Raw genomic sequence first — 136655 nt, forward strand, 5'->3', positions numbered from 1 at the left:
AACAAGACTTAACCAGTAAAGTGGGGAGAGAGACGCAGGGAGAATGTGTCTGAGAGAAGCAAGGGCGTAGACAACTTCCTGGAGATCGTAGAAAATGCAGTTAAGGATCTGAAAACAGTTGAGCCAAGGCAGGAGTGGTAAGAGCTGAGGCAGAGGAATGCAAGGAGAGGATCTTGTAGTGTTGTTTAAGCACCTTGAAAGGTGCTGAGGGGGGATGTGAACATGTATAAGACAAAATGAGAGGACCCAGTTTGAGAGGCAGTGGAAGAAAGGGGAAGAGATCAGGGTCCCTGGAGTCAGATTCTGGGTGAACAAGATGCTCGGCCCCCTGCACAGTGTGGGACCCTGTCCACATCACCCTATTGTCTCAGGGCAAACCAGCCACCCAGGAGGAGCACTTCCGGTGCTGGGGAATGCATCACCTTCCACCCAGCTCTGTTTTTTCTCTTGGGGAGGGAGATTCCTTGAAAATAGCACCAGTGAGACTCCCTAACCCTGCTACCTGTGGTCTCTCTCTGTCCTTGAGAATACCTCTGCCCTCTACTTCAATCAAGGATTTGAAGACAACCCTCACACCCTGTCTTCTCTCCTCCAGTCTGGGTAGTCTCAGGTCTTACAAATCATTCCTGGGGCTCCCTGCTGTGTCCAGCCATCCCTGTCTTTCCAGGTCCACTTAGGTTGTACCCCTGTGGGCCCCAGGCCCAACCTGCTCAACCCAGTTCCGCAGGAGCCTCTGTCTGAATGTCTGGCTCCCATGTCCAGGTGTGAACTTCCTAAACTCACCTTTGGGCCACAGCCTCAGCCCCAGCTCTATCTCCAGCTTATCTGCCAACTGCTCCTGAGGATAAACCGGTTCTTGTGAGCCAGAGAGCATCTCTTCTCACCCTAGGGCTTCCTCAGCTGTTCTTAGATGAACTTCTCAAGGAGGGTCAATGGTCACAGGGCACTCCTCCCTGAGATAGTGCTGACGCCTGTCACCCAAAGGGTGACAAGGACAGAAGAAGGATAGTCACAGCACCTGCCATAGTCCATTACGGGTCACAAAAACCAGAATAGTTATTTATAGCATTAACTGAAGGAAAAGGAAGTGGGGCAAATGAGTATTGAACTAAGCCCGGTAGAGGAGGGCCCTGCCTGTGATTACCGGGCAAGGGAAAGTTCTTGGAACACACGTGATAGATGGAGACTTCCCGCCTTTGAGACGAATTAGTCACTGATGGGGCCTGGCTGCTGGGGATGTGATAGTCCCCCTACACCAGTCCGCAAAAGAGAGTCAGCAAGGGTCCCAAGCGTCTATGACTTTGAAGGGGGCTATACGTACAAAGCTGCGGGGTCTCGGTGAAAGAGTGGTCATCTAGTTTGCAGCCAAATGCTCTACCACTGAGCTATTCCCCCCCAGGAGCCACCTAATTTGGAAAAATTGAGTTTTGTCCCGGCACCATCACAGGGGCCCAGGGCCCGGAGGGTAGGCAAAGAGCATGGATGGTCTTAGATATGAATCGGGTTCTCTCTCAGCTCACACATGCTGTGTGACCCTGGCAAGGGACTTCACTGCTCTGAGCCTATATCACAGGGTTGGTGTGGAGAGTTGGGTAAACTGGGATGCAGATTACACACATAGTGGATGTTGTCCCTCTGGGGGAGGCTCAGCCCTGCTCCCCTTGTGGCTCGTCCAGAGCCGCAGGCCAGGGGAGGGGCCTTCTCCAAGGGCGAGACAAAATCAGGGAATGTCTTAAGTCTCTGAAACCCTTTGTCTCTCCCCGTGCTTCTGGACTCTTCCTCACCTTGCCCTGGGCAGGTGGCAGGTTGGCTTCGTGGGAGTGGAAAGGCCATAAATAGCCTGAATGGGGGCTGGGCGGGGGGATGGGGTAGGGCAGTCTGTTTTATTGCACTGTAGCTTCCCACCAAGCCTGGCCCCGGGAGCCCTTTGACCTGGATCCATGCATAGCTCTCTGCCCACCCTGCAGAGGGCACTGGGGTCGGGGCAAGGTGGGGGGGTCTGTGTCACACAGACCTCACTGGCTCTAGGAGAATCTCATTGGCATCGCCGCCCAGGCCAAGCTGCTGTACTCCCTGGAAACGTGGTCACCAGCTCTCAGACCTGGTCCCACACGCTCACTTTCCAACCACTCAGAACTTTCTTCCTTTCACATCTTTGCCCAGGCTGTGTTGACTTCCTGAAACCATCTCCCTGAGACACCCTGCCTTCTTGTCCTGGCACACGGACCATCACACTTGAATAATCAACAGAAATACGGATTGAGCTTCTACTCTGAGCTGTTTGGGGTGGGGAGGTGGGAGGGTAGCAAGAGCCAGAGGCTCTGGGTAGATATATCCACACACTCCATCCTCCAGGTCTTTGTTCACTCTTGCCGCTGCTTGTGATCATACCTCTGTCACCTTGGGGCCAAATTAGACTCAACCTTCGAGACTTCACTGAGGTGTCACCTTTTCCAAGAGCCTTTGTCAATACTCCTACTGTTTCCTTTCGCCTGGAGTTGCCATACTGGTTTGGACCTCCCCAGGGCACTCCTAAAGCATGTTTGAATTCTGGCTGGCTTGTGTCTTGGGGCCTCGGTTACCCCAACTGTAAAATGGAATAGTAACACCTAACTCCTGGTGTGGTTGTACAGAGTAAATGAACTAGTAAACTAATAAGCTTGTACTGAATGCTGAGCAAATGTTAACTATTACCAGTGGCATTTTAATCTCTCTGCATCCTTAACACAGAGTCCAGGGCTGATGATATAATCAGTGTCAAATACTTGTTTGGTGGATGGATGGATGGATGGATGGATGGAGAGATTAAACGTGTTTCCAAAATATGAAACAATCTTTGCCGGTGTTCCATGGGAGCTTGGGGTTGGGAGTGGGGGGCCAGGGAGAACCTACAAAAGTGAGTCTTTACTGTATCCCTATCATACATCAACAAGGAAGTGGCTGTTCCCAAATGAAGTCCTTGCAGAGGACTCCCCTTGCGGTCCAGTGGTTAAGACTCCGCACTTCCAGTGCAGGGGGAGCAGGTTCAAGCCCCGGTCGCGGAACTAAGATCCCACGTGCTGCTCAGTGCAGCCGAAAGAAGGATTGTCAGTGCATCACACAGCACAGTGCATACGAGTTGGTCGGTTCCAGTGGCTCTGACAGTTTCCTTGATACCTGGAAGGAGAAGGGCTTACTGCAGCCCTTCCTCAGTCCTAGACTGGAAACCCCCAGAGGGCAGGATGTCTCTGGAGGCTGGGCTGCCCAACCCAAGGCCCTGTATAAACTGCTCAGAGAACTCCTCTTTGGAGGAGTAAGAGAGAGGGGGACTGGGCTGGAGAGCATGCTCTGGGTCTTGCTCCGTGGATGCCGGCTGTGGGGCTTCCCAGGCACCCTTCCTTCTCCTGCTCCTTCCACATTCAGCACTTAGTAGCCCACACACAGAAGGAATTAACTCTGGGCTCAACTTCTTGAAAGAAACTGAAGGCTTTATCCCCGGATCTTGCCCTCCTCCCTTTGTTTGCAAAGTCTTCCTGATCTTTACACTCCCTGCAGATCCTTCTTCCTGACTGTCACCTCCCGGACTCTAAAAACACTCTGATTGCCAGGGTGGGTCAATGGTTAACCCTCCAGCGGCTTTATATAAGCCTGCTTAGCCGCCTACCTGCTACACTGTCGGTCCTGCAGTTCCCTGGATCTGGAGGGTGACTCGGCAGCCCACGTGGATTCACACCATGGCCACCTGCTGGCAGGGCCTGTGGGCCTATCGCTTCTACCTGATTGTATTCTTCCTACCCATTTTCCTGCTGCCTCTGCCCATCCTCATCCCGACTAAGGTAAGGACGTGGGGTCCTGGGCACAGAGAGGCTCCAAGGGAGCAGGGGAGGGGCCGTGTGGCCCTGGGGTTGGGCATCCTTAGGACCAGCATCACCCATTCATCCCTCCTAGCCTGACAGCCTAGGCTGTCACCACCTGGTCCTCCTGAGGCCTGAGGAGTAAGAGGTCAATGGGGGGGCTTTTGTTCGGCACCCAGTAGTAGGAGCCCAATGTGAATTGCTTAGGTGCACTTGGTATCTACTCCCTTGGGAGGCAGGAAACCTAGCGCCGTAAAGGAGGTGCAGGTGGAAGCAGGTGAGTTGACTGGGAGGGTATGAGCTGGGCTAGCTGCTTGAGAGGGAAGGAAGGGGATTAGAAGGAAGCTGGCCTCAGACAGTTTGTGCATTTAAGAGTACAAACAGAAAGAGGAGGCGCTCACCTGTGATCCCAAGAGCTAAGTCTCCTGCGGAGGAGGGGTGGGAATTGAAGGAGGAGATCCTGCCAGTGGGCAATACAGATGCACACCTTGAATGGAGGAGCAAATGCCACTGCTTCCTGCCCACCCCCATGCAAGCAGCAGGAGTCATAACTTCGGCTCTCATTTACTGGAGGCCCCCACTGCACACCCTGTACCACGTACCCAGGAACCCTCTCTCCCATCTTATGACGCAGGTCTGACTCCCATTTTACAGACGGGGAAAGTGAAGTTAAGTCACCCAAAATCCCAGGGCAGATCCTGTTTTCTGGAGGTCAGATAGTATACACTTTGGGGCCCCCCTTGTAAGTAAAAGAAGACAAGATCTTGAATCTAAAATTAACACGGGACTTTGGGAAGGGTAGGTCCAGGAGGCGGCCTTGAAGTCCAAGCTTCACAGGAAACCTCCCTCTGGCAAGTGGCATAGTTAGGCAGTGGCAGAGCTGGGGGTGTGGTCTGGCTACAAAGCCTGTGCTGCCTGCCTCCGGAAGGCTGAGACCTAATCCTGGCCCTGGCCTCACCCCACACCCGCCGCCCCACCCTCACTTGCTCATTGAGCCATTTGCTTCCTTTAGTCACAGACAGGGAAATCGAGGCAAGATTTTTGTTCGAGGTATCCCAGAAGGGTGAAGAACTAGGGAGGTAGTGGCACAGCTCCTGGTAGGTGGCAGGGCCTGGCTGACCTATGAGATGATCCTCATCCCAGGCCAAAGCCAGTGGCCTCTCTATGCTAGGGACCCATCAGATCGGTTTCTAGACAGGCTGAGCCAAGTGTGTTAATCCTGGAAGGAAGGACAGACAGGAACTGTGATGCCCATTTTACTCCCCAAGAAGGTACAGCCCAGAAAGATTTAGAAACTTGCCCTCGGTCACTCAGGAAAGCCTGAGTCAGGATGAGAAGCCAGGCCTCCTTGTGGGAGTGCGATGTGTCAGGAGCCCCTGTGTTCCCTGTGCTGTACCCCTCCCTGCCGCCTGCTTCCCACCTACAGATGTTGTCTCCCCTGTCCTGACTCAGATGAACTGTCCCAGGTTCCATCTGTGGAGGCCAGCCCCTCCACTGGGGCCCTGGCTACCAGTCCCTCTCAAGGACTTTGCTCCTGTAATTATCCTCTCCTCTCCAGCATCATCAACTTTTCCCTCTTTGCCTCATCTCTCCCATCAGCATGCAAACAAGCTCTAATCCCTCTCACATGAAAAGACAAACAAACCCTCCGTCAGTCCCACAGTCCCTCCACAGATACCTGGTTTCTCTGCTCTCTCTCCCAAAAGAAGGCCTCAGAGACTGACTACACTACCTGTCTCTCCTTAGACAGACAGATCCAGTCTCCAAGACTCTACCTACCGAGAGGGCTCTTGTCAAGTTCCCATCAGCGTCCGTGTCACCAAACCCCTGTTCCATGCTCACCTCCCTCACCCCCTCGGCAGCGCTCGTCACAGCTGGTCACCTCCTCTTTGCTATGCTGTCTTCTTTTGGCTTCTCCTGGTTTTCCTTTGACCATTTTTCCCGGCTACTTCTCCCTATCCTCGCCCGCAGGTGATCTGTTGTCTCCTGCCTTAAAAAGCATCTCTATGCTGATGATTCCCCAATCTGAAACCCCAGCTCTAATTTCCAAACTTGTATTATCCAACTAACACTGGACACCTCCCCCCTGAACATTTCCCTTTTTTTTTTTTTTTTTTTTTTTTTGCGGTATGCTGTTGTGGCCTCTCCCGTTGCGGAGCACAGGCTCCGGACGCGCAGGCTCAGCGGCCATGGCTCACAGGCCCAGCCGCTCCGCGGCATGTGGGATCCTCCCGGACCGGGGCACGAATCCGTGTCCCCTGCATCGGCAGGCAGACTCTCAACCACTGCGCCACCAGGGAAGCCCTGAACATTTCCTTTTATGCAGCATACACATTGGCATATCCAGATCACAACCCTGATTACTCATCTCAGCCGACTCTCCCTGCGATCTTATTCCTCAAGATAAGGCTCAACCGTCCACCTCAGAGCCATTCCTGATGCCTTTCGTTCCTTCACTTCCACAAGCACCAGCAGATCCTGTTGACCAGTGTTTTCGCCAAAAATACACTGAATGGAATCGCTTTCCACTACCTCCACTCTGGTCCTGGCCGCCATCGTTTCTCTCCCATCCCTACTCCTCCCCGGACCATTCTCTTTTTTTTTAATTGAAGTAGAGTTGATTTACAATGTTGTGTTAATTTCTGCTGTATAACAAAGTGATTCAGTTGTACATATATGTACATTCTTTTTCATAATCTTTTCCATTATGGTTTATCACAGGATATTGAATATAGTTCCCTGTGCTATACAGTAGGACCTTGTGGTTTATCCATTCTCTATATAATAGTTTGTATCTGCTAATCCCAAACTCCCAGCCCATCCCCCGCCCACCTCCACCTCCCCCTTGGCAACCACAAGTCTGTTCTCTACGTCCCCAGACCGTTCTTCACCCAAACTCCAGGATGATCTATTCCAAACATAAGATCACTACCCTGCTTAAAACCCCACAGAGGCTTCTCGTCAAACTTAAAATAAAATCCAAACCTCTCAGGGTAGCCACGAGTCGTCGGGGGCTCCTGCCCCGTATCCTGCCTCTTATTTGCTCTTCTCCAGCCTTTCTCTTCCTCAAATTGCTCATCTTCCTGCCTGGAATGTTCTTCTCCCAGAGGCTTCCCTCTCACTTCTTACATGTCAGCTGAAACCCGCCTCCTCAGAAAAGGCTTCTCTGAGCAGCACCGGTCATTTTTATTACAAAAACCTGTTATTTAAAGGGCTTTTGCTATCTGAAATGAGGTATCCCTTTTTTTTTTTTTTTTTTTTTTTTTTTTGCGGTAGGCGGGCCTCTCGCTGTTGCCGCCTCTCCCATTGCGGAGCACAGGCTCCGGACGCGCAGGCTCAGCGGCCATGGCTCACGGGCCCAGCCGCTCTGCGGCATGTGGCATCTTCCCGGACCGGGGCACGAACCCGCGTCCCCCGCATCGGCAGGCGGACTCTCAACCACTGCGCCACCAGGGAAGCCCTGTATCCCTTTATTTTCTATTTATTTTCTGACCCCCCCGCTACATTAGAATGTAGGCTCCGTGAAGGCAGGGACTTTGTCTTTTTCCATGCAGAACCCCCAGTACCTGGCACATAGTAGGTGTTCAACAAATACTTGTCAAATGACTGAATGTGGGCAAAGAGGGCCCCGTTGTGAATTCCTGCTGAGTCCCTGCTCTCTGCAGTGGATCCTGAGCTTACCTCCATGACCCTGGGCCCTGAAGTGGGAAAGAGGAGGCCCAGACTAGGCTCAGGCCTGTGTCCTTATAATACTTGTTGACATTTCTTCGGTATTTTTGTGTGTGCTAGTCATTGTACCAAGCACTTCAAAACACTAACCCATTTATTTCTCGAAATAACCTCTGAGTTACTGTGGGGTTACTACTGTTGTCTCCATTTTACAGACATGTAAATGGAGGCCCAGAGTGATAAAGGAATTTGCCTCAAGTCCCAGCTAGAAAGGCAAAGTCTGAACTGGAATCTGGCCTTGGCTAAGGCTGTCTAAGGATGCAAGGTAGTCCCCTGTTGTGAGTCACCACTTGAGCCATCTACCGTCATGTCCATCCAGCCGTCAGCCAATCCTTCCACTGTCGTTCAGTCTGGGATGTCTGTCGAGCTCTTGCTCTGTGCTGGGGGTTACCAAAAAGGACTACAGATGTTCTGTCCTCAAGATGCTTTCAATCTAGAGGACCGCGTGTTCATGCCACACGGATTATAGCCAGAAGTCTGCAGGAGCTCAGAGGAAGGAGAAAATCCTTCCATCTGAGTTAAGGGAGAATCTGAGTTAGGCCTTGAAGGCTGAGCGAGATTTCAACAGTCAGAGGCATCAATAGAGGGCAGGCCAGGTGAAGGAAATGGCAGGAGCAAAGGCGTGGGGATTGGAAATAGTAAGGAGTGTTTGAGGAGTTAGCAACAGAATCCTAGAAATGCCCATCGCCCACTGCGGGGTCCCAGTGATTGGGAGCCAGTGAGACCTGAGGTCTTCTCAGTGCTTCCCCAACCCCTGCAACCAGATACCCAAGAAGCACCATCGGTGTGCCAGAAACCTTACATCTATTCATTCACTCATCCGTTCATTCATTTATTAGGGAACAAGTGACAGGTACTATTTAGGTGCAGGGGGTGGGAGGTAGGATTCAGGGGAACTTGCGATCCTGGGGGTGCAGGGGGTGTGGAGGGACACACAAAAAGCATATACTGTCCATGCAGTGAAAACCATACAGCAGGCTGTGACTATGGCCTGGGGAGGGGCTGCTCTAGATGCGGTGATCAGAGACGGCCTCCTGGGGTGCTGATATTTCCCTAGGACCTGACTGGCAAGGAAGAGCTAGCCAAGCACAGCTCTGGGCCAGGAGCCATCTAGGCAGAACGCGTACTGCAAAACCCAAGGCCGGGGTGAGCTTGGCCAGGTGGAGGGATAAATGGGGCCGGCCCGGCATGTGGGCCTGAGTGAGCAGAAGATGACTGAGGTTAAGTTTAGAGAGGTAGAGAGAGGCCAGCCAATGTCAGCCCTATAACGTCCGGGGAAGGAGTGAGGATTTTATGCTGAGGGTCACGAGGGATAAATACTTACTCAGAGGTCAAAGAGCTAGTAAGTTAGAGTCGACAATGCAAATACCTCCCAGGACCCAACAGAATCATCTGTGAAAACTATCTGCCCGTGGTACCATGTTTGCCAGAACAGAGCTTAGCTGAAATCCAGACTGTATTTACATTAAGAAAAGAGGGCAGGATTTCTTACTCTGGATCCCTGCATGCCTAGGATATAAGAACAGTAGGTGTGTGCGTGCACACGCACTTTAAAATCTGTGTGACTAAAATACCCTTACTGCAAGCTATTCCTGAACCCCAAAGACAGACCAGGATTGTGGGCATGAAAACTGTGCAAGGAATTTGGACCTCGCTTCCGGGGCCTGCCTGGAAGGCCTCTATCTTCCCTGATAAACAATGCTTCCCTGAACCCTCTGCCCCTTGTCTGAATTCCGGGCCCCTGGAAAACACAACACAGAGTTTCGGGCATTGTGTAGATGCCTGACTTATTTCCATAGACTACTTCTTCTGTTCATGAGGGCCTTGGTGTTCCCACCAATGAAACAGGAAGGCGGGGTGTGTCTGGTCAACACCCCCAGGGCAGTGAGGTGTGGTCCTTAAGTGTGGCCACGATCAGCACTGGACTGCGTGAAGTCTGGTTTTCTGGCCTCTGAAGGTCCTGGGAGTAGGGGCCAGCCTCCAAAGCCAGGGAGATCCCTGGAGAAGAGAGAGAAGTTTCCCCAGCTCGAACTTCACCCCCAGATGACCAAATCATGTCCACACTTCCAGCACCTGCTAGGTGAAGGTCAAGAATGGGAAAGCCAAGGAGACTCTTCAGCAGTACGGTTTCCTGAACGGAATCCAGCAGCAGGGCCCAGGGCAGTTGTAGGGCTCAGATGCACCGAGGAGTGCGGAAATGCTTCTCTCATCTTCAACTCCCGCCTGCCGGTTTGCTCTTTAGCGGACGCAGGCGGGCCTGGCCCTGGCCCTGGCCCTGGCCCTGGCCCAAACTGTGATGTCAGGACTCTCCCCCGCACTTCTGTTTTCTCAGACACTCAGACCCATTGTTTTTCTCAGACACTCAGACCCATTGTTTTTCCCTTTGGCCTCTTAAAGCAGAAGATGATGCAACAAACGCATTCACGTTAAGGTGCGGAATTAAACAAAGATCACTCAAATGAGATCAGACGAGGCTAGGAAGGGAATCAGCCTCCATCCTTGCTTTCGGCAGAGCCTCAAAGGCAGGGGGTGGAGACGCTTTAGAGTGGAAAGAGGGAAGCCTTCAGGGGTGCCCTGACTGGAGGTTGTTGGTGGGGGGAAGCTGGAGGGGGGCTAACTAGAAGTGGGGTATCCTCTCTGATTGTTAGGAGAGCACATTTGGCTTTCACTGATTAGTCCTGAGTTGGGAGTGGAGGTAGCGAGCGAGTGGGGATCGAAAATTAAGGAGGCTGGCGGTCATGGAGCAAATCCTGCCCATTTGGGGTCAGTTGTTATGCAGGTGGTAGTTTGGCTACGGGGCTGGTTACCGCAGAGATTGTAGGACATATATTTGCGTATGGACTGGCCATTGTCGCCTTTTATGTGTAGTCTCTCAAGGTATTCGGCATTTGCATGGGCCTATTATTCCTGGAATGAATATCTCACACACACACACACACACACACACACACAGCCCACTCTGCACCTCCTTCCCCAAGTCCTGTCTCATGGCTCCTTTCCTTGGGGTCACTACGCACCTGGACACTCAGGAAAGGCACCTGGAGTTTTCCTCCTCCCACCCGACCCAGCAGCCATCACTCAAACCCTCTGTCTTCCATCTCCTAACATCTCTGGAGTCCGTCCTCTCTCTCCATCTCTACTGCCATGACTTCTCTGAGCCCCTGTCATCTCCCCACTGGACATCCCAGCAGGGCCACCTCTCACCTCCCAGCTTCTGTGTCTGCCAATCCACCTGTCACAGTACCGCAGGTGTAAGCCCCCTATTTTCATCTTGAGGTGATTTATTTATTTAATTAGGTGATACATGCACATTGCACAAAGTCCAACAGCACAAAAGGGTGAAACATTTCCTTCTGTGATGAATGTGGACAACAAACCACAATAGTAAAGAACGATATTTTTGACTTTGCCACCAGTAGGTATCAGAGATATTTTCAAATCGTATGAGAGCTGTTGCCAGTCCCTTGACATATTATGTTAACCATGACTTTGAAATTACAGTAGCCATTAGCCCGTGAAGAGCTTAGTAGTTAAGAGTCACATTATATCACTGCCTTACCCATTTTTTCATATTTTAATAACTGTATTTTGATATAATTGGTGTCCCTTGTAATCCTGTGCATTTTATTTAATGCATTTTAAAACATTATTCTAAGAAGGAGTTGGAAGGCTTCATCAGGCTGCTAAGGGAATCCTGGTACCAGAAAAGGGTAAGAATCCCTGAATCAGAGATTTTCCTATGTGTATACAAACACCTGTGGACACATTTTTAAAACACACATATGGCGGCATCAGCGTAATCTTTTAATAGAAACACCAACCTGACAGTGTCACCCTCTCGGTTTACAATCCTTCAAGGGCCTCCTCCCGTTTTCACCTTTGTCTTCCAGATAAAGTCCTAGATTCCTCTCTTGGCAGGCAGGCGAGCATTACATCCCTTCCCCCACAAGAATGTATCTTGATCTTTTATGCCTCATTCCATTCCCTCTGTGCTTACTCCCTCATGCTAACAACTTTTGCCCACCCACAGGACTCCTATTCATCCCTCAGTACCCGCTCAGTGTGCCCTCTCTGGAAGCCTTCCTCAGTCCAGATGGAGGGAGGCTCAGAGAAGGGGCCCCATCTCTGGGACTCCATTCTCTGGTCTCTCCTTTGCAATGGTGCTGGCTGCCACCCAGGGCCTCGCCTCACTCCCCAGCAGCATCCCTACTTGCCAGGCGCAGAGGGGCAGTGGGAGTAGCCCACCCCAGGGCTAACCTTCAATCACCAGGACGAATAAGATGTGACATCTTTGAGAGTGTGGGCATTTTTGCTGCTGCCCAATGGCCACAGGCTGCTCTGTGCCCGTAACGGGTAAAGGCCGTGATGCCCACAGGTCCCCACCCTGCCCACACCCAGTGTCCAGAGTCTACCCTGGATTCCCTGGCACTACCATCTTCATTTGTATGTCATGTATCCACCCTGGTTCCCCAGCAGCCCGGGAGCAGGTTTCTGCGCCAAGGCCAACCCAGCGATCTGCTCACTGCCATCTACACTCCTCTACAGCTTAGACCTTCTCAGTCACACCCCTCATCCTCATAATAACCCAGCAAGGAGTGTGTTTCTCTTATTCCCATTTGTAGAAAAGGACCCTGCATAAAAGACAGTAATGTGTGTATAGTTAGAAATGCTCAATATTACTTATCAAAAAAAAAAAAAAAAAAACCCAAGCTGAGAGAGGTTAAATACCTTGCCCAAGGACATGCAGCAATAAAGCTGGGCCTGGGCGCTCAGGTTTCCTGACCTCTGACCTTTGTTTCCTATCACAAAAGAAGCAAGTTGCCAGCCTTGGGGTTTGGAAGCCATCTGAGGCTTTATCTCTTCTCTTCACTGTTGGCTTTGCCAGGCAGCCCGCCATGACTACAGACCAGCCCACACAGGGCACTCAGACTCCCCGAAGGCCGGGGCCAGGTCTGATTCATGTCTGTACCCTAGTGTCTGACATTCATTCACTCATTTATCCAGTGTCAGCTCCGTAGAGGTGCCAGGCACCCTGCTAATGTGAGCAGAAACAGAACCAGACCCTGCTCCCTGGAGAGTAAGGTCTGGCAACAAAGGTTGATATTCATCATGAGAAATTTGTGAAAGCAAATGTTTAACTACAGACCGTGATGAGTGCTATGCAGAAGCGGTACAGGGGCATAGGCTGTGAAAAATGGGGAATATACCCCTGAAACCCACGGAGGCTTCCCTGAAAAAGGAACATTTGAGTTAAGATCTCAAGAATGAGTAGACATCAGGTGAGCAAAGTGGGGAGGGAAGACAAGAGAGGAGATTAGGTACAAATGCCCTGTGGCTACAGGGAAGATGGAGCATTTGAGAAACTGGAAGAGGGCCACTGTGGCTGGACCAGAGAGAGCAAGGAGGAGAGGCACAGACCAGCCCCCAAATTTTCCTAAGAGCAGTGGGAAAGCCTGCAGGGATTTGAGCTGCTTTTAGGGGTGTGTGTGTGTGTGTGTGTGTGTGTGTGTGTGTGTGTGTGTGTTGGGGGACAGGGTGTGGATTAAACAGGTTTGTGCCTCAAGATCACTCTGGCTACAGCAAGAAGAAGAGATTTCAGGGGCAAAAGAGGAAGCTAGGAGGTGAATAAGGAAGCTCTTGCAGAACTCTTGGTAACAGATGCAGGGGCTTGGACCAGGCTATTGGCCCAGAGCTGGAGAGAAGTAGAGGGGAGCATTGGAGGTGTTGAACCAGCAGGACTGGAGACCTGGAGCAGAGAGGTTATTTGTCCGGTGAAAGCCTGATGAGCCCTCAATAGCAGGGACAGCCTGGGGGGAGAGAGGAATGGGGATCTGACCACGGTAGTTTCCTGGCACAGCAGGGCCAGGGGCCCAAGTGGGAAGGAAGGATTTATAGACCCAGGCCAGCACCAGCAAAAGAGGGAAGGGCTAGAGACAGGGAGGTGAAAGAAAGTTGACCCCTGTCCTCCAGAGCCCAGGCTGAGAAAGGAGTACCTTCTACAGCCAAGGAACAGCTGGGGAACAACTAGCCTGCTGGACCGCAGAAGGAGGACGTACTGACAGAGGTAGAAAGAAGAGCGTTAGCCGCCAAGAGAAAATTCTTCCCTGTGGTATCTGAGCTCCAGGAGGGGCTGCCTCAGACAGGGCGCAGGCTGTGCCCTCTGCCGATGGCATATGGAGTCGCGCAATGTAGCATGACTGGGGAGTAAGCCAGTTGGGGCCCATGCCATAGGCCACCAGCTGAGCTTGACCAGCCCAAGATGCATTGAGCTGGGCAACAAGGCAGAGAGTATAAGGCGGCCCTGGAGCCCAGGTCTGATTCCCGACTTCCCACTTCTAACACTGGGGATACAGATCGTGGAATCAGACACATTGCGGGGCCAAGGAGAAAGGATCCCCCAGGTTCTGTTCCCGTTTCTGAGCCATGAATGCCACTGGCTGTCTGGTGAAGACTGTGGGCCCTTCTCAGAATATTGCTTTGAAATGCACGAAATAAAATGTATAGGATGACAAAGGAAACCAACCATTTTGAAATACAGTTATAAAACTATGAAAAAATTAATTGCAATTCAGAAATACAGATGCTTCCTTATTAAAGCATTAAATAAGATCTAGTGTTGGTATAATAACTACCATAATTTCAAAAGAGTGATGGATGTAAACAATATTTTGAGATATCTTTTGAGTCCATTGCAACCACTAATCTGTGCAGGTACCTAACAGCTGACAGCCACAATCAAGTATCTGTGACAAAATCGCCCATAGCAACGTTAACAGCTATGTGGTTTTGGGAGTTCCCTGGTGGTCCTGTGATTAGGACTCGGCGCGCTTTGTGGGCCCGGGTTCGATTCCTGCTCGGGGAACTAAGATCCCTCAAGCTGCACGGCGAGGTACCCCCCCCACCCCGCCCACCCCCACAAAACAGCAGCTCTATGGTTTTGTTGCCTCTGTTCATAACCTTAGTTAGATGTTAGCTAAAAGATGAAATTGTTTTCCCATCCAACTTCATGAATCCTTGGCATTCCACGCCCCATTTAAGAGCCCCATGAACCAGGAAAAGCAGGTCAGCGAGTTACGGACCAACTAACTCTACAGTTGGACCGACTACCCAGGAGGGTGGGATGGGAACACGGGGCCAGAGCCACCAGGGCCAGAGTAAGCTTCTGAATGGAACTTTGAAAGTGGTTTTGGGTTTTGATCCAGAGACAGACGGACAGACACGGAGAGGGACACCAGGAAGTTGTGAAGGAGTAGAGGAGCTATAGATTCAACACACTGATGCTGACAGCTCTCTTTGGAGGGTGCAGATGGGGACCCAGAAGTGAAGGAACTTGCCCAGAGCCGGGCAACAGGAAGTGGCAGGCCCCAGCGAAGACAGTTCCATTTGGATCCAGAGCCCTAACTCACTCCCGTACACCCTGCTGGTCACAGCGCACCTGAGGCTGGGGGACACCCTCCAGTAGCAAGGGAGAAAGCTCAGGGGAGAAGCAAAAAGCTGGGGCTCAAGAACCAGATGGCCTGGATTCTTCACTGATTTGTGTGACTTTGAGACATTTACTTAATTTATTTGCACCTTTGTTTCTTCATCCGTGAAATGGGAACAATAGTCATTACCTCACAGAGCAACTAAATGTCATTAAAAACCACCTGAAGTGCATAGAGCACCATGCCTGGCATGGCGTAGTCCTTGACGATGCTTCTGCTGTCGTTATTAGCAGAGCTTTCTTCTTGAATCAACAAAGGCATCCGGCCCAGCCCCCACCCCTTGTCTCTGGCCAGAGAATTCTGGGGGGTGAGGGCATGGGGGGCACACCAGGGTTCAGAGGGCTGGCTTGCCCTTAGCCCCACGGGAAGATGGGTAACAGGCTGTGCACACTGCAGGTGAGAAAATGGCTGAAAGAACAGCAGCTTCAGCAGAATCTACTGCCTGCTGGGGGAGGAGGAGGGGTGGGTCTCTGCTCAAGGATCAAGGTGGCCCCACCCTTTGTGCCAATGAGTTCATGTCCAGGGTGAGAAAGGTGGTGGAAGTTTCATGGAAAGAAAGTGAGCCTGGCATCAGACGGACTTGGCTGGGCAGGCTGGGTGCCACCCCACCCCCCAGGATGCCACTGATGTAGACTAGTCGGGGAGTGCTCTTAGAATTATGCAATCCTGCACACCTTGTCTGGGTTCCAACCTGGCTCTGCCACTCCCTAGTTCTGTGACCTTGAGCAAGCCGCATACCTTCTGGAGGTCATCTATAACATAAGACCACCGCACACACCCACGGCTGTAACTACAAACATGAAAACACCCAGCTCCTAAGAGTTCCTCAGTAAACAGCAGCTTCCTCTCCCCAAGACCTTCCTTCAAGCTTCAGGGTACTAAAGGCGTGAGGTACAAGGGGTGAGCCCAGCCTATACCAGGTGGAGAAAGCAAAAGGGGCAGGGCAGTTGAGACAGGTAAGAGAGGAGGAGTCCCCAGCCCATAGTCCCAGCAGGCAGCCTCTTCCTTTGGCAAACAAAGAGTGGGCAGGTGTCCCGAGGAGGGTTGGATGCCAGGCACCCCCTTCCCTGGAGGCTTCCTTCTGGCTAATGATTCCCCCGTCCTCCCTCCCCAGGCCTGCGGAGAGGCTCTGTCAAGGAGGGTGGGCCCCTGACACCTGGGGTTGTCTGACTTCATTCCTGCTCCAGGTCCCCTCCCAGGCCTGAGGTCAGGCCTTTCTAGCTTTGGAAGCCTCATGAGGGAAAGGGGGGCCTCTGGCACCCCAAGACTCACAAGACCATGACTCAGGGTTTACTCCACAATTCCCCGCACAAGGCCGGGATAGGGGAGTTATGTGAAAGAGTGGTCATGCCAGGATTACCAGGAAGGAGACCCCACTATTCCTAAAACTTTTCAGTGGTTTATTCATTCAGAAAAGATTTGCTCTGAAGCCTCCTGGGTCCTGAGCTCCAAGGATCCAGATACAAAACTGACTCTGTCTTCATGGAACTCAGCTCCTAGCAGAAGGAACAAATACTACTTAAATCGTCATACAAATAAATATACTCTCACAGGTTCTTGATGAAGCAGGGAAGGCCAGGGTGCCAGGCAGGGATCCGCATTTCCCAGGCCCCAGTTTCATCTAGATGAGCCCCCGTCTCATGTAAGGATCCTCACCTGAGCCCCCTGCAGTCCCCAGGGGACTGGATTATAATCCAGTGGCTGGATTATAATGTCTAGGCTCCCCAGGGTTAAAGACAAGGTGGTGAGTGTTTTGCTTTGTTTTCTATTTCTATTTTTAAATGGGACCTGGGGCTCAGGAATCCAGGACTGTGAGTTTCACAGGCTCTCCCCACACTGTTACAAACGGCCTGTTTTCTCTGGGGACAGGAGGTGACATGACTCTGGGACACAGGCCTGCCCCCTCCAACAGCTTTGCCGTTCCCCTCCCGCCTGCAGGAAGCCTACTGTGCCTACACCATCATCCTCATGGCGTTCCTCTGGTGCACCGAGGCTCTGCCCCTGGCTATCACCGCCTTCCTCCCCACCGTCATGTTCCCCATGATGGGCATTATGGGTGCCTCCGTGGTAAGCCTCCCCACCCACAGGAGGACGTGCTCCCAGGGGTGGAGGGGGGTCTGCCCTAGGACGCTGATGACGGAGGAAGCCTCACCACAGACAGGGCACATGGAAGAGGGGTCCCTGCCTCTGCTTGGCAGGTTGGGGAGCACTGAGGGAGGAGTCAACCAGAAGACAGGGGGGAAGGCATTCTAGAAATGCCAGGTGCATGGCTGGCGTCAAGAGTTAATTCTAAGTGGGAGCAACCAGGCCTAGATGAGGGAAGGAAAAGGGGGCCTTGATAGCCAGCTAGAGAGTTTGTATCCTTCTAGTTCAGTGGCTCTGAAACTTGAGCAGATGCACCAGGATCACCTGCAGAACTATTTAAACACATTGCTGGCTCTACCCCAGAGTTTCTGACTCAGGAGATCTGGAGCAGGGTCTAAGCATTTCATTTCTAGCAAGTTCCAGGTTGTTGATGATGCTGGCCCAGGGACCACACTGAGAACTGCTGCGTTAGTTTCTAGAAAGAGCATTAAATGCTTTCTCTCTCAGTCAATGGCTTGCAACAGGAGTGGATTCAGGTTAGATGATGTCTCAGTCATTCCTGAGGGGAGAAAGAATGACTTTGGCAGGAAGACAGGAAACTGGTTAATATTCAATGGCAGATGATCCAAAGACCATTTCCATTTGGGTCCAAGAGCCCAGGGGACCAACCTCCACGTGCGGGAATATCAGTGTCGGCACCCTGTACGCCCAGAGGCACGGGGGGGAACCCTTCCTCCTTCTCCACTGTCCCCGCCTGCCAGGTCAGCACTGAGTACCTTAAGGACAGCAACATGCTATTCATCGGGGGGATGCTAGTGGCCCTGGCCGTGGAACACTGGAACCTGCACAAGCGCATCGCCCTCCGCGTGCTTCTCACCATCGGGGTGCGGCCCTCCCTGTGAGTTCCCACAGACCAAGTCTGGAGGACCTGGGGTGGTGGTGTGCCCTTGAAGGGATGCTGGAGCACCCGTGTGTCTGTCTGTCCGTCGCTAGGCTGATCCTGGGTTTCATGGTGGTCACGGCCTTCCTGTCCATGTGGATCAGCAACACAGCCACCACTGCCATGATGGTGCCCATCGCCCGTGCCGTCCTGGATCAGCTGCACGGGACGCCCACGGGCACGGATGCTGAGGAGGGCAGGAACAACCCCGCCTTTGAGCTCCAGGAGCCGAGTCCCCAGAAGGAAGAGACCAAGCTTGACGAGAAAGGTGACGCCAGGCCCTGCCCCGAACCCTCAGTCCTTGAGGAGGGTCTGAGGCGCTGCCCATGAGAGGAGTAGTCATCCTGGCACATTGAGGGAGAGAAGAGGGAAGCAAGAAGTTCGGTGACCCACGTGTCCTTGGTTTGCCTGGGATTTTCCTGGTTTTGAAATGAAAAGTCCCACGGGCAGGGAATTCCCTCAGTCCTGGGCAAACCGAGATGCTAGGTCACCCTGGCAAGCCGAGAGCGGAAGCCTGGGTGGGCTGTCACGGGTCCAGGCTCCACTCTTCCTGTGTGGTTTGGACAGTCTTCTTCCCTTCTCTGTGCCTCAGTTTCCCTCTCTCAGAAGAGGGGTTGGGCCAGGTGGTGTCTGGGGGGATCACTCCGGCCTGAGACTCCAGGGAGTGCTGGCCCTGGCAGACCTGGAAGCAGCCTCTGCCCTGCCCCCAGCCTGGGTCTAGGCTGCTCAGTGACAAGGTGCCCCAGAGACCCTGGAGCTCCCACCAGGCTCCCCAGAACTGGCCCTGCGCCCATCCCCAACCTGCGCTCTCCCTTGTTCCCAGACAACAAGCAGGATGGCCCTGCGCCCCCTGTTCCTTCGGAGTCCAGGGCACAGCGGAACGAGGAGCAGCTCCGCTTCACCCAGGGCATGAGCCTGTGTGTGTGCTACTCGGCCAGCATCGGGGGCATCGCCACCCTGACTGGCACCACAACAAACCTGGTACTGCAAGGCCAGGTCAACTCGTGAGTGACTGAGTGGGAGGGGGTCTGCATTCTGACTGGGGGGCAAGTGGAGCAGGCTGGTCGCCGGGCAACGTCACACAGCAGCCTGAATCCCTCTTCAGGATTTTTCCCCAAAATGGCAACGTGGTGAACTTCGCCTCCTGGTTTTTCTTTGCCTTCCCCACCATGGTCATCTTGCTGCTGCTTTCCTGGGTGTGGCTGCAGTTCCTCTTCTTAGGCTTCAAGTAAGTGGTGGAGTGGGTAAGAGCTGCCCAGGTGCCTGCCCTTACCCTCTAGGAGCTTCCAGTTTGGTACCCAGGTAGCCCTGCGGAAAAGGGCATAATCACCATCCCGGTGAGAAGGCCTCTCCCTCCCAAGGCCCTTCTGTGCACTTGCCCCCCCCCCCCATTTGAGGGAATTACTGTTTGGAGAGTATTAGCCCATCTATCAGATGAGCAAACTGAGGTTCAAGACATGGTACACAACGAGATGTGTCAGTGCTGGGATTGAAAACCAGATCTCCTGATGCCCAGGCCAGGTCCCATTCCATAACAATCCCCAATCCTTTGGCAGGTGCTTAAGAAGCACACGCTGTGAGCATCGTCAGTTACAAAAGTCCTTGTTGTGCTCCTACTGTGTGCCTGGCCCTCTGCTAGGCACTGAGAACGCTAGAAGCATTAGACAGTCCCTGTCCTTGGAGCTCACCATCTAATGGGTGATGATAAGGTAGGAGCAGTGACAGAGGAAAGCCCAGGTGCTGTGGGAGGACAGCCCAGGATAGTGAAGATTCTAGAAGTCCCCTGGCAGAGATGATGCCTGAACTGAATCTTGTAGAGTTAGAAGTCAGCCAGGTAGAGAACGAGGTAAAGTCATTCCAGCAGCAGGAAGAGCTTGTGTACAAAGGTACAGAGGCAAGAAAGAGCATGCTGGGTTTGGGGGAACTCTAGTTCTGTGTGACTGAAACACAAAGAGGAAAAAAGAGTATCAGCATATGAAGCTGGAGAAGTAGGCAGGGGAAGATTATGGGGAATCTCATGTGCTACATAAAGAGTATGGACCTTCCTCTTGAGGCCAAGAGTAGTAAAGAGGTTCTGTTCCTACTTCCAGCCCTTGATTACTAGTAGTCACTAGAGCTCTGAGTTGAAAATCATGTGAGACCCTGCTGGAGCTCAGCTGGAATCAAGTCTGGGATTAGTGATGTCTGCTATAGTACAGGCTAAGAGTGGTGGTATGACTGTTATTGTGGGTATAAGTTGTTATTTGTCCATCCTGCCCAGGCAGTGGGGAGCCATTGAGAGTTTTTAAGCATTGTTGCTGTCAAATTGCTTGGGCAGGTGCAGGGAGGCTGGATTGAGGTTGGGGATGGTACAAAGCAAAGTGTTAGTCAGAGAGACCAGCACAGTGCTAAGCAACATCAAGGATTCAAAGATGTGTGAAGCACGGTTTTTCCCTTGAGGAACTCACAAGTCCAGCAGGGGAGTTGAGATTTGCCCAAGTGAAAAGTCAAAGTGAGTTAAGCACATGGAAGTGGGCTGCAGACTCCTGTGCCTCAGAGGACAGTGTGGGTGGGGCCCAGGCTGGCAGAGGATGCCCAGAAGCAGTAAGAGAGGGAAGGGAGGATTTCCTGAAAGGTTACTGGAGGTGGGGAGAGATGAGTCAGGGCTAGAAGGAGACCTGGGGTCTAGACCTCTAGGGCCTCCTCACTCTGGGCAAGGGAGGGCTCAGCACAAGAGAATTCCTGGAAGGACAGAGGGGTCAATGGGGCACATGGAGCAGGGACAAGCACAGGGAAACCCAATCCCCTATCCTCAGCCTCCCCTCTGCTAAATAAGAGCCATGACACCCCAGAGTCTTCTGCTCTTCTTCCAGAACCTTGGGAACCTTTACAACTCATGGGAGTTCCCTGGCAGTCCAGTGGTTGGGACTCAGCACTTGCACTGCTGTGGCCCTTGGTTCACTCCCTGGCCTGGGAACTAAGATGCCGCAAGCCGCGTGGCACCGGCCAAAACAACAACAACAACAAAACCACAGGCACTCACAGCCCCTTGCTCCCCTGCCTGGTGTGGTGCCCTTACGAGCTGTCCCCACCCCTACCTGCAGCTTCCGGAAGAACTGTGGCTTGGGGGACCAGATGAGGAAACAAGAGCGAGCAGCCTTCGAAGTCATCCGGAGAGAGCACAAGCGGCTGGGCCCCATGACCTTTGCAGAAAAGGCTGTCACCATCCTCTTTGTCTTATTGGTGGTGCTCTGGTTCACTCGGGAGCCAGGTTTCTTCACCGGCTGGGGTAACCTGGCTTTTTCCGATGAGAATGGGAATAGGTGAGCACTGCGGGGAGGAGAAATACTTCCAAGAGGAGGGAAGGGAGCAGGGCCCCCAACGCAGAACAGGAAGTAACGCTGGGTTGAGGTGGGGGCAACTTGCCAGGAGGGGTTGGCACATCTGTGGGAGGGGCTCCTCTCCAGCCCCCCTCCATCCTGTGACCCTGAGCAGCCCTAAGCCGCTAAGCCTGCCCTCCCTGCCCCGCCCGCAGCATGCCATCCGATGGGACAGTAGCCATCTTAATCGGTGTAATTTTGTTCATCGTGCCCTCCAAGATCCCAGGGCTGACTCAGGAACCAGGTAAGCACCTGGTGTGGGGCAGAGAAGGGCCTCTGGGCAGACCCCGCCTTCTGGCATGTGACGTCCCTTCGACCACACTCGGCAGGAGTAGACCGAGCCCAGAGAAGCTGGGGTGATTTGCCAAGGGCACAGGGACTCAGGGACAAAGTCGTGATGTTGCAGAACTGAGGGTCCCTCTCTTCCATGCGTTAAGCTCTGATAGGGACCCACCCGTACAGAGCGGGGAAGGGAAGGGGAGGAAAGCCTGTTGGCTCTTGGTGACCCATCCTCTTCTGCTTGGGGAGTAGGAAAACCAGAGAAGCTGAAGGCCCCTCCTGCCCTCCTCAACTGGAAAATAGTTAAAGAGAAGATGCCTTGGAATATCGTGCTCCTTCTGGGCGGTGGCTTTGCCCTGGCCAAGGGCAGTGAGGTGACAGACCCCACTCCCTCCCCAACCCACTTGAGGGAGACCCTGTGACAGGGACAGAGGGGCCCTGCTTCTCTCCCACACAGGGGAGCCCTGACCCCCCACTTAGGAGCCCCCTGGTGGGCAGAGCCTTTGCAGCAGCTGGAGAAACAGGTTAGAGCCCTAAGAGAGGGGGAGGAAACACAAGCCATAGGGACTCTCCCTAGTGGGGGCTTCTCTGGTGAGCAGGGACTGTACTCGGCGATCACCCAGTCCATCCCCTCACCGCCTGCCAGACAGAGAATGCCAAAGCTTTAGCACCAGGGAGTAGTTGGCTGGCATTGGGTTGACACAGTTTGCTGGCTGAGGCCACCAGGGGGCACCATGCTCATACCCAGCCAGGCTCTGGGGACCGGGTCGTCATTCCCCATAGCCTCCATCCCAGACAGAAATCCCTGAACCTGCACCCCCAGGCCTCGGTGTTCTGGCTAAGCTCATTCACTGCACGGACAGGAGCTATCCTGGGTCAGGGATTGGTTAGTTCCTCCAACAAGCTCTCACGGACTGTGCCAAGCGCTGTGCTGGGTGCTGGGTGCTAAGTGGGCAACATCGTATATAATAAAGTCCCAGCTCCCTGGGGCTCACAGTCTGGCATTATAGGTGTGGGCAAGGCAAGACCTTGGAGCTCTTCTGACCCTGTGAACTGTCCGCGTCCCCCTGTTGGCCTCTTCCCAGCCTCTACCAGGGCCCTTCCCCTTCTCCCTCCTTGCTGGGAGCAAGGTCGCCCCCTGTCCCAACCTGCTAGGCTGGAGGGGGCAGGCAGAGGGCTAAGGTTGGCCAGGAACCTCCTGAAGAGAGGTCAGGAGAGCAGGAGTAAATGGGGTCAAAGGTCTTTACTCTCCCCAAGCCCCAGGTTTCCCAAGAAAGCCCCTTCGCTTCCCATCTGACCCTTCTGCCCACACCCAACTGTCCTTCAAGAGCAGCAGAGGGGGCCCCCAGGTTTCAGCTGGGTCTCATCTTCCCTCCCAAGCTGCCCTTTTCTCTGAAGATTCTAGAGAGGCGCAGGCAAGAGCAGGACCCTCCCAGAGCCTCAGCAGGGGACTTTGGGGCCCCAGGCAGCCCAGCCTCCCACACATCACCCTCCTCTGCCTACAGGAATCGGGCCTGTCGAAGTGGCTGGGGGACAAGCTGACCCCGCTGGAGAGTGTGCCGCCTCCCGCCATTGCCTTAATCCTCTGCCTCCTGATCGCCACCTTCACTGAGTGCACCAGCAACGTGGCCACCACCACAATCTTCCTGCCCATCTTGGCTTCCATGGTGAGCTGGCCCTGCAGACACACCTCCTCCAGGCAGCCCTTCTGCCCACACTGCCTGCAGAAGTGCGGGGCCCTGCCTGAAGGTCAGAATGACCTGTCTGCACCTCCTCTCATTTCTGGGAAAAGACCCCTGAGCTTCCACCCTTCCCCAGGCTCTTCAGTAACTTTGGGCCCCAAGGCCCTCTGCCCCCTGACTCACTCCATCCCTGATGATATCACCCCTGGAGTATCCTGATGGGGATCACTGGCGGCCTCACCCACCTCCCTGGGCCAGCTCCTGTTCTTGTCATTCCTGAGGTGACGGCATGAAATTGCTCCCCAGAGCGTCCCCAGCCCCTTCTCCAGGCGCGTTCCCACAGCCTTTGATGATGACACCCACAAGTCCCTTTGAGATCCGTTTTATGGGTCCCTCCCCTTCCCACGCCCCACAGGGCAGGGCTGCACATTTATCCCCTCCAGAGAGGTCAAGGGGCCCTTTCCAGGTCACCAGGTACCTTCTGGCAGAAGTGGTGGGTTCATGGCCAGAGTGTATATTGGGGTGGGGATGGGGGTTGTCCCTCAGAGAGGGGAGCAGGAGAATGGGGACCACGCCTTCCCCTCTGGGACGGAGACTGTGATCAGCTCTGCCCCACTGTCTCCCCCTCCAGTCTCAGGCCATCTGCATCCACCCTCTCTACGTCATGCTCCCCTGCACGCTTTCCAGCTCCCTGGCCTTCATGTTGCCTGTGGCCACCCCGCCCAACGCCATCGCCTTCTCATTCGGGGGCCTCAAAGTGACAGACATGGTGAGTGGCAGGGGTCTCCAACGCCTCAGCACTCCCTGCTCTGTCTTTCCATCTTGGTGGACCACAGAGTAGCTTAAAGCCGCTGAGATTCTCAGAGTTTAGAGTGGACCCTGTTGGGGTGGGTGGCAGCGGGGGAGGCTGGAACGTGATCCCCAGTTGGAGTATCTTCAGGCCCAGCCAGCCCTAGGCCACTGAGAGGGAGAGGAGGGGTGAGGAACTTAGGGAAGGCACCAAGATGCCAGGCACCCGGACCCAGGGATATGGACTCAGAGAGAATGACTCAGGGCTCTGGAAGCGCCCCTTTCCCCTGTGAGCACTGGGATTAAAGCTGGTGGTAGGGGCATCACCTAGTGCTGCAGGTTAGACCCAAGGGACGACTTCCCAGGGAGAAGTTTGCTAGTGAGGGAGCTCCTGAGCACCTATGAACACCTAAGGGATGGGTACTGGCCCAGCTCAACACCCACTCATCCAGACTGGCTCTCCTCACCCCAGGCCCGCGCAGGATTCATGCTCAACATCATCGGGGTCCTGGTCATCACGCTGGCCATCAACACCTGGAGCATCCCCATGTTCGACCTGCACAGATTCCCCTCCTGGGCCCAGTCCAACACCACAGGCTTCTGTGGGGTCAGCCAGGCAAACGTCACAACACCCAGCCCCTAGACCACGGTATAATCTGGCCCAAGCCAGGAAGACCCACCTCGTTCCTATTCCTCTGAGCTGGGAGGGGAAACCCAGGCCCCAAGGCAAACATTGAGGGAAAGGCACATGTATACCTAACCTCATGTGTGTCTTCGAGGGAGATGTATGTGAGCTCAGTCCTACGTGTCTGAGGAAAGTGTGTGTATGTGTATGTACGTGTGTGTGTGTGTGTGTGTGTGTGTGTGTGTGTGTAAAGATGGTGTGTCATGTGAGGATGTTCTGCAAGGGGGCTTTGCGTGTGTGATGATCCTAGGTGGTGTGTGCTTGACAACGTACACTTGCGAGGTCACAGACACGACAGCGTGCTCTGTCTGGCACTCCAGGTCTTTGTCTCCCCAGCTTGGTGGGTGACCAGACCCTTTTGTCCTCTATTTATTGAAACTCAGGGTTGGAGCTGCCTGGGCAGCAAAGCCTACCAGCAGTTGCCATGGCTACAGTCTCTGGGACCGGCCCAACATACTGAGTTCCCCCCAGCCTCTCAGGTCTGGGGGGAGGTTCAAATATCAGCCCCATTAAAGTCTTTCAGTAGAATCTGTGGTGGTTTTTCGCGGCACTTTCCAGGGCTTCTCCCCAACGTGGTTCAGACCCCAGGTTGGGAAATACGCTGGGAGGGGACCTGGCATCTGTCCTGTATGGCGGCCCCCTTGGCACCCCTCCCACCCAAGGGAGAAGGTAATGGCCAGGGAGCTCTGCCAAGGCCTGTCGGAGTGGACGCAGCCACCCAGGAAAGCAGCCCTGACACCACCCGGCCTGGCTAATTGGGAGCTTCCACTCCCTGCATGTCTTTGAGAAAACCAGCCTCCCCATTCCCAGAGCCCTCCCTGGGCATTTACGTAAAACCCTCTGCCCCTGCCAACTCCTCACAGACCCCTCCACAGCTGGAAAAACCAGTCCCACCAGACCAGGGGAGGCAGGCTGACCCATGCTAGATGCCCAGAAAGAGGGACCCTCACCCCAAATGGCAACCTGCGGCAAGAAGGATACAGGGGAGACTCACAGGAACAGGTTCAAAACTATGGCCTTCAGAGTCCAGGACCAGACTGCACTCTGGATCATTCTGCCTCCCAACCTCCCCTCCCCCTCTCCTCTGCCTCTCCTCCTTCATGAATTCCAGAGTTTTCATTTATCTGGCAAGGCAGGGTGGGGGTGGGGAAGGATGTCACCACATCCACCACCCATCCTGGGAGCTCAACGTCCCTTCCTGGCTGGAAGTTCATCTAGATGGAGGTTTCCAGGAGGTCCCTTCTGCTGCAGTGGGAGAATAAAAAGAGATCTTTACCATCACTCTCATGCCCCGTAAAACAGGGAAATGAGTTGTGAAGAAAGAAAACCAGAAAGGATTTAATTCTGGATTTCCCCTCTGGGCTGGGCCTGTACCCAGTGCTCCCAGAGCTGGGGGTTTGAGGGTTGGGGGAGGGGGCTGCTGCATGGGGGAGAACATGGCTGTCCCCAGGGCACAGGAGATCCTGACAGGACATGCCAGACATCCAGCAGAATGAGAAGTGTCAGGAGCGGGGCCCTGCCCCCATCCCAGACCCCCAGGCTGGCATTCTTCACTCATGAAGCACAGTCATAAATCACGGCTCCCACCCAGACCCACACTCGGACCCTCCCAAGGCCCCAGGCGACAGCCCCCTCCACTGGGGGTGGGCCAGGCCCAGAGTGGTGGGACTCCACCGTGGCTTACCCGCAGTGGGTTCCTAAGGAGTAGTCCCAGCCCCATCTGCAAGGAGGACCCTCTGCTGCTACTTTCTTCGGGACCCTGGTTTGGTACCCACAGTCCAGCCCTGGCTGGGGAAGAGATAGGTGTGCTTCCTAGGGGACACATGGGCCTCCACTGTTCTCAGCTCCCCTTTGGACCTCTCCACTTCCCCGTCAGTCTGGCTCAGAGAGGGCCAGATGTGGACTGAGACCACACAGCAGCCCCAGGGGATGACTGGGCTGGCCCTGCTTTCCTTCTCAGGCGAGGAGGTGGATGAAAACTGGTCTAAGGGTGGAGGGGTCTGCTATGGTGGGTGCCCTGGCAGGGCTCAGGACAGGCTTCCCCCAGGTGCTTAGAATCCATCCTCCTCAGCAGGCGGGAGGGCATGCGGGAGGGCATACGGGAGGCAGGCGGCACCTGTTGTCCTAATCACTGTCATTAGCTGGGCAAGAAAGAAGCACGGACTGGGCCTTTGAAGAAAGGGCCGTCGACCCAGGTCAGGTGTGTGCAGGCGGCCTAGCAGCTCAGCCCCTCCTGGACACACACACTCTGGGCTGCAGGTGGATGGGGCGCTGCGGGGATGGGGGTCTATGCCCTCCCTGCCTGGCCACTCACACCCCTTCCCGCCATGGCTACCAGGAAGGTAGCAAGGGGTTTTGAGTGTCTCCTACGAGCTGAACTTGCACAGTGCTGGGACTCAAAAACTTCTATGGTAGTGAGCTCCCCGTTGCTAGAGCAGATCAATGAGGCTGGAACAATTTGAGGACAGTCTGCCTGATGCGGCTGTGTCCCTAGTTCCTAGCACAGGGCCTGGTACGGTGACTGTTGTATGAATGAATGAATATATCAGAAGGATGGGGGGCTTCTTGCTCCTGGAGGGAAGTCTGCCCTCAAAGCCCTTTTCCAGACTGTTGTGTGTGAAGTGCTATGCGACCTTGAGCCAATGTCACCTTTTAGGCTCATCAGATAGGCCCAGTTTTCCCCTGCCCCTGTCCCCTAGGGCCCTGGGAATGTCCCTGTTTCCCTCCCCCCCTTCCTGCTGGCCAGTCCCAGCCCCAGCCCCAGAGAACCGTAGCAGCCAGAAGGCCCAGCAAAGAGCTATCAAGACAAGTTTTTAAGGAGAAACCTGGCATGTGTGCTTGTTAGGGGGAGGCAGAAGGTGGGAGTAGGGTTATTGATCCCCCTCTCTGGGTTAACCTTGACTTGGGCTTTAGGTCAAGGGAAGCTCTGTGGGTTAGAATCCTCAACCCCAGAGTAGGCCCCTTGGGGGCTCAGGCCACGACTCCCCTGTCTCCCCAAAGTCTCAGAGGGGAGGCTGCTTCATGAAATGGGAGGGGTGAGCTGTGCAGGCGGGTGGGCAGTGCAGCCAGGGGTGCAGGGTGAGGGATGGGGTAGGACTGGGATGGGTGAGGTTTTGGTGGGTGCCAGCCTGGAGAGGGTGCCCCCTGCAGCCTCCACCCAGTCTGGGCCCCATTAGTCACGATTAGCAGAGCCAAGAGGTTTTTCTAGGGGGCTTAAAAGGCTGAGCCTCAACCTCAGGGAAAGGAAGGGGGAGAGGAGGGGATGCAGTTGGGGGCAGATGGAGCAGCCTGATCGGGAAGATTGTGACAGACATTCAGAAGAGCTGCTCTTAAAGGTGGGGAGACCCACAGACACCTATACAGAGAACCACTGATTCCTGGGTCACACAGAGGGCAACACATAGACATGCACAGACACCTGCGTACATAGTTACACACTCACAGGTACTCATAGCCCTCAGACACCCAGAGTCATTCGTGGACACACACACACATACACAGTCACAGACATTTGTACAAACACTCACTCAGACACTCACATAAACACAGATGCCCACGCACACAGTGTCAGACCTGAGTGTTCCCAGAAGTACAGAGAAGCTCACACACACTGAGACACAGATTCTGTCACAGACACGCCCAGCATCACATTATAGCTCCACAGACTTAATGCACACCCATGGAGGCACATGTGAGCATGGTAACAGAAATGTAAATACTTGCACACTCACAGTCACACACCACACACACACACACACACACACACACACACACCGGCATTGCTCCTCCCCATCTCCACAACCATGCCTCCTGCAGCAGGAGGGATTAAGGTGAGACAGGAGAAGCCTGCCCTCCCCACCCAGCAGGACTCTAGCTACAACCCTCACCACTGGTCCCCCCACCAAGCTCTCGGCTTGGAAACTCCCTGGATTTCCCAGAGGGTCAGCCACCCAGAACCGGCTCAGACCTCCCAACCCAGCGCCCTTGTCACACACCTTCCACGGCCCTGGCCAGTGCTCCTCTGATCATCTACAGCCAAGGAGCTGTGCTCTCCCCCAGGAAGCCCGTCCTGACTAACTCCAGACCTCTCCAGCCCTTCCTTGACCTGGGGTCCTCGGGCCTCAGGGCCTCCTGACAGCCATGCTTGGGCCCTGTCCCTCTGCAGATGTTCTTAGGGTCTTCCACGCCAATGGAGTAAGACTTGGAAGGCCTGGGAAGTGGCAGGCTCAGTCTTGGGAACTCACTTTTGGAAGACAAGCTCAGCTCACATGAACATAAGTAGACAGGGAATTTCCTGGCTGTCCAGTGGTTAGGATTCTGCACTTCCACTGCCATGAGCCCGGGTTTGATCCCTGATCAGGGAACTAAGATCTCACATGCCAAAAATAAATAATGGCCAAAATAAATAATGGCCAAAAATAAATAATGAATATTTTTTTTAATTAAAAAAAAGCTCACATTCTCTTAAAACATACATACACACACACACACACATACACACACACAAGTAGACAGAAGATAGCCAGTCCTGACATGGGGTGCTAGGAGGGAGCCCCCCCTTCCAGCATCCTGGGACTCCCAAGAGTGGAAACATACTCTTCCTTCTCCCTGGGGACACCAGACTGCCTTATGGCAGACAGTGGCCAGAGAGATTTCCCTCCCTAGTCAGGGCTGCTATTGGCTCAGAGCATCCCAGCCCTAGGCAGAGCTCAGCAACAGACAGTGAACCGGTTCTGACCACCAGTCTCCAGAGAGACAAATCTTCCCCTGGTTCCAGTCTGTTTAAACACCGAGCTACAGCCCATCCAGGCCAGAGCCCAGCTCAGCTACATCGGCAGGTCCTGAAATTAGGGTTCTGGGGTGTGTGGGACCAAACCTCCAGATGGAAGCAGCTTCCAAGGGGAGCAGAGCCGACCTTGCAATAGCTAGAATTGAGGGTAGACACCAGGACAGACTTTCTGGGTCTAGGAGAGAACTCTGAGGGGCTGGAGAGGATGAGAAAAGAAGAGGATGGTCCTATCTGGAGGCCGAGAATGAGAAGAATGACCTCACAAATCCTTTCAGTCTCAATTCCCAAGGTTCCTGCTTCTACTCCCAAACTGCATGCAATAAGGAAGTAGTACTTCCCAAAGGAAAGAGGGAGTCAGAGCCCTCACCCATTCCTGGGGCAGAGGTGGGATCCTGTCTCAGGAGGGAAAGAAGTTCATCTCAGCCATCAGTCTCACTGTAGGAAGGTGAAAACCAGTCTCTCCTGCCAAACCATCAGAGTCTCCCTGGGACCCTTGGCCCCTAAATTCATTTGCCTTTCCTTGATTTTTAATGAAGTTGAAAACTTTTCATTTGTTTATTGGCCATTTGCATTTTATCTGTGAATTGCTTATTCATGTACTTTGTCCATTTTTCTGTGAGACTGTCTTTCTTCTTATTTACTTAGAGGAGCTCTTTATATATTATGAATATTAACCTTTTGTCTGTTACATATGTTACAAAACTTTCTTCCAGGCTGTTTTTTGTCTTTCAACTTCGTTTATGGTACATTTTGCCCTAATGAAATATTTAGTTATTTACATAATCAACAAACATTTCTTTATGTTTTCTGCACTTGAGGTCATGCTTTAAAAATGAATTCTCCATTCCATAATTATAAAAATGTCTCCTATATTTTTCTATTTATTTGTATGGTTTTCCTTTTACATTAGATCTTTAATCCATCTGGATCTTTTTAAATTTATTTTTAACATCTTTATTGGAGTATAATTGCTTTACAATGGTGTGTTAGCTTCTGCTTTGGACTTTTTAATGTATAACATGAAGTAAGATTTAACTTTATTTCTTTCAGATGGAAAACTCACTATCCCAAGTTCACTTATTGAATTTTTATACTTTACTACTGCTTTAAAATATGTTATTATCATATACCAAATTCTGACAAATAGCTAAGTTTATTCTGGACTCTATTTTCTTCCATTAATTTATTTTTTAATTTGCACCAAGATCACACTGTTCTAATTGCAGAAGCATTATTGAACATTTTGAAATCTAGCAAGGCAAGTTCCCTCTATATTAGTCTTCTTTTTCAAAAACTTCTAAGCTATTATCATGTATTTACTCTCCCCTAAACTATATATATATATATACTCTTTTTCTTTTTTTTTTACTTTTTGGCCACACCACACCACATGTGGTATCTTAGTTCCCCAACCAGGGATCCAACGCACGTCCCCTGCAGGGGAAGCGCAGAGTCTTAACCACTGGACTGCCAGGGAAGTCCCATTCTTCCCTAAACTTTAAAAAGTAATTCCCTGGCAGTCCAGTGGTTAGGACTCAGTGCTCTCACTGCCCTGGCCCAGGTTTGATCCCTGGTCAGGGAACTAAGATCTCACAAGCCACACAGCATTACCAAAAAAAAAAAAAAAAAAAAATCGACTTGTCAAGTTCGGGGAGTGGGGAATTAGACTTTTGATTTAAATTACATTTAGTTTAGGGGCTTCCCTGGTGGCGCAGTGGTTAAGAATCTGCCCTGCCAATGCAGGGAACATGGGTTCGATCCCTGGTCTGGGAAGAACCCACATGCCACGGAGCACCTAAGCCCATGCGCCACAACTACTGAGCCTGAGCTCTACAGTCCACGTGCCACAACTACTGAAGCCCGCATGCCTAGAGCCTGTGCTCTGCAACAAGAGAAGCCACTGCAATGAGAAGCCCATGCACCACAACGAGTAGCCCCTGCTCAATATTATATTGAGCTTTCCAATTCAGGAACATGATACGCCTTTATATTTATTCAGAGTTTATTATATGTCTGTCAGTAAAGTTCTATTGTTTTCTTCATGTAGCTTTTATGTACTTTTTATTAAGTTTAGTCCTGGGTATTTTGTAATGTTGTTGCTCTTGTGAATTGGATCTTTTGTCTCCTTATACTTTCTTTTTTTAAAAATTAATTTGTGTATTTTTGGCTGCATTGGGTCTTCATTGCTGCACGCGGGCTTTCTGTAGTTGCTGCGAGCAGGGGCTACTCGTAGCTACTGGGCTTGATAAATAGAAAGGGGGCACACGTCTGTTGAACATCTACTACATACCAGGGATAGTGTTGAGAACTTTAAACGTAATCTTATTTAATCCACAACAATTCTGTGGGTGACTAATATCGTTCCTATTTAACAGATGAGAAAACTGAGGCACAGAGTGGTAAGTATGGAAGACGACACAGCTAACCTCACTCACAGATGAGCTCATTGTTATCTGCCTCAGCACGCTCTTTTTGAAATGGATATCCCCTACCTAGACCAAGAAGTTTCCAAATGTTTTAGTCTACTCTACACTGGTGCCAGATGGCCACCAGGAGCCCCCTGCCAAGGGTGACATTACTTCCCTCCTTGGAATGAGACAGAATAAGTAGAGTGGAGCTGACCTATCCACACTCTCCGACCAGAAGACAAATCCCAGGCTTTGCTGGGCACTCTACCACTATATACCTGGAGCCTTTCGTTCTAGGAAGAGATATACGTGGGCTTAGAGGCCAGAACAAGGGGGGAGGGAGAGGAGGGAAAGAATGGCCGGGGATAGGAGACAGGGGTGGGGCAAAGAAGATGAAAAGGGAACAGTGAGTAGGAGGTGGGGACAAGGTCTGGGCCGGGAGCCTGAGTCCTTGTGGGAGCAGTGGGGACCAGTTTCCAGGGCTCTCCAGGCACTCCACATCCAGTGTGGACTCTGAGCCACAGGGTCCACTCTGAGGGGGCCAGGACCGGGGCCACAACCACATAAATTTCTGTTTCCATCCTCCAGACCATAAAGAGTGGCCGTGGGATCACGACACAGAACAGGGGCCCCCATCTCCACCTGCTCAGACACACAGATACACACACAGGGCAGGATTCCTGACCCAGACCAGAGACATGTGTACAGACACAAGGGTGTATACACGCAGATGACACACGAGAGGGCACAGACACAGGCCTGGATAAAGGGACACAGATCCACACACAGACATGGGGAAAGACATAGATGCAGACGCACAGCAGCCCAGGAGACAAATGTGCGAACACATGGAGACACTCACGTACCCGCAGACACGCAGAGGGAGTCACGGACACATGTACATGTGGTGCACACACCCACACACCCAGGGAGACACTCTGAAGGTGTCAGAGGGACTGTAGAGAGACAGGCAGATGGCTGGACCTCGTGGACAGAGAGTCCCCAGCAAACCTATGCTTGTGCCTGGCCCTCAAGGGGTCACAACTATTGCCTGTCCATGGCAGGCCTGAGAACCCCGGGCTGCCACCCAAACTGCTCCCCAGAATCCCCTCGCCAGCTCCTTGAACGCACATGCGGTGGCCCAGCTCTCCTGACACACGTGTGCGTGTCCCAACAGGCCTGCGCCCCACCCATGGGGGCTGACATCCCTGTTCTGCAGTGCAGGGAGGGGCCAAAGGACAGCCCCCTCCGCCACAGGCCACAGGCTGTGCCCAAAGGGCCCAGCCTGGTCCAGGAGGAGGGAGGCGCTGGGGGGACCAGGGCGTGGCCAGGGCGGGCACAGGAGCCGGTACCTGTCAAACAAGAGCCAAGGAACAAACTAGGTTCTTAGTCACCTTGCTCTTCTCCCCGTTTTGGCATCAGCCCCTCGGGGCAAGGGGAAGCTGATATCATAATTATTGGCTCGCCCAGCAGCTGCCTCCCCTCACCTGATGTCAGCACAGACCCAGGACGGCCGAGCTGACGGACTGATAGAGAGACGGAGCTCCTGGCCCCCCAGACCCCGGCCCCCACGCCGACCTGCTTCACTGAGCGGTAAGAAGAGACCCGGCCTCAGTCAGCCGTGGAGGCCAGCAGGGCTGGGCCAGGGAATGGGGAGGGGGGGGTTGCCTTTTTAATGGGTCCTGGGAGTGACTGGGAGCACCTGGGAGTGACTGGGAGCACCTGGGTGCTCCCTTTCTTCTCGCTGCAGCTCAAGGGAGAATCAGGAAGTGGGGTGAGTGCCTGGAGGGCAAGGAGAACCCCCTCCTCCTTATTCCTCCCTCTTCTTCCTGTTCCAGGTTGTCTAACTTCAATCCTTCTTGCTGTAGTGTGGTTTTTCGTTCTGGTGTTTCGTGGATTTTCTCTGTGTGTCTCTGTGTGTTGGAGAGGGTGTGCTTAGCCACCCTGTGCTGGAAAAAAGTAAGGACACAGAGGGGCTAAAATTGGAAAACTAGAGCTGAAAGACAGGGAGGCAGATTCCCAATTTAGTGGCTTTTCCAAGTGGAGAGGGAGAGCCCAGCTCCGGGGGCTAGTTGGTGCTAAGGGTGTCTGTTGATCAAGGAATCATTCACTGCCCCTAAGCAGCCTCAGCTGGGGTCTAGATGCCCGGGCCTGCACAGAGGACTGGGCTGCAGGAAGGAGAGGGTGCAGCTGGTGGAGAAGCAGACAGGTGGCGAACAGGTGCTACGGCCACAACCTGATGCTGCACCCAAGGCAGAATCCCCCGGAGGTCTGGACCCCAGAAACCAAGAGGCCTGGTGAGCAAACCTGGGATACGCAGGGAGCTCTCAGACCCTGGACGCCTGGAATTGGGGGTCTGGGGAGCAAAGGCCCTTAGGGAACTGGCCGGAGCAGCAGGAAGACCCCTCTGGCTCCCATGGCTTTTCCCCACCCCCTATCTGATCAGGTAAGGTTCTGGCATTCCCCGTGGAGTCCCCAGGCCCTCCCCAAATGTCCAAAGAAGCAAGTTAGATTAAGAATAGACTCGAATGAGTGGGCGTGTTTGCCTCTTGTCTCTGCGCAAGGTGTGGGGAAGATATGTTTGCGTGTGCATTGTGGCCCGTCACGGCTGGTCAGCAGGAAAGGACCTGGGTGGAGAGGGCGCATCCTCTCGAGAAATCATCTCATCCATTCCACCTGCCTCTAGGCTGGTCGTTTCCCGAGCCAGGCAGGTCTGCCCCCTCCTCACTTTCTTAATCCTGAGGGAGGAAACTCGGGCATTCACTCACAGTCCTGAAGTCAGTCCTTCCTGGAGTCTGAAGTCTCTGCTGCCGCAGGATCCAGCTCTGCCCGCCCCCATAGGGTTCTCTTTTCCCTGCTGATAAAACCCAGTTCCTCTGGGCTGATGGGAGGGTGAGAAGGGTTGGGTGGCATTGCACTCCAGTCCTGTCCCCGTCGGGCCCAGCTCAGGCCCTTTTACCACCCTGGGCATTCCCTGACCCCCAGGATGCAGGCAGTAGAAGGGCATCCCCAACTGATTGGGGCAGCACCTCTGTTCCTGGACCCCACTCTCGTGGTGGGCCAGGTAGGGCCAGAGTGGGGCTGGGTCCTGGGGAGGCTCTGGTCCTCAGGAGCGAAGGTGCTGTGAGGAGAGGCACATGTCCTCTCAGCTCCCTGCCCGGCCCCGCCCATGCCGCCTCTGCGGAGCTCAGCTCCGGGCTCCAGGGCCTGCCGAGGCACGCTGCCCCCCCAGGCCCGGCGCCTCACTCACCTCCCAGGGCCAGGAACCTGTTCTCCCGGGAATGCCGGGGAGTTCTCAAAGGACTTTATTTCAGGAAAGGACTTTATTTCTTGATTCTACACCTGGGAAGGCAAGAGAAAGATTAGAGAGTTGGGGCACCCTCCCTGCTCCCCGTATCTGTCTCATCCATACACTAACCCCATAGGACCCCAACCAACAGCTGTGCCTTCATTCATTGTGAGACGGGAGAAGGCCTGGGACAGTTGAAGACAAAGGGGGAGGCCCACTGGTGACACTTGCCTTCTGGGAAGATGTCTTATGTCCCCACTTTGGTCTCAGGGAATGTCTTCCTTTAGCCCCCATGGAGAGTTCCATCTGCCCTCTAAGAAAGTACCGCTTCCCATGGGCTCTCCATCCTTTTCTGCCAGGAAGTCCTTCCTGCTGTCTAACTTCCCTCCTTCCAGCTTGAGTCTTCATGGACCAGCAGAGCCCCCACTGCCTACACAGGGCTCAAGCACCTAGCTAGAGACTGTTACTAAGTCACACTGAAATTTCTGAAGACCTTGTGTACAGGAAGGGACAGAAATAAGGCCCCATGCCCGCTGCCCCTCTATTAGTCTCTCTGGCTCCATACCCTGATGAGAAGGGGGCTGTTGGGAGACATTTCTGCCTGCCTCCCCTTATTCCCCTATAACAGAGGGATGCCAGGGACAGAGGTCCCGCAGATATGGCCTCCCCTCTTTCTTTCCCAGTCACAGCCCACCGTCCCTGCTGAGGCCTGCAGGAGGGAGTTTTTAGCAAGCTGAGATTGGCTTCTGCAGCAGGAGAGATTGACATTAGACTTCAGAGAGACGTTTCAGCATTTTAAATTAAGTTTACCTGGACTATGTGACCACAGGAGGTGGTTTCCTGAGTGGAGAGACAACCATTGATCTGTGATGGGTGTGGCTGGGCTGGCAACATGCCCGGGAGCAGGGGAATGACAAGATGACCTCTGGGAGAGTGGGTCTCAGAAGCATCAATCAAAGGTCCCTGAGTGATTTTGTTCTTTCTCACTTATTCCTTTCCATCCTTTGCCCCTTCCTCCATCTCTGTGCCCATCTCCAACCTCCACCCCTCTGCATGCATAACCTCTCTACTCCACCTGTCTTTCCTTTCACAACCCAACTCTACCCCCATTCTCATCTCTAACCCCAATCCAGCCCTTTTCCTATCCAACCCACATCCCCAACCCCAGTTTCAAGTCCACCTCCACCACCTTATTTCTCTCTTTGCTTTCTCCCTCACCTCCTCAGCCCCAACTTCATCGTCATCCCTAACTCCATCTTCCCATCCCACAGCATTTCCACCTCCCCAGGATGGATCTCTCCATACACCAGAGATCCCCTTTGGAGGTCAGCGCCCCTCATCGGTGCCCCCGCCAGGTCCTGGTATGTCCTCCACATTCTCCCAGTGTTCAGGACAAAATGGATTGGGTAGGATCATCCCTGGAGAAGCCCTCAGCTTCCTGATCTTATCTGAACTTTAAAGGCTGGTTGCTGGCCAAATAGTAAAAATGAGTTCAGGTGCCACAAGACAAGTCTGATGTCCAGATGGACCTCTCAACACTGCAGGTGTGTGGCAGGTCAAGTGGGGAGATGAAGAGACATCCTTAGAGGGCCCCAAAGGGAGGCAGTGGCAATGTTTTTGGGGGGTGCTGGGAGCATAACCGATCCTATTAAGCATGGCCAGGCCCAAGGCAAGGAGATGGACAGAAGCTAAAGCAAGGAAGCCTGCTGGGTTGTTTAGGAATGACTGCAGTCTTGGGCATCCCCAGTCTCTACCCCACCTGTGGCTCTTGCTTAGTCAGCTCAGATTAATGGAGCCGGGGAGAGAATTAGCTGAATCGTGATCTCTCAGGGAACTTGACTCAAGAGCCAGCTGTGAGTCACAGAGAAAAGGAAACCCATGCTCTCATGGCTACCCTGGAAGGTGCAGAGGGTAGGTACCACTCAAGACCCCCCAGGATGCAACAGAGAGTTTCCCAGAAGTCTGACCCTAACCCTCCACCCCGTGCTCATGGGAGGACACATGATCAGTCTACTTCAAGCCCTGCTCCCCCAGCCTGAAACTACTGCTTCTGATAAACTACAGACAACCTGGGCAGGCACCAACACAGACACACACACACACACACACACACACACACACACACACACACACACACACACACAGAATAGGGCATGTCCCTGGAACCGGATCACCCGGAGACAGTTGGAGATCTTACATACACTTGTAAATTCCACAGCCATGTCCCAGACTACACCAGCCCATCATTCTTGGAAGGCATAGGATGTGCGTGAGGACACACACACACACACACACACACACACACACACACACACATCGCTGTGATCAGAAAACCCAATTTTCAGACTGTCCACTTAGCAGAGGCAGAGTGACTGCAGCAGTATTCACCATCAGAGGTGTCCCCAGCTCCCTCTGAGAGGAGTTCCTGGAGCCCACATTGGGCCCCATGGAGCACGTGGCTTTGGAGAAGAGGCTCAGCCTCTGGGACCTTCTCATGATCATGTCCGATCTGCCCAAGGTGGGAAAGGTTTTGGAGAGAAAGTTCTTTGGGATGACAATGCCAAGCCCAGGAGGATCTGTGTGTGTGTGTGTGTGTGTACGTGTGCTCTGGGTGGCTTTGGAGGAGAGGTGCACCAGTAGGTATTTGTCTGGTACTAGATCTGCATCATTAGTAGTGGTGGTGGGATTACTATCCCTAATAGTAGACTGGTAATAATGAGAGTCCTTATGATAATAATATGTAGAGAGCATGAGAGGCCCCTGGCTCAAGGGATGGTAGGTCCCTGAACCATCTCAAGCCCCCAGTAAGGTGAGCAGGCAGAAAGGGGTCTGGACCCGTCCTATGTAGAGCACCCAGGGAGGGGCAAATGGTTGAAGGGGCAAAGATCTCAGCCCGCATCCCTCTCCTGAAATCCAATGGGCCTGGGACCCCAGGGGAGGAGGCAGGGGCGCCAGGCAAGACGGTGTCAGTTTATCTTCCTCAGAGGATTTTGACACCCTGCTTCTCACTCAGTCCCCAGGACAGCCAGGTGAGGTATGTAAGGCAAAGAAGAGGATCCCATTTTATAAAGGAGGCAATGAGGTTAATTTCTGTGACTAGCCCACGCTGATGGCAGAGCTGGGAGAGGAGATTCTAGGGTCCTTGGTCAGAAGGACTCCCTGTGCGGGAACAGGCGGGCTTTGTAAGGCAGCTGGGGGTTTCTGAGATAATAAATGCCAATCTAGGGGATGAGGTGAAACAAGGCCCCAGTCATCGTTGTGGGTCTCACCTCTCATATCCTCAGCCACCAATCACCAGCACAGCCAGTTAACTCCACAGCCAGTTATCAGAGCAGCCCACAGGAGGCTGGAGGGGGGACCAGGCTCAGCCCTGAGCGACTTTGTTATGGGGGAAGGACTTCTGGGACACTGGATCACAGAGATAATGGGTGCTCAGAGGAGACCAACTTCATCCCACCCCCCCGCCCATTCCCCTACCCTCTTTAGCCAGAGTGGCTGGAAGAGGCGTGTTGTAAGGAAGGAGGAAGGCCATATGTTACCATCTATGAAAAATCCTCCTGTTCCTTCAGTCACTGCCCACCTCACCATCCACTCTTGGATCCCTTTCACAGCTAGGCAGACGGAGGACTAGAAGGAACTTTCTTTGGAAATCAGACCACTGCTTTCTGAACATTGCCCCCTGGGAGGACTAAACAAGCAAGGAATCCCCACCCTTCAGGAGCCCAGCTCTGAAGTCGGGCCCCAGGGGCTCCAGGTCACCTGGCTCACATACGAGTCCCTTGCCAGACCTATTCTCACCATCAGACCCAGTCATGCCTTTAAAAATTCCTGGGGCAGATGCGGGGTGGAAGTCACCTTCTCCCTAAATCTCACATGTAAGGGTCTCATGATCTTGGAAGAGAGAATTTTGCCTCCCCCTCCCCCTGCTAAACTTGGAGGCCAAGATGACCTTGCTTCTGGGCACAAGATCTGGAGATGGGCTCACAGCCTCAGAGCCTGAACTCCAGAGGAGGCAGGAGGGAGGAAAAGACAGACCATGAATGACACCAAAGACCAAAAGATTCCTTGGGGGTTGGGGGTGTTTAGGTGGGAAGTGTCTTGGAAACAGTCACCTAAGGAGTAGAGAGAACCCAGCAGAGCCAGTCTCTCAGACCAGGTGTCCATAGCAGAGGAGAAAAGGGGGCCTGGTGGGTGTGTCTCAGAAAGAGATGGATGGGAGCTTTGAAGGATAGCATTTCTTATTTCCTTGAAACCAGCTCCTCTTTCTCCCCATCTACCAAATGAGCATCTATAGGCAGTTCAAGGACACCCATTAATCTGTCCCACTGTCCATTCATTCATCTGTCTGTCCGTCTGTCCAGCTTTCCATCCAGTCATTTGTCCACCCATCAATCTGTCCATTTCACCCACTCACCTATCCTTCCATTCATCCACCTATCCCTCCCTCCATCCATCCATCATCCTTCCATCCAAGGAGGTCAGGTCCCACTCAGTCTCCCCAGGGCTGCTGGGAAGGGCCTGTGGTCCAGTGGCATTTATGGGGCATGTGACCTGCCTGCCTGGCCTGCGGAGGCAGCCCCGCCCCGGCCCTCAGGCAGGGGGCTGGTCCAGGCATGTGGGAGTATTTATACCTCAGTGGAAGCTCCTGGGGAGTTCCTGGGCTGAATGACTCCCCGAAGAAGCCGTGATGGTGGCCATGGCCCAGAGCCTACTGTGAGTGTTGGATTCAGCTCCTCTGGGGCCAAGGCTGGGTGGCAGGGGCTGGGAACGGGCTGGAGAGATGGGAAGCTGCCCACGATGGTCAGGGACGGTAGAAAGGAAGGGGTTCTGGGCAAAGGAGAATGGGGGAACCGGAAGCTGTTGGAGTTCGACATCCACAGCCAGGCTGGGACCCACCCTGCAGGAGGGATGAGTCCATTGCCATTTACTAGCCCTCGGTGAACGGCAGGAAGGATACGGCAAGAAGACTAACATTACAAGAGAGATTACATTACGGGTTAGACATCGGGAAGAACTTCAAGGTCGGCCCCAGGCATGCGAGGTGGTTCGAGCGCTTTTTCGGGACGGGCATACCGAGTTCTGCTCTAAGACAAGCCTACTTCCAGAGGCAGAGGGATGACTGAAGTGGCTTCAGGAGAGCCCTGGTTTGGGGAATGGGAACGACTCAGCTGCAGGTGTCCGTGGCTCAGATTTGAGGAAAGCATCACATGGGGGACATGATCACTCTTCATCCTTTGTTCTTATTCCCCACTCCACCCCCTGCCCTTTTCATCTGTAGTTGCTTCTCAGAGCGCTTTAATCAGATCTCAAGGCAGGGGCAGCTGACCCAATTCCTGATACCGAGTCAGGGTCAAGAGCCAGAGGGGACAGGATTTTGGCCTCAGAACCCCCAACCTTGATGGGAGCAGAGGAGCTAGAAACCCCAGACTCCCAGTATCCAGGGTGTCCAGCCTCAGGAGTGGCCCCTACCAAACTGCTCCAGGGGACCCCTCCCAGCAGCCGGGAGGGTGGAGCCTGGGTGGGGCCACAGGCGGCACTGGGCACGGTCCCCACCCCTTGTAAAACATGCTGCCACAGCCAGTAACAGAAACCATTAAGGTGGAACTCTACCATCTCCACCTCTGTAAAGGGCAGGTAGGAGCAGCCTGCATGGGAGGGAGTGTGTAGAGCCCAGTGAGGGCCCTTAGTGTCCTCTGTGACTCAGCCGCCCACGTAGGGTACAGGGACAGACCGTCCCAAGGAAACCTCCAACCTTGCCCCTCACCTGCCAATCTGGCTTCCAGGTGTGAGCAAGGAAGTTGAGGTGTTCCCGAGGTGGGGCTGTGTAGCATAGTGGTTAGGCACTCTAGCTTTGAAGCCTGTGTCTGAATCCTGGGGAGCATCATTCACTAGCTGAGTGAACTTGGGCAAGTCAGGTTAACCTCTCTGAGCCTCAGTTTCCTCGTCTATAAAATGGGGGTGATAATACAGCACCTCCTTTCTGGGGTATAATAACTCACCCAGTTGTTCCTGGTCCCCTTGAGGATTTCCTCAGAGAGGTCCCTCCTGAAGAAAAAGCAGAGATGAGGGCCTAACTGACAGCTCTGTGGACCATATACACATCCACAGGACCAGCTTCAACATCTTTAGATGCAAATGGTCCCAGCGCATCATTTTACTTATAACGAAACTGAGTACAGAAAAGGGGAAGTGACTTGTCCAAGGTCACACAACCAGCCAACAGGGTGTCCCCCCGCTCCTACCCCACAAATGCCCCCTCTGCCTTAATCCTGGGGTACTGGGAAAAGAGTCTCTGAGGGGTGGGGAGATATGCTGGGTGGAAGGGACAAAAGACCTGGCTGTTTGTGAGAAGGACACAGAGCAAAGATTTGATAACACTGGTTGTTGATCCTGTGTTCATTCTTTCTGAGGAATTTCTTCCTCATCATGCTTCCTACTCAGGTTAGCATTTCTTTCTTCCCTCTGACTCCAGGAAAGATCAAGTCTACTTCTTCTATCCCTACCCCTGCCCTCCCACTCCTCAAGGATCATGGAAGAAGGAAAAGTTCTGAGAGTAGAGGGTAGACAGAATACCTGGATACTAAAGTGGTCTTCTGCTAAAGTTTTGCCAGCGTTGCACCCCTGGAGTGGTTTGGGGGCATAACTGGGGCTCTGAGGCCTGAGACGCAGGAGACGCAGGAGATGTGGTTTTCAGTTTTAACTATGTGGCCCTGGGCATGTCATTTCTCTCTGGACCTTAATCTTCTCCCCTGAAAAATGGGATTAATGACATTTCTCCCCTACCAGTGGTGTATGATAAATGCTCACCCACCAGCTCTCCAAAAAAAAGGACTAATTTGTAGCATTTGCAAATTTCCTTGGGTAAATATTCCCACCAAGGCCAATTTGGGCCAATTTCACCAAAAATGGATTTGGAAAGAGATGGGTACAGTTGGCCCTCACAAGTCCATAGCAGCTGACTCCAGCACACCACTGCCTGCTACTCTCTGGGGCAAAGGGAGGATGAAATGAGATGATAGATACGAAGGTGCTTTGTCAACTGCAGAGTGCTTTATAGATGTGCAGTTGTGATTAGGAAAGTCCTTACAGTCCAAGGGACCCCAGGGCACTGTCCACCATTGAGAGCCCTGGCCTAACTCTAGCCCAAAAAGAGAGCAGGTTGTGGGTTGTGGAAGCCCACCCTGAGTGGCAGGGTCATGAGTGCCATCAGGGGTAGCTCCTGGGATCCAAGGAAGGAGGAGAGCTGACTGGACCTCCTGCACTGGTTTGCTGACGAGATTTGCAGGCACACATCCTATCGTGCCCCCTGAAACTGCAGCAGGTAGCGTAAAGATTAGTCATCAATGAAAGATTCCTCGTGAATGCAGATGCCAGAGCCCGGGCACTGCAACCGTCAGAGAGGCCTCTTGAGGGATCCAAAGCAAGAGTCGCCTCCCCTTCCTTCCTACTCGAATCCCTGGGAGTTTCTGCAGCCATTCTCCCTCAGGGGAATGGCTAAAATGATCTCTGAGGCCAGAGGGTCAAGAGGAGAGAAGTGTAGCCTCTGCCAATGGGGGAGGATGACGTCAGGGAGACGGAGGTGGGAGGCAGGAAAGAGGAGTTCCCTCCGCTCTCCTGGTCCTCACCCCCAGAGCTCATCATTTAGAATAACTCTGTCCCACTGCTAATTATTAATAATAGCTATCATTTACTGAGCACATCCTATGCATTAAGTTATTTGCAAGCAATATATCACTTAACCCTCCAGAGAGGTACGTACTATTAGCCCTATTTTATAGATGAGGAAACTGAGGTCCGAGGAAGGACGCTGAGCGAGTTGCCCAACCAAAGTCCCACTGTTAAATGGGATTCAAACCCAATCCTGACTCTAGAGCTTCTGAACTAGATAATGCAACTTTAAGAGCTCCACCAGCTACTCGAGAAAGGGGTCAGGGACTAAGGCAGCCTCATCCCTCTCTCCACAAGGGGAGAGGTGGGTCCACAAGCCCTGTTATCAGAGGAGCAAAAGGAGATACAGAGAACTGCACCGTTTTTTCAAAGTCACACAGCCAGGAAGTGACACAGCTGGGACTCAGACTTGGGTCAGCCCAAATCCCAAACCTTTGCTCTTAACTATATGTTCTTCTGCCTCTGGAGAGGAGAGTGACCACCGCCCCACGTGTTACAAAGCCCAAGACCTGGGGGAGGAAGGGGCCCAGGCTGGCCTCTGGTAGGCCTGGAGAAGGCCTTGGGAAAGCACCTCTGGACCAGGGCCAGGAGTGGCAGGCGGGCCCGAGCTGTCCAGGGGCTGTCCAGGGAGCAGGGGCCGGGCCGCGCAATCATGCGGAGCCAGAGATGGGCTGCCCTGCACCTCGGGCCCCAGGCCTGCTCCACCGTGGTGTCCAGTTACGGCCAGCTCGGCGCTTCCCTGGTCACGCCACATTTAGCATTGCCGAGTGAGCGGCACCGGGACATGGAGAAGGGGTGGTGGAGACTCTTGAAGGGGCGGGAGAGCCTCCACCAGGCCCCCACCTGGACCCCAGCTCCTAGCCCCCTCTGCCACTGATCCTCTGAGGGACTTTGGGCAATTGCCCTCCCTTCTTTGTCCCCACTACCCCCTTGTCAAATGAAGGAGAGAGCTTATTTAACAAAGGTGTACCAACCCCAGGCTGGGCACATGGGGCCACCACGGCCATCCCTCCCCACCAGAGCTCCTGGGAGAGCAGGGCTGGGGAAATGCAGTTCTCCTGCTCTGCCGGAGGGGGTCTTGTGTGTGTGTAAACCTCGTGCTTTTCTTGTTGTTTGGCGCCCAGCCCATGCACCCCCCACTCTGACCCCCAACAAATGAAGAGACTGAGAGGAGCGTAGCCTTCAGAGTCAGAGAGATCTGGGTTCAAAACTTGACTCTATCAAGGATTAGCTATGTGACTTGGGCAAATCACTTAACCCCTCTGAGCCTCAGTTTCTTCATCTGGAAAGTGAGGTTAATAATGTCCCTCACTCACAGGATTATTCTGACAAACCAATGAGAAAATTCTCCTAATCATTTACACAGTGGCCAGCCCAGAGCAGGCTCTCAGCAAAGGGTGGCCTTTCTCAGAAACCACTTGGGCAAAGAGGAATAAATTCAGGAGAAACTGTCCTTTGCAGATGGTGGAGAAGGAAGGCAGAGAAGTGAGGGTAGTAGTAGTAAGAACCATACTAATGTTATAAAGCAGAGACTAACACACCATTGTAAAGCAATTGTACTCCAATAAAGATGTTAAAAAAAAAAAAGAACCATACTAATAATGATGTTAATAACGAGGGCTGGCATTTACTGAGCACTTACTACATGCTAGGCACTGTGCTAAATTCTTCATGTGCATGATTTCATTTAATCCGGCATCCCCACGAGGGCGGCCCTCTCTCTCTCCCTGTTTTTGCAGATGATTGATGCGGAAGCTCAGAAAGCTTCGCTAACACAGCTAGCAAGGAAAGGCAAAGGCTGGCTTTGAGCTGAGTCCTCTTAACCACTCAACTGTGCTGGGTACAGAGTTCTCCTATAATTCTAGAAGGTCTGAACAGCAAGAGCCCTCCATGTCACCTAGTATAGGCCCTGAGTTTTTCGAAAGGTGAGTGCAAAGCTCAGAAAGGGCACTGGCCTGCGCAAAGTCCCAGGTACTTTGGAGTGTGGAGGACATAGGAGAAAACCAAATATGCCACACATTCCACAGTGGGCCGGTGGTGGCATCCCCAGTGCCGTGGGGGATGCCGGCCAGGCTCACGGGGCCACGAGGCATCCAAGTCCCCTCGAGTCCACCTGCCTCTCTCCCTCTGTGTCCTTCATACTCTGTCTCTCCCATTATTTATCTGCTTCCTTCTGTTTCCGATGTTCCTCTCAGTTTGTCTGTTTATCTGTCCCTGTCTGTCTGTTTCCCCCTCTCATCAGACATCTGGCTGGAGTCAGGGTCCCAGCCCGGGGATGGGGTGGGAATGGAGGTGGTGGACTTGGGCTTGGTCAGCCCTGGACGGTGGTCCTCACACTCATCACAGCTGGCTTTCTTCGAGGCCAGGACTGGGTGATGGTGTCGCTACTCCTGCAGCAGTCTGACGTCACGCTGCCGGGCCCCACCAGACTGGAGGGCGAGCCCCAAGGGGACCACATGCAGGCACCGGGCCTCCCAGGCTCCCCTGCCCCACAGAACGTAAGTACCAGGCACTTAGGTCCAGGCTGAGGCCAAGACCTGAGAGGTGCACGAGCCGCAGGTGGGCCATCACCCCCACCCCCCAGGGACCTGCCTGCATCTGTCTTGTCCCTTCCACCAGCAAATAAGTACCCAGTGACTCCCAGATCCAGAAGTGTCAGACCTGGGCCTCTGCTTGTCCCTTCAGTCTGGGGCTTTCCCAGGGCAGGGCTGTGCCTCCATCCTGCTGGGGGCGACCAGGTTTGGAAGCAGTGTGCTCTCGTCAGATTGGGGTTTCCCAGGGCAGGCTATGTCTCGCCAGAGCTCAGCCACAGGCCCTTTACCTTCGCACAGAGTAGGGTCCCGGTGCAGCCTCCGCTCACAGGCTCTCTACCCTCTGTTCACCCAGAAGCATGCCGGCTTCAGCTGCTCATCATTTGTGCCCGATGGCCCTCCAGAGAGGGCACCCTCACTGCCTCCACACAGCCCCTGCGCCGCGTCACCGGGTCCCGAGCAGGTCCACTGCCCAGCTGGCCCTGGCCTGGGCCCCTTCCGGCTCTCACCCTCAGACAAGTACCCCGGCTTCGGCTTTGAGGAGGGCCCGGCAAGCAGCCCCGGGCGCTTCCTCAAGGGCAACCACGTGCCCTTCCATCCATACAAGCGGCATTTCCATGACGACGTCTTCCCTGAGGCCCAGACCGCCTTGGCCCTCGCTGGACACTCCTTTAAGACCCCAGGGGCGCTGGAGGCCTTTGAGGAGATCCCCACAGATGTGGGGGAGCGTGAGGCCTTCCTGCCCGGCTTCCCAGCAGAGGCCTGGTGCAACGGGCTCCCCTACCCCAGCCGGGAGCACAGCCCCCAAGTCCTGGTGAGTACCAGTGGCCGGCAGCCATCCCACCTACCCCCATCCCAATTCCTGGCAGCCCAGAACAAACCCCCCGCCATCCCTTTCCAGACCTTTCCACTCAGGGTCAGTGTGCACCAGGAAAGCAGCGAGCTCAGAGAGCTGGGGACCCTAGGCTTCATTCTGGGCCTCCAGGTCAGCTGAGCAATGGTCGCTGCCCTGGCCTGGTGTGGAGGGGACGAGGCTGGGGAGGCCGGTCAGACCGAGGAAGCTGGAAGCTTCCCAGAGGCTCCTGAGTCAGGATTCCAGTGTGCAGCTTCTCTCTGTGTGTCAAGAATCTCCAGCCAGACCTACAGGCTCATATGCAAATGTGAGAAGAAAAACGCATTCCAGAGGCCAAGAGAAAGGGTTTAGGGAGGAGCCACAGGGCACAATGTTCTCTCCAGCATCAGCCTACAGAGTTGGAGAGAGGACTTAAGTCTTCTCAAAGGACACTCTGGTCCCATCCTTTACCCGGAGTGAGGCCTGGGTATATTCATAGAAATACCTTGAAAGCACCTTGAAAGCTCATTTCCTTTCATAGCCGTACCCACAAGCTGTGTGACCTTGGGCAAGTCACTTAAGCTCTCTGAGCCTCATCAGAAAAGTATCGTTAATAGTACCTCATAGGCTTGTTGCCTTGGGAAGAGGAAGACTAAAGGGAGCTTTGCTCCCCGCTCCCCAGCCTGGGCTGTGCCTACTCCAGATGCCCACCAGCTCTCCTTACCTCTTGCTTTCAGACAGGCTCCCATTCAATCCACAAGCCACCCCCAACAAAAGCCTGTTTCCCAGGAGTGGAAGATAGAGAAGGCGCTGGGCCCCTACCAATCGTGGCCAAGACGGAGTCTGTTTCTGGTTCTGGGGTCCTTTGACAGCGTCTTCCTCAGGCCCATTGAACGTGGCAGCAGCCCCCAGGAAAGGGACCATCATACCAGTTACTTCCCCCTAAATGTCCACTCAGTGCCAGCCCGTGGTCACTGTGCCAGATGCTTTCTTTCAAGTGCCCTGTTTAGTCCTCATGACAACCCTCTAAAGAGTTCCCACTAACCCCATTTTGCAGATGAGGAGACTGACGCTCCATAGACGCCAAGTGACCTGCCCAAGGTGTCTCTCAGCCTATAAGAAGTGAGGCTGAGGTTTGAGCCCACTTTCTTACACACACACACACACACACACACACACACACAATGGAGAGAAGAGTTTGGGCCCAGAGACCCACAGCAGGCTGGTTGACTCTGAGTGATCTTGGGCACATCACTTCCCTTCTATGGGCTCAGCCTCACCATCTGCCAAATGATAGGGCTGGACATAGTGTTTGTGGCCCTTCTAGACCTGAGCTTCTATGATTAGGGTTATCTCTGCATCAGCAATCCCGGGCACACCCAGAAAGAGCTCACAGCTAATTTGACCCTCTGGGCCCAGATGCTGGTTCCCAAGGCCCCTGGTAATCCCAGGAAGAATGGTCCACCTGCTCTTGGCCTTGTTGACCTTCCTGTACCTAGCTGCACACTCTGTCTGGCCCTACTCTGGGTGGAAGTCTATGCTGGCCCCTGGGGGCTCCATGTGGGGCTCACACCCATGGGAGGCCAGGATCTGGTCACCACCGCCAGCAGCAACTGCAGGCTCCCTCCGCCAGAGTGAGAAAGGCCACGGGGCTCCAGCAGACCAGCAACTGTGTACACTCCCTAGAGCAGAGAGCAGAGGCTCTGAGTTGGGGATGGCCAGAGCAGAGGGGACTCGCGAGCCCCCTCCAGAGAGCCTGCCAGAGTTCCCTTGGGCTTTGCAGAAGAGGAAGGGTCAGGACCTTGGGGGCCCCAGCTGGACCAACCTCTCTGGCCACTTCCTGTGCTCCCCTCACCATGGCTCTGCAATGGGAATTCTAGAGCAGTGGTCCTTTGCAGACCTGCTCTGAGGGGCTGGTGGCTCTGAACCAACAAGCAAGTCCTGAGCCGGGCTTGGTGAGTGGGGTCAGGCAGTGCACCCTTGTGCCATTCCAGGGAGACCTCTGGTCCTACCCCAGCTTCAGTGTGACCAGTGACAAGTCTCCCCCATGTCCCCAGACAGCCCAGCCTCAGTCTCTCACCTGCAGGGAGGTGGGGGGATGGGGAGCCCTGTCAGTTCCAGCCTCAGCTCCAACACTAACTTGCTGAGTTCCCTCAGGAAAATCCCTGCCCTTCTCTGTTCTCTATTTGTTCTCCAGGAATAAGCTCTGGGGGAGGCAAAGTAGGGGTTGCTTTTGTGTAAGGTTCGAGACACAGAAGAGAAAAAGGAAGAAAAATATGGTCCAGCTCGGTCATCTGTTATTTTTTCCTTCCAGCAGGAGTCAGAAGTTGAGGTCAAGCCCCCACCTCTGGAGAGCGGTCCAGGCATGTACTGTTACCAGCCCCCCTTGCAGCATATGTACTGTCCTTCCCAGCCCCCCTTCCACCAGGTAGGTCTGGGGCAGGTGGGCAATTTTCCCCAGGGTCTCAGGATATTACATGTGTGTGTGGTGTGTGGGTGTGTGTGTGAGTGTGTGTGTGCACACCTGGATGGGCAGGTAGGGAGAGCCGGGCCCTGAATCCCAGGCTGGGCCACCTGGGGTGGGGAACAGGGGTTCATGGGGAGGGAAGCAATTGCCCTTCTCTTGGGGTGGGGCTTGTCTGAGACCCTGGCAGTGCCTGAGAGGTCTCAGGAAAGAGAGTGGGACTGAGACTGGGGCAGGGCCGGATGGGAACCAAAAAGGGAGAGAAGAGGAGAGCTAGAAAAGGACTGAGCAAAGAGAAAAGGAGTAAATGGGGTGACACACAAGGCTGAGCAGACCAGGGAACAGTGGGCTTTCGTCTGGGTCAGCCACCATCTTATGTGGCCTTGGCCTCAAACTTCCCTTTAGCCTAGACAGGGTGGAACCAGGAGTGAAGTTAGGGGGCCTTCCCAGTTGGAGGTTACAGGTCCCCATCATCTCTGGCCCTATCCCCCTTCCCACCCCACTGCCCAGCCTCAGCTCCTCCCAGACGTACAGGAAGCCAAGTAATTGACCCATACTGGCATGGGATGGAGGTTTTTAAAAAGAGAAAGAAAAGAGTCCTAGAATAGCCAAGCAGCTCCCAGGAGTCGCCGGGCAAGACAGAGCAAGTGGCTGCCCAGCACCCCGCTTCATCCACCTGCAGCCTGGCACTGAGACAGGCCCTGCCTGTGGAACAGGTTCTGCTCCCAGCTCTTTGGCATTGGCCTTGATCTTGGCCAAGCCAGGGAGGCAGGCAGGTGGGCGGGGGATGGGGGTGTGTTGGTCAGACTGCCTGCTTAGTGCGGAGAAAGAAAGGGAAGGAGGGAAGCAGAGGAAACACAAGAGGGATCATCCTCGCTCCATGACGAGCCTGGCTGGAATAGCCGAGCCCTCCTGAGGCTCGCGGTCTGACCCAGGGTAGGAATGTCCCTGAGGTGGCCTGGCCCGACAGGGACTGAGCCACAGCAGGGCGAAGGGACTACCAGACCCTAGGCGGCCTCGTCATGCCCAGCCCTGTCTCGATGCCCTCTATTTTCTGCACCCCCTCCTCGAACAAGATAGCCACACCCAGGGCTTTATGGAACCTGCAGAGAGGTGACTCAGTCACTAAGTGTCTCTCGGGTGACCTGGAAAGATCACTTCGGCCTGGAGCAGATGGGGGAGTCAGAGTTTCCTACCCACCCTCACCCCCATAAAACACCATCCCTGGCACCGCAGCCACTCCCTTTGCCATAAAAACCACCTCCTACCCTCACCTGCCCACCATCGTGACCAGCCCTTTCAAGGAGCCACTGAAACTCATAAAAGGTGGCAGTGCCCAGCAAATGCCCAGGCTGGACACCCCACTTCCAGCCCAACCACTCCAGGAGATACCAGAGAGGTCTGGAGCGCCTGCCCAGAAGGGCACAAGGGCCTGGGCTACCCCTCACACTCTCTAGCCCAACTCCTGTCCTATCACCATGGCAACCAGAGTACCTAGAGACCTGAGAGAAAGATGCTGGAGGAAGGGAGCTCTGAGGCCTCTGAGATCCTGAATTCTGGAATGTGGATCTCCTCACAGGCCCCCGGATAGCCGCATCCTTGGCCAGCATCCTCAGATAGCTCTTTGGGGCCCATGACCATTGTGGTGGAGCACAGGAGAGAAGAATCTAGCCTCAGTTCCTTCTCTGGATGTATGTGAATGGGGGCAGGGAGCCCCCTTCCTTGGGAAGACTGGTTACCATGGCAACCACTCTGCCCCTTTGACCTCTACAGTACTCACCAGGTGGCAGCAGCTACCCTGTACCTTACCTGGGCTCCTCACACTATCCATACCAGCGGATTGCACCCCAGGCCAGCACCGATGGGCACCAGCCTCTCTTCCCAAAACCCATTTACTCCTACAGGTACGTTTCTCAGCACTCCTGAGGTAGAAGGAAGAGGGCTGAGAGGACCCTGGGGAAACTGAGACATGGAATCCCTTGAGGTATAAGGGTAATGGCAGGGAGTGGAAGTCATAGCTAGTGGACTTCCAAAGGATGCTATAGAGAAGATTCCAGCATGGGGCAGGGGGATTGACTAGTTCATCTCTGACCTCTCATCTCACCCTGGGGAGCCATGTCTGTGGCTCAGCTCAGCAGGTGCTGGTGCCCTGGATGAGCCCGCTAAGTTCTAGCTTCCTGGGGCCCAGGGCCTGAAACTGAGAGTTTAGGGGGGATGATTCCCCCCTTCTCCCTCCCTCCCCAGATATAGAGAGAAAAAAGCTCTGCTGGAAGTAAGTGAGGGATGAGGTCTGCAGATGCGGCTCAGTTATCCAGCACCTACCAGATCTGGTGCAACTGCTCTGGCGCTGGGGTTATAAGTACCAGGCCAGCAGCACCCAGCCCATCTGGGAGACCTTCCATCTGAACTTTCATTCATCTAACCAGCATCAATACTCGACCTCCTGTGTACCAGGCCCCTCATGGGGTCAGGTCATCAGCCAGTATGAGCTCAGGAGAAGGAAAAGGAACTTAAGCATTATCCAGGAGCATAGAGAAGGGGTTTGTGGAAGGCCAGATGATGAGCAGAAAGGAGCACATGCAATCTTTGGAGTCCAGTAGAACTGGGTTCTACTCCAGGCTCTGAATTTATTAGCTGTGAAACCTCAGGCAAGTTACTTAATCTTTCTGAGCCTCTGTTTATTCATCTGTTAAAAAAAAGAGAGAGAGAGAGAGAACTGCAATGTTCAGGCCTTTGGATGGATTAAGTGAGAGAATGTGCTTGGCACTTTTTAGGGACTCAAAAAACCTTAATCCCCTCCCTTACTATCCAACATTCATGCAATCGGCTGAAGGCTGACTGGTAATGACAGCTTCCATTTAATGAGTGCCTTCTATGTGCTAGGCAGCATGCTTAATCCTCACGACTCTGAGACAGCTATTACTCTCTTCACTTCAAAGCTGAGGAAACTGAGGCTCAGAGAGGTTAAGGCACTCACCCAAGGTCACACAGCTAGTGAGTGGCCAAAGCCAGGATTGTAACCCAGCTCTCTCAGATGCCACGAGACCCTTGTATATCAGTAATTCCTGACTTCAGTGGACACTTTCTCATTCCTTCTTCTCTGGACCTCATAGGGCCTCTCACGCGTGAATTCTACAGCAGACTATTCTTCCTTGACTATTCCAGCCAGGCCGGGGGTGGGGGTGGGGAGACTCCAGGCCAGGTCAGAGGTTCAAACTCTCAGAACTTTCTCTGCCTTCAGCATCCTCATCTTCATGGCCCTGAAGAACAGTAAAACTGGGAGCCTTCCCGTCAGCGAGATCTACAATTTTATGACGGAGCACTTTCCTTACTTCAAGGTGAGCCCCAAATCCACCACACCCCACCAGCCCCAGGCAAGCCAGGCCTCTCTGGAACCAGAGGATTCTGTTGGGAGGTGGGAGATGAGTTTGAGTGAAAGCCAGGAGAGGGTGTGTCCCCCACATGCTCCCCCTTGTCTCCACTTCAGAAGGACAGTTCTGTGTGAGGAAGAGAGAGCTCAAGCCATTCACCAAAGGTCACACAGCAGGCTGGAGTCAGACCTCATGCTGGTGGAAGGTGGACATGGCAATTCTGATAGGCTTCAAGGAGCGTCCACCTACCCCAAATGGGGAGAGAGAGCTTGGGAAGAAATGCGAGGCTGTTCCCACCGCTGCCCCCAGGATGCTGTAGGACTGGAGGAAATGGGGTAGGAGCTGGCCAGCCAAGGTGACACAGGATGCTGGGACTGCAGAACTCATTACCTTCCTGGGAGAGATTAGGATCTGCCTCTGTGGGCAGCAGTCTCAGCTGCTGTTCTGCCAGAAAGCAGAGTGTGGGCTTCATGGTCTTAGAGTGCCCTAGGGAACTGGCTGGTTCACCCGACCTTCCCATGGACGGGATCTATCAATAATTTCTATCATCCACAGAAGGGATGGGGCTCTAGCAAACTCCCTCCCTAGAGGCAGGACAGATGCCCTTCTCTCCATTTACTCAAGGCCAAACATCAAGTGGGATCACTTGCCGGCTCAAGCTCTCTGGCTTCCCACACCACCCACTTCCCTTGTCTGATGCTCCCCAGGCCCTCCAACAAAAACCCCTTCTTTTGGGGTGGGTGCAGGGGAGGTCAGAGCTTGCGTGTGAGGGGTGCCTTCTCCAAGGCCTGCACCCTAGTGGATACAGTCTCACCTTCTACCCAGGCAGAGGGTGGGAGCTGCGGCCCAGGTAAGCCAGAACCCAGCTCCACCTGCCAGTGATTTCTGGCCCCACCGTCTTCCCAACTGTGCTGCCTGGGGGTAATTCGAGGCTGATATTCAAACAAGCTTGTACTTGCCGAGCTGCCATCAGATGAGGAGTGGGCAAGATGGTCAGAGTTCTGGCCAAGAATGAAAAAGTATTGTCATCCATCAAAGGTCCTGGAAGGGAGAGGAGGAAGGAGAGTTGTCACGGGGATTCAAGAAGCATCAAAGTCAGTATCCAGAGCTGCCCCTCTACCCCAGCAAGTCAGGGGACCAGAGCCTCCCTGGCCTATAACGCTTTTAGAGGGTCCCCTAGGGCTTCAAGGAGCCAGGCCAGAGAGAGGGAAGTGAGGGCCCTGCCCCATTCCTCTCAGCCTGTCCTCCCTGCCAACTCCCAGCCCTTCCCTACGTCTCATCTTCCTGGCTTAATTATTTTTCCTGGGAGCTGTGTAATCCCTGTTTTGTAGGGCTGAGTAGTGAAGAGGTCTAACTGCTTTTTTTTTTTTCGGTTCCAGTTGTTGTTCTTAGCCAGTTGCATCACTCCCTCACTCCCAAGTTTACATTTGACTTCAGAGAGAAAGCATCTGTGAGGATGGGTCAGGCCCCAGATGGTGAAAGCAGTCCTATGGGGTGAGCTGGGCAGGGCCCTTAGTTAGGGAACAGAATTGGAGTCTGGGCTCTGTCACCACCTCCTTGTGTGATCTAGGGCTAGACCCTTTCTTCTCTGGACCTCAGTTTCCCAGTCTGTAAAATGGTCAGGTTGAACCCGTCGGCGCGTAAGTTACTTCCAACTCTCACCGTTCCCCTCTGACCCACCTAAGAAATTAGTTCAAAGATCCTCTGCCCCCTCTATCACTCACTCCCCAGTTGAAGGTCATTTTTCTGGGCAAGGACAGAGTGGACCCTAGGGTGGGCAGCACTCACGCCCAAGGCAGCTGAGATGGGCGTCCTGAAGCCCTGTGAGTCAGAGATGTGGGATTGGGGAAGGTCCAGCCACTGGACATAATTGCTAGCGCTGACCACCCCTCTTCCAAACAGGAAGTGGCTGGGGTGGGGGCTGCCCTGGCACCCCCAAATCACAGATTTATGGGGCCATAAAAGGGCCCAGTCCCCATTAACTCTGCCCACAGCCTTGACTCCTAGTAGGGACTGTCGTGGGAGTTGAAGCTGAATTCCCCAGCTGGCTGGTCTGGTGGCTCAAGAATTCTCTGTCATGACCCTGGGAGCCTTGAGGGTCATCTCAACCAGGCCCCTGACCCAGGCCAGCGGCCCCTGAGAAAGGCTCCAGCAGCTCCTGCGAGCAACTTGCAGTGACGCTGGCATCAGGGCCCAGTTCTGCTGGACATGATTCAGCCTGACTGCTCCCTGGGGCAAGTGAGCTGGGGAGGAGGGAGTGGCTGCCCCTCATTAAGCAGAAACTGTGAGCTGGAAGGGAGAGGGGCCGAGGGGCGAGGGTAGAGGGACCTCACCAGCCAGAGCAGGCACTCTGCCCACAGTCACCCCTGCTGGTCCCAGGACTGTCACAGAGCCTGGGACAGAGCTGGAGGTGGGGGAAAGGGGGTGCCCCCTGGCAACCCCGCCACTGCCTCTCACCCAACTGAGTCAGCCTAATAGTTTTTACAACCCTCCCTGGGCGCAATTACTGCCCTGGTGGCATGACCAGGCCTCCTAATGGGTGTTTATTCTGTTGGCATGAGCACCGCCCGCCTGAGGGCTGGCCTCCTCATCAGGCCACGCCCCCAGGCACACACATATGAACACTCACAACCACACACACAGACAACCATGGATACCCACACACACACCCAGAGAGACTTTCTCACACACACTCATTTCTCAGGGACACACATGCCCTCCCACTCAGAGGACTCCACAGACCTACACCCCAGAGACAAACTCACAGCAGGGAGAGCTCAGCGTAGCGAGTCCCTCTCCACAGACGGGTCCAAGCACAGGCCTGAGGACCCAGTGGGGAGTGGCCCAACCGCAGGCTGGGGAGGGGCGGGGCCGTCCGTAGCGCCCACCAGCCCTTCCTTTATGAACCACCTACAGCCCTGTCTGAAGGGCATGGTGTAGGACGAAGGCAGATTTTAGGTGCTACTAACTGTGAGCGAGGTTCTTGCCCACCCCTGCCCCACTGCTGAAGGGTACCGAGCGTGGGCTGGGTGCTGATGAGGACGACAAGCCCCAGGGTGGGTGGCAGTTCTGTGCCCAGATAGCAAAGGAGTTTTCTGGCTTCGTGACCCCGGCCTGAATTCTTGTCTTACTCTGCTCCGGCAGACGGCGCCTGATGGCTGGAAGAATTCTGTCCGCCACAACCTGTCTCTTAACAAGTGCTTCGAGAAGGTAGAGAACAAATCAGGCAGTTCCTCTCGCAAGGGCTGCCTGTGGGCCCTCAATCCAGCCAAGATCGACAAGATGCAGGAGGAACTGCAGAAGTGGAAGAGGAAAGACCCCATTGCCGTGCGCAAAAGCATGGCCAAGCCAGGTGAGGCTAACGGCCATGCAGGGAGGGCCCAGGGTGCCCATGAGGCAAAAAAAATAAGAGTGGAGGAGGCAAGAAAAGCTGAGCAAGGAGAACTGATAAGTGAGGAGAGCGCCTGAGTGCGGTTCTAAGGCTGGGAGCGTTCGTGGGGAAAGGGAGGCCTCATGGTGTCTCTCTCTCTCTTGGGCCTTTTCAGAAGAGCTGGACAGCCTCATTGGAGACAAGAGGGAGAAGCTGGGTTCCCCACTGCTCGGCTGCCCACCCCCTGGGCTGGCAGGCTCAGGCTCCATCCGGCCCCTGCCACCTCCAGCCGGGTTCTCCCAGCCGCTGCAGTCAATCCACCCAGCTCCGGGCCCCATTCGTGGCAAGAATCCCCTGCAGGACCTACTTGGGGGGCACGCACCCTCCTTTTATGGGCAGACATATTCGCACCTCTCACCGGGCCTGGCCCCTCCTGGACCTCTGCAGCCGTTGTTCCCACAGCCAGATGGTCACCTTGAGCTGCGGGCCCAGCCGGGCACCCCCCAGGACTCGCCTCTGCCTGCCCACACCCCACCCAGCCACAGTGCCAAGCTGCTGGCTGAACCTTCCCCAGCCAGGACCATACATGAAACCCTGCTGCCAGACGGAGACCTTGGCACTGACCTGGATGCCATCAATCCCTCTCTCACTGACTTCGACTTTCAGGGTGAGCTGGGGATGGGAAGGGAGAAGTGGGACAGTACTGGAGAAGGACATCTGGCAGTGTGGCCCGTCCCATCTAAGTCTCCAGGCTGCAGCCTGCTAACTAACTGCTGGGTTTCAGGTCAACTGGAGCAGAGAAGGCCCAAGCTGGGTAGGGGGTAGTGGTGGTTAAGGGTCGAAGAGGAATGTCCTTGCCCCCATCTCCCTCCTCCTGGTGCCCTTGAACAGGTTCCAACTGACCTATCATCAAACCGCTCTCAGCTCTGGGTGGGCTGGAAAGGGCCCGATGTTCCATTCCATATTTTGTTGTGAGTGACCGATGGTCTGAACATTCCCAGAAGCGATTGCATTTTCTGAGTTCATCTTCTAATGCAGAGGAAGGAGACAGATCTTCCCCCTGGAAGAACGGAAGGCCTCAGAGCTAGGCAGGTCCCGGGGGGAGAGGTTCTATCTCTTCCGTTCCATCTTGCCTGCTCCATCTCTGCACGTGGCCAACCCCACCCATTCCCATCTAATCTCCAGTGCACCCCCAGGTCCTGGTACTGGCCACAGGGGGTTTGAAGGAGGGTGCTGACCCAGGCCTCAGACCTTCTGTGTGCACTGGGGTAGGAGACATCCACAAGCAGGTGGGGGCAGCCGACCCCCAGAGATCTCCCAGGCTGATGGGGAGGGAGCCCAGGTCTTGGGAAGCTATTGTTAGAAACGAGCAGCTAGAGCCTACCTCCAGAGGTAGGGAACAGGGCTCAACAGCCTCAGAAGAAGCTATAGACATGTGAGCTACCATAAGCATCACCTGAGCCCTGCTAACTGTCAGGCATCTTGTGAGGCGCTTTGCATGTGCTCTCTCATGTGTGCCTATAGGATAGGAGGGATTATTCAACCCATTTCACAGATGTATACCAAGGTTAAGTAACTTATTCAAGGTCACTTAGCTAGAAAGAAGGAAAGTTAAGGGAATTCCGTGGAGGTCCAGTGGTTAGGACTCCGCGGTTTCACTGCTGAGGGCACAGATTCAATCCCTGGTCGGGGAACTAAGATCCCGCAAGACACGCAGGGCAGCCAAAAAAAAAAAGAGAGAGAGAAAGAAGGAGAGTTAGGATTGGAACCCAGGCAGCCAAGTTCAGTCGAGGGTTTAGTTCAGCTCTCTTCCTCCAGACCCTGCAGCCCTGATACCCAGGGAAGGAGCTCCAGGCCCTGGCCTGCCACGATGCAGGTCACACAACACATAGAGGAGGAGCTGGTGGCAGCACTGTTTGTTTCCAGAGTCAGTGCTTCCTGGCTTTGCTCCCGTCCCTTGGGCCCTGCCCTGCAGTGGAGGATGCCCAGGGAGCTGAGCCCAACCAGCTCACTGGATGCAGCAGTGCATTGTTGGAAGATCCTTGGTCTGGGCTGCAGATCCACCTTCCTTGGGAGCCTGGGCAAGAGCCAGGGTGAAGAGTTCCTGGGGCTCCCTCCCCAGGGTAACCCCAGAATGTACAGCATCTGCATCAACCCTTCCAATAGGCAGCTCTCAAATCCTTGATCATCTCCCCCACCCACAAGAAAAAGAGCCACACAGATCATCTGAGCTATGGCTTTCAAACTGTCCTACATGGGAGGAGGAATCAAAGAGGTTCTGCAACTGCCTGGGGTCACAGAGCTAGTGCCCAGGGTCTGTTCTCCATTCAGTGTTACCCCAATCCTGCTCTCTTTAGCATGTGAGAGCATGGGGTGGGAGGCAGACAGGGCTCCTTAGTGCCTCCCAGTGACGCCTGTTCTCTCCCCCAAATAGGAAACCTGTGGGAACAGCTGAAGGATGACAGCTTGGCCCTTGACCCCTTGGTACTGGTGACCTCACCCCTGACATCATCTTCAATGCTGCCGCCCCAACCCCCATCCCCATCCCACTGCTTCCCCCCTGGGCCCTGTCTGGCAGAGACAGGCAGCGGGGCAGGCGACTTGACACCACCAGGCAATGGGGCCTCCGGGGCTGTGGGGGACCTGCATCTCACCACCCTCTACTCAGCCTTCATGGAGCTGGAACCCATGGCCCCTGCTGGCCCCTCTGTGTACCTCAGCCCCAGCTCCAAGCCCATGGCCCTAGCATGAGCTATGCTCAGCAGCTGCTCCAGCCTTTGCCTGGCCTGGAAGTCCCAGCTGGCCACCCATGTCGGGCTCACCTTAAAGGTCAAGGAAGGAACACACTCCCTGTCCCCTCTGCCACTAAGCCAACTTGTTTGTTAGCTGGCAGCTGGGGGTGTAGAAGTCACCACCCAGGATTCTGCCCCTCACACATTTCTGCCGCCTGGTACACGAGCTCCTCGCTCAGCGCCCCTGAAGAGCAAGTGTCTGGGCGAGAAGAAAATACATTCTCCCTAGCTCACACTCATCCACACTTAAGCCCTCATGCACGTATGCACGGGCGCACATGCACAGACACACACACATACAGTTATGCAGACATACACACACACACACATACCTTATATCCAGAGGAATCAGAACTACATCAGAGCCTGACTTCATTTTGGGGGCAGCTGAGGGCTTTGGTTACCAAAACTCAGGGCCCCCATGCCAGGTCCAAGACCACCATGGAACCCTATTCTGACGTCCACATTCTCTGCAGGCCCGTTCCCCTCCAGGCATGATCTTTCCCAGAAGCCCCCTGTATTTATTCTCCCATCTTCATCCCAGCGGCCCATCAAGAAGGAGGAGATATGGAGTTTCTCCCCAGGTTGTCTGTGGACCCACCCCCGGGGGCTGCCATTCATCAGCACCTGCCCTGCCAGGCTCTACCTGTCCTCAACTTAAGCTCTCTCTGGCCTTTCCCAGGATGACACACAGGAGGGGCAGTGTCCACCCCAGGACCAAACTGAGCCCAATTCTGACACAAAGTGTTTGGAAAAGCCCTTGCCCTCAGAAACTTGAAAGTGTCCTTTTCTCCCAGCCCTGGGTGCAGGAAGGGCCCCTCCAGGTCACTACAGTCTCACTCCTGAGAAGTTCATGTAGTTTAGGCCCCAGCTTGTGAATTACTTCCAGCTGTCTCAGGCAGCCTGGGCATTCAGGGAAGGGAAGTCTGCTAGAGGCTGGTGGGGCAGCACCCATGCCCCCTTTCTTTGACTGCTTGGCAGGCCCAGGATGCCCCTGGAATGAGGGGCTGTGACCCAGTTGCCCTCCATGCCCTACCTGAGAGCCCAACCCCTACCAAGTGGGAGCCTCAGCCTATCCAGGGTCTGAGGGTGACAAGAACCCCCGGAGGTTGGCCCCAGGTTCAGATGAGACACAAGCAGAACTCTTGAAGACCTGCCATTGTCCCCTGTCCTGGAACAATAAAGCAAGTGCCCTGTGGTCTCGGCTACCAAGCTTTCTTCTCCGGACCTCCCCACCTGGGGCAGAAATGTTAGGACACATGGACTGTAGATTCCCTGGTCCTGTGATCTTACCCCGACCCTCACCTAGGACTGTGAAGTTTCAATCCAAAGAGTGAGGTATCTCGGAGTACTTCCTAACCAGCATGGGGAGGATGGGGCTGGCGGGGAGAACTTCCTCCAGGAGAACTTCCAAAAGGATTGGAAGCAGCAGCTGCCCTGCCCAGAGGAAGGGAGAGGGTGCCCTTCCACCACACCCCTTCGTACTGAGATCTACCCCTCCCTCCTCTCACCCTGCATCTCCTCACACAAGAAAGGGTCACTTCCCTACCCTGGCTGTGCCTTGCTGCCCCCACCTTTCCCTGGCTCGGCTCTGGGTTCCACAGATGACATGAATGGACCATAGCCCTGGAGGGTGGTCTCTGGAGGACCAGGGGCCCACTCAGTCCCACTTAGGGTACCACCACCAGGCAGGCTGCTGTCACCAAACAGCAGCCCGAGAGGCAGCCCCACACTCTGCCTGAACAGGGCTGGGGCAGGTGTGGGAGCCAAAAGTACATACATGGACCTCAGACCATGAGTCTCAGAGCAGCCACAGGTGGGTCTTTTGCTTAGAAAGTTCTTCCAGGGGCTAGGCCTAGGGGCAAGCCAACACCACCTGCCTTCCCCAGAGGACAGTTCTGCAAAGGATCCCATAATAGAACCCCGCCCTACATCAGCACCCTCCCTCACAAAGGCTCTAAGTCTGGGGCTGGGGCTAGAGGGAGAGGGCGGGGCAGGGAGTGGGGGAAGGCATGGACAGCCAGTGCACCCAAGAGGAAGACGCCCCCACCCTGCGCGCCGCAGCCCAGCCCCGCAGTGAAGGAAGCGGTGAAGGCTGTCAAGCCCCCAGCTGACTTGCACCCCAGCTCTGAGCAACCCCAGGCCTGTGTCTTGATACCCAAGACCCCAAGGGCTGGGCAAATGTTTCGTGGGAGAACCCACTTCCTCGGACGCTGGAGACTCAGACAACCTGCTCCACACCTCCAGCCTAGGCAGCAAGCAAGGACATCTCCAGGAGCCCTCAGTCCGACCTCAGTCTTCTGGGCCCATTCGACACACCTACGAGTAAGCTTGCCCCTGTGCAAGTAAGACAGGTGGCAAGCAGATAAGACTTGGGGGTCTTATGTTTGTTTGTTTGTTTGTAACCAGACTGGCCCTTGGACTTAAAACCGGGGGGGGTGGGTGGCGGGGGCGGCTTCCCTCTGAACTGAGCCCCACACTTCCGCTCATATGCTGCCCCCTGCTGGCCACCTATCACCACGTGTTCAACCACCGTTTAGAGTGAGGAACAGTCAGAACGGATGCAGGGTCTGCATGCTCTAACACTATCCACTAGTCCTCTATTTGTGGGGAATTAACCCTTTTGTTCAGGGGCTCTAAACATGAGGGTTCTAAAACTGGTTAGAATTCATGAGTCCATGAATTTGAATAAAGGAATTACACCTTCATTTTCACTCATCTCTACCTCGAATTTAGCATTTCTCTCAATTAAAAAATGTCACCAATGGGCTTCCCTGGTGGCGCAGTGGTTGAGAATCAGTCTGCCAATGCAGGGGACACGGGTTCGAGCCCTGGTCCAGGAGGATCCTACATGCCGCAAAGCAACTAAGCCCGTGCACCACAACTTCTGAACCTGTGCTCTAGAGCCCATGAGCCACAACTACTGAAGCCCGCGCGCCTAGAGCCTGTGCTCCACAGTAAAGAGAAGCCACCACAACGAGAAGACTGTGCTCCGTAATGAAGAGTAGCCCCCGCTCGCCACAACAGGAGAAAGCCTGCGCGCAGAAATGAAGACCCAACGCAGCCAAAAATAAATTTATTTAAAACAAAAATGTCAGCAACGGGGGGGCTTGCCTGGCAGTCCAGTGGTTAAGACTCTGTGCTTCCACTGCAGGGGGCACGGGTTTGATCCCTGGTTGGGGAACTAAGATACCGCAGCGGGCCGAAAAAAAAAAAGTCAGCAATAAATCACAATAGCTTTTCACAGAATCTGTGACTTTGTCATTAGTAGAGAAATCACAGATGTTTTCATATTACATTACAGGTATTGCAGAATATGTATAGATCTCTCTATATAGTTTTTAATTCATAAAATATATAGGATTACAATATACTTTATGTACGTAGAAACTTTATTGGGTCTTCCCTGGTGGCGCAGTGGTTAAGAATCCGCCTACCAATGCAGGGGACACGGGTTCGAGCTCTGGTCCAGGAGGATCCCACATGCCGCGGAGCAACTAAGCCCGCGAGCCACAACTACTGAGCCAACGTGCTGCAACTATTGAAGCCTGCGCGCCTGGAGCCCGTGCTCCGCAACAAGAGAAGCCACTGCAATAAGTCCACGCACCGCAATGAAGAGTAGCCCCCGCTTGCTGCAACTAGAGAAAGCCCGCGCACAGCAACAAAGACCAAACACAGCCAAAAATAAAAATTAATTTTTTTTAAAATAAAAAAAACACAAAACCTTATTGTCCACAGGCTTCAGTAGAGACAACATTGGGTCCATGACACACAAAAAAGTAGAGCACCCTTGCTTTAGTTGCCAGGTGGTGGGGAAATGGAGGGTGGCTCTCAGGGGAGGGGCCAGCCTAGGGAGGAAGGCACTAGGGGCTTGGGACAGCAGCTCTTCACCATCTGGAAGGGAAGCATCTCAATATTTTACAAAGGGTGTGGCAGTCCCCATGTGCACCCCGGCTCCAGCCCAGGTGGGCACGTGTGGTGGGTCTCCCTGTAGAATTTGGGTTTTCCTGCTCAACCCAGGGGTGAGGTCCTCGTGACACCCCTAAGGAGTCAAAGCAAAAATATCTGGCTGACTTCAAAGAGACAGCATCTGAGGCCTCCAGATCAGCCTTCAAGGTCAACAGCTCGTCATCACCAGAGCCAGGACTAGCCCCACCTGGCCCTGTCTTCTTCCTCCTTCTACTGCCCAGGGATCCTCTGGGTTCCCAGGAAAAGTGCCAGGAACCAAATGCATCAAGTTGCACCATTAGCAGTAGGAACAGTGCCAGAGGCATGAAGACTTAAAAGGAGGCAGGGTGCCAAGGCTTCTCCCAGCCAGGCTCCTCCAGGCCCAGGGGACACAGACCTCTTCAGATGAGGGCCTCTTTGGTACATGCTCCAGGGATGAGGACCTCAGAACAGGGACCTCCCTATCCATCTGAAGGTGGAAGTACAGCAGGCCCGATCCAGGACCCCAACCCGATTCGATTTAGCAGGTGCAGTGAGGACTGTTACCAGAGTGGTAGGGGAGGGTTTTCTTCCTGACACCTGTGTTGGCCTAAAAGTCCCTCTTGCTTGCTATACCTTCTCTGTATACTTGTAACCTCCAAAACAACACTTCCAACTCCAAACACTTGTATACCTGTACAGCCTCATCTGCAAACCAAAATCCCCTCCCATCCCACGCCCCTTCCTCCCCTTTGTGACAGCTGACAGTTGCTGACCACTTACTTCTTGGTGAAATTCTTTCTTCCCTCAGTTTTAAAACAGCCTGCTCCCAAACAGGCTCCTGTGCTCACCTCTCCGGCTTTTCTTCCTGTCTCCATCACTGGTTCCTCTCCCTCTGCCCTGCTCTCAAATGCTCATTGGCCTTCCCTGGGGTTACACACACTCATTCAGTGACCCTCCATTGTGAGGGGTGGACGGTTAGCACTGAGTGTCCCATTAAGTGGAGCACATTTGGCATTCCGGTCCCCTGCTCACTGAACACCAGTAGAGCCAGGTAGCCACCATCACAAATGCTTGAAAATTTAGGACGACTTTGACAGGAAGAGATGAGGGAAGAGCATTCAGGCACAGTGAACGGCATAAAGCAAAGGTTTGGAGGCAAGATTTATCAGCTGCTTTCAAGAAAGTGAATATTTACGTGAAAGACCTGTGGAGCCTTGTGGTTCAGGTGTTGGGGCTTCTGACAATGGTGGGCCACTGAGGAGGACTAAGCAGGAATGACCCGGCCAGATTATCTCTGGCAGCTGAGTGAAGGGTGGATTGGAAAGAATGAAGCTAACAATAGCCAATAGATATTGAGTGCTAGGCCCAAGCCTGGGTGCTTTATATGTGTTAACTTAGACTGCTCACAATCAATTCTGAGGATTATACCCATTTTTCAGAAAATGCAGGCCCAGAGAGGTTAACTTGCACTGCCAACATTGCACAGCTATTAAGTGGCAGTGTCAGGATGCAAATCTAGGCAGTCTGGCTCCAGAGTCCACGTACTAGCATAGTAGTGGCAGAGGGGTGTTGAGGAGTGTAACTGTAGGAATTCGATTGAGAGGTGAAGGAACTGGAGAGAAGGAGATGAAGTTGAGATTTTTAAGAGGTGAAATCTCCACGACTGGTGACTGATTGGATGGAGCTGGAAACAGGGAGGAGTTGAGACTGAATCCCTTGTTTGTGCCCTGAATGCTGGGGTGAATAAGATTCTTCCAAGAATCCTCCCTAGGACCCTCGAAGCAGGACGACTCTTGTTCCCCTGTATGCCCAGTTCATCTCATTCTAGGGACAGGTATTTGTTCCCTGTGTCTCTCTCATTTTAGAATCCCAGAGTTCAGCCCAGGTCCTGGCCCCCAGCAAGTGCTCCACAGAACCCAGTTGAATTCCAGCCCTTCTAGGCCCCTCAGGGTTAGATGAACTCCTCAGCCCAGAGAGGGAGAGGGCAGACTAGCGCCACGTGTATCCAAATTGGCGCTTGGAACAGTAAGCTGTAAACCCTGCAGTAAACTCTCCACCGATCTCAGTTCCTGAATTTCCTCCATTAAGGAAACAAAGACCTACGCTGGGTCTGGGGTAGGACTGGGGTGATGTTATATGCAGGGCAGCCAGGCCAGAGGGCCTCCCCAAGGCAGCTGAGGGCAAGATGGCTCCAGGCCTCAGCTTTCTCTCACTGATGAGGGCTAAAAGGACAACCTAATGGTCCTAGTGGCCTCTGGGGGTCAGGGAAGGTGTGGTAGAGGGCAAGGCCACCTCCCCAACACCTCCCCCCCCACCGTAGAGTCGGGGGCCCTTGTCCCAGCCTCTCTCTGTTCTTCAGGGCTGGCTACGACTTTTGGCCAAAGCTTCCCCTCTCAAGGCCTGGGTCTCCTTCCTTATCAAAGGAAAAACCCTTTCCAGCTGCAACACATACTAAGTGCTGACTCTAGATGCCGGGTGGGGGTCAGGCTGCAGCGGGTTAGGAGACAGGAGGGCCCTGGGACCACATCACGGCTCCCTCAGCCACCACCACACGCACATGCTGGCCCACAACCAGAGAACAGAAAAGGAGAAAGAGTTTATTGAAAACTATATACAGTTGGTCCAACCCCTACCCCAGGCTGCAATCTGGGCAGGTCCCTCCCACACCTCAGGCAGGATCTCAGCCCCTGATGGTAGAGGCCGGCGCTGTGGTCAGGGCCCAGACCCCCTTGGGAAGCTTGACTGCCAGACCCCACAAGGACCTTCCTCTGTGAATTTACAACTCTAAATGGCCTGTCAGTGGTGGGCAGGGGACAGGGAATGGGTCCCTGCCCCGACCTAGTCAAAGCCTGGATAGGGGAACACTATTCTGCAACTTGGGCCCAAGAGGCCCAGCTCGGCTGTCCGCAAGTCCTGGCTACTCCTCCCACGGGAGGTCTTCCTGGCTATGGAGGCAAACAGCCCCCACCACCCCACCCCACGTGCCAGGCCCCACGGGCTGCACAGACTTGGACGGGGGACGTCAGGCACCCGCCCTCCCAACACTGACTAAGGGTTCAGGGCTTCTGGAGCACTGCCCAGGCGGAAGACCTGGGGCTGGCAGGTGAGTGCTGGGGTGGTCATGGCTGCGGGCCCAGGACCCCCCTGGGGTAGGGGCTGGTTTGGGGGTCAGGGCGTCCCGCTGTAGGAATAGTCTGCTTTGTTGTGCATCACCAGCCGGTCATCCACGAAGTAGAAGCTGTCAGACTGTGTTTCATATGGGTGACGAATCATCTCGTTGACTGCAAGAGAGACCCAGCCAGTTGGGGCAAAGGTCAGAAGCCTGAGCCGGGCCACTGCAGGGGCTTCAGGACTAGGGGACGCGGACAAGCTGAACAAAGAGTCCCCCCAGCCTCTTTGAGCCTCAGTTTCCCTACAGATGACACACGAATGGTGGCCGGACACAAGAGACCCAGGGAGGGAAGAAAGGGGCTCAGACCCACACTCCCCACAACTTGGTCTCTCTGAGTCCCCCTGCATCCCTCCCACAGGGCCCTGCCCACGCACTCAGCTCCTCAGAGAGAGGGGGGAAATCATAGATGTGCTCGCAGGTGTTCTTGCTGCTGGGGATGCAGAAGCCAAAGTGGAAGTCAAAGCTTTTGAGCAGCTGGTTGCGGAAGTAGTGCCTCTCAATCATGCGGAAGTTGTTGACAGGCTTGTCTCCCACTGTGAACTCCACGCTGAGTGAGAGAAGGGGGCGGGGCTGAGCTGGGACTCAAGAAGGGCTCCCTACCACCCTCACCCGCACCTCAGCCCCCACCCCTAGCCCTCACCCCGGCCCAGTGACTCACGTGGCTCCCACCTGCCTCAGGCGGAGGAAGGCAGGCGTGAACTGGTAGCGGACAAAGCGCCCAGCATTGGGGTCCAGGTCCCGTGGGTTGATGGGCAACCGCTCTGTAATGCACCCCAGCTGGGGCTCAGTGGGTTTCAGGCTGGGGCCCATGCCCACCCGGGCTTTCACCCCAGGGCCCTCATCTGTCTGAATTTTTCAAAACTCCTCAGGAGATCCTGATGTATATTGAGGGTTCAGACCACTGGCTGAATGCTTCTAATTGCTTCCAACTGGTCAGCGGGTCACCAATTTCAACTGAGATTCCCTGAGCCGCAAGAGACAAAAAGACCTGGGGCCTCTGGGACTGCAGTTCCCAAGGGGGCCTGCAGGGGGCAGGCTGGCAGGGACTGAAGAGGCAGGATTGTCTTCCCAAGATGTCTAACCCCAGGAGCACAGGGAAGGAAAAGAAGAGGCCCAGCCCCAGGCAGAGGCCCCCCTGCCTGGTGTCTCCTGAGAAGGCCTGGGTGCAAATCCCAGCTCTGCTCTGACTCCTCTGTAGCCTGAGGAGTCCCTGGGCAGCCCATTTCACAGCCCTCGCCCACCTCCCTCTGTCGATGGCCCACCCAACCCACTCACCTGAGGCTGGGGGCTTCTTGATTTCAAAGAGAACAGTGCCTGAATCCATGTCCCGAATCTTGAACCTGACGAAGTCAATCTTGTAGATATTCTCCTCAGGGGAGCACAGGTAGTCTAGGGGAGACGGGCGGCTGAGCAAGGAAGGGGCCTGCCCAGAAGCCCCTGCTGCCAACTCAGCTTTAGTGGAACCCTGAACTAGCTACCACCTTCCCTGCTCCTAAGGTCACTGCCTTGCAGAAAGAGAGAAGTGAGCCCCCACCCTGGGGGAGCCCCCATAGTGTGCGGGAGACATAGCTCTGCCATTGGGATCTAATGGGAGACAAATCGTTCCATCCTGGTAGCCTCTGGGGTCAGGGAGGGGCAGGGTGGAGGACAAGGTCAGCTTGCCAACACTTTGCCGCCCACCCAGGGGTTGAGGGCCCTTATTCCAGCCTCTGCTTTGCCAGGACTGGCTCGGTGACGGTTAACCAAATGAGTCTCTAATCTGATGGGAAGCCCTTCCCCCACCACCATGAGAGGGAAGATAGAGCCCTGCTTTTAGGAACGTCACTCTAACAGGGGTGACACAGCTCTACCTCGGGAGAGGATGCCCCCGCCCCCACCCCATAGCCACCCCTGGCACACATCTAGGTGTGTCAAACAAGGACTTTCTCTGACCTGGGTAGTGCTGGGGCAAGCGAACAACCCTTTCCCTATCCCTCCTCACCCCCCACCCCGGCCCCTCCTCTCCCCATAAGAGGCTTACACCAACCCAGCTCCCTTAAGCAGCTTAGCCAAAGCTCTGCTGACTCAAGCCCAGAGCCTGGAATATTGGGGGGAAGGGAGCCACCTTTGCTCCCATCCCTGTTGATCTTCAAGCAGGAGGAGGTCTTAGCAAACAGAGGGAACCCCCTCAAAGGTCATCCATCCAGCCTTGATGCTGAGCCACCCCCAGAGAGAAGAGTACAGGCAAGGCCAGTGAGAGGGTGTGGCAGGTGCATCGGGGGTGTGCATGGGGTAAGGGAAGTCCTCGAGCCCAGAAGAGGAACCAGGAATAGTGGTGGGCCCTGCTTGAGGAAGCTTAGAAATAGCAGGGCCTGATCCAACCCTCACCGCTCGTGCAGCAGCAACTGCAAGCACTCAAGGAGGCCCTGGCAGCAAATAGGAAGGAACAGAGAGGTGCAGTGGGGGCTCTGGTGCTGTCAGCCTGCATAGCATCACATCCTCCACGTAGAGGCCCGGAAATCACCCTCCAGGTCCCTAGACCACCTCTTATTCCTCTGGGGCAGGAAGAGGAAGTGAATGTAAAGTCATTCTCTCTCCCTCAAGCCTGGGGCAGCCCCCTCCAGGAAGCCCTCCTGGTAGCCACCTGGCACCTTGCGGTCCAGCAGGGACTACATAGGGCTTGTGGAGGGGCCTGAGCCCTGGCCTGCCCATCACAGCCCATGGTGGTGAGAGGAGAGGAGGAGGAATGGAAGTAGGCAACTCCTACCTCACGCTGTACACACCTTATTTTCACAGAAAGTAAGCACTAATCCAAAGTTGTAGAAGGAGGGTGCGGGGCCTAAGGAGAGGATGTGGCAGAACTGGGAACAGCATCCTAGTTGCCCAACTCCCAGCTCCGCATAAAGTCCTCCTTCTTCCCCCATTCTCTAACTTCTGGAGCCTCTCCTCTCATTTGAGAACAACTTGCAGTATGACCTCAGTCTATTCTGCCGCAAACTCAACCTATCAACTCCTCTGTCCCTAGAGGAAGTGAGGAACAGGAGAGGCCCATGGCTCAGGACACCACCTCCACTCCCTCCCTCTGCTAGAGAAGGATGAGGCCTGGGACCGAGGGTCAGGCCAGATAAGGGGCAGACTGGCCGAGGGCTCAGAACACAACTGCTCCCTTCCCCTCAGCCACAAATAGCTTCCTAAGCTGGATTCAGGGCTGAGTAATCCAGGAACAAAAAACCTCAGACCTGTGCGATTAAGGTCAGAAGAGACCAGGCAGGGGTGTCAGTGAGGAGAGTCCTGGAGGCCTGTTCTCAACTTTTACAAAAGAAAGGGCTCCTGTGAAGACTCTTCCTCTGCTCATCTACAGCAGATGCCGCATCTCTAAGGGCTATAAATTTCCTCCAAATTCAGAGACACACGGTTGTACATGGGTTGGAAGCCCCCATAGTTGCAAAATAACTTCTAAAGTTACCTAGGACCTGGACAAGTTAGACACCCTATAAGTAAGTTCTGCCCCAGAGCTAACTTGAATCCTAAATGCTGCTGTTGCCAATTACAGCCCAATTGGCACCAACATCGGACTGGCCCGGGCCCCCTCCCTCTACCAGTGCCTGCTTGGGTAAGGCAGCTCAGCGCTCTGGGGGCCTAGCCAAGAATGGTTGCTGCCTGGCTCAGAGAGACGGGAGATGCTGGTCCCCCAAGGACCCAGACGCACAGGCCTAGACCTGCCACCATGGTCTCCTCCACAGCTCTGTTTGGAAGCCCTGGGCTCTGCTGCTCCTGCAGCTCCAGAGCTCAGCTCCACCCCAGCATTTGCCCCCTACCCCCACAGGGGAGCCCCAAGAGTTGCTCTCTCAGAGGGAGCTGTGGCAGGGTTACTAATCAATGAGGCCAAGGCAGTAGGCCACTCCAAACGCCTTCTGTTCTTTGAGGCTCAGCCACTGCCTCTGCCATGAGACTTTCCAGTCCTTGTTCCCTGCCTATGGTAACCCCCTCCCCTGCCCTGAATGCCCAGTTGTCTGCCTCTAGGCAGCAGCCATGAGCAGTCCTGTGGGGCCCTCAGTACTATTGATAAAAGAGCCCTATTTACAGGGCATGCACAGCATGCCAGGCATGGTGCAAAATCAGAGGATTTATTTTCACAATAGCTCTGCAAGGTAGGTATCATTATCCCTGTTTTACAGATGAATATGCTCAGAGAGGTGAAGTTATTAGCCCAAGGTCACACAGTCAATTACATGGCAAAGTTGGAACTTCAACTTAGGCAGTCCAGCTCAGAAACTCAACCACAGTGGAGACCTGGCCTCCCAAAACAGGACAGGCCCTAGTCCAGGCTAAGGGTGGGCATTAACCCACTCCCTTGAGAGCGCCCAGAGCCAACCCACTGAAGCTTCCTCCTCAGGTCCTTTCCTGGGGAGGGGGATGGCCCCAGACTTCCTGGGGTGTCCAGGGTGAAGGCATTAATGGTCGGGGAGAACTGAGGGTTTTGATACCACCCTAGTAACTCAGCCTCCACCTAGCCTCCAGGGTGGAGGAGACTGAGGGTAGACTGCACTCAGCCCCCTTCCTCATTATTGAAGAGAAAATCTTCAAAGGGCTCTGACGACTCTGTGGGGAAGGGGTCACAGTTGCAGGTGTTGCTCCACTTCCACCTGGGAAAGGGGGATGGACTCCTCAAAAAGGAAGGAGTGGGGTGGAAATAAATCTCTAAAGGGACAAGAGGGACGCAGAGAGAGATCAAGGGAAGGGGGAACATGAGATCTCAGGCCTGGAGTCAGACGTGGAGGGGGACTCTGGTGGGGGAGGGGAGGCGGGGGGAGGGCGGGAAAGGGGGCGGGGGCCCAGGCTCCGCGCGCCTCGAGGGCCCCCTCTCGTGCTCTCCCGCTCCCGCCCGCGGGTGGCGCTCCCTCGCGGGTGCTCACCGCCCGTGATCCGCTGCAGCCCCAGCACGTCCTCCGGCCCGATCTGCTGCTTCCTCTGCAGCGGCCCCGGCCTGGGCCCCGGGCCTGCCTCCGGCTCCGACTCGGACCCGGATTCGGATTCCGCCTGCAGCTCCGTCTTGGTCTCCACGCTCCGGCCCGAGGCCCCTGGAGCGGGCTCCACCCCCGTCCCGGCCCCGCCGCCGCCGCCCTTCTTCACCTTCATGGCCTCCCGGGGCCGCAGCCAGCTTGCTGCCGCGGCGGCTGCCTGCGCCAGCTGGAGCCGAGGGAAGGGGGAGCGTCCGCAGCCCCGCCCCCGGCCGGGCAGGGGCCCCAGGTGCCGCCCCGCCCCCAGGGTGGGCCCGGTACTGGCCCCGCCCACCTCCCGCCCACCTGGGCTACTCACCCGGGGCAGGGAGGCGGCCCGCCCTGGGCTTCTTTCATTTTTTCGATAGGGATTTTAAGGGGTTTTGGCTACCTTTTCCTTCTTACTCGCTGTGCTCTAGCCACTCCGCCTCTCCCTCTGCCCGCAAGCAAGTTCCCACCTCAGGGTCTTTGCCTGGGATGCTCTTCCCCCAGATGGCCTCCTCTTGTCCTTCTGGTCTCAGCTCAAATGTCATCTGCTCAGAGACCCTCTCAAACACCCCCAGGCACTATCTGATCAGCCTGTTTTTTCTTTCTAATGCATTATCTGAAATTAGTTTCATTTGCTTACTGCCTCCGCCTCCTAAAAGACCAGTTCAGTGAAAGTGGAGATCCTGTCTTTGTTCTCTGTAATACCCAGCACCTAGCACAGTGCCCCGTGCAGCCTGTGCTCAATACCGTTGACCCTTGAACAACATGGGTTTGAAGTGCGTGGGTCCACCTATTTGTGGATTTTTTTCGTAGAAAATACTACAGTACTACACGATGGGTTGGCTGAATCTCTGGATATGGAACTGCAGATCAACAGAGCCAAATATAAATTATACTCTGATTTTTGAATGCACAGAGGGTGGGCACCCCACCCCCGATGCTGTTCAAGGGTCAACTGTATGTTCTTTTTTTGAATTTATGAATCAGTTAGTATCTGAGGGCTTACACTGGTACAAGCTATTCTCTCCCAGACCCCCTGCTAGACAACCCAGGACATATCGAAGGACAATAGCCTACAATGTCCAGCCACCACAGGGCCCTCCAGGACATCGAGGCAAGAAGGGCACGTGGCCAGGTGGAAGCAAAATGGACCAGTGAGCCCAGGAGGACAGACACCAGGAAACCATTACTTACACACGAATGAAGAATGAAAGGTATGCTCATACTTCATATCATTCCAATTCACATTCAACCAATGTTTCTTGAGAGCCCAGAATATACCAGATACTATCACATGCTCATCACATTTAATCCTCACAACCACCTTGTAGGGGAGGTATCATTAGTACTATTTTAACAAATGAAAAACTGAGGCTCAGAGAGGATTAAGTGGCTTGTTCAAAGCTCCCCAGATGATAAGTACAGAAGCAAGGGTTTGAATTCAGGCATGTTTAATCCCAAGTCCGGAACTTTCCCCGCTCACCACACTGCCTCTATGAAAGGGTGAAGGGAACCTCTGCCACACCCAGCATCAGGCTGCACACAACAGGTACAGCCAGCCAGGAGGGAGGGGAGTCAAGGAGAAGGTCCCAGAGGTGACAGGTGCTTGGCCCCTTCTATGTGAGCAGTGCTAGGGCTCTCCCTGAGGGGTTAGAGAGAAGCATGGAGGGAAGGGACCTAGAATCCAACCCAGGGCTTTCCCCTAATGCTCCCTCTCAGTGCAAGAGGACTGTGAGGAACAGGGCAGAAGCACAAGCTGCCCCTGCTCCAGAGGGAGACAGAAAAGGGCCTTCAAGTTCAGGCCGGGTAAGGAGGCCCAGATGATGTGTCTTTTGAGGATAGGGGGGTGGGGGGTGGGGGGATGAAGAGTGGGAGGGACCTGAGTCAGAAGAACGGGAAGGAGTGTTATACTTTGACTGCTGAAGTAGCAACAGAGCAGGCTGGAGACAAGTCATTTGTGGCAGGCCCCATTATGTGCCTCTCAATCTAACACCTCCCCTCCTGGCTGGAAAGGAAGGCTTCCTACTGTGATGCTGCCCTGCTCAGTCTATCTTCTCAGGCTTTTTCCAGGACTTGCGAGTCTCCAGGAAGATCTTGAACAGGGACAAGAGGATGGGCACAGCCATAGGCAGGAAGAGTGGGATGTAGATGGCAAACTTCTGGTCATCAGGGAAATAGAGGAGGTGGAGGAGCGAGGGATCAAAAAAGGCACGCTCTGAGGATGTCACAGCTTCCTGGCTGGCAACGAAGGCAGAAGCCAGGTGCCCAGAGGCCAACTCCTCCGCTGCCTTCTGGACTGCAGCTACAGCCCTGTACACCTAGGAAGGGGGCAGGGAGTTACCAAAACGTCCTAGGCATCGGTTGGTTGGGAGGGTGGGAGAGGGCCTCACTGTGTCTTCCGTCTACCAGGCAGGTTGCCTGGAGTTTGCCCAGGATATATGGAGGCCGGTAGAAAAGGGCTAGGGGGTATCTTCTTAGTGCCTGCTTAACACCTCACACCCGCACTTAGACTCCTTACTAGGGAGCTGGCACTGACCTCTAGAGGAAGCCTGGGCACTCAAGGATGGCATGCCCACACATCCTCTGGACCTCAAACGGCTCTCTGGTTTCACCACACCCTGGGCCCTGCTGGCCACTCCAGTCCTAGGCCACAGAATCCATCCCCTGCCTGCTTACCTCAGATGCCACATCGTCCTTGATGACAATGTTGCTGATCTTGCCGAGAAGCTGGGCCAGGGAAGTGAGAGTGGTGGTAGCTGTGGCCAGGTTCTCCACTGACCGAGCCCAGAGCAGCCGGTCCAGCTCCCAGCTCATTATCCCTTCACTCTTAGGCCCTGAAAACAGGCATTTTGGAGGCAACTGGGGCTGAGCAATCCCGAAGAGTAGCCTGTAGGAACAGCAAAGAAGGTCAAAGGGGCAGAAGGTGGGAGAAGATGGTTAGGATTCCTAGAATAACTATTAGGATTTTCGATCTCACCCAGAACCACAGGGGTTGTAGGAAGTGCCTTAGCGTCTTAGGGGGTGAGCAGCAACACTAAGTAACACAGAGCCCCAAGCCCCACTTTAACTAGCGGTTTTTCACTTTTACCTGTTTCTATATTGTTTCTATATTATAAGATCTTGTGTGAAAAAAGGTTCCATGGCTAAAATATTTCTAATTAACACCAACTAGTTTAATCCCCTCACCCTGTCTACCCTCTCTTTGGACAAACGGGGCCCCTGAGCCTTAGTTAAGGGATGATCCAGGACCACCTCTGACAAGGCATGCGTGCTGTGCCTCTCTATCCCTGCACCATGGCAGACATTGCTAATCAATCAGAATCCTCTTTCCTGATGAGCCCAGACACAGCCTTAGAATACTCAACACAGGGCATCAGGAAGCCACTATCAATAGATCCCTTCGCACAAGAATTAACAGCTATTTTCTTAAGCATCCCTAATCACAGCCTATGGACCTGACATTCATGAGCCTATTTTTCCTAAAACGCTTTTTGTCAACAACTAGTCTTTCTTAAGAGAAGGATGAAGTGATCCTTGGAAACCTTTCTTGGTTTCCTTGGGGCTCCAGGCACAGCCAAGATATCCCTGCCAAGTGAGGGTTTACTGCACTCAGCCCAGGAGACTGTGGTCAGTCTCAGTGGTCTCGCCCCCGAGTGGATCCCCCAGGACCTCACCGCAGCTGAGCCAGGAACACCTCCATCACCCGCACCATGTCCACCTTGACTCTCACTGGCAGCTCCGAGCCATTGTAGGCTTTGGGGTCCACATTGTATACCTGCAGGGGGAAATAAGCGTGCCTCAACATCACGCCAGGACCATGCACAGCTCTGCCCTAGACACTCTGGAGGCCATGAGAGGAAAGGAAGACATACTCTGTGCTCTAAAAATTACAAACCTAATATTTTTGGAATACCTGCTATTAGGAGCTTTATATAAATTATCTCCTCTACTCCCTCAAAAATCTTGTTAAAGAAATATTTTTAATTCCATTTTAAAGTTCCTACCCATGAGAAACTCCAATCTAACAGGGGAGACAACATTCCCAACCTTGTTAAGACTCCCACAAACAGGGCCAAGATCTAAGTTATACACAGAATAGTCCTAAGTCAGCGCAAACTGCAAGTGCAAAAGGGTCCTACTATATAAACACTGATGGAAATAAGAAGCAGTGGGGCTGGCGGGGGGTGGTGGGGGGCACGAGCTCACAGCACCTCACCACCACCCCCCGAACCCAGGCTGGGCCACAGAGGACACCAGAGGAACAACAGAAGAACAGTCTCAACGAACACCCCTGACGTTTGGGCTCTGGGGTCTCCGTGGTGTGACCATACCATAATGCCACCCCAGCGGGGGCTGTGGAAGGCGTTGGTGGCCACTGGAGCCCCATCCTTGTCCTGAATGTACAGCGGGGAGTGGGCAAGCTCAGGAACATAGAGTAGAAAGTTGAGCACCGGGTAAAGGGAGGCAGCGCTGGATCCTGTGGCACAAAGAGAAGGGGAGTCAGCACACCAAACACGCTGGGTCTACATCTTAGGTCTAGGTCAGCCTCTAACTTGCTGGTCACTCACTCTGGGCCTCATTTTCCCCAACTGATAATCACTAGGATATCCTCCAGGCCTGGGTTTCTGTGCTAAACAACCTCAGCATTCTCCCGAGATGTGCCACATACATGAAGTGCAGTCCTCAGCCTCGAACTGCCCCCAAATCGCCTCTCCTCCAACAGCCTCCCACCTTTTTCGGCAGTGCCATAAAGCAGTCCCTTGGACCTTGTAGGAAAGAAGGGAGGGAAGGAGGGAAGCAGGGAGGGAGGAGGAATTCGCCAAGGCCTCATGTGCTGCCCCACCCATACCCCTTGGTCCACACTGGCCTAACCCTGGTGCCTAAAATTCCACAACTAGTGATATACTCCCTTTGGTTTGCCTCTATTACAGTTCTACTGTACTGTACTACCTACTCTTCTGAGGTACCAGCGCCAAAATGAAAAACTGGAACCCCAGCTTCGAGGTTCCTCAGCCTCAATCAGCAGAACTGTCGATTCAAATTCTGCCTTCCTGTACTTCTGCTGCTGTCTTTCCTACACGTGTGGCCATATTTTTCCTGGATGGCTTGCAGGGAGGGAGACACAGCCTATCCATTTGTTTATAAAAAGTGTTGGGAATGTTTAATCAATGCTTTTGGATGTGACAGTGTGGAGATGGAGATGTCAACAGACTATCGTGGAAAAGGAACCTAAATGCCCAGCACCTCCTCAACGCCCTTGGACCAACCCAACCTGGGAGCCATCGCTATATATAACCCGCCTCCCACCCCAGGCTGAGCCTTCAGGGTCCTTCCCCGGCCTGGCGGAAAGACTCTCATCGTCAGGAACTCACCCAGCCGGGACTCCACTGGGTTGATGACATGGGGGAGGCTGTGTGCGGCCAAGTAATAGCTGGAGGAAGCTGGGTCAAAGCGGGGGTTTACCCCCAACACTGCGTAGTAAAGGATCTGTAGAGAAAAGAGGGAGCACGCTATTTGTCTACTGAGCTATATTCCAATTTGTCCCCCCAAAAGATTTGAGGTGCCTTAAAAAGATAACCATTAGGCAGGGCAAAATATAAGAGACAAAATCAAGGCCGAGAGAAAGCAGGAGTAGGGAAAAAGATAACAAAGCCAAGGGTAAAGTTAACACACTAAATCCAGGTTTTGAACACCACGTTATTTTACCAGGCTTTCTCACAGCCTAAACAAACAATAGCGTAATTCAGTGTCCACAAGATCAAATCAAATCAGTTATTCAGAAGTAATTTCTCCCACTACCAACACCTGATAAAAATTTCTCCCACCTTTTCCCTAAAAGGACACTGTGTAATTCAGAAGACTACATTCATCACATCTTTATTGTTACTACATTAACATATCTCAGGAAGTTTTTTTGTTTGTTTTTTAATAAATTTTTAGGATGGCACAACTGGTGAATACAGTTCCAGAGGGAGCCATAAGGAAGTTACTTTTTTAACAAGCATTGACAAAACTCCCCAAGCTGGACACCAAGGAGGAAAAGTAGACCCCAGAACCATATACATGCACAGGAATTTCCTGGCAAATCAGCAAGCTCAAAGAGCTGGAAGAACAGACTACACTTGTAAATGCCAAATATGGAGGGACTTGGGAAAGGATGGTGCAGCAGGGAAAAGGCCTCCTCTACTTGCTCCCAGTCTCACCTGAGAGTCCACAGAGAAGTTGCCCACAGCTCTGAGGGCATTCAGGAAGGGCTGCACGTAGCGCCGGACAGCCCCCTCGATGTCCCAGTGGACGTCATGGGACTTGGGGTCAGGGTTGAGTAAACTGAAGGTGATTTCATAGCCTATAAAAACAGGAGTCAGGGAAGCCAGAGGCATCTGTGGATCAAAGGCAGCCTGTACCCCTGGCTGAGTTGAACTTGGTTCTCCTCTGAAATGGGGCTGGTTGCCATCATGGACGCAAAGGGAGGATAAAACTGGGATGAGGAACACCGAGTGCTTTAAGAAAAAGATGAAACCACAGAAGAAAGGAGTGAAGCGTTTGCATGCAGATTCCCCTCCTGCCCCACCGTCTCCACATAATTCATTTCCCTCTCCCTTCCCGTGGCACAGCCCGGTCACCCTACCCAAGCTGGACTTGAGAGGCCGCCTCTTATCAGAGCTCCACTTGTCCTCTGGGAGGTGGTCAGCCAAGGCTGCAGCAAGCACGTCCTCAGTCAAAGACATGGCCTGGGCTACTTGGATTACACGGTGGCCAATGATGTTAAAGGCCTCCCGGTGCATTATCCCCCGCACAACTGCCATCCTCTTGGGCCCAATGTAGCTCATCATGTCCTATGAGGGGCAAGCAAGGGACAGAATGCCCACGGCTCAGGGAAGAAAGCAGAAGAGCACTCTGGCTCCTGTCTTTGAGAATCTGGCCTTTTGCCACCGACCAACAGGACTGCACCTCTCTCTAGACTCATTGGGAACTATTATGTCAACATTTCTGAGCTATGGGTATATATGAGTGTTTTCATTCATTTCAGTTCCCTTCTCCTTCCCAGATGACATAGGTGCAGGCAACAGCTATATCTTCATGGGCTGGAAACTAAGAGACGGCATGCTGAGCAAGAATAAACAAACAACTGGAAAGTTTGATATAAGTAAATGGCAAATGGCAAAGAGGCAAGTACAAGAATTTTCACATCAGCATTATTTGTAATAGGATAAAACTGGAGACAATCCAAATGCCTGTCAGCAACAGAATGGATAAATTGTGATATGTTTATACAATGAAACATTAGACAGAATTTTAAATGAATGTATTAGATTCAACTAGACATATTTTCATAGATGATTCAAACATAAAGGTCAAGCAAAATGAAAACTAGAGAAGAACATGCGCTTCATTACGGCATTTATATAAAGTTCAAAAATATATAAAATTAAACATATTGTTTATAGAGATATATGTGATAAAGCTTGAAAGAAAAATATGAAAATGATACATACAAACTATGGTCACCTTTGGCTGCAAGGGAGTGGGATATAATCATGGAGATGCACAGGGCTGTATTATAGTTTGCAAGCTAGGGGTGGGTACATGGATGTTTATTAAAATTTTCCTTCATCTTTTTGTAATAATTAATATTTCATTATAAATTAAAAAATAAAATGGTAGCTGGTACAGCTCCCACCAAACCTTTTGCTCAGAAACTGAAAAGGTCAATGTATTGCTCATATTATCATCACAGCCCATTCAAACCAGCTTCTTTAACCCTATTGATTTTTTTTCCACTTTAAATTGGAACTTTAGGACTTCCCTGATAGTGCAGTGGTTAAGAATCCGCCTGCCAATGCAGGGGACATGGGTTCGAGCCCGGGTCCGGGAAGATTCCACATGCCACAGAGCAACTAAGCCTGTGTGCCACAACTACTGAAGCCTGCACCTAGAGCCCGTGCTCCGCAACAAGAGAAGCCACTGCAATGAGAAGCCCACGCACCTCAACGAAGAGCAGCCCCCGCTCACTGCAACTAGAGAAAGCCCACGTGCAGCAAAGAAGACCCAATGCGGCCCAAATAAATAAATAAATAAATTTATTTTTTAAAAAAATGGAACTTTAACCACATACAAGCCTTGGATTTAGAAAGACCCAGAGTCAATGAAAACAATCCCTATTTGCATTCTTTTTAAAAAATACTTGAGGAGAGTTTTCTGTAGCAAACGGAAGGAATGGGCAGCAATACTGCAAGAAGGAGACTTAGGAGAGGACAAGCTGAAGGGAGAAGGCATGTCCGCAGCCTCTCTGCTCACCCTACCTGAGGGAGAAGTGAGGAGTGTTCAGAGATCACGTACACTGTCAGGGAGCCCTCTGCTTGCTCCGATGGCTCAGCAAACATGGTTTCTGCCTCTGGGGCAAGAACAGGTGGTGTACCAGGAGCGCAAACACCATTCCCTCTCCCTCTGGCTCCCACACGGTGCCTAACCCATCACTCCACCTCCCGCTCACACCCAGCTGACACTGTGGCCAGGTCTGGCCCTGGGTGGCCCAGGCTGAGACACAAGGTATCTCATTCCCAGCCTTCCCAGAGAGATTTTGGAGTTAAGACAAGTTATGGAGGGAGTCCCCTGGTGGCCTAGTGGTTAGGATTCCGGGCTTTCACTGCCGTGGCCCAGGTTCAGTCCCTGGTCAGGGAACTGAGATCCTTGCAGGACACACAGCACAGGCCCAAAAAAAAAAAAAAAAAGGACAAGATATGGAAACTACACACTTAGAGATCAGAAGGAAAAAGAGGGCTTCCTGTTAAAATGATCACCCCTCCTAGTACCTTGTATACTGCCCAATGACAGGGCTTCCTCCTCATGATCCAAAGCCCTCCGATAGGCCTTCTGGAAACGGCATTTGATTTTCAATTTGTCTTAGAGAGAGAAAGAAGCATGATGAGAAGAGCAAATGTCAGACTCTGCCCACCCTTCCAGCCCTAATGCTGTCCAGTGTCCGAGGAGAGCAAGATGATTGTTTGCAGAGAAATACCAAGAAGCAACAGCCAGTTCTAATGATTTCTGCGTGGATGATATAAATACATGACACTCCACCTCTTCCACCTGCCCAGCTCTTGCCTCTCGCTGTGCACCTTCAACCTGAAGTACCCTCCCCACAGGGAAATCTATTACAATATTCATTACATTAGTAGGTAAAAGGAGGAAAACCATATGATCGTTTCAATAGATGTCTCAAAATAAACTCAGTGAACATTCTTGATAAAAATAAGACGCACACTTAATGACAAAACACTATAGTTCCATTAAAATTAGCACGAAAACAAGGATGCCTGCTATCTCCCCTATTATTCAGCACTGTTCTTCCTGAAGTTCCTGACCAATGCAATAAGTGAAAAAAGAGAAACATGAATATTTGAAAGAAAGAGACAAAATGGCCACTTTTTGAAGTAGTATAATTATTTTCAAAGGGAATCAAAGAGAACCAACTAAAAAACTATTATAAGAAAATGCAAGAATGGGTAGCTTTCTAATAAATACCAGCAATATCTAATTAAAAAAGCAATATTTTTAAAAATCCCAATTGCAGTAACAATAAAGAATATAAAAATATCCAGGAATACATGTACAAAACTGTAAGAAAAAAAAAAACCAAGACTTTACTCAATGACATAAAAGAAGATCTGAATAAAATGGAAACACATACAAGGCTCCTAGATGGAAAAACTAAATATTCTCAGAATATCAATTCTCTCCAAGTTAATCTAAACATGTAAGGCAATCCCAAAGGGATTTTTTTCGCCACCTGGAACTTGACAAGCTGAACCTAAAATTTATTGGGAAAGTTCTTCTTTACAGAATTCCAGAAGAATACAGAAGAAATGGCAGAATTTAAAAATTGCCATTTTGCAACCTAATGAAATGGATTCCAGTATCAACAGATGCTAAAATCATCAGGTGAAAGGTTGACCGAGAACTAAAATACAGAAGTCAAGCTGACAATATCTGAACTAAATAATCATCTTTGCATCACCCAAAGTGAAACCACCAGGCCACTACATGATATAACACGATAGGAAGTACAACACACCAACTGTGAAGTATTCTTGCCTAAAAAACTGAACATGGGTAGTGTATATATGTCCATGCCACTCTGTCACTTCACCCCAGCTTACCCTTCCCCCTCCCCATGTCCTCAAGTCCATTCTCTACGTCGGCGTCTTTATTCCTGTCCTGCCCCTAGGTTCTTCAGAACCACTTTTTTTTTTTTTAGATTCCATATATATGTGCTGGCATCCAGTAGTTGTTTTTCTCCTTCTGACTTACGTCACTCTGTATGACAGACTCTAGGTCCATCCACCTCACTACAAATAACTCAATTTCGCTTCTTTTTATGGCTGAGTAATATTCCATTGTATATATGTGCCTATATACAGTACCAAACGTAAAATAGATAGCTAGTGGGAAGCAGCTGCATAGCACAGGGAGATCAGTTCAGTGCTTTCTGACCACCTAGAGGGGTGAGATAGGGAGGGTGGGAGGGAGATGCAAGAGGGAGGGGATATGGGGATATATGTATACATATAGCTGATTCACTTTGTTATACAGCAGAAACTAACACAACATTGTAAAGCAATTATACTCCAATAAAGATGTTAAAAAAAAAAAACAAAACTGAACCTGGGGACTTCCCTGGCAGTCCAGTGGTTGGGACTCTGTGCTTCCACTGCAGGGGGCACGGGTTCAATCCCTGGCCGGGGAACTAAGATCCTGCATGCCACAAAGTGCGGCCAAAAAATAAATTTAGGACTTCCCTGGTGGCGCAGTGCTTAAGAATCCGCCTGCCAATGCAGGGGACACGGGTTCGAGCCCTGGTCCGGGAGGATCCCACATGCTGCAGAGCAACTAAGCCCGTGCGCCACAACCACTGAACCTGCACTCTAGAGCCCTCGAGCCACAACTACTGAGCCAACGCGCTGCAACTACTGAGCCCACGTGCTGCAGCTACTGAAGCCTGTGTACCTAGAACCCATGCTCCGCAAAGAGAAGGCACTGCAATGAGAAGCCCTTGCACCACAACAAAGAGTAGCCCCCGCTCTCTGCAACTAGAGAAAGACCGCGAGCAGCAATGATGACCCAACTCAGCCAAATTATAAATTAAATAAATAAATAAATTTTAAAAAATTAAAAAACTGATTTTAAGTAAACCTCTAGATCTAACTACCAGTTTATAAGAACTATGGATACTAGAGAAATAAGTTAAATGAAACCAAGAGGAAGAAATCTGCCAAATCCAGAATGTGAGATGTTCTATCAAACAAATGACCTGGTTTCTCCAACAAATCAATGAAAACAAGTATATTGGGATGGGGTAGGGAGAGCTGGTATATAATAAAAGAGACAAGAGACTTAAAATGGGGATCCTAATGTTAGGATTAAATGAGGCAACACGTGTAAAGTGTTTCACCGAGTTTCTGGCATATAATGAACAACTAATATTAGCTATCATTATTACTAACTAGTGTTATCCCTCCCTCTCCTCCTTATTTAACTTGAATTCCTACATATCCTTTAAAAATCTGGCTTAAAAATTACAGCTCTCAAAGCCTTCTCTACCTTTCTTTCCTCCAGACAGTTATAGTCTCTTTCTTAAGTACAATCTCTGTTTCTTATATACTTATATACTTCTGAGATTTCTTTGTCTCTCTCCCCTACCTATGAATTTCTTGAAACCAATATCAATTTCTTATTCATCCCCAAATTCCTGATACCTACGTGCCTAACACTCCGTAAAGTATTTAATGTTAAACTGAATAAGGCCTGTATGTAAGTCCAAATTGATTCCAAACCCTGTGTTCATTCCACTACATCCCACATCCTCCCCTAACCCGTAATGAGCATCACCTACTTCTGATCAGGTAGCACAACTGTTTCATGAATAAAACTGCCCCTTTAATGGTGAATACTGAATTTAAAGCTGTTTTTTTTCTTAGCAAACACACTGTTCATTCAAAGTGGCCTTTTAATAAGTTTGTAATCACCTTTACGGGATACCCATGCTCCTCCTATCCAACCTATCTGCGGACTGAACTCAGACCACAAAGGCAGCCCTGATCAGGAACTCACACTTCAGAGGGATCTCTCTCTCATGCACAACGGTGAAGGGCAGCTTTTCCTGGTCGTCCAATGGCACTGATTCCTGGGTAAACACGACAGTGACCGGCACCATGAGCCGGAGCTGCGGGAAGAAGCATCAGGGCCATCAGTGAGTCTCCATCTTGCCGGTGGGCTGTCCCCTGGTCCTCCACCACCGAGGTCTTACCTGCAGGGAATTCAGCCCACTGATCTGGGAGTAAGGCAATGGGGCCCGGTAGGTCTCCGTGGTCTTCCACCAGAGCGGCAGCCCCAGCACGATGACCACCGCGGCGAAGAAGAGAGCGGCGCGCTTGCCTCGAACCACCTCTGGGGACACGGGGGGTTCCACTGAGGCGCCGCCAGAGGTGGGCTCGGGTGCCGGCCCCACCCCCGACGCGGAGGAGCCCCGGCAAGCTGTACTCAGAACCTCTCAGCCCGCACTCGAAGGGATTCCCCGGCGAGGGGCCCGGACCCTAGTCTGAAGGGATGCTGTCTGAGACGAACCCCGAACCCCCATCCGCGGGACCTCTGGCACAACACAGTCCCCACCCCCGCATTCCTCCCTCGCAATCCGCGAGCCGCAGCCCCCTCCCGAAAGCCGCCGCACCTAGGTCTGTAGCTGCGGCCCCCGGGGCCGCCATACTCGCTTCCAACCACTCTTGCTGCCGAGGGGAGGAGCTGCGTAGGCCTCCCCCAATCGGAAACCCGCAAGGAGTGGGCGCGCCCACGGCAGCGATCGCGACCAATCACGAGCGGCACTCCAGACGAAAACCGACGAAGGGTGGGCGGGGTGCGCAGAGAGCTTCTTCCAGAGCTTGAAAGGACGCTGCCCCGGCGATTGAGGAGCTGTGCGGGTTTCGGTTTTGCTGGAAGACACCCTGCGCTTCCTTGTGGAACCCACTCCTAGCCCAGGGAATAAGAGCGCAAACTGCAGTTGTTAAATACTAGCCGGGAGACCACGGGAAGCTGTAAGTCTCAGTGTTCTCATCTGAAAAATGGAGATTCTTGACTAAAATGAGGTCATTCATGGAAAGAGCACACGGAAAGTCGCTTATCACGATCATTGTTTATCATCCCTATTATAGAGCTCCTCTTTCGGAGGAGCAAGCTAATAGTACGTTTTTAGGATATTTAGCTCATTTAATATTTTTAAAATTCATTTGAATTCATTTACAACTTGCTAAAGTCTGAATACCTCACTTAAAATTCTTGAAAATTCATGAGCACAGAATTCTGGATGATCCTGATCACTTGGGTTCAAATCCCAGCTTCACCACTTTACCTGAGTGAGCTTGAGAAGTTAATTAACCTCTCTGTGCTTGTTTCCTCATATTAAAATAGGGATAGCAGGGAATTCCCTGGCGGTCCAATGGTTAGGACTCTGCAGGCAGCGTGGGTTCGATTCGGGGAACTAAGATCCCGCATGCCCCGTGACGTGGCCAAGAAAGATAAAATTGTTTTAATAAATAAATAAAATAGGGATAGCAATAGTATCTACTTTATGTACAATTGTTGTAGTAAATGAGTTAACAACTGTAAAGTGACTAGAATAGGGCCTGGCAGGAGACTGCTATGTAAGTTTGAGCTATTTTTATTAATACAAGATCAGGCCACAATCGGCCTACACTCCCATATTGCAATAATTAGCTGGGCGGAGCATTGGTTGTGCACTTCACACAGAGCATGGCCTCCCCAGTTCACACAGAACACACAGCAGGTTCTCTCATCTTTTCATCTGCTCAGATAGACCCAGGTGCTCCACCTACAGCCCCACGTCCAAGCTAAGTGGTCAAAGTTCATTATGAGACTTCACCAGGTCTGCTCTTGCCCAGACCCTTAAATTGGCTCCCTCTGTGCCCCTATCTAGCCCAACTGGGCGTGAGCAACAGCTCTCGGCAACCTGCTAGATAACCTGCTGTGTCCGGCATCGCTGAGCCCTGGGGATTTTCCCTGTTGGGCAACCCAGGTGCTCCTTCTGCAGTGGCTCCCCCTGGTGAAATGTGTCAAGCCTCATTAGGGCTTAACACAGCCGAGAGGTGAGAGACTCCTCCCATCGCCTCTTATCCCAGTTCGGGGCCATGTGCAAAAGCTGCGTTCAGAAGCAGCTTGAGTCCTGCCTCACTCCATCCTTCTGCACCTGCTGCCAAGTGCCTCTGAAGTGGCAGTTCCCGAAAGACTCACAGCCCTCCATACAGCCACGCTCCAGCCTCGGACATCAACAGCAAGAGCCTGAGCTGAGAATGGTGACTGGGTGTGCCCCTGCCCCCCCAAACTTAAAGCCCAGTAAAACTCAAAACCCACCCTCTCCACCTCCACAGTCGGAGAGGGCTCAGAGACAGTAGTCAGCAGAGATCAGAAACTGGGAGGTGGGAATTGGATGTGTAAAGAAGACAGACAAAGTAGCATGCTTTGCTACCATTTATTTGCTATGTGGTATGTACCCAAAGCATGAGTCAGCTCTGGTGCCCTACCCTCTGATCCCAGGAGAGAGGGTGGGCAAGGAGAGCCCAAGGAGAAGCAACCCCATCATGGGGAAATTGTGGGGGCTGGCAGAGGCACGGGGGAGACCCAGGCATCCTGCTCTGACTTCTAGCAAGTTCTCCTGCCCTCAGTCATGAGGGGCTCCCTATCCTCCCATCCAATGGTCCCAGGTGCAACAATCGGAGAGGGGAGGGGAGGAGAAAAAAGGAAGATGACTCAGTGCTGGGTGGAGGCATCTCCACTCTTCATGGCCGTAACTACAGGCAAAACTGGGTGCAGGTGGCCAGGCCGAGGGCTGTGGTATGGAGTGGGTACTCAGTAGGCGTGGTTGGCAACGTAGAGGGATTGTGCTGCCGCTCCACCATCTTCTCCGCTGCCTTCATACTTGCCCTGGGCCGCAAGGCCATTCACCTGCAAAAGGAAGGGGGTAAGTAGGCTGACCCAGTCCACAGGTGCTGAACCCTCCCAGACTACAGCCTTTGGGCGCTGACCCTGCCTGGCTACACACCACCTCCCCCCCCACCACCTCTAGCTCCCAACCTCGGCCCGCTTGATGAACTCCTCAGTGGCGGCTCCAGCATTATCCCGTTGCCCTCGCCAGGTGTTGAGTGCAGAGGCCTGCAGGGCACGCCCATAGGAGAAGGTGAGGGCCCAGGGCCGGGGAAGGGGGCATTGGTTGATAGCATTGAGGTTGAGAGATGCCTCCTCTTCACTCTGACCCCCAGACAGAAAGGTCACTCCTAGGGTGGAGAAGAGAAGACAAACTGATTGATCACTCCTTATTTTTCCAGGGTAAGGAACCCCTGGAGGCCACAAGAACGGGGGAAGAACGTGAGAATGGGTCTTAGGGAAAGGAACAGGTTTGGAAGCGGGGTGGTACCTGGGACAGCTGGGGGCACAGTGCGACGCAGGGCAGTGACAGTTGCCATGGCGATCTCCTCTGGGCTATACTTAATGGGACAGGCATGGCCAGGGGTCACCATGTTGGGCTTGAGCAGGGTCCCCTCCAGGTACACGTGATGGTCACTCAGGGCCTTGTACACTGCAGCCAGGACCTGGGGATCAGAGGAGGTTTACTAAGGTTCTGGGCCCCTGCCACTCACTACATTATGTTCCCTGTCTAGGGCTGGGTGGGCATGACTGTGAGGGTGGGTATAGGTCAGACTCACAGGCACATTCTGGGATCAAGTAAAAGAGTGCTTGAGGAAGGTGCCTGCACCTGAGCCAGGGACTGTGGGGAACAGGCTCCCTGTCAGGCTTTCTCTGTGGTATATGTCTGTGCCCAGGTGTGGACTCACCTTCTCTGTAACATACTGGCAACGTTTGAGGTCATGGTCTCCATCAGGCAGGATCTCAGGTTCCACAATAGGCACAATGCCATTCTGCAGGTAAGAGCAGAGTATCTTGGGATGGGCAGTAGGTAAGATGGAAGAAAGCCATGTAACCCTCTCACCCCCAGGCACAGAGCACCCATCTGACCCCCTGTCACACACACAGGCACACCTGCTGGCAGATGCTGGCATAGCGGGCCAGCACGTTGGCATTCTCCAGAATGGCAAGTGCTGAGGGCGTGCGTTCACTGATTTTCAGCACGCAGCGCCACTTGGCGAAGTCAGCGCCATCCTTCTTGTACTGGGCACAGCGTTCCGAGAGACCATCCAGCCCTGCAGGCATAGTGCCAGCCTCATTACTCTGCTCCTCTTTGCCAGCAGCAACCACCCAACAACCCTGTGGTCCTGAAGCCGACCCCTTCTGTACCTTGAGTGGTGGTTTCTCCATCAGTCCCGGCTAGAGGCACTACACCCTTGTCAACCTGAAGGGGAAACACAGGCACAGAACTGAACCCAGGCAGGATTCCGCTTGCCACCCCTCACACCCACACACCTATTTCCACGCTCAGCCCCCATCCAGGGCCAGTGGCTGCACCTTGATGCCCACGACAATGCCCTTATCCTGGATGGTACGGGCGAAGAGGACACCATTATCATCTTTCTGGTAGAGTGTCTCATGGAAGAATATGACACCTCCGATGCACTTCTTCACACGGTCATCGGCACTGAATAGGACCTGACGGTACAACCGGCGGTTCTCCTCTGTGTTCTCCACCCCAATTTGGCTCAGCCGCTTGGCCATGCTGCCTGGGGGCAAACGAAGTAGGGTGGGAAGGTCATCCCCAGGGCTCCCTGGATACTTCTTCCCCACTTGACCATAGGCCCCCACCTACCTACAGACTCATCTGCGGCCAGAATGCCTTTGCCTGGGGCCACAATCCGGAGGGCAATGTCGGACAACTCCTTTTTCTGCTCAGCAGAAAGGGCTGGGTACGAGTGGGGCATGGTGACAGTTCTGTGGAATGGAGACAAGGTATAAAAGCTGGACCCCACCCACTACCTCCTCTGCTTCCTCTCCTGTCCATATGGAGAGGAATGGCCTTTTCCTTCCACCCCAACAAGGAGGGCCTGGGAACAGGGCAGCAGCAGTCCTTGGCATGGGTCCTGGGCATTAAAATGGCACCAATTCCTCTGACAGCCAGCAGGCTCAGGGCCCCAATTCCCACATCTCCTTTTGTCCCTGTTGGGCACCCTTCCCAGCCCCAGGGTGGGGGTGGGGAGGTGAGCAGCCCCAAAGCTGCAGGTCTTCTTATGAAACTACTGCCCAAATAAAGATGCCAACCCTTTTTCCACTGAATTTGGCCCCTTCTTCAGGTGGGCGTAAGCACTGGCCTTTCCACCTTCCCTCTTCTCATCCTCAGCAGGGCCCTGAGGGAAAATGCACTTACTTCAGAGGCTTCAGAATGAGGCAAAATTACCCATCACCCCTCTTCCCTCAGCTTCTGGAGGAAAAGAGTGGGGGTAGGGAGGAGGAGTGGCACAAAACACGGCCAGAGGCTTCCATAACCTCTCCTCCATTCCCTGAACCTAACTGCCTAGGCAGTCAGGAGAATGGAAGTAGAGGATCAGGGTTGAAAGGAATGAGGAGAGAGCCTGAGAGGAGAGAGAGGGAGACATGCAGGAGCAGCAGGGAGGAGACTTGTGGGGAGATGATGGTGAGACAGGTTAACTAGTCAGGTGGAAGGACCTAGACCAGGGGGACCATGAAGGGAGGAGAACTGGAGAGGGAACTCAGCCTAGGAGAGGCAGCAGGCTGAGATTAAAATGGTCTGGGTGAGAGAGGCTAACCCCAAGGAAAAATCCAGTAGGCAGAGGATTTAGGATTGGAAAAGCTGCATAAGAGCTTAAGAGGAAGGAGTGGTGTGGGAGAAGCTGAGCAGTGGTGTGGGGTTTCCAGTGGACAGAAAGGAGAGAGAATGTAAGGAGAGAGCTGAGAAGGCACATCCAGGGGCCCCCAGGAGCAGGGTAAGGAAGGCAGAAAGAAGAGTCAGGGAGAGGAAGCGGAGATGCTGAGCAACTCCCGCTTCGTCCCGGGTCTCACCTGTGCGTGGCGAGTTAGCTGCGGCAGCCACAGGAGCAGCTCGGGTTCAGGTCCGCAGCAGCTGTGGCTCCAAGCCCGGCTCCTGTAAATGAGGCTGTGGCGACTGCAGAGCTACGTGACTCCCCCGGAGGGCGGGGCCAGCACCTCCCCGCCCTGACCACGCCCTCTCCCAGGACTGGAGTCAGCGGCGAGGCCACGCCCACAGAGGCGGGGCGACGAGGTGGAGTGACTACTCTGTTGGGATCTCCGAGGTGGTTGCGCACTGTCCCCCTCCCACCTCGCGGGCCAGCCACCAAGGCCCCATGGGCAGGAAATGGCCTCGCCTCATTTCTGCCACAATTGCCTTTACCATGTGCAGAGCACTGTGATGGCTGTTGGGGACGAAGCCTGGTCTGGTGAAGGAGGGTCACCTAAACAGTCACAACGGTTGGGTTAGATGGGACACAGGCACCAACAGTGTGGGAGTTCAGGGCAGAGAGTAAGGAACTGAGTTTCTCTGTCCTCACCCCCTTATTCACCAGGGCTACAGGCAGTGAGCCAGGGAACAAGCAGTCCAGTTACCAGAGTATCTGGGGAAGAAAAGGCGTCAGGGTGGTGGGGGGAGACTGGCTTTGGCTCTGGATGCAGTGGGAGGGGTGTGTGGAGGATGCCCAGGCAAGAGGGCCAAGCTGCCTCTCCCCTGACCTCATCCACCCACCTCCTACCCAAGAAATAAGACTCAGTGAGCCTGAAGAAATACATTAAATATACTTTATTTAAATAGCATTAAACAGAGCTGGCTCTAAGCCAATTGGTCCTGGTGTTGGGGTAAGGGAGTACTGCAGGTAAAAAGGGGTGAAACAGAGTCCAGATTTCAGTTTCTTAGCTCAGAAATTCCAGCAATCCCTGTAGCTCCTTGCAACCCCTCACGACCTCTGGGATGGACAGCAGAGTCTGGCAAGAGATACAGAAAAGGCAGCTCAGGGTCACAGGCCAAAGGCCCAAGGCTCCCAGCCCCAAGAAGCACCCACTGAGTTAGAGGGGTGAAAATGGAAGCCACAGAGAAGGCTGCAATAGTGAGTCAGGCCCAGCTCTCAGCAAAGGCTGGGAACCACAACTATACTCATCAGTACCCCCTGGGCCAGGCCTCATACCAAGTGCCTTAGTTGCATCAACTCCCTCCCTCCTTTACCTCATAAATATGCTGAACAATGTCATCTAGTTTCTTTAACTCCTTGTCAGAGCGCCGCAGATTCTCTTCCAGGATATTTCTCTAAAAAGCAAATAGGATGCATAAGCTCTATGCTTAAAAGAACAACATAGCTTGTGGGGAAAGATAAATATGGCAGGGCACTTGCTAGTGGTGACAGGAAATAGCCCTAGAATGACATGGAAATTCTTACGTGGCTCTGGAACTTGACCATGAGTTTTGCCTTCTCATTTTTCATCTCCAGGAACATCACCCTCAGCTTGTCCACCTACAGATATGTTCAGATCAGTAGGGGCACAGCCTAGGGTTCCCACCAGTTGCCCAGCTCTTCTGTTAACTCTGAGTCACCTCCTGGGAGAGCCACACTTTCTCCTGGATCCAGTTAGTGGCCATGGGCTGACTGTCGGGGTTCAGCTGGCCTGCCAGGGTCTCTTGGAGCACCTTAGTCTCTGTCTCCGCACGACGAAGTGAACGGGTGAGCTGGGTCACCTCCTCTCTAAGCCTCTGGGGATGAGAATGGAGAGGTATCTAGTAGCCCTCAAAGGTCCTCTCTATCCTTATCCCATGTGGTGAGCAAGGGTAGACCAGGGGACCCAATTCCCACATTTGGGACCCTGGCTACCAGTGACATAGAAGGCAGAGGCTGGGCATCATGATGAACGTACTATGAGCTCACCACTCTTGTCTATCTGCTCTAGGATCTTCTCATTCTGCTGCTGTACCACTTCCTGGAGCTCCTTTTCATTCTGTGAGGAAAAGGGAGGTAAGAAGGCAGTGGGAGAGCGGGCTTCTTTGCAGCCCTTGCCAGGAGATAGGATTTTGTGCCTGACCATGCTCAGCCCAGGTGATACCAATTGATAACACTCCAATTCTTCCTCTAGGGCTACGTCAGGCCAGGCACATTTCCCTGTTGAGAGAGCTCTCCTGGAGTTCTAGGTCAGCCTGGAAGATGGGTCAGTCTATAGCTGGTTCCCAAACATGTGAATTGTCTGACCCCAGGAAGGGCAAAACTAGGGCAATGGTTGGAAAATCTCCACCACCCAGATTCCTGGAGAGACAACAGCTCCCAGTGGGCCCTCACAGTTGCCCCAGTTCTTCATCGCTTCACTTCCAGGCCCCTCCTCCACCTTGTAGCGCAAGCACAAGGCCTGGTTCAGCTTCTCTATGTCCGCTTCCTTTGCCTTCTGGGCTTCCTGATGCTGTTCTTCCTGGGCCTGCAGCTGAGCCTGCAGATCACATCTAGGGGAGGGAAGAATTCAGCATTATTCTGGTCCCCCCAGGGGCTGCCTGGGCCCTTAACATAAGGGGCTGCTCACCTGACCTGCCCCCTCTCACCAAGACTGCACTCCACTCACATCTTTCGCTGCAGAGTCCTGACAGCCTCTTCTTTAGACTCCTGCAGCAGGGAACACAGGCTCTGAAGCTCCAGAGTCATAGTACTCATTTCTGCCAGGCTATTCTCGATGCCTGGGGTTTCTGAAAGACAAAGTACTAGATAGAGGTAGAGCCCTTTAGCTCTGGAAGGAAGGAGTGTGTAGCTATCACTTCCACAACTCTTATCCATGTTCCCCACCCACAGGATCTGAATGTCTGGAACACTACCGATCCCAAAAGGCAGAAATGAAATGAGCCCAAGTAAAATTGAGGTTTTTAGAGCAAAGCACTTCTCACTGCTTTAGTCTTTATCATCACTACCAGATCTAGAAATGAGGCAGGATCCCTGGAGCCCATTCTAACCTGTAGGCTGATGGGAAACCGTTGACGCTACTCTGGTGAAAGCACTCTTGTCACTTCCAAGCAAGGGCACAGGAGCTGATTCTGGCTCTAAAACAAAATGCAACCATGGTAGAGGGCCCCTCGGGTGACCCAGTCAAGGGTCGGCCATCAGGGGAGCCAGGGAGAGACAGGGTCTGTTGGCGGCATCTTCAACAGCTGAAGATATCAGGAGCAGCGCCACAACTTTCCCACCCCTGAATTCCAGGGCCTTTAACCTTCATCTGCCACTGCTGTCAGGGTGCTTCTCAAAAAGGTGCTGTCACTGGGCAGAGGGTGTTCCTGGGAAGGAGCACAGGCTGTGCTTATCGGGAGGGTCTCTGGTTCAGCCTAAGGGCAAAGGAAAAAAAAACGTCAGCTGCTTTTCAGGGATAGTGGGTTCCCTGAACTTCCAGTTATTCACCGGCCATCTCCTCGGGATGCTGTTCTATATGTCACCTCTCTTCTCTATCTTCAACTTCTCCATTAGCTCCTTTCCCTGAACTTAATTCTCTCTCACTAGAACAACAATTAAAAAAAAACCAAAAACCCTTCTTCTTACCTTAAGTATGCTTTTAGCTACTGCCTTTTCTTTTCCCTTCCATTAAAAAAAAAAAAAAAGAAAAGAAAAGCCTACATTTCTTGCCTAAAATTCTCACCATGTATGGACTCCCTAGCCCACTACACTCAGGCTTTTGCCCGACCATTCCACAAAAATTCTCATTATTTGGTACACCAATGGCATCGGACACCTTTCAGGTCTTATTTTACCTGACCTATGTGATAACCAATGACCATGTTCTTTTAGAAACTTCATTTTCTTCACTTGTGTGACATGACTCTCTCTCCTTCACAGGTAGGACTCATACCTTTCTGGCTATCTCTTCTCTCTATCCACAGGTCTTTCTTTAACTGTGGGCTCCTTTTGGTTCATCCTTGACCCTTTACATTCCCCAGGTGGCCTCACCTCAGGAGCTCCACAAAAACATCCACTTCTACATGGATGACCCTTCAATCTGTCTCTCTCAACTGGAACTTCTCCCAATCTCCAGGCCCAAAGGCTCAACTACCTGTGAAAAATCTACCAGATTGCTCCACAGTTCATCTGAAATTTAGTATGTATGAAGCTGAGCTAACCATTTTTCCTGTCCCACCCCACCAAAAATCTATTCCTCCATCTGTATTTAAGATCCTAGAACAGGGGAGCAGCAAATTACAGCCTGTGGTTCAAATGTGGCCTGCCACCTGTTTTTGTAAATAAAGTTTTATTGGAACACTGCCACATCCATTTATTTATATACTCTCTATGCCTGCTGTTGAGCTACAAAGGCAGAGTTGAGTAGTTGAGACAAAGACCATGTGGCTTGCAAAGCCGAAAATATTTATCATATTGCACGTTACAGGAAAAGTCTGCCAATCCCAGTTCTAGAGTGTCACCATCTTTCCAGCAATCTAGAGATCATCATTCACTCTTCCAACGTACTCCTATATCAAACTGGTCACCACGTTCTGTTACTTTTTTTTTTTAGATTTTTTTGACGTGGACCAGTTTTAAAGTCTTTTTTATTGAATTTATTACAATATTGCTTCTGTTTTATGTTTTGGTTTTTTGGCCGCGAGGCATGTGGGATCTTAGCTCCCCAACCAGGGATCAAACCCGCACCGCCTGCATTAGAAGGAGAAGTCTTAATCACTGGACCGCCAGGGAAGTCCCCATTCTGTTACTTTTACTTCCTAAATATGTATTCAATTCATCCAATTCATCCCCTCCTCCATATCCCTTTAGTTCAAACCTTCAAAAATCTGGCCTCCTGCCTAGCTCTCCAGCCTTTTCTCCTTATCATCCTTGCCCCACATAGCTCCTATAATCCAATCATAAAGAGCTACCTCCCAGTTCCCAAACTCACCACATTCCACATGAGCAGGGCCTTGGCCTTGTTCACCTGTAGTCCCAGCACCTAACCCAGGTCTTGTCATAAGGTAGACACTACAAAAAGTACCCATAGTGCCTCTATGACTTTCATACTATTCCCTCTGCCTGGTGGGCCTTCCTATATACCCAACCCTGCCCTACAAACTTCTAACCTCAAGACTCTGACCAAGAGTCACCTGCTCTGAGAAGACATCTTAACTCTCAAAGGTAAAACTGATGCTCCTTTCTCTGTGGTCATCCAGGCAACCCTCAGTGGCCATCCAGGCAACCTCTAACATAATCACAAGCCAAGATGACAAGTTTACATCTGTCTGTCTTCCCTGCAAGACTGGATTCCTGTGCTTGGCACACACTGGGGAATGGGGTGAGATCATAAGCAATTCGATTTCAGGATTCTGGCTGTGTCTTTAACTGTTGAATAAGCTAACTAACGCTGCATTCTAAAAAATATCCATTTATTGTTCAGTGTGCACTGTGGGGAAGCCAAAGAAGCAAGGCTAAATTTCTGCTTTCTTTAAATACAGTCTAGTTGAAGAGACCAAACATCCAAGGAAAATTAATACAAGTGCAAAAGGAGAATAAGTTCATGAGGAATATAGCAGGAGATCACTGAGTCCACTGATGTTTGGAAACATTTCAAAGAAGAAGGTGAACCAGGGAGGATTTTAATAGGAAGGAAAAGGTATTTCCAGTTTGAAGATAGAAGAGAACGGACATGGTAACAGCACGCATCTGGGTGCAAATGGGGATGAGACATGTGTGTAGTACGTAGGCAGTCTATGGGAGTAAAGGGTTCATAACAGGGAGGTAGGAGACAGAAGAAGAAAAGTTTGAGTGACAGCTTGAAGACATCCTGTAGGCAACTGAAAATCACTGAAGGTCACAGAGATGGGATGAGAGTAGAATTTTAGGAAGACCATTCTATACAATAAGGATACAAGTGGAAAAACTTTCAGTAAATTAGGATTAGAGGGGAACTTCCTCAACTGGATAAAGAATATCTACAAAAAGCCTACAGTTAACATCATACTTAAAGGTGAGAAACTCAAAGCTTTCCCTTTAAGATCAGGTACGAGGCAAGGATGTCCCCTCTCACCATTCCTTTTCAACACTATAGGGGAGGTTCTAGCTAACACAGTAAGACAAGAAAAGGAAATAAAAGGTATACAGTTCGGAAAGGAAGAAATAAAACCGTCTTTATTCGAAGATATTGATACAATTGTAAGGGAAGAGAAGGAAACCCCGGACCCTACCTTCTCCTTCAGTTTTGTCTGTAGGAAGAGGGTCAGGCTCCAGAGTTGCTCAGTCAGCACCCTTAGCTCTTGGGAATACTGGCGTGTCTTCTCCAGGTCTTGCTGCTGTTTCTCTGCCATGGTGCTGGCCAGTTTAGCCCTGAAATAAGGAAGGAACAGAGAAGACAGCCAAACACCAGGTGACGTTCCCTGAACACTTCTCCAAATCCCCACACAGAACTGCGTTCAAAGAGGGGAAACAAGAGGCTCTCAGACCCTGTCACAATTCCCTTCTTGGAGACTTTAGCTTCTAGAAGCAGTCCTGAGATAAACACTAACAGGGAAGCACAGAAAGGTAGAGGTCTTACTTCAGGTTCTCCATGGTGTCCTTCAGGTCCTCACACTGCAGGCTGCGCTCCCGGAGTATTTCCAGGGTGGTTTTCAACTGACACTCAACCTGGCCCAGCTCCAGGTGAGCAACCTGATTCTCTTGTTCTGCAAACTGGGGAGACAGGAGCAGGAAGGAAGGCAAGGAGAAAGGAAGGGAGGGGGAAAATGCATCTAAGTGGGAAATTTTAGAGTCCTGGGAACAGAGGCTTTTTCCAGTCCTGAGTCTCAAACCTCACCTCAATACCATCAGGGAAGAGTCACACTCCTGCAGCTCCCCTGCCCCAAGCCATCTTCCTTACCTCCAGGGTCTCCTTTAGGTCCTGCACCTCCTTGGCCAGGACCGCCTGTTGTTGCTGCAGCTCTGCCTGCATATGTTTTAATGCCATCTCCTCCTTTTGCCATCTGCCAGAGACCTTACGTTAGATCCCATTGGTCCCATATCCTGGATGCCTACTGCCACAATAACCTGAGAGGAACTCACTGAGCAGCCTTCTCCTCACTGCTCTGGGTAAGCTGGCAGAGCAACTGATCCTTCATGGCCAGGTCCTGGGTACAATTGGCATGCTGACTCTGTAGCTCTTTTAGCCGACTCTCCATGCTGGCCAGAATCTGCAGCTGAGCCCGGAGATCTAGACCAAAATTATCCCAATGACACCATGTGGTCACCAGGCCCAAACGTCCCCACACTTCTGCTCTAAGACAAGTGCCCTAGAGCACTTTCTTACACTACTGCCACACCCCAAGCCTCAGCAGGGTACAACTGCTTGTACGCATGCACACACGCACACCTGTTGCCAGACGACTGTTTTCCAACTCCAGTTGTTCTAGTTGGCTTTTGCAGTCCTCTAAATGGGAAGAGACTTGTTCCAGCTCCCTGGAAACCTAGGAGAAAAAGACAGTTTTCTTCCCACAGCTCCCCCTGAATCAAAAGTCCCAAGACTTAGTCCAGTTTCTCTTTCTGGACAGGACAATAAACCACATTGTTCCTGGGCAAAAACACTGCAGCAAATGAGTCTGATCCTCAGGAAAAAGTAGAAACAGGAGGAAAGTTGCTGAAGAAGGTGCTGAAGGCCATCTTATAGCAAAGGGACTGGCTGGTCTCCAAACCCACAGATGGGAAGAAGACAGGTCCCAGGGAAGAGGCTAATGACACCACTCATCAGAAAGGCCTTCTGTAGAGAAGAAGGAGGAAACGAGGCCTAAGCAGTCCCCACTCCTGGTTTGTACCTGCTGCTTTTCCTCAATTGCAGCATCACGTTCCTGCAGGGTCTGCCGGCTCTTGGCTGTAAACTTCTCTGTGAGTTGTTGAAACCGGCTCAGCAGAGCTGTCCATGTTACATACTACCAGGGGAAGCAAGCAGGTCAGAAGAGCACCCTTGAGACAAGACTCCTAACAGGGCTGGCTGTGAGCAAAGGAGCAGTATAATGGCCCCAAATACTCACATCCAGTTGCATGGATATCCAGTCCTGCTGCAAGGCTGAAGTAAGACTTGCTGTCTGCTGAGCCAACCCTTCTTGCTCAGTATGAAGTCCGACCTACATGAGAAGGATTGTCAATGGAGGGAGCCCTTTCCCTGTGGACACAGGGAAGTAGGGGTACATGACCATCCTCCCAGTGTGTCAGTATGGATCCCAGGAAAGAATATGCCTTCAATTACCAGTTGGGTCTGGGTTTCCTTCAAAAGGCCTCTGAATTCCCCCATGGATGCCAGGTCCTGTTCCAGCTGGCTGATGCGCTGGCTGGCGTGTGCACAGAAAACCTCTAGCACTGTCTCTGCCTGTTTAGAGAAGAGGTTGAGAGGACATTGCGGGCAGAGGAAGGATACAGCACAAAAAGCCATAACTATCCATCACACGAGCAGTTTAGTTCATTATTCCCCAGGGCAAGCAGTTCTCAGGCCACCCATCTGTGTCTCAAGTCAATTTATGTTCCTGCAGGAACCTTAGGAAGAGACCTCCTACATCCAGGAACAAAAGCCTGACACCTTACCGCATCTTTGCCTCTGAGGGCCATTTCCTCTCTGTGCTTTGCCTCCTCCCTTTCTGCTTTGAGGCTCTGGAGCCTTGCCCTCAATTTCTTCAACACATCAAAACAGCGGGACACCAAGGTTTCTGTATGCCAAGACTATAAGATAAGAATCATATACTGTGTCTGGTTTCTTTATTTGGCTGAATTTCAATCCCACCAAAGGCCTCTGCCTCCATCTGCATGCTGCTTACCTCCTGACTCAAAGCAGTTTTATCTTCATCTAAGTGCAGCAGAGATAGTTGAAGCAAGGATATCAGCTCTTTAGAGACCAGCACCCATGACTGCTGTAGAGGGAGAGATGGTTAGGCTAGATCAAATAAAGTCATTAAGCAGGAAGTAAGCTGGGACACTGAGGAGGAAGCCACCAACCCCAATTTCACGCTCCCAATAAGGAAGAGATGTTCTTAACAAAAGGAAACCTCCCTTCACTACCATGGCTGAGTACCATCCATCATCTGCTAACTGCTCAGGAGTCGCCATTCTTGATCTTCACAGGAGACCCAGCAACGGTGTAAGGTCAGTCAACACTTACCATGACATTCCTGGCCTGCCGCAGAGCCTGTCCAATCTCCTGGCTCTCCTGAAGATGCTGAGGTTTCTTACTCATCTAGTTGGAGAAACAGAGTTGCCCCTCTTGCATAGGCCACATGCACCACCAGCAGCTCTTTCCCCCTCCCACCGAGATACAGGAACCTTTCCCATTAAAATCAGGAGCAAGGCTCACAGCTTGATGAAGCCAAGTCAGAAAAAATCCAGAGGTAGGTAAAAAAATTATTTTTTAAAATAACTTTTTTTTCTGATTATGTGTTTACTGTAAAATTTTGGAAATAGGAAAGTAAATAAAATGGAAAAAGAATCATTATCAATTTCACCCCTAGAGCAGTGATTCTCAACCAACAGTACAGCACCCACCCCAAGAGATTTCAATATACCTCCACACCAGATTTCCTTGCTATAGGGATTTGCTGTAACTGATGAGTATGTTACCTCCCTCAGGTGTCAGGGGGAGAAAAAAGTAGTAGACTACTGATTTACAAAGAAATAACTATATTTAGGGCTTCCCTGGTGGCACAGTGGTTGGGAGTCCGCCTGCCGATGCAGAGGACGTGGGTTCGTGCCCCGGTCTGGGAGGGTCCCATGTGCCACGGGGCGGCTGGGCTCGTGGGCCATGGCCACTGGGCCTGCGTGCCCGGAGCCTGTGCTCTGCGGTGGGAGAGGCCACAACAGTGAGAGGCCTGCATACCGAAAAAAAAAGAAAAAAAAAAAGAAAGAACTATATTTAATAAATTCTAAGATGATTGACTTTTTACAATTGTTTTCTATTTTGGCGCACTGCGCAGCATGTGGGATCTTTGTTCCCCAATCAGGGATCAAACCCGTGCCCCCTGCATTGGAAGCACAGAGTTTGAGCCACTGAACTACCAGGGAGGTCCCTGTCTTTTTACATTTTAACACCACTGACATTGGTATGCATTCAATATTGATAGTATCTTAGATTTGATGAAAGACAGTAATACTTAAGAAAAACCACAATTGTGATTATAATATATAAATAAATGTGGGGTCCTGCTTTTCTTACTTAATTTTATTATACTCATGTTATTTAGCCCTGAGTTTACATTTAGTCTCCTCACTGAGAGCCTGAGACTGGGATGTGTGCTTTAGGGAGACCTATCAAAGTGGAGCATCACTCATTTTTAACCTCTGCTGATATTTTACCTCACCTCAAAGCCTCTTAGAGGTTATATGAACTCTGAACTCCTTTTTTTCTTCTTTTTATTTATTTATTTATTTATTTATGTTGATCTCTAGGTATCTTTTTTTTGGCTAGGCCATGGGGCTTGTGGGGTCTTATTTATTTATTTATTTTTGGCTACGGTTTGGTCTTCGTTGCTGTGTGTGAGCTTTCTTTAGTTGCAGCAAGTGGGAGCTACTCTTCGTCGTGGTGCACAGGCTTCTCATTGCAGTGGAGCACTGGCTCTAGGTGCGTGGGCTTCAGTAGTTGTGGCTCGCAGGCTCTAGAGCGCAGGCTCAGTACTTGTGGCGCACAGGTTTGGCTGCTCCACGGCATGTGGGATCTTCCCAGACCAGGGATCGAACGCATGCTCCCTGCATTGGCAGGCGGATTCTGAATTCCTTTCTTTAAAAACCATGAACATTAAACTTATTAAACTATTAAAAACTCTTGGCAGTCCAGTGGTTAGGACTCTACACTTCCACTGCAGGGGGCATGGGTTTGATCCCTGGTGGGGGAACTAAGATCCTGCATGCCACACTGCATGGCTGGAAAAAAAAAAAAAAACTCTTCATAAATATACTTTTAAATAACTAGGATATCCCATCTTATGGATGTACCATTATTTTTCATTATTTTTCATTTTTTTTAAGTTATCATCTTTATGCAGAATTTTTTTTTCCCCTTAGGATTTAACCTTAGAAGTGGGGTTACTGGATCAAAAAGTTTGAACTGCTTTGAGCAGTTGAAATTGCCTTCAAAAATGGCTGAACCCGTTTAAAGGCATAATGTTCAAACAAGAGAAAAAAATTTTAAATGTAATATTAAATATAACTGTTTTAAAGCATAAAAAAAAAAAGATTGAACCAATTTATGCCCTACTGACGACAGGACAATGCTTACCACTATTATCTATTTTATTCTTTGTTCTTTTGTCAGAAGAAAATAGCATCTCATGTTGCAATTTGCATTTCTCTGATTACCAGTAATGGTAACCTTCTCAAATATTTATTTACTACTCATTTTAATTTTCTTAATCTCTAATGGTCTGTTCATTATCTTGGGGCAGACGAAAATCTTAGTGTGCTATGTGGAGTAGATAAGTATGATTTCAAAGGCAGCAGAGCCGTAGAGAAACTTTGAAGTTCTGAGAGAAAAGTGGGGAACCTTCATTACTGCTGCAAGGCAGCCATCGTCTAGGAAAAAGCCTAGTGCTGGAGCAGCAGTGCTGAGTCACGATGCTGCAGCAGCCTGGATGTAAGGACGCAGATCTCTTGGAGTTCATCGCTCCCCTCCCCAGCAAAGCAGACATTGTTCCCGACTGCATCATGCAGTAAGGCACAGAGTTACCCCTGGAGCCCTGGAACAGGGCACACATACTGCTCAGGGCTGGCCAGTCAGGCAGGTGATGAGATTAGCGTGAATGAGGCAGCCAAGCGGCAAGGACATGGCACTGTGATGGGGAATGGCTGAAGGCACTGTCATTTCCTCTCTTTGGTTCTGCTCCAGTGGTCTCTAAAAGGATTTGGCAAGCTTCAAGGAAAGAGGGTACAAGGCCAACTCATGAATGGGGAACAAGGTCAAGGACAAGAGGAAAGGATACAAAAATAAGAAAATACAGGAATGATGAGCCTATGGCTTCCAGGATTTTGACAAAAAGTAAAGTCATTATTTTGAGGATATTTTCAACTCAAAGGAGGTCTTTGGAGTTTTAGAGACCATCGTGGTTTTTTTTGGCCACGCTGCGCGGCTTCTGGGATCTTAGTTCCCCGACCAGGGATTGAACCCCGGCTCTCAGCAGTGAGAGCGCGGAGTCCCAACCACTGGACCACCAGGGAATTCCCGAGACCATCTCTTCTTAGCAGCAGCCACCTATTACCTCAACAGGCACAACACTAAGGACCTCAATTCCTTCCCTGACACATTCCCTTACTTCCTCGGCCTGTGCTCTCACAGCAAGACTCCTCTAGAACAATGGTCTTTAAACTGTTTTCCTCTCATATCTCCTACAGTAATTTTGAAAGCTGGAGTACCCTTACGTTTAAATCGTTACAAAGGCTGTAATTTCCACGACCTTATAAACATTGACAGTTTGAAATAAAACTGTTACATCAGTCTTAAATATACCCAATGGTATAAATGTTACATACACCATAATGATTTTTTTAACGTCTTTATTGGAGTATAATTGCTTTACAATGGTGTGTTTGTTTCTGCTTTATAAACCATAATGATTTAATACCTATTTGATACCTTTAGAAAATACACAAAGGGGACTTCCCTGGTGGCACAGTGGTTAAGAATCCACCTGCCAATGCAGGGGACATGGGTTCGAGCCCTGGTCCGGGAAGATCCCACATGCTGCGGAGCAACTAAGCCCATGTGCCACAGCTACTGAGCGTGTGCTCTACAGCCCGCGAGCCACAACTACTGAGCCCACGTGCCACAACTACTGAAGCCCACACGCCTAGAGCCCGTGCTCCACAACAAGAGAAGCGCACCGCAACGAAGAGTAGCCCCCACTCACTGGAACTAGAGAAAGCCCGTTGCACAGCAACGAAGACCCAACGCAGCCAAAAATTAATTAATTTTTAAAAAATACACGAAGTTCTTCTTTAACAGAAATTTTATATCATCCCTTTTTCTCCTTGAACCTCTACTTTTACTCCTCTCAGAATTTTATCCTAATAAAACATACTTTTACACTTTAGTATCTCTGCAACGACAACAAAAGTTCATCTAAATTTAAATAAATTTAAAAAAATTTTTAATTCCTCTGACCATAAGATTTTAAATTTATTTATTTATTTTTGGTTGCATTGGGTCTTTGTTGCTGTGCGCGGACTTTCTCTAGTTGTGGCAAATGGGAGCTACTCTTCGTCGCGGTGCACAGGCTCCTCACTGCAGTGGCTTCTCTTGTTGCAGAGCACGGGCTCTAGGCGTGCGGGCTTCAGTAGTTGTGGCTCGTGGGCTCTAGAGCACAGACTCAGTAGTTGTGACACACGGGCTTAGTTGCTCCGTGGCATGTGGGATCTTTCCAGACCAGGGATCGAACCCGTGTCCCCTGCATTGGCAGGTGGATTCTTAACCACTGCGCCACCAGGGAAGTCCCACATAAGATTTTAAGTGAGAAAACTCTCCTCTGGATGGAGAAATATTTTCATCAGTTGTATACTAATCACTGTAATAATATAATTTTTAATTAAAATCATAAACATATCCAGTAAAATTTTACTGGAGATCCATCTACTAATGAAATAGATGGAGCATCCCTTCCCTTATTAGTTCATGTGTCTGTGATTACTATAATTCCTACAATAAGACGTAGTTCAGCAAGAATTTTATGCCTATTTTCCATTCTTACAGATACAAGATTTATGTGAGGGAATTCCATGGTGGTTGTGTGGTTAGGGCTCCGTGCTCTCACTGACAAAGGCCTGGGTTCGATCCCTGGTTGGGGAAATGAAATCCCACAAGCTATGTGGTGCAGCCAAAAAAAAAAGATTTCTGTGAGAAAATTTCTTCACATAAATAATGGGAGTAAGTAGGAATGAAAGAAGGGAAGAAGGGCATGTCACCCAATTCTAGGAGCTCCTTTGGAGATACATGCCGAAAATCTCACAGTGAACTTCCATCCACTGACATAACTGGAGTCTTCCTTCAATTTTGTTGAAAGCACACAAAAATGACATGTTACATAATCATTGCAGTCATTTGCCTTCTCAGCACGTACACAAATATTTTCTATTTGTCCTTTGAATGCTGCCTCTTGACAATGTAAGATTCAGGACAGGTAGTAAATATGCTCTTCTTTATAGTAAAGTTAGTAAATTGGGCAAGGGTAACTGAGAATGGGGAAGTAGGAAAGAAAACAAATTAGTAAAGAGTGCATTTGGAAGATGAAGATCTAGAAACCGATTCCTTTAAAACTTTCCTTGCTTGCATTCACCTTGGAAGGTCTTGAGGTACCCCAGGGGTATAGTGAGTACCAACAGCTCTAAGGGATTTTCCAGATCCTCAGCTTTTATACATATTCTAAGGAAGAGGGCCCACTGGGATCCTCCACACTTTGGGAAGAACCTTCTTACCCCATTGGAAAAGGTGTCAGTCTGTGTGCTGCTGTCCTGAACTTCTGGGTGAGGGCCAGTCAGCTGGCTCTTCCAGTCCTGCAGCTGGCGGGAGAGTACCTCCAGAATGACAAGAGAGTTCAGCAGGTTATCTTCCAGGTCATGTCGAGATAAGGCAGTCAGATCTGGAGGACGGCTGCAGTAGGAAGAGAAGAACATGAGGAGAAGAGAGGGAAAGGGATGGGAGTGGCAGGTCCAGGAGCACAAAGATACAGGGATACTTACCCCCATAGAAGGTGCTCTGTCTCAGAAGTACTGTCCTTGGTGCCCACCAGGCCTATTTGGGATGTGTTTGTACTCCTTTCCTGCTGTGCTGGGGGAGTAAACCAAGTCCCCACCGAGCAAGTAGAGAAAGGGGTAGTGCCAATCGCAGCATCTCGAAACACAGAGGGAAGAGATAAGCTCTGGCGGAGATTTTCCAGCATGACGGAGGTATTTACACCTTTTTCCAACCAGGCCAGGGGAGACATCCAAGGCCCCATATCAGAGACGGGAATGCTCCCAGCATCTACTGCTGGCCCTGGAGCTGCCTGGGATTCCATTTCTCCTGGATTTGGGGTCAGGCCTGTGGATGGGATATCGTCCATATTTGAGACAAGTGCTTGATCTCCCAATTCAGCCTCCTCAGGGAATGTGGAAAACCTCATTTCTCTCTCCTCTGTAGTTCTGTGCTCTAAAATTTCCTCCCCTGGGTCCACAAGACTGACAGGGAAGTCTGCTGCTAAGACAGTTGAAGGGGAAAGCCAGAGCGGGGAGGACGGCAACAAGGCATTACTTTCAGAAGGGACTAGGTCCTCAGGCACAGCCTCAGTCCTACTGTCCTTCAGACTTTCCCTGGAGCAGTGTAGCTGTTGCTCAGAACAGGAATTTTGTGGGTACTCCAACAGATGAGATGGAGGATTCTGAAATGTAGGTTTCTCAGGCATAGCAGGAACAATTTCTGAAAAGTTGTCTTCCATGCAGGGGGCCACGCCGTTTCTCAGCAGATCTTCTGTCCTCAAAGGCTCATCTAGAGAGAAGCTGTTTGTCTCTGCCATGGTATCTAGATGGGCCTCGAGTGTAATGTTTTGCTGCTGCCCCCCTGGAGAAGGTACAAGGACCATGGTTTTAAACACATTGTTGCCCAGTGGGTCTACTGCTTCCTCAGATGTTCTGGGAGTAGAATTGGTTTGGGGAATCAGATTTAGGGGCTGCTCATCTGATTCATGTTGACAAGCTTCTAGACATGTTGAGGGATGGCTGAACTGTTCTGAAGGGGAGTCTGTCTTCTTAGCATTGACAAGATCCAGTGGAGATGAGTTGTTGCTGCCTTCCTGCCAAAGGAAACAAAAGTAGTTGACTAATACAGTCAGTTCTGGTTCCCAATATACAGTTATGGGTGCAGGATACTGTCTGAACTCAAAAAAGGAAAGAGTTCTCATTACCTTTACTTAGGTAAGACCTTGGCTAAGCCTTGCTACTTACTACAGAGACCCAGTAGAAAAGCTGGGAAGCCATTCTGGGTCCTTCCAAGTGAACCAGGTCACAGTATAAACAAGGCTAAGATAATCTATCCATGTCATGGGAAGATGGTAGCTTGAAAGTGACCCCCCTCTTCTCCAATCCTAACTCCAACCCACTTCTAGGGTAGGAGGGATCCCTGGCTCAAGTTCTACAGTTGGTCTAAGATTTTAGTCCTTTTGGAACAGATGAGAAATTGGGGACTAGACTGAGAGAGCACTTGGCCCACAGAGATCCATGTACCGTAGGAAGAAAGGGCAACATCAACCTGTGCCAGTGACCTAGTCTCCTTGACCGCAAGAACTGAGGGTATCCTGAACACATGGGTTGAAGCCATTCAATCCTTGGGATTTGAAGAGCTCTAGCCTTTGTAGCAAAGGAGAATGAAGAGAAGAAAGACTCTTCCTGGTGCCCTGAAAAGGGAGTGACAACCTCCCAATTGCTGGTTCATAGGGATGGAGACCACTGCACTTTCTACCACTTGCAGGGCTGCTGGTCCTGAGACTTAATGAACAAAAAAAGGACAATATGAATGTACTTATGTGGATCCAGTAGCCAGAGAAAGGACAAACCCTAAGATAGTTAGGAAAGGTAGGTCCTACCAAAATACAGCTGACGGAAGAAACAGATAACAATTTGCACCAAAAAAATGTATGCATACATAAGAAGATCGGAGTACAACTCACACACACAAAGACTTTCTGGAAATAATAAATATTACTTTTAAACAAAAAATTTTAGTAATATGCATTGGAAGAGGATGATCAGAGTTAAGACAAGAATTACTGGCCTGGACAATCAAGTGGAAGACATATCTTAAAGACAAAAATACAAAGAAAGGTAAATCTGAGGGAAAAGCTAAGAGAACTGGAAGATAAATCCAGCAAACCTAACATGTGAATAAAAGAAGTTCAAGGAGAAAAGAGAACACGTACAGGTGGGGCACTGATTAACAAGTATTAGAAGAAAATTTCTCTAAGGTAAAGAAAGATCTGAGTTTGCATGTTAAAATGGCTCACCAAGTTCCAAGCAGGACTGACAAAAAAATGATAAAATTTCTGAACTACCAGAACAACAAAACTATTTTAGAAGCTTTAGATTATAAAGACCAATTATTTACAAAAAAAAAAAAAAGAATTAGACTTACATGAAATTTCTCATTTACAGCAGTGGATGAAATTTTAAAACATAAAGTTGAGCTAAAACTTCTGATATTCTAGCAATGTCCTTGGGTATAGGTTACAACGATGTGTGCTTTATACAAATTTGTTAGGCTCAATGTTTTATGTACTTTCATGTATTTTATTTCAAATTTTCAAGTTTTCTTTCAAAGTGCTAAAGGAGGGACTTCCCTGGTGGCACAGTGGTTAAGAATCCGCCTGCCAATACAAGGGACATGGGTTCGATCCCTGAGCCAGGAAGATCCCACGTGCCACGGAGCAACTAAGCCCGTGTGCCACAACTACTCAGCCTGCGCTCTAGAGCCCACGAGCCACAACTACTGAGCCTGCGCGCCACAACTACTGAAGCCCGTGTGCCTAGAGCCCACGCTCCGCAACAAGAGAAGCCACCGCAATGAGAAGCCTGCGCACCACAACCAAGAGTAGCCCCCGCTCATCGTAACTAGAGAAAGCCGGCACGCAGCAATGAAGACCCACAGCAGCCAAAATAAATTAATTAATTAATTTAAAAATAAAACCTCCCAGAAAACAAAAGTCCAGGACCAGATTATTTCACAGGTTGAATTTACCAAAATTCAAAGAAGATTTAATACCCATTTGTCTCAAGCTCTTCCAAAAAATTAAAGAAAGAGAAGGAAATACTTCCTAGCTCATTTTACAAGGCCAAAATTATGTTGATACCAAAACCAGACAAGGACAACACAGAACTCAACAGATCTGGCAGACTAAAAAAAGTGCAAGGACAGAGTAATTAACTATCTGTTGTTGGATATAATAGAATGTGACATCCTTTGAATAGTAAATATGCTTTTTTTCATATGTTCATGGAACACTCAGAAAAATTCATCCTATACTTGGCTACAAAGACAACAGATTACAGTCTGATCATAATGCAAGAAAATAAATTTAAAAGGTGACACAAAATGGCTTTTAAGCACTTGGAAATTAAGAACCCCTCCTAGATAACCCCTGGATTAAAGGTAAAAATCAAAAGAAAATTACAAACTAGCTAAAAAGCATGACAAATGATGACTATTTATAATATACACTTAGAAAATGATGAAAGAGTTAACCACCCAATAGAAAAGTGAGCAAATAATATAAATAAGCATTACACAAAAGAGCAAACTCAAATAACCAATTCACATGTAAGAGATACGCTCACTAGTAGTCAGGAAAATGCAAATTAAAGTAACAATAAGATACCACATCAGACTGGCTAAAATTTTAAAGATCTCTAACAACTACTACAAGAGGTGATGTGGGGAAATGGATATCGTCATACAATGCTGGAGAGAATATGAATTGTAATACCTATTTTAGATAGCAATCTGACAAAATTTAAAATTAAAAATATCTTTCCTTCAAACCAATAATCCTACTCCTGAAAATGTATCTCATTGAAATAAAGGTATCAGTACAAAGATATTTACATTAGCATTGTTTGCATTAGCAAAAAAAAGTGGAAAGATAAATGACCATTTATGACTAAATTATGCTTGATGCATACCACAGTATCTTATGAATTAGCGCTACACTAGTTGACATGGAGGGATTTAAACCACATTGTTAAATGAGAAAAGTAACAGGCAGAGAAATGTATACAGTCAATCCTCACTATTTGAACTGAAAAGCATTTTCTACATAGCTATGTCTCTCAAGACCTTTCACAAAAGTACAGCTCAGTGAGGGCAGTTCTACAAGGAGCTAGTTTAAACTCCGTTGGTTCAGGGGTGTAACTTGATCCCAGGGGAGTTTTGACTACCTCTGGGAATGGATGGACATTGCCTCATTCTTAAAACTGACTGACTTCTCCGTAAGTGAGTCCCTATTAAGAGGGAGACCACTCGGGGCTTCCTTGGTGGCACAGTGGTTGAGAGTCCGCCTGCCGATGCAGGGGACGCGGGTTCGTGCCCCGGTCTGGGAAGATCCCACATGCCGCGGAGTGGCTGGGCCCGTGAGCCATGGCTGCTGAGCCTGCGCGTCCGGAGCCTGTGCTCCGCAACGGGACAGGCCACAGCAGTGATGAGGCCCGCGTAACACAAAAAAAAAAAAAAAAAAAAAGAGGGAGACCACTAACCAAAGTGATAGTTATTTCTGAGACGTTTGGTAAAGACTGAACGGGGGAGGTGATGATAAAAAAAACTAACAGCTAAATAGAGGTGCGGGTTCTCAGTGGACTTCCTTTAGCGACCCTAGGGTACCTCTCTGTTGGCCTGAATAGCTGTAAATGGATGTCACCGAAGAAGGAAACTTCATTATCGTTATTAATTACGTTCCAACCCTGGCCCTCTGTTCCTCTGAGCTCTCCGCCTCGGCAAAGAGCCCAGTCGAGAGGCTGGCCAGGCGAATCTCACCTGCAGCCCTAGCTTGCACAGTGATGAGGTGGACGAGTAGGCTATCGGGGGCCCTGTTCCCGAGTTGGTGAGGGCACCAGGCTGCAGGATAAGTTCTCGGAGAGGCGTTCTCATAGCTGCTTTTCCCTAAAACAGAAGAGAGAATGTGAGAAAGCCTGGGCTCTGCCAGCCTGCCCTAAGAAGCTCCCGTCCCTCCCTAAGAAGCTCACGAGCAATAACAAGAGTAGGCTCCAACCCCAGTCCTCTGAACATCAGGACCAGCATTAGACTCCACACGCACCCGTCCCCAGGCTCGACCCTGCTTTCCACGACGCCCGGCACTGCCAGCGACCCCGACCCAAAACCCCGGCCCAGCTCTCTCTCTCCATGAGGCCCTCCCGCTCACCGGTTGGGGCGAAGGCGACACGCTAAGATTCAGTTTTTTCACCCGCCACATCTTCAAAACAACACAGGGTGATCACCTCCTAGACGCAAGAGGCGACGCCATGCTCACCCGCCGTCTTTATTTGAACCTGCTCCGCGCTTCCCGATTGGCTGCGAAGTCTCAGTGCGTCAGGTGGGCGCGTCCGCTCCGGGCTCGAGCCCGGCGGGCTGGGGCGGGGCCTGTATTGGACCCGCCCCGCCCGGCCCCCTGTGCGCGCGCGCTCAGCGAACCGACCCCCAACCCACCGGGACGCGCTCCAGCCCGAAAGCCAGCCTTTCGGCCTCACCTCCGAGAGGGTGACCGGGAAGTTGGACAGTTGAGGAGTCCATCCCTCCTGCTTCGAGTAGGCCAGTCTCACACCCTGTCGGAAAAGCTGTCCCCGTGGCCTGGCCTTAGGAAGTTTCTCCTCGGGTTTCCCTCAGCTATCTCAGCCTTGACCGGCAGGAGCCGGTCGGGGGTATAGAAGGGAAGGTGAGTGGAGCGTTTTTTACGTAGGCTGCTCGGTCCGCGCATAGGTCCTGCGTCCGTGATGGCCTGAGACGTGGTTCTCAGCCTGCGCTGTCATTTAGCCTCTTCAGAATTTCTGGACTTTTCTTGGGACTTAACTCAGGGTCCGCAACAAGTTTACTGGAACGATAATAGCTCACAAGTACTGAACATTTATTAGGCACCTGGCACTCTTCCAAATGCCTTTTATATCTTAACTCCTTTAATCCCCAAAAGGGCATATGAAGTAGGCACCGTAAATATCCCCGTTTTACAGACGTAGTAACCGAGTCACAGATAATGTCTTTTGCCTAATGCCCACAGGTAGTAAAATGGCAGAGTCAAGATTGCCACCCATACTACCGACTACTGCATTCTCCTCTCGCTTGAAACCCCTCTGTGTGGGAAATTAGCTACTGGAGGTGGGATTGATTTTTGGAAACAGCCTAAAGTTAAGTATTCAGAGTTACAGGTTTTTTTTTTATATAATTTTTTTAAACGTTATTAATTTATTTTATTTTTGGCTGCCTTGGGTCTCTTGCTGCGTGCGGGCTTTTCTCTAGTTGAGGTGAGCGGGGGCTACTCTTCGTTGCGACTCACGGGCTTCTTATTGGGTGGCCTCTCGTTGCAGAGCACGGGCTCTAGGTGCGCAGGCTTCAGTAGTTGTGGCACTCAGGCTCAGCAGTTGTGGCTCGTGGGCTCTAGAGCGCAGGCTCAGTAGTTGTGGCACATGGGCTTAATTGCTCCACGGCATATGGGATCTTCCCGGACCAGGGCTCAAACCCGTGTCCCCTGCACTGGCAGGCGGATTCTCAACCACTGCGCCACGAGGGAAGTCCCCAGAGTTAGTTTATGATGAAGTATGTTCCTTTGAACGCTCACGGCACCTTATTTACACTCTTAAGTCATAATGAATTTGGAAAAGGCAATAACCCAGAGAGGAAAAACTATAATGTTACGAACTTCAGGGCCCTCAGGGGATGGGCTTTTCTAGAACTGTGTTGTCCAGTACCATAGCCACTAGCCACATGTGGCTATTGAGCACTTCAAATGTGGCTAGTCCAAATTGAGATGTATTATAGGTGTAAAATACAAACTAGATTTTGAAGACTTCGTATGAAAAAAGAAAAGAATAAAATATCTTATTTTAAATATTGATTGCATGTTGAAATGATATTTTAGATACATTGGGTTAAATAAAATACATTAAATTAATTTCATCTGTTTCTTTTTACCTAATTTTTAATGGGGCTACTAGCAAATTTTAAATTACTTATGAGGCTTACATTATTTCTTTTGGACAACACCGCTTTAGAAACATAATGGTGCAACCTAAAGACGCTAGAGAGAACAGTTGCTTGACTGGAAAACTGGGAGAAAGACAACAGAACACAGACTTGAGCCTGGGATTCCCCCAGACTTAGCAGAGGGAATCCCAAGGTATATGTACTTCTGGTCAATCAAAAAGGTCCAACAAATAAAACAAGGGTGAAAGGGGCAGAAAAACCAAGACAGAAAACTCTTAAGTGCCAGTAGTAAAAGCTTGTATTATATAAAGTGTGACTTGGAATGCTTAGTCCTTGTTGCAGTTGGTATGCCAGATGCCAGGTGAGTAACCAAAGAGATATAGTGCTTCCAGCAGCAAATTAGGAGGGATATGGAGGGTAGACGAGAGGGACAATACTATTGTAAATAGGCAACATAAGCAGAATTAGTTTGTTGTTGTTTTGCATGAATTTTTTTTGTGGGGGAGGCCATGCTCCGTGACTTGCGGGCTGTCAGTTCCCCAACCAGGGATTGCACTCAGGCCACGGAGATGAAAGTGCCAAATCCTAACTAACCACTCGATCACCAGGGAACTCCCTGCATGATATTTTTCATTTGGCGTTTTTCAAATTACAAAAAATAAGAGATGCTCGTTGTAGCAAGTGAAACAATACAATGCAAAGACATATTAAAGGCACAGCCTCCCCCATTCATTCTACCTGCCTGAGGTAACGAATAGTGTGTATGCCTTTATAAAAACATATGCAGGGAATTTCCTGGTGGTCCAGTGGTTAGGACTCGGCGCTTTCACTGTCATGGGCCCGGGGTTTGATCCCTGGTCAGGGAACTAAGATCCCACAAGCCATGCGGCCAAAAATCAACAACAACAACATATGTATACACACACGCAAGGATTTTGTTTGTTTTTATTTACACACGCTTTTTTTTTACCCAAATTAATTGACGTGCAGACTGGGGTCTCTGGGATTGAGAGCTAGTGCCTTTTTTTTCCTCTTCTCATTACATTTGCATTACTCCCCTCTCCCTCCCAGGTTCTCTTTTTCATTCTCTCTCTCTCTCTCTCTCTCTCTCTCTCTCTCTCTCTCTCTCTCTCTCTCTCTCTCTCTCTCTCTCTCGCACACACACACACACACACACACACGCGCGCGCGCGCGCGCGCGCGGAGGGGAAGTAAGCATTGAGAGTCGTCTACAGAAATGGCATCATTTCTTACACTTCTGCATTTTTTTTCCCACTCAATGTCTTGTATTGAGCCTTCTAAGTCAACTGCTATAGATCTAATTAACTCATTCATCACTTCATATTCCATGTCCTTTTTAAAAAAATAGGTTATGCCGGGCGCGGTGGCGCGTGCCTGTAGTCCCAGCTACTCGGGAGGCTGAGGCAGGAGGATCGCTTGAGCCCAGGAGTTCTGGGCTGTAGTGCGCTATGCCGATCGGGTGTCCGCACTAAGTTCGGCATCAATATGGTGACCTCCCGGGAGCGGGGGGCCACCAGGTTGCCTAAGGAGGGGTGAACCGGCCCAGGTCGGAAACGGAGCAGGTCAAAACTCCCGTGCTGATCAGTAGTGGGATCGCGCCTGTGAATAGCCACTGCACTCCAGCCTGGGCAACATAGCGAGACCCCGTCTCTTAAAAAAATTAAAAAAAAATTAAAAAAAAAAAAAATAGGTTATTTCTCTTTTCTAATTTGTAAGAGTTCTGTATTTAGACATTAACTGCCATCACATTGCAAATATTTTTCTTTAGATCTATTTTTTGTCCATTGACTTTATTAATGGTATCTTTGGCTATACAAAGATAAAACATTTATGAGGTTAAGATGTTATCTTTCCTTTCAAAGCATCTGGACTTCTTATCTTGATTGATTCATTCATCTTTTATGTAAATGTTTTCTTTTTTTTAATTTTTAAAATTTTTATTTTTGGCTGTGTTGGGTCTTCATTGCTGCGCGCGGGATTTCTCTGGTTGCGTGTAAGCAGGGGCTACTCTTCATTGCCGTGCGCAGGCTTCTCATTGCAGAAGCTTCTCTTGTTGCAGAGCACAGACTCTAGGCGTGCGGGCTTCAGTAGTTGTGGCACGCGGGCTCAGTAGTTGTGGCACAGGACTCAGTAGTTGTGGCACGCGAGCTCTAGAGCACAGGCTCAGTAGTTGTGGTGCACAGGCTTAGTTGCTCCGTGGCATGTGGGATCTTCCCGGACCAGGGATCGAACCCGTGTCCCCTGCATTGGCAGGCGGATTCTTAACCACTGGGCCACCAGGGAAGTTCCGCGCCCCCCCCCCCCGCCCCGCTTTATAAGGAAACCAATCATATTGGATTATGGATTAGGGCCCACCCATAAGACCTCATTTTAACTTAATTACACCTGTAAAGACCCTATCTCCAAATACCATGACATTCTGAAGTACAGGGGTTAGGATTTCAGCATATCAATGGGGAGGGGGCACAATTCAGCCTGTAACAGGGGCTAATAATACAGTGAATATGATTTTATTCAATTTTTCAAAAAAGCTTTGACGAGACTTTTACATTGAAGACTCTATTTAAAGAAGTAAACCAAGGAATTGAGATTACCAGTTTGTTAAATCAATGAACAAGTGAACAAATGAACTGGTCAATATATGATAAAGTAACTTAGGTTAGAGGTAAGAAACAATGAGTAGAACTAAAAGGACACTCTTCTAAAAGAAGAATATAAGGTTTGGTGTTAAAACTTAATTTTTTTTTTTTTAATAAAGTATAGTTGGTTTACAGTGTTGTTTCAGGTGTACAGCTAAGTCATTCAGGTATATATATATATGTGTGTATATATAAAATCTTTTTCAGGTTCTTTTCCATTATAGGTTATTACAAGACATTCAATATAGTTCCCTGTGCTATACAGTAGGTCCTTGTTATTTATAAGACTAATCTTAAATTCTTAGAAAAGATAGAAGGGAGTACAGAGCAAAATATCCATACTTAAAAGTGTATCTGGGCTTCCCTGGTGGCGCAGTGTTTGGGAGTCCGCCTGCCGATGCAGGGGACGCGGGTTCGTGCCCCGGTCCGGGAGGATCCCACATGCCGCGGAGCGGCTGGGCCCGTGAGCCATGGCCAATGAGCCTGCGCGTCTGGAGCCTACGCTCCGCAACGGGAGAGGCCACAACAGTGTGAGGCCCGCGTACCGCAAAAAAAAAAAAAAAAAAAAGTGTATCTGATTTCTTCTAGGTAATGAAAAATCAAAATGTAGGGCTAAACTTAAAAGATCATTTCAGGTTGTATATAAAACAAATTTTTTTAAATGAATTTCATGTGAATAAGTAGAAGGTATTTATTTTTAGGTCAGTGATTCCGAATGGGGGTGGAGGGTGGCAGGAAAGAATGCCTTCCAGGGAAGAGCATATCAAAACTGGGGTAGGTGTGGGGTGGAGGCAGTGCTTTTTCAAATTATACTTTGTGAAACTTTTTCTGTCACTGCCTCCACTCTACCCTGAGAAACACTGCTGTAAGCACCACTGATTGAAGAGAGTATGTTAAAAATGTCCTCATTTGATAAGAAATGATTCAAACTACACTTACATGATCCTGGTCTCTAAGCTATCTAACATGACCCAGGAAAGGGACCCTAGTGACATTATGTTAACCATGTCCTAAAGACCTTAAACCAATATGCTGCTGTGACCAGAGAGGCTATATAATGTTGGGCGATCTGAACATTAATTAACACTGGGCCAGACACACAGTATCATAAAATCATCTGCATCTGCCCTTTGAAGAAGCATCACAGAAATCTGAAACCTATCTCCCACAATGAAGAACCAGTGGTTGTATACATTAGGAAACTAGGTCCAGAGAGTTAAAATGACTTGTATAAAGACACCGAAATATTTATAGGTGAGTCTAGGCACCAGGTCTCCTAAATTCCAATCTAATACTTTTTTTTTTTTTTTTTTTTTTGCGGTACATGAGCCTCTCACTGCTGTGGCCTCTCCCGTTGCAGAGCACAGGCTCCGGATGCGCAGGCTCAGCGGCCATGACTCACGGGCCCAGCCACCAGGGAAGCCCCAATCTAATACTCTTAACTACTATTTTAGAAGCCATTGATTCCCATTTCTAGTATTCAGTATTGTTTTTTTGTTTTTTTTTAATTATTTATTTTTTGGCGTGTTGGGTCTTTGTTGCTGTGCACAGGCTTTCTCTAGTTGCAGCGAGGGGGGCTACTCTTGGCTGCAGTGCACGGGCTTCTCATTGCGGTGGCTTCTCTTGTTGCGGAGCATGGGCTCTAGGCATGCAGGCTTCAGTAGTTGTGGCACGTGGGCTCAGTAGTTGTGGCTTGCGGGCTCTAGAGCGCAGGCTCAGTAGTTGTGGCGCACGGGCTTAGTTGCTCCGCGGCATGTGGGATCTTCCCAGGCCAGGGCTCGAACCTGTGTCCCTCGCATTGGCAGGCAGACTCTTAACCACTGCGCCACCAGGGAAGCCCCCAGTATTGGTTTTTATCCAATGTGGCAGTTCTGGTCATTACAACTTTAAAAATATGTAATAAAGCCTAAAAAGTCTCTAAAGAGAAACAAGTGAGATAATCAAAAGGATCAAGGATACATTCATTTATTTATTTATATCTCAACTTCATTCTAAAAGGCTTACAAAGATGGAGATAATCTAGTAAGATGTAAAAAAAAAGGACTAAAACAGAAAAATGAGAAGAGAATAAGGAAAGTAAAGGTCAAAAAGGAAGATGATGGAACCAAGAATGTGGCTAGCATACAAAACATAACATGAGGTCCTAAACACTTGCTGGAAGTGGGCCACAAACTGGGCTCTAAGTGGTCTAGCATCAATATGAAAAGAAAAATAGAGTCAGTTGAATATTTACTGTCTTTAAGGTAAAAACCAACCAGCAATTCAGGAAAAGAATAACTGGGTTCAGAGAAAATTTCTTCCATGCATCCTTATATAGAACATTATGAATTATAATGATAAACACCCTTTGCAGTGTCCACAGCAATTAAATTTCATAGGGATTTTCATATGGATTGCCAAAGTACAATTCAGAAAAAGCAGTTCTGCAGAGGCCAATAAAATGCCAGCTATGTACAGGGCAAATCTGGCTTAATCCAGGGACAAAATTAATAAATAGTACTCAGAATACTTCCCAGACTCTCTTTGGTTTGGAAAGAGAGATCAGATATAACTGAAGAATAACGAAAATGAAACTTTTAAGAAGTTGGTTTAAGAAAAATGAAAAGAAGTCACAAAGGCCAGAAATGTATACAGATTTAAGGTCCAGATGATTTTCCTAAAGGAAAAGGTTCTTGAGTTACATCTCTGATCTTAAATCTCAAGGTTGATATCATGCCTCTTAATCCCTTGGTTTGCCCATCACCAACTGAAACCTGGGCCATCTAGGGAAGTGATCAGTTTAAGAATCCTTGTGTCCTTCAAAGAGGTTTTATTTTGGAAAAAATGTGTATAGCTATTCCAATTACCCCCTAGAGAAGACATTTAACCCACTCATGTTTCACTTCTTATTCTCTTCTTCACAGTAGGCTATTAGATCCACTTTTTAAATTTTTAAAAGTTAGACTGACTTTGAGCCCCCAGATCATATGTTTTACCTGCATATTTAGGGGTTGAAACAAATACCAGCTTTTGAGAACTCTGAAAAACATTCATACTGCTTCTGACAAGCCTATTAAACACATAAATAGCAGCACCTTGGGAACCCATGAAATGCTGTTATTGCTCACAAAAGGAAACATGGCACAGAAACAAGGAGAAGGAAAAGTGGAATAAAATTCTGGCTAAAAACTGCAGGGTATAAACACTGGAGAAATGAAACAAAGGAAAAGGTCCACACTCTGATGTGAGATGTTGAATTGAGAGATGGCTTGTATGATGGGGTAAGGACTAGGGCATTGTGACTACCAACCACAGAATGCCCAGTGTGAACTCTGGTCCAACACCTAGAGGAACAGAATGATAAGAGGCTACAGAGTAAAAACAAACTGAATCATCAAGGTGGTCACACTGAATTGGCAGCAGAGGAGGTCCTCAGGTTCCCAGATGAGCCCCAACTACAGTAGAGGAGCTCAAGCCAGGCTGGGGTGCACCAGGAAGGACTCCAGATTACAGTCAAAGTCCTTGAAGAACGTGGGCTCCGATGATGGACTGAGCTGGGTAGCTTGTGTCTCCATGACAAAGTTCACTGGATGCTTCTGTAGGAGCTCTGGGTCAAAGGCCACACCCCGAAAGAAAGGGTGGACCTGGAAGTGATGCAAATAACGTAGACGGTGGAGGGGATTCTGGCATAACAGCTGAAGAGAAATAGAGCATGAAGGATGAGAGACTGGGATAGGAAAGGGACTGAACAGAGAAGCTGGAAAAGGAGAAAGAAGTTCATGGATCTGTGGAGGGCAGGGAGAAGAACCCAAAAGAGTAGAGGATATGTAAAAGTGGGAGAAACAGGCTAATCTGGGGGCAAAGGTAGGAATAAAGTAGTAGTAGTGGTAAGAGAGCAGCACTAGCCCACTCTCTCAGAAGTGACCTGCTATGGATGGGGACGAGCTTTGGAGGACCAGGAACTCGAATAAAATTTGAAGTGTTGGTTAGAAGGCAAGTAGTGAGGTAGTACTTGATCAAGTTGGAATCCCCCCTTAATAATTAATCAGAGGAATGGGGAGGTATCACTTCAGTGATAGGGAAAGAAGTGAATGGTTTTTGTAGTCAAGAAGGAAAGTCATGCCCACCCTTACCTCATGGAGCAGGAGTGAGAGCCCCTGGTTAAGAGAAGCTGGGATCACAGAGTCATAGTGGGTCACACTTGCCAACATGGCCACATGATCTCTCTCTGCGGGCACTGGGAACTGAGTTAAGGGGTGGGAAGGTGTCATTGCTTAGTAAAAATAAGGCAAGGCTTCCCAAGGTGGCCTTTCTTCCCACCGCAGGGCAACTCCTATCTTCTCTGCCCAACATCACTACCATTCTCTCACCTTTCCAGTTGACAGAGAGAAAAGCAAGACACCCAGGGACCACCAATCAGCAGCATGGTTGTAAGGCCCTCCACTCAGGACCTCTGGGGCTACGGATATGAAAGATACTTGTCACTGATATCTGTTGGCTATCCTCCTGCCCAATGCTTACCCACCAGCTTTAGCTTCTCTCTCACCCATGTACTGAAGAGTGCCACAGATAGTATAGGCTCGGGTTCCTTGGGGCAGGTGGCGGGACAGGCCAAAGTCTGTCAGTTTCAGATGGCCTGTGAAAAGCAAGCCATCAGCACCACTCTGTTCCAACCCTCATCAGCCATGACTTACTTCCAAACAGAGGTACCTCTCATTCTGGGACTAGGAAAAGAAAAGGACTTACCTCGTTCATCCAGAAGGATATTCTCCATCTGAAAAATCACAGGTGAGAAGTTATTCATCCTCTTCCTTTCAGTTCTCTTTCATCATGTATACTATACCCCCCAGCTGAAGAAGATGCCCTAGCTCAGCATCCAAGTCTATACTTGGAGGGCCCTTGCCCAAATCCTTAACACCCATGAGGGCCCCAAGGTCAACTGTTCTCAGCAACTCCTCCCGCCTTCTTGGACCTGTTGGAACATCTTACTGAAGTCCCTCCTTAAACAAAAAGAAAAAGCATTTAACTACCTTCACATCTCGATGGATGATGCCGAAGTCATGGAGATAGCCTGTGGATGACAGCAAGCGTGGGGTGTGTGCTGAAGCTCTCCTGTCCTTCCAATTTCCCTGATAGCTCCCACCTCATTCCTATCCCTGTTCTTTGACCTCCAGAGTTAATATCAATTCTCTTCTGCCTCCCTCCCTGCTTAATTCTTCCCTCATTTCTATTACCACTCCTGTTTCACTTACACAGCACCAGGATCAGCTCAGCAGCAAAGAGGCGGATGGAAGCCTCACTAAAGCAGCCAACAGCGGACCACAGGGAGTACAGATCTGTGCTGCAGTAGCTACACACTGCAAAGTAACAGAAGTCTAGGCAGTATTTGGGGGCTACTATGCCTGGGCTCAAGGCATCGTATGCCTCCTGCCCAAACTGATGCCACCTGCTGTTCCCTCTCCCTCTGGGAGAGAGAAGTACTATGAAAAGGGAAACAGAGCAAAGGCAGAACAAGCCAAAGGGATGGGTAATCTCAGGTGGGGAGTATGGTAGAAGGACCCCTGGGAATGAGGAGAGAATCCAGTCACTCACTCATGAAGAGGTGCCGTTTTCCCTGCCAGCTGTCCCCCAAACTGTGTACAAAAGGATGGTTGATCTGTCGCTATGGACAAGAAAACAGGAAGTTAGGATCAGGGTCATTGAGGATCAAGGCAGCCAAGAAGTCAGGATTTACCTTGTTGTGCAGAAAGGAAGCTGTTGCCCCACCTCTCAGTACAGGTTGCCTGCCTGGTAATCCCAGTACTAAGGAACACACTGGACATGCTGGAGAGATTTCCCTGGCAGGACCTAGAATTACTCTACTGATAGCTACTTTTCCTGGGATCTCTTGGTTGAAGCAGAGGGAGGGGTCAGAGTCAGGAAAAGCAGGACAGTTGGACAAGAAAGGTGCTTTCTCCGCCTGTGGTTTGGTTCTTCCTAGGATCCTTTCCAGGGCTCTGTGCATACCTGGATGCTGACCTCCTCTTTGCACTGCCTCAGGTTGTCCCTCTGTAGGACCTTTACCTTGGGCACCACCTATAAAAGGAGAGGAGTGATGACTCCTAGTGGGGAATAGTGTATTACATTGTTTATTCCTCCCAACCTTTCTGGAATAAAGATTGGAGGCAGGGACTAGAGAATAATGTGGAAGAGTATCTAGGTCCCTACCTTCACCACAAATACTGCTTTCTGGCCACAGTCTAGCACCTTGAGGACAGTTCCAAAGGAGCCTTTAGCCACAAGGCCTAAAATCTGTACAGAGAAGTGGAGAACAGGGCAGTTGAGACTGATTGTTTCTAGATTTCTCCCCAAGACTGAGACCCCTTCCAGGGATTCCACTGACCTACCTTCAGCTGCTGATGCCCCCTAAGGGGCCTAATAGGAAACTCCGGCAGAAAGAGGTTGATGAACTGAGGCACTGGCCACTCAGGCAGAGGCTTCTCTACTAGCAGTGGGGCTGGCTCCAGGGGCTCCTGGTGCAGGAACTGATGCCCCTGTAGTCCCCACAGCAACTCTTTCAGACCTGACCTGGTGGTCCCCACACCTGGCCAGAGGCTCTTCTAGCCTCGGACCCAGGGGGACCCAGGGGCCCTGGATGTTGCCACCCTGCTGAGAACCAAGGGAGCCACTAAACCTGCTGCCCCTGGGGCATTACAGGTTCTGCCCATTTAGCAGGCACTCCCTCAAATCTCAACCCTAGAGATGTAAATTTGAACCCCAGGCAAAATTGCTACTGTCCTTGCTTCACGCCAAGGTCTGGATTTCCTGCACACAATTAAAATCCTCTAGGAAAAGTAATACTTGGATATTTTCCCGATAAGGCATCAGAGATTCAGTACTGCACCTACCATAAATACTTTGATGGTAACACCTCCCTGCCCCACCCCCACAGTGGACAACACTGTTATTACCAGTTCCCAGGCCTCAAGCTCATGCCTTTCACCTCCCCTAAACAAGCTGCCAGAGCCCCACACCCTACCTTATGAGGAGCAGCCATCTGGGCACGTTGCCCCTTCCGACAACTCACTGCTCCCATCCCCAAGCCTCTGCGCCGCCTCTCTCCTGCTAAATCTGCTGTCCCAGTTACATAAGCAGTTCCTCCCCTGATGCTGCATTACACATGAGCCCCGCCTCTTTCCCTTGTTGTTCATGACTAGAGATGCAAATGATGCAGCCAAACCTCATCCTTATCCCCAAATGCTATCGCCCCTGGTTAAGAATGGCTTATAGCCAGGACTAAAATGTGCAGAGACCTATCAGCCTGGGACCAATGTCACGTCAGAGCTGGGAAGTATCTGTGACACAGCTTCAGGCAGGAGGGAAGAAGCCACCTCATTAGGGTGGCAGCTAGGTGTCTTGGACTGATGGGGAGAAAAGGATACAGGCTGAAACCATGCACTCAATACAATTAAAAAAAAAAAAAACCAGCATCAAATTTAAAATATATTTTTTCTCTTTAAATGATTTTTTTTTTTTTTTTTACCATTTTTCAGGGGATACCCCAGGGAGAGGGACCCATAGCCAGCTGTGTCTCCTACTGCCATTCTCCCAAGTGAGCTTGGCACAGATTGGGGAGGGGCTGATTCCCCCCACAGCACTAATACCTCTTTCATACAAGGCAGTGGAATGAGGAACAGAAGATCAGCCCCTCCCCTCCACTTTCTGGCATAGAGGGAGAGCAGTTACACTTACAAATATATATATATTTTTTATATATGTCTATTTATAAAAATTTATCACACTTGATCAGAGCTGTCCCCCCACCCTTTCAGTTGAACCCAAGGGAACCAGATACTAGCCGTGGGGCCATTCCCTGGGCCTTGCTCTCTTGATGCCTCTCTGGCCCTGGGCCTGCTGATCAGTGTGAGGTAGAACTCAGAATTATTATCCACCATGTTCTGCAAGGAACAGGCCAGCTGCTAAAGAGCAGCGCCTCTATCCACAGTACCCTGTGGGCTCCTGACCCCCACAAATCCTAATGGATGAAGGGAAGCACCTCCCACCCCACAAGTCCCTGTGGCCTGAGCCAGAGTCAGATCCTGTACTGCAGCCTCTCTTGAATTGCCGGATCACTTGCGCCTGCCAAAGATGGACTTCTTCCCAGGATTCTTGTTGCCCACACTTAAACCGATGAGGAGCCGGGCTTTCTCCTCCTCTTCCTGCTGCTGCACGTTGAGGTCCGATTTAGTTTCCAGCTTTCCCCGGACTTCAGACCCTGCTGCAGGCTTCAGCCTTAGCTTCTCTTTAATTACCTGATAGGTTAGAGAGGAGTAAAAGGGAAGGTAAATATTAATGAGACAGGCAAAATAAATCAAGTGGACCAAGTCAGTAAAGATTTATCAAACTTACATGAAGGCACAATGGGGCAATTCAAATTATAAAATGATCTCTGCTTTCAAGAAGCTTACAGTCTATTAGAACCCACTCTAAACATGAAGTTGTGCCAGCCCTCACTTCCCGAAAAATCAACAGTAGTTAACATATATACAGCAGTCAGTAAACATTCAGTTTAACCATCTGAGCAAAGTCATGGAGAGGACAGGGATAAAAGTCACTCACTTCATTCACCTGCCCCTTTCCCAAGGCTGCTTGTTAATACATGCATCTTACAATGAAATGCTCCTGAGCAGAGGATCTGCTTGCCAGCCCCTGCTAACCAAACAGCCATGAATTCTGCCGGGATACCTGGGCAACCAGGGCTTTGCGGCTGTCCCTCTTGACAGCCATGGCAAAGTCTAGCCATGTCCATGTGTTGTTGTGGTACTCCAGACAGGGCAGCACCAGGTTAAGGTCGCCCCAGTCCACACTGTTCTTCTCACCCTGCAGGAGGGGGAGGGAAGAGAAGAGAAAAAAATATATCAGCTGCCAGTTTTAGTCCAAGCCAGTACTTGAGTCCAAGTCTAGTACCTTCCTGCAGCAGCAACCTACAGATACCTATTTCCCCTTATCTCAGTCTGGTACTGATTCCTGAGGGCAGCAGAGGGAACAGATTTATCACCCACAGACAAGCTTCACAAGCTGAACTATCTCTGTTTTTAATCTCTGATCTTATGCGGTGCCGTTCCCACACTGTTCTAAAAAGTGCTGGGGGCGCTTCCCTGGTGGAGCAGTGGTTGAGAATCTGCCTGCCAATGCAGGGGACACGGGTTCGAGCCCTGGTCTGGGAAGATCCCACATGCCGCGGAGCAACTAGCTCGCGTGAGCCACAACTACTGAGCCTGCACGTCTGGAGCCTGTGCTCCGCAACAGGAGAGGCCACGACAGTGAGAGGCCCGCGCACCACAATGAAGAGTGGCCCCCGCTCGCCACAACTAGAGAAAGCCCTCACACAAAAACAAAGACCCAACACAGCCAAAAATAAATAAATAAATAAATGAAATTTAAAAAGTGCTGGGGAAGGGCAGACCTTGTAGCTGACGCACAGTGGAACCTGTGGGATCTTTATGTAGATGAAGGAGTTGTTCATGGCAGCTCGCTCTTTCATCTTGTCAATATCATCCACAGGGTGCTAGGAAAGAAAGGAAAGAAGAGTGTGCCCCTGAAGCCATCACAAGAAACTCAGGACCCCAAACATCTCCATCTCCTTTCACCCCTGGAATAGACTCAAAGGAAACAGAAAGAAATCCCCAGCCAGGCCAAACAGTGTACTCCAAGACTCTCCCATTTTTCTATCATCAGGGGCATGTCTGATACCTCAGGTGCTTTGCGAAATGACCTTCTGACCCCAGAACTCCGATTCAAGCCCTGTGCCACACCCTTCCCAGGGCCCAGTGGTGCTGCGTCATCTGTTGCAATCAGTTGCCGAGGCTTCACCACTGGTATTCCTATAAAAAAGCAAGTACACTAGCTGTTGTCCTCTTGCTGAAGCTTCAGCTGTCTCTGGGGCTGCTACCTCAGTCTTCTGGAGCTCCACCATTAAAGTTCTCACCAGTAGTCACCAGTTTGGACTTATCTTCTTCATCACCAACCTCGTCATCTTCCACACTTCGTCCAGGAAAGAAAAAGCCCATTATTCTATGAAAGAACTGGTGTGTCAGCTGGATGGTGAGAGGCACCACATTTACCTAAAGAGGAAAAAGGCTGAAGAAGCAATTAAGCTCAGACATCATCCCTCTGTTTACCTACCCCTAACATAACAACGTACAGATAGTTTTTAACTGCCTTTTGTTCCTGGGTCCCCAAAGGACTGTTTACTAACCTCAAAGTGCTCCTTAACAGAAATACCCCCAACGGGGGGCCGGACTTTGCTGAAGAGGCGAAGAGCTAGCTGTCGCCCAGACTGGCAGGAGCTCTGGGGCCGCAGGACTACCTGTAGAATAAAGAGTAATAAATCAACCCACAAATCCTCTGCAGAGGAGAGACGAAGCAATGGTCTTGCTAAGCTGGGCAAGCTTCCACCATCTCAGATCCCATTGTTTCCCATAGTAGGTTTATGTGGAAGGGTCATTGCAAATGCCCAGTGTTAGGAAGCATGGGAATGGGCTAGGAATAGGGAAATAAGACTTACCTTATAGACAGCATTGGGGAGGAGGTTGTTCATAGTGAACCAGCCCAACTCCAGAAGATGTTCTGCTGTGTCATCAGATTTATTCACCTATAAAGACAGATTCCCCCACCCCCACCCCCAAACCACTATAATAAGCTTTTCTCAGGAGCTCGCTAGAGTACTGCTACATATATCATTTGTTTTCATGGCCAGGGCACTAAGTGCCTGCAGTACTTTCCAGTCACTGTGACATTCAAAACTGGTCTCGACTTATTTCCAAATGGCCCTGGGGGGTTGGAAGAATAATGAATAATGTCCTGTCCTCCACGCCATGGGTAACTGCAGGAAAGCTGAATGCCAATATAGAATTAATGATTCTATTCTAAGCTGGACTTGGAAGATTACTTCCCTCTGAGCCACATTTCTAGGGATAACCTTATTCAATGAGGGAAGCATTTGATCAAGCTCATCTATATATTATTTAATATTACATGCAAATGTGTATGAGCGGCACTCTCTGCTCATGTTTCTATCATTATTAATAACCATTAATACCATCATTAACAGTCATATAATAATCAGTCCCTTTTTGTTTATCTCTTTTTGTGAGTTAAGACTCCTGAGAAAGGTCAATGCCTCTCAATACAGCTGTCTTCGTGTGACTGTATACACCCAATACCTTGCTGTAGAGGAACCGCTGCAGCTCCAGTTCAGCAATTCCCAGCTGTCCATCTTCCTCTGTCAAGCGCCATCGTGCCTGAGCAAAGTAGAACTCGGTGCGGCGGACCACACTCACATCTTCTTGCTGCTTTCGCAGCTCCATCTTGTTGGCCTGCTGCAATTGGAAATCCTTAAAACACCTATAAATGGATAGGAGGGTCAAAGCCAATAAGGGCAACAGCATTTGGGTTAGGGGTGGGGCGGAATGCCCTAGAATGATGCAGGAGGTAAACCCAGAGATGGACCTATTCTAGAACAGCTATTCCCTAAATTTTTTCACTGCATTTGTTGCTCCTCAAACCCTGGGCCATGGGAGCACAAATCCCATCTTTAGTTCTACAGCTTCTTGAAAAAGTAGTCTGTTCCTACTAGTAACCCCTATGATTGTATCTGCAATTGTGTTCCTTACTGATCAACTTCAAGACATTTTTTTTTTTTTTCTGGTAAATATTATATATTCAATATGAAACAGGAGGAAAGGGGGCAGGGCACAACCTTTAAAAGAATTACATAGCCCGAGGACACAACATAAACTGATTAGAACAAAATAGGTCCAAGATGGCGGACGAGTCTACTTCCACTAGACCTTGAGCCTCAGTATACACTCATTGTAACACATCAGCAAGCTAAGCGACACACCCACAGGTGCCACGACAGTTCCAAGGATGACCATAAAGGTCAAAAAGTGGGCGGTGGCTCAATTCCTAGAAATCCCCACCCCTTCCCCAAAATAGCTGGAATACTCCTCCCACTCATCAGCGTATGAAATTACTCACCCCTATAAAACTAACAACCCCATACCCTGGTGCTGCCCTCGCCTTCTTTTTTTTTATTTTTTTATTTTTTTTTATAGGTATACCTGGATTTAATTCTCACTTCTACCGCTTGGTAGCTGGATAGCCTTAGGCAAGTTTCATACCTCCCTGAAATTCACTTAATTCAGTCTGTAAAATGGCATAATAACTTATTATAGCATCCTTTTAGGAATTTTAAATCAGTTCTTGAAATAAAAGTACACAATATATAGACAAGTATGGATTCCTCAATAGATGTTTGACCTTTCATTTCTCCAGTATCCCACCCGCATCAAATAAAGAAAAATACTTTTTAAAATTTACGAATATTTCATTGTTGTAAAGTTAAAGCCATAAAAATAATCAAATGGCCTACTATCATACCATTAGAAGAAAAAAAAAAGGTGTTCATGAGAGTTCCATATTAGAATACAAGTTTTCCTTAGGCACCTGTTTATGTATGCTATTCTGCTCTTTGCAATAAATAATTAAATTTAAAAGACTTAATTCCTCACTTTTAAGACCTTATTAGTTTACAAATTACATATTGACCTATGCTAAATTTTATACCGACCCATGCTAATGAATTCAGTACAGAAAACAAAAAACACTGCACTCAAGCAAACTACATATATATATATATATATATATATATAACTTATATGAGAATTGCTACTCCAGCTTTCTTTTGGTTTCCATTTGCATGAAATACCTTTTTCCATCCCCTTACTTTCAGTCTGTATGTGTCTCTAGGTCTGAAGTGGGTCTCTTGTAGACAGCAAATATATGGGTCTTGTTTTTGTATCCATTCAGCCAATCTGTGTCTTTTGGTGGGAGCATTTAGTCCATTTACATTTAAGGTAATTATCGATATGTGTGTTCCCATTCCCATTTTCTTAATTGTTTGGGGTTTGTTATTGTAGGTCTTTTCCTTCTTTTGTGTTTCTTGCCTAGAGAAGTTCCTTTAGCAGTTGTTGTAGAGCTGGTTTGGTGGTGCTGAACTCTCTCAGCTTTTGCTTGTCTGTAAAGGTTTTAATTTCTCCATCAAATCTGAATGAGATCCTTGCTGGGTAGAGTATTCTTGGTTGCAGGTTTTTCTCCTTCAACACTTTCAATATGTCCTGCCACTCCCTTCTGGCTTGCAGAGTTTCTGCTGAAAGATCAGCTGTTAACCTTATGGGGATTCCCTTGTGTGTTATTTGTTGTTTTTCCCTTGCTGCTTTTAATATGTTTTCTTTGTATTTAATTTTTGACAGTTTGATTAATATGTGTCTTGGCGTATTTCTCCTTGGATTTATCCTGTATGGGACTCTCTGTGCTTCCTGGACTTGATTAACTATTTCCTTTCCCATATTAGGGAAGTTTTCAACTATAATCTCTTCAAATATTTTCTCAGTCCCTTTCTTTTTCTCTTCTTCTTCTGGAACCCCTATAATTCGAATGTTGGTGCGTTTAATGTTGTCCCAGAGGTCTCTGAGACTGTCCTCAGTTCTTTTCATTCTTTTTTCTTTATTCTGCTCTGCAGTAGTTATTTCCACTATTTTATCTTCCAGGTCACTTATCCGTTCTTCTGCCTCAGTTATTCTGCTATTGATCCCATCTAGAGTACTTTTAATTTCATTTATTGTGTTGTTCATCGTTGCCTGTTTCATCTTTAGTTCTTCTAGGTCCTTGTTAACTGATTCTTGCATTTTGTCCATTCTATTGTCCATTCTATCTCCAAGATTTCGGATCAACCTTACTATCATTATTCTGAATTCTTTTTCCGGTAGACTGCCTATTTCCTCTTCATTTGTTAGGTCTGGTGGGTTTTTATCTTGCTCCTTCATCTGCTGTGTGTTTTTCTGTCTTTTCATTTTGCTTATCTTACTGTGTTTGTGGTCTCCTTTTTTGCAGGCTGAAGGTTCGTAGTTCCTGTTGTTTTTTGTGTCTGTCCCCAGTGGCTAAGGTTGGTTCAGTGGGTTGTGTCGGCTTCCTGGTGGAGGGTACTAGTGCCTGTGTTCTGGTGGATGAGGCTGGATCTTGTCTTTGTGGTGGGCAGGTCCACGTCTGGTGGTGTGTTTTGGGGTGTCTGTAGACTTATTATGATTTTGGGCAGCCTCTCTGCTAATGGGTGGGGTTGTGTTCCTGTCTTGCTAGTTGTTTGGCATAGGATGTCCAGCACTGTAGCTTGCTGGTCGTTGAGTGAAGCTGGGTGCTGGCGTTGAGATGGAGATCTCTCGGAGATTTTTGCTGTTTGATATTATGTGCAGCTGGGAGGCCTCTTGTGGACCAGTGTCCTGAAGTTGGCTCTCCCACCTCAGAGGCACAGCACTGACTCCTGGCTGCAGCACCAAGAGCCTTTCATCCACAGGGCTCCTTAATTTGGGATGATTCGTTGACTATTCAGGTATTCCACAGATGCAGGGTATATCAAGTTGATTGTGGAGCTTTAATCCGCTGCTTCTGAGGCTGCTGGGAGAGATTTCCCTTTCTCTTCTTTGTTCTCACAGCTCCCAGGGGCTCAGCTTTGGATTTGGCCCCGCCTGTGCGTGTAGGTCGCCGGAGGGCGTCTGTTCTTTGCTCAGACAGGACGGGGTTAAAGGAGCCGCTGATTCGGAGGCTCTGGCTCACTCAGGCCGGGGGGTAGGGAGGGTCACGGAGTGTGGGGCGGGCCTGCAGCGGCAGAGGCCGGCGTGACGTTGCAGCCTGAGGCGCGCCGTGCGATCTCCCGGGCGAGTTGTCCCTGGATCCCGGGACCCTGGCAGTGGCGGGCTGCACAGGCTCCCCGGAAGGGCGTGTGGCTAGTGACCTGTGTTCGCACACAGGCCTCCTGGTGGCGGCAGCAGCGGCCTTAGCGTCTCATGTCTGTCTCTGGGCTCCGCACTTTTAGCCGCGGCTCGCGCCCGTCCCTGGAGCTCTCTCAAGCAGCGTTCTTAATCCCCTCTCCTCGTGTACCAGGAAACAAAGAGGGACGTAAAAGTCTCTTGCCTCTTCGGCAGGTCCAGACTTTTCCCCGGACTCTCTCCCGGCTAGCCGCGGTGCACTAACGCCCTGCAGGCTGTGTTCACGCCGCCAACCTCAGTCCTCTCCCGGCGCTCCGACAAAAGCCGGAGCCTCAGCTCCCAGTCCCGCCCGCCCTCGCGGGCGAGCAGAAAAGCCTCTCGGCTGGTGAGTTCCGGTCGGCCCGATCCTCTGCGCTGGAATCTGTCCGCTTTGCCCTCCGCACCCCTGTTGCTGTGCTCTCCTCCGCGGCTCCCAAGCTCCCCCACTCCGCCTCCCGAAGTCTCCACCCGCGAAGGGGCTTCCTAGTGTGTGGACACTTTTCCTCCTTCACAGCTCTCTCCCGCTGGTGCAGGACCCGTCCCTATCCTTTTGTCTCTGTTTAGTTTTTTCTTTTGCCCTAACCAGGTACGTGGGGGGTTCCTTGCCTTTTGGGAGGTCTGAGGTCTTCTCAAGACATTTTATTTTTAGTTTAGTTGCACAGTATCAAGGCAACAAAAATGATCTTTCCGAACTACCTGTTTTTCTCCTTTCCCCGGAGGTACTCTTAAGGATCCTAAGAAAGGGCTCTCCTGTTCTCAACCTGTTGGCCAAGTCCAACAAGACTCATTCAGGAAAAGGTGCCTGAATCTACTACATCAGCCTTTGATAATACACACTAGACCTAAAGACTTATCAGAACACAGGCAAAAGAAATCGACTCCAGCTGGGGCACTGGAAAAGGGCATGGAAAGAATGCTGTGGCACCTGATGAGGATGTTAAGCTCTTCACTTTCCAGCTGTAGATTGGCCTTCTCCTGGTTTAGCTGCAACTGAAGCTTCTGGTTCAGGTCAAGCAGGTTCTCATTCTTGCTGTCATCCTGCAAAGACTAGGGAGCCAGATAAGGAGAAACTGAGAGATTTCCCTTGTCCTAGGAGACTTCCCTGTCCTCAGATTGCCCGGGAGACTACCTTCATGATAGAATACATCTGCTTCTCCAGCTGCCGTATCTGGGCCACATGCTGCCGCACAGCCTCCTGTAGGTGTAATATGCTGCTGCGCTGCTCCTCAGGATTGCTAGAGATCTCAAGCTGGAACCTGACCCGCTGCTTCTTCTCACTATGCTCCTAAAGCAATGCAAAAGGAAATGAACAATAGACAAGTCTTGTAGTAAAGTAAAACAGAGAAAGGAACAAGAAATGATGATCTCTTCTGGAAAGCTCAACTTTCTCTCTCACCATTAGTGAGAGTAAGGGGTGAGCCAATGCAGAAGATTTGACAATGTGGATTTCACAATAAGCCAGTCCCACAGGGTAGGGGTAGAGGTGGGAAGTGGGAAGTAGTTTGTTTTCAGAGGTATGTAAGTGACTGAGTAAAGAACTGACCAAGAAAAACAAGTAAACACCTCTACAGTCTTAGGGACACTCAGACCTTTCCTAAATAACTAAAATTTCAACTGCTGCTGCTGACTAAAAGAGGATGTACTAACCACAAAGCCCTTTTTCAGTCTGAAGCATGGCTTTTCTTACTGGACCCCAAATAAAGCACAAGGTCTGGTGATTCCTGTGAGACTAACTGGCATTCTATAAGGGCCCATACTCACCTTCCGCTTGGGTTCTACATGGAGCAGCAGGTTGTTGACGATATCCAGGATCATGGCATACTGAGCCGGGTTTGTGGAGATTTCCAGCTCATGGTGGATGAGGGTGAAGGTATCCACAGCCCCTAGGTAATTGTTAGCAGCTAAATAAGAGACTCAGTTTCTCCCTAAATATCTACCCCATCTCCTAACCCATATCTAGAACCACTAATGTTACTTAACCCCATAAAAGGTCTTGGTGAGATATGCTCATGGGTAGAAACATGTGCTTATTTCAGAGTCAAACAATATCCATTCATTCCAGTAAGTTTTTTTTTTTTTTTTTTTTTTGGCCATGCCTCACCCTCGCAGCATGTGGGATCTTAGTTCCCCAGCCAGGGATCCAACCCGCACCCCTTGCAGTGCAAGTGCGGAATCTTAACCACTGGATCGCCAGGGAAGTCCCCCACTTATACCAGTTCTATTCTCTCCTAACAGAACTTTAAAAATGTAAAGCAAAGTGAAATGTTAATGCCCTAGGCACACTGGGACTCTTAGTAACACTTCTGCCTCAAAACCACTAAGGAAATAACTGCTTTCACAAGTTCCCTAGTCCCCTCCTAAAAGCCTTTCAAAGCCTGAATACCTTCCTGCTTCTTTAGGAGATCTTCCTTTTCCTGGTTCTCATGAACCTCAGGTGGCTTAATCTGAGTTGCCAGCTCAGGATCAATGTCATGGCTGTAACTAATATAGTACATTCGGCAGCTGCAGCGTGAAATGATCCGCTGGACTTGCTGGGCTTGTTGCGCCTCAGCTGGCTGGTTCCAATCTGCGAAGAGGTAGGAAAGAGATAAGAGAAAGACATTCTCAAAAGAGGTATTGTGAGAGCCTCCCAGCTATGCGTGATGTCTAGGGAACTCCAGACACTTGCTTTCAACATAGCCTAACACAAAGTGGTCCTACTCCACGTATATTAATCTTACAAACAGGTAAGGAAATGAGGCCCCTTAAGGATGCATGTCTGCTCCTAACCACATAATGGGGGAAGAGGTGAGAACTGACCTGTGGTAGTGGTAACCATGCCTCCCACTGCCTGCCCGCTCTCCATCAGCTCCTGCACAGAGTCCAGACTACGCTGCCGGTGCTCCTCAATATTCTTTACCTGAAGACAGGGATACAGGCACCTTTAACTCCTGGGGGACCAGTAGCTTGTCCTGCACAAGCTCCATTATATATCTCCATTATATCCACTATACAAGTTTAACACTATCTAGATTTTCACTGCCTGGAATAGCTTGAAGAATCTCCCAGGGTAAAGGACATATGTCCCTCTCTCCTGACCCAAACCACCCAATTCTCCAAACCCAACTGAGTTACATGCACGTTTTGCCAGGCCTCAGGCCAGAAAAATACAAGCTAGGTTAAAACCAAATCATGTCCCACCTCACACCCATTAGGATGGCTACCAAAAAAAATTAGAAAATAAGGCAAGGATGTGCAGAAATTGGAACTCTGTGCACTGTTGATAAGTAAAATGATACAGCCACTGTGGAATTTCCTCAAAAAATTAAAAACAGAATTGCTGTATAATCCAGCAATTCCACTTCTGGTTATATACCCAAAAGAATTGAAAGGAAGGTCTCAAAGAGAAATTTGTACTCCCATATTCATAACAGCATTATTCACAATAGCTAAAAATATGGAAGTATCTCAAGTGTCCATCAGTGGATGAACGGAGAAGCAAAATGTGGTATATACATACAATGGAATTCAGGTTTAGAAAGGAAGGAAATTCTAACACATGCTACAACATGGGTGAACCTTGAAGGCATTATACTAAGTGAATAAGCCAGTCACAAAAGGACAAATATATATGATTCCACTTATATGAGACACCTAAAATTTATATATATATATATAAAAGAGAGGTATTTAAGAGTAGTCAAAATCACAGAGAGAGAAAATAGAATGGTGACTGCCAGGACCTGGGGGAAAGGGGAAGTGGGGAGTTACTGCTTAATGGGTATAGTTTGTTTTTCAAGATAAAAATAGTTTCAGAGATGAATGGTGGTGATGGTTGTACATTATGAATGTACTTAATACCACTAAACTGTACACTTAAAATGGTTAGGATGATAAGTTTTATGTTAAGTTTATTTCTTTCGTTTTGGCCACGCTGCGTGGGATGCAGGATCTTCGTTCCCCAACCAGGGATGGAACCCTTGCCCCCTGCAGTGGAAGCACGGAGTCTTAACCACTGGACCGCCAAGAAAGTCCCTTTTTTCTTTTCTTTCTTTTTTTTTAAAATGTTTATAAATTTTATACTATGTATATGTTATCACAATTTTCAAAAATGGAAAAAAATCAAATCATATCATGGGCAAAAAAAATTCATCGAAACCAATGACTTCCCACCCATTTTGGTATTCGTGTGTTTGTGTTCTTGCTGTTTTCTGTCTTCAGACCATTGTGACACTGTTGCCATGGGGGAAGGGAACTGAATTCTTTTGACACTCTCTGCCACGCTGAAGTCAAAGTGAATAGAATGAGTGATATGAGAAGAACATAAACAATCTGTCAAGTCACAAAAAAATTCATATAGGAAAGGCAAGATCAAAGTCTTTCCCACCTAAGCCAAGGACATTCCACTCTAATGCTAATATCACAGCCTGAGAAAAAACGAGTTCACTTGCAAAAGAACGCATGCCTAAAAGAAGCAGAGGCCCAGAAAATGTCAGATCTTCCATAGTTCATCCTGCCTATCTTTGCGTGAGTAGTTACCACCTTCTGTGCCTATCTCCTGAGACTACTGGTAAAGGGTACTGCTTGCCTGAACTACAACTGTAATATACCAGCAGGACCTTTCATATTACCAACAACCTGACCCTTACTTGGCTTGACATCTGATTAAATGCTTATTACTTATATAACTCATATAACTTATACTTGGGGTTGAGCCTTAAGGTCATTGGAGTAAGAAGTACCAGCCAGGGAGGAGGGAAGAGGGATTAGCTTTATCCCCATTGAGTAGAATGAAAAATGAAGTATTCACATTGGTCCTAATCGGATGTAGCTGGATCCAGTAACTCATCTGAATGTACCATGCCCAGCACAATGCGGACACTTAACACCTGTTAAATAAGTAACCACAATGCAGAATATTGGCTAGGTATATCTCATAACCATTAGATCTCCCAATAAATCTGATGCAATTATATCACAGAAATTATAGTACAAATTTAGTTTTACCAAGATGCTGAAAAGAAAATTTATAGCTTAGTCCCTGCCAACTGCTCACAATCTCACCTTCTAACAAAAACATTATCTTGACATACACTAAGACTTCCTCAAACATACTGACTTAAAAGAATAAAACTGGGACTTCCCTGGTGGCGCAGAGGTTAAGAATCCGCCTGCCAATGCAGGGGACTCGGGTTCGAGCCCTGGTCTGGGAAGATCCCACATGCCGCAGAGCAACTAAGCCCGTGCACCACAACTACTGAGCCTGTGCTCTAGAGCCCGCAAACCACAACTACTAAGCCCGCGCGCCTAGAGCCCGTGCTCCGCAACAAGAGAAGCCACCACAATGAGAAGCCCGCACTCGCCGCAACTAAAGAAAGCCCGCACGCAGCAACAAAGACCCAACACAGCCAAAAAAAAATAATAAATAAATTTAAAAAAACAAATAAGACTACTTTCCATCTGAATGAAGCTTTGTATTTTTCAAAGTACGTTCTCATTTGATCCTTTCAACAGTTTTCTGAGAGTGAAGTATTAACTCAATTTTACAAATAAAGGTGACTTCTCAAGGGCTCATGGCTACTAAAACAGCAAAGGTGAAATCAGAACTCACATAATAACCTGCCTCCTAGACAAGCAGTCTTTCTACTCAACCTTACCGATTTGCTGAAATGACCAATCATCTTCATCAGAGAGATGAGAGAAAGGGCAGATAGAGAGCTTATCTAAAATTCTGACTTACTGCCTGTTTTTTCGGCTGCCTGCTGATTAGTGTGATCTTATTAATAGGGGTCAGCAATCTCAAAAATAAAAAAGTTCTAACCCATTTTATTCTCATGTAGGGAAATGAGAATCTCCCTTGCAATGAAATAGAATAGTATGAGATTTAAAAAACAGAAAAAGCACTATGTGTTCACAGATCACAGGCCAGAGACTGCCAACAGTTTCTACATTCAAGTGTTATCATCAGCCTCATTATTCTGCCAACCTGGTAGCAACAGGTACTGTCAAGGATCTTGCAAGCTATTTTGGCGAAAGGGGCCAACTATGGAAAACTGGAGATACAACGGGCCTTCCCAGCCCTGCTGACTAACCTCTAACCAGAGCTGTCGGCCATCCTGCTCAGTGGGGCTGCTTTCAGTGGTGGCAAAGTACTGCATGCCATCCAGTAGGCAAGTCCAGGATGTCTTTTGCTTCAGTGTGTCACCATACCAGGCTGGATGGTGTTGGCACTGCAGCAGCTGGGCTTTGGCAGCTGACACAATGACACAGCCTTCTGTCTCCGCTCCACGAAGAACCATCTACGCCAGAGACAGAAGCAGAGTCACAGCACCAGGGCCACAAAGAATATGGAAGGTTAGTGAAAGGGCCTGTACCAATGACTGCAGCTGGGTCTAATTCTGGCTTACTGAGTGCACGCTACTGGTTTTTAGTAATGGAAGTGATTATCCATGATACCTGTTAGAAAAATTTTTTGGAGCTCTACCCACCTATTCTTATTTAGAGGTGGGAGAAGGTAAACACATATGACTATGATCTAGCCCTATCTTTACGTGCTCTAGTAAAGAGAAGGTACCTGGCAGTTGACCAGTTCAATAAGGCAGTTTCGGTTATATATGTCATCCGTCTGGCAGGCAGCAATGCCACACAACTGGTCACTCACACCTGACTCCTCTTCTGTGAACACTACAAACCTATCTGTCTCTTCAATCAGCTTCTGCAACATGTAGGCACCTGGCAGAGAAATATGAAGTGGGGGAAAAGCCACAGAGTCAAAGGGATAGAGAACACATCCAGGGCCAAACTGATCTTCCTTCAATTTCTCTAGAATGTATTCTCCCCAACCTGCAACTCCAGCCCAGCCCACTCCACCCCTTGACCCCTGGGTAAGGGTTGTCATTTCACTTTCCTTCAATTTTAATAAAAGTAACAGATTCCCAAGAGAGACTTAGAAATGCTATCTAAGTGGTAGCAATCCTTTCTCTTAGGCATATCCACCTCTGAATTACTCTAGGATCTTTTTTCCTTCCATTTCGTTCCTTCTCCTTTTCATTTCATATTGTTTTAAATGCTATTTGTTTGTTGACCACTCCTTTCCACATAAACCACTCCCTTGCCATCAGTTGTCACTGTTCTAGCTCTACTGCTTTCTCTGATTATGACTTTAGATCCTCTGCCTTCTCCCAGGTTTTAGAGATAAGTATATCCCCTAAGGTCTGTCCTTGGCCTGTTCCCTTTTCTTTTTTCTAAAGAGTTTGTCCAACAGTGTTGTGGTTAAGAGCACAGAATTAGACTAGTCTGCCTATGTTCAAGATCCTATCTCTGCCAGTTACTTGATTGTAACCTTGCTTGTTTTAACCTCTGTCTCAGTTTCCTCGTGTGTAAAATAACACTAACTATCTAATATGGTTGTTGAGAGAATTAAATGGAATAATAATACATAAAGTATTTCGCAGGGTACCTGCCACACAGTAAGCAACTATTATCTCCTTGGCATTAACTCTTAGTTCTATGCTGAAACTCCTAAGTCTCTACCTCTAGCCCTAAGCTTTTAGATCCTCATTTCCACCTGTTTTTTAGACATTACCTAGAGGTACTACTTACACCACAAACTTAGCATGTCCAAATATGAACTTAACAAACCTATACCTCCCCAAACCTGTTTATTAGCCTCTGGCTCTCCTAGTTACCATCAGGCCAGTCACCAGGCTCAAAGCCTCAATCATTATCACTTTATCCCTATTTTAACTCCCTCTTCCAACCAGCTGCCAAATCTCTTACACACATAATAACATTTCTATTCATCTCCTCATCTCTGTTCCCACTGCCTCTACCTAATTCAGGCTCTCCTTTCCTCTTGCTGAGACACCATAATAGCTTCCTAATTTGTCTCCCCCACCTCCAGTTTCTTTCAAGTCGTCTTTCCATTGCCAGATTTATCTTCCTAAAAGTAAGATTCTAATGACACACCTCTATTCAAAAACCTTCAGTAGTTCACCACTGTTTACTGAATAAAGAACAAAAACTCCTTAGCCTTGTATTTTTGATGGTCTACCTGCAGTTTTCCCTTCCAGCGTCTTCACCTGTAGCTATACTCTATGCCAACCCAAACAGACTGTTCACTCTGCTCTGAACACGTTGAGCTTGACCAACTCCACTCCTTTTCAGGATGTTCCCTTTGCTTTTAATGCCCTTGCTCCTCATTTCCACATGTTCAAACCATACTAAGCCTTCAAAGTCCAGCTCAAATGCTACTTCCTCAATAAACCCTTCTCTGATTATAGTCCCTCCTTCACTACAGTCAAGAACAGCTCACATATTCTTTAATTTCTCTCTAGCGGCATTTATCATTTTTCACCTTGTTCTTAAATTCACCATGAACTTGCATTCCTCTGTACTTGTTGTTCCCTCTCCCTAAAACGCCCTCTTTTCTTTCTTTGTCTATCAAACTCTTACTCATCTTTTAAGACCCATCTCAATTATATTATCTTCTCTGTGAAGCCTTTCTAGACTTCCCTATGCTGATTTAAATACTTTCTTCTTGAACATTCTTATAAAGTGTCTTCATGACTCTCCCCACACACACCCCCAACTGTGCTGCACAGCATGCAGGATCGTAGTTCCCTGATCAGGGATCGAACCCGTGCCTCCTGCAGTGGAAACACAGAGTCTTAACCACTGGAGCACCAGGGAAGTCCCTCATGACTCTTAGTTTCAGAGCTTCCCCCTCATCTTTACATCCCTAATGTCTACGGTCATGTCTGGTACATTATAAACCCTCAGTAAAGCTAAAAAGTGAATCTATGAATGAATTGGAGTGATTGAGTCAGTGAATGAATGAACTAATCTTAGCTCATCCAGAGACGATAAACTTGTTGAGTCAAGTAAAATATCATATATTCTGTATCTCTCACTAAACCCAGCACAGTGCTCTGTGCCTATTAAGTACTCCATAAACACTTATTGACTGAACAAATTAATTCATCAAAACACAAAACAATTCTCTAATCCTTTGTTTCTTTTCCCTAGTCATTGTAAGTCATCACTCCTTCCTGATCCTCTTCTCCTGGCCAAAGGACCAGACAATTTTTTTTTTTTTTTGGCCACACAGCGCAGCATGTGGGATCTTAGTTC

General features: G+C 50.5%; 8 protein-coding genes and 1 long non-coding RNA gene across 34 annotated transcripts in view; 3 read left to right on the top strand and 6 right to left on the bottom strand.

Annotated features, from left to right (window-relative positions):
* The first annotated feature begins 3713 nt into the window (after positions 1-3713).
* SLC13A2 (solute carrier family 13 member 2) lies at positions 3714-30936 on the top strand. The gene is made up of 12 exons (XM_004267136.3): positions 3714-3815; positions 16985-17113; positions 17752-18029; positions 18125-18339; positions 18895-19075; positions 19177-19299; positions 21155-21373; positions 21586-21674; positions 21962-22083; positions 23215-23376; positions 24023-24160; positions 24653-30936. The coding sequence occupies exons 1-12, from the start codon at positions 3714-3716 to the stop codon at positions 24821-24823; spliced, it is 1929 nt and encodes a 642-aa protein (XP_004267184.1). The 3' UTR covers positions 24824-30936.
* A 2494-nt stretch (positions 30937-33430) lies between these two features.
* Positions 33431-59577, top strand: FOXN1 (forkhead box N1). Of its 9 annotated transcripts, none has more exons than XM_049701731.1 (9): positions 33431-33655; positions 45366-45517; positions 45906-46364; positions 48697-48810; positions 50620-50750; positions 52088-52184; positions 55362-55569; positions 55763-56254; positions 58022-59577. In XM_049701731.1, exons 1-9 carry the CDS (start codon positions 33553-33555, stop codon positions 58336-58338), a joined length of 2073 nt encoding a protein of 690 aa, XP_049557688.1. In that variant the 5' UTR covers positions 33431-33552; the 3' UTR covers positions 58339-59577. The 9 variants fall into 9 exon arrangements, with proteins under 9 accessions (XP_049557688.1, XP_033279289.1, XP_033279284.1 ...); XM_033423398.2 differs by having other exon boundaries at positions 33499-33655; positions 45386-45517; XM_033423393.2 differs by having other exon boundaries at positions 33532-33655; positions 44759-45517.
* A 5309-nt stretch (positions 59578-64886) lies between these two features.
* On the bottom strand, positions 64887-71542 carry UNC119 (unc-119 lipid binding chaperone). Its single transcript, XM_004267134.3, has 5 exons — positions 70377-71542; positions 66757-66870; positions 66140-66242; positions 65856-66028; positions 64887-65590 (listed from the first exon to the last, which is right to left on the bottom strand). Exons 1-5 carry the CDS (start codon positions 70597-70599, stop codon positions 65478-65480), a joined length of 726 nt encoding a protein of 241 aa, XP_004267182.1. The 5' UTR covers positions 70600-71542; the 3' UTR covers positions 64887-65477.
* A 141-nt stretch (positions 71543-71683) lies between these two features.
* Positions 71684-83278, bottom strand: PIGS (phosphatidylinositol glycan anchor biosynthesis class S). The gene is made up of 12 exons (XM_012531998.3): positions 83176-83278; positions 82756-82895; positions 82560-82671; positions 79262-79351; positions 78752-78843; positions 77077-77284; positions 76652-76794; positions 75821-75935; positions 74780-74925; positions 74123-74223; positions 73125-73335; positions 71684-72766 (listed from the first exon to the last, which is right to left on the bottom strand). The coding sequence occupies exons 1-12, from the start codon at positions 83207-83209 to the stop codon at positions 72491-72493; spliced, it is 1668 nt and encodes a 555-aa protein (XP_012387452.2). The 5' UTR covers positions 83210-83278; the 3' UTR covers positions 71684-72490.
* A 1695-nt stretch (positions 83279-84973) lies between these two features.
* Positions 84974-88639, bottom strand: ALDOC (aldolase, fructose-bisphosphate C). 3 transcript variants are annotated; one of them, XM_049701756.1, is made up of 10 exons: positions 88482-88611; positions 87723-87808; positions 87274-87395; positions 86976-87187; positions 86808-86862; positions 86553-86713; positions 86348-86431; positions 85930-86104; positions 85590-85789; positions 84974-85460 (listed from the first exon to the last, which is right to left on the bottom strand). In XM_049701756.1, exons 3-10 carry the CDS (start codon positions 87383-87385, stop codon positions 85365-85367), a joined length of 1095 nt encoding a protein of 364 aa, XP_049557713.1. In that variant the 5' UTR covers positions 87386-87395; positions 87723-87808; positions 88482-88611; the 3' UTR covers positions 84974-85364. The 3 variants fall into 3 exon arrangements, with proteins under 3 accessions (XP_049557713.1, XP_004267180.1, XP_012387443.1); XM_004267132.3 differs by lacking the exon at positions 87723-87808 and having other exon boundaries at positions 88482-88639; XM_012531989.3 differs by lacking the exons at positions 87723-87808; positions 88482-88611 and adding an exon at positions 87829-88454.
* A 578-nt stretch (positions 88640-89217) lies between these two features.
* On the bottom strand, positions 89218-108476 carry SPAG5 (sperm associated antigen 5). 5 transcript variants are annotated; one of them, XM_033423389.2, is made up of 24 exons: positions 108292-108437; positions 107907-108032; positions 103094-104181; positions 102830-103004; positions 97539-97613; positions 97198-97287; positions 96968-97102; positions 96636-96755; positions 96421-96513; positions 96205-96318; positions 95766-95859; positions 95459-95606; positions 95277-95379; positions 94956-95089; positions 94609-94747; positions 91662-91773; positions 91408-91494; positions 91026-91146; positions 90798-90909; positions 90336-90416; positions 90019-90174; positions 89864-89938; positions 89653-89733; positions 89218-89414 (listed from the first exon to the last, which is right to left on the bottom strand). In XM_033423389.2, exons 1-24 carry the CDS (start codon positions 108340-108342, stop codon positions 89343-89345), a joined length of 3582 nt encoding a protein of 1193 aa, XP_033279280.1. In that variant the 5' UTR covers positions 108343-108437; the 3' UTR covers positions 89218-89342. The 5 variants fall into 5 exon arrangements, 3 of the variants coding, with proteins under 3 accessions (XP_033279280.1, XP_004267179.1, XP_033279281.1); XM_004267131.3 differs by having other exon boundaries at positions 97198-97290; XM_033423390.2 differs by lacking the exons at positions 89218-89414; positions 89653-89733; positions 89864-89938 and having other exon boundaries at positions 90031-90174; positions 90347-90416; positions 97198-97290; positions 108292-108471.
* Positions 108477-110940: 2464 nt separating this feature from the next.
* On the top strand, positions 110941-112392 carry LOC125962048 (uncharacterized). Its single transcript, XR_007473363.1, has 2 exons — positions 110941-111431; positions 111774-112392. It is a non-coding gene; the product is annotated as an uncharacterized LOC125962048 (long non-coding RNA).
* A 2279-nt stretch (positions 112393-114671) lies between these two features.
* On the bottom strand, positions 114672-120031 carry RSKR (ribosomal protein S6 kinase related). Of its 3 annotated transcripts, XM_049701752.1 has the most exons (12): positions 119720-120031; positions 119088-119234; positions 118909-118992; positions 118708-118776; positions 118294-118363; positions 117954-118058; positions 117732-117772; positions 117448-117475; positions 117248-117337; positions 117072-117160; positions 116835-116945; positions 114672-116396 (listed from the first exon to the last, which is right to left on the bottom strand). In XM_049701752.1, exons 1-12 carry the CDS (start codon positions 119774-119776, stop codon positions 116172-116174), a joined length of 1116 nt encoding a protein of 371 aa, XP_049557709.1. In that variant the 5' UTR covers positions 119777-120031; the 3' UTR covers positions 114672-116171. The 3 variants fall into 3 exon arrangements, with proteins under 3 accessions (XP_049557709.1, XP_049557710.1, XP_049557711.1); XM_049701753.1 differs by lacking the exon at positions 119088-119234; XM_049701754.1 differs by lacking the exons at positions 118909-118992; positions 119088-119234.
* A 139-nt stretch (positions 120032-120170) lies between these two features.
* BLTP2 (bridge-like lipid transfer protein family member 2) overlaps positions 120171-136655 on the bottom strand; it is a 30773-nt gene continuing 14288 nt past the window's right edge. For 3 of the 10 annotated variants that reach the window (XM_004267130.3, XM_049701722.1, XM_033423382.2), the window contains 15 exons: positions 134098-134255; positions 133616-133822; positions 130344-130443; positions 129928-130110; positions 129306-129427; positions 128674-128829; positions 128470-128591; positions 123906-124086; positions 123248-123334; positions 122939-123049; positions 122669-122804; positions 122434-122564; positions 122147-122248; positions 121426-121560; positions 120171-120992 (listed from right to left, as the gene is read on the bottom strand). In XM_004267130.3, the coding sequence (XP_004267178.1) occupies positions 120810-120992; positions 121426-121560; positions 122147-122248; positions 122434-122564; positions 122669-122804; positions 122939-123049; positions 123248-123334; positions 123906-124086; positions 128470-128591; positions 128674-128829; positions 129306-129427; positions 129928-130110; positions 130344-130443; positions 133616-133822; positions 134098-134255 (2114 nt within the window). In that variant the 3' untranslated portion in view covers positions 120171-120809. Of the gene's footprint in view, positions 120993-121425; positions 121561-122146; positions 122249-122433; positions 122821-122938; positions 123050-123247; positions 123335-123905; positions 124087-128469; positions 128592-128673; positions 128830-129305; positions 129428-129927; positions 130111-130343; positions 130444-133615; positions 133823-134097; positions 134256-136655 lie in introns of those variants that run through there. The other 7 variants (XM_033423377.2, XR_007473353.1, XR_007473352.1 and 4 more) reach the window with 7 other exon arrangements.

The sequence above is a fragment of the Orcinus orca genome, chromosome 19 (assembly GCF_937001465.1).
Source record: "Orcinus orca chromosome 19, mOrcOrc1.1, whole genome shotgun sequence".
Taxonomy (NCBI): Eukaryota; Metazoa; Chordata; class Mammalia; order Artiodactyla; family Delphinidae; genus Orcinus; species Orcinus orca.

Coding starts and splice junctions, on each gene's coding strand:
- SPAG5 (XM_004267131.3), bottom strand. CDS start 108,342: ATGTGGCGGGTGAAAAAACTGAATCTTAGCGTGTCGCCTTCGCCCCAA. Junction 95,860..96,204: donor CAATTGAGGAAAAGCAGCAG/GTACAAACCAGG, acceptor TTTTTCTCCTAG/GTTTCCAGGGAGCTGGAACA. Junction 91,495..91,661: donor GACAGCAGTGGCAGATGAAG/GTTAAAGGCCCT, acceptor ATTTTGTTTTAG/AGCCAGAATCAGCTCCTGTG.
- ALDOC (XM_004267132.3), bottom strand. CDS start 87,385: ATGCCCCACTCGTACCCAGCCCTTTCTGCTGAGCAGAAAAAGGAGTTG. Junction 86,714..86,807: donor TGGAGAAACCACCACTCAAG/GTACAGAAGGGG, acceptor CTATGCCTGCAG/GGCTGGATGGTCTCTCGGAA. Junction 86,105..86,347: donor GCCAGTATGTTACAGAGAAG/GTGAGTCCACAC, acceptor TCTGATCCCCAG/GTCCTGGCTGCAGTGTACAA.
- RSKR (XM_049701752.1), bottom strand. CDS start 119,776: ATGGGAGCAGTGAGTTGTCGGAAGGGGCAACGTGCCCAGATGGCTGCT. Junction 118,993..119,087: donor GGGGGCATCAGCAGCTGAAG/GTAGGTCAGTGG, acceptor TTCTCTGTACAG/ATTTTAGGCCTTGTGGCTAA. Junction 117,338..117,447: donor TATCCTTCTGGATGAACGAG/GTAAGTCCTTTT, acceptor TGCTTTTCACAG/GCCATCTGAAACTGACAGAC.
- UNC119 (XM_004267134.3), bottom strand. CDS start 70,599: ATGAAGGTGAAGAAGGGCGGCGGCGGCGGGGCCGGGACGGGGGTGGAG. Junction 66,871..70,376: donor GCTGCAGCGGATCACGGGCG/GTGAGCACCCGC, acceptor CGTCTCCCCTAG/ACTACCTGTGCTCCCCTGAG. Junction 65,591..65,855: donor CCCTCTCTCTGAGGAGCTGA/GTGCGTGGGCAG, acceptor TCTCTCTTGCAG/TCAACGAGATGATTCGTCAC.
- FOXN1 (XM_033423393.2), top strand. CDS start 45,029: ATGCCACACATTCCACAGTGGGCCGGTGGTGGCATCCCCAGTGCCGTG. Junction 48,811..50,619: donor CCCAGCCCCCCTTCCACCAG/GTAGGTCTGGGG, acceptor TGACCTCTACAG/TACTCACCAGGTGGCAGCAG. Junction 55,570..55,762: donor CAAAAGCATGGCCAAGCCAG/GTGAGGCTAACG, acceptor GGGCCTTTTCAG/AAGAGCTGGACAGCCTCATT.
- SLC13A2 (XM_004267136.3), top strand. CDS start 3,714: ATGGCCACCTGCTGGCAGGGCCTGTGGGCCTATCGCTTCTACCTGATT. Junction 18,030..18,124: donor ATCGGGGTGCGGCCCTCCCT/GTGAGTTCCCAC, acceptor GTCCGTCGCTAG/GCTGATCCTGGGTTTCATGG. Junction 22,084..23,214: donor CCCTGGCCAAGGGCAGTGAG/GTGACAGACCCC, acceptor CTCTGCCTACAG/GAATCGGGCCTGTCGAAGTG.
- PIGS (XM_012531998.3), bottom strand. CDS start 83,209: ATGGCGGCCCCGGGGGCCGCAGCTACAGACCTAG. Junction 77,285..78,751: donor ACTCCTCACTTCTCCCTCAG/GTAGGGTGAGCA, acceptor TGCCCCTCATAG/GACATGATGAGCTACATTGG. Junction 76,795..77,076: donor GCCTCTCAAGTCCAGCTTGG/GTAGGGTGACCG, acceptor CTGTTTTTATAG/GCTATGAAATCACCTTCAGT.